This window comes from Paralichthys olivaceus, chromosome 5 (assembly GCF_024713975.1).
Source record: "Paralichthys olivaceus isolate ysfri-2021 chromosome 5, ASM2471397v2, whole genome shotgun sequence".
Classification (NCBI taxonomy): Eukaryota; Metazoa; Chordata; class Actinopteri; order Pleuronectiformes; family Paralichthyidae; genus Paralichthys; species Paralichthys olivaceus.
The window spans coordinates 6,464,517-6,608,695 of NC_091097.1; the positions used below are offsets into that span (position 1 = coordinate 6,464,517).

A 144,179-nucleotide genomic window follows, 5' to 3' on the forward strand; every position below is an offset into this window, starting at 1 on the left:
GAGTCTGCCTGTTTTGGTTAAGATCAGCTATTTCAGTCAGCAGAGGTGGATAAGAAGATGGATACCGCTCTTACACGTTAGTCAGGACCAATCACAAACTTTAATAGTCATTGTGCCACCTTTTACTAATTAATACATTTCATCTCATTTGTTTAGGCTGCACAATAACCAAAGTGTAAGAAAATGACACGTTGTGGTTTCACGGGTGTTATGCCCAGGAGTTATATGTGCCAGACACTCTTGGCTGAGGAAAAAAAAAAAAATCCTGAGCTCGCTGCTGTTTGCCTGGCAACCTCACAGCGACGCCGAGACTTCAAGCAGCCGTCGATTCCGGCCAAGAAATAGTCCTGCTCATAATTATATTCAGCAGACGGATACAGTCAGAGAGTGGTATCGATCTCATCTAAATTAACTATTGGCATGAAAATGAATGTGTGTGTTTCCTAAAACATTTATTTGATTATTGACAATTAGGGAAAGACACGGATCCCTTTGAATCCTGGAAACTGACCGATGAGAATCAGTTTGGAAGTTGATGCAGAACCAGCAGTGTCTTTCACTTACATCACTCCTTCACCACGTCAGACAAAAACCTGTGTTACCCATCGTCTGTAATAAAGATGGACGATGTGAGGGCCCTGGTGTCTAGCTGCAGTACAGGTCATAAACCCGTCCTCCTCCATGTTAGTGGACGGGATAGAGATCAAACTAAAAAGTCAAAGTAGACTACATGTCTCATAGATGATGTGTGTCATTGTAGGTAGTTCTTGTGTGCATGTATTTGTAAGCTTATACATGTTTCTGATAAGTTTGGTTTTAATTAGTTATTTGATATTTTAAAAACTAAATAAAATACTATGATTGACAGCTGAGACTGTCTCGTGATTAGGTTGAGTGTGCGTATTGGCGGGGTATCGATACCACGACTCCACTCCATGATCGCCAGACTATACTGCAGACTCTGGCTCATTACAACGTCATTGGCACAAGATGGTATCCGTGGATAGTTGGAGGAAGTGGAGATACTTCGTACCACATACTTCTGTCCAAAAGCCGCTTTTATTGACATCAGATCACGGAAAGATCCTCTATTATTCATTCACATAACCTCAAAATCTAATTTCATCAACCTATTGGAAAAAAATAGTGGACCAACCCAAAACAAAATAAAAACATGGACCTTTTTTGCCATTGGAATAAAATATTGGATGTAACAAACATCAGATGCACACAGCTTAGAGCGAACACGGAGCCTAATTTCTCTCTTGATATGATTTTCTTTACAGATATTGCCTCCAAATGGATTGTTGGCAATTTTTCGCTCCTTCTTTGCCTTCCATTCAGATGATGAAACTAGATTTAATTTGCATTCAATCAGGCTCAGGTATGGCAGAGCGCCCGTATCTCGCCAAACCCCAGTGACGCACATGAACACTAGTCCCGCCGGAGCCACAGACTGGTTCGAGCTCCATTATCGTCCCTTTGTTTCCTCACATGTCTGCTCTTTTATTTTTTTTTTCCTCTGTGCTGCCGGGCACAAGCAGAGACTTGGTAATTTCCACTGTGATTGAGTCATGAATGATAATGGCTTGATTATTTGGCGAGAATTGGTCTCTTTAGATTCATTTCATGTTCGGTGATAATTGAGAAGCTTTGTCGGTCTAGATAATACCAAACGGACTGACTGCTGTTACACATCCTTCTGTCTTTATATTTTCACAGCTGAATACTTTAGGCCAGTGGAAAACTCATTTCGTTTTTTCATGCGATGGGAAAATCTCCAGATAATTTCCATTAAATCAATGTATCACCATACCACAAGGCTGTAAAAGAACCCTGAGAGCCAGTGCAGGAAACCACTAAGTCGATTCCCTCCTGTGAGAAAACACCGATCTCCTCTACAGGGCTGTCAAGGAATTTTGACCCTCCCTTTGGGTTCTAAATTATCCCTTCTGTCATCGTTTGGGAAAAGACACATTCACCTCTTTACAGTAAAACACCACATCTAAGAAGTCAGTTATTTATCAATAAGTAGTTCAGGATTAGATTTCTTTATCACTGAGAGAAAGGTTTGCCACAACCATTACTTCCTTCCTGAAATAGCAGAGAATCCATTAATGTGCTCTAAAGGTACCTCTGGGATGAGTGTGGGCTGCTGGGAGGAGAAACAGCCCAGTTACGCTGCTGCTGCTGCTGCTGCTGCTTACGGAGAGAGGACTTTAGTCATAATGCAGCTCCGCGGCTAATGAACACAGACACCCACAAATATCAAGGCTGATTCTGGTCAAATCCAAGCAGGGGAGAATTTATGAATCTACAGAGAGATAACAGAGAACAGATATGAGGTCTGAAGGAGCTTATATAAGGAAAGCAGTTTGAAGTTTTCCCATTTTATTCGGAAAGGCTCCTTTTAAAGAGAGCTGAGTGTATCGTTACAGACTAATAGCAGGAGGTTATTAGGAGGTCCAGATGAACAACTGGTGTGTGTGGCTCGCTCCTTAAAGGATCCCTAATGAGCCCGCTGTGTGTCTTCAGAGACCTCATTCATTGATTTATCACAAAATGAGGGACGCAAAGGTCACAGAACCAAGCTGTGATGGACTTCAGTACTTTGGGGTTTTGACACAACCCTTTAACCTCCACCTTGCACCACAATCCTCTGCTTATCTTTCTGTCACGCAGTCCATATGCATCAATATGCAACCAAAGTACTCCCTGGGGATAATAAAAAACACATCAATATGTAGAACATTTCCAATTTGGCAGCTCTCCCTCTATCTCTGGGTGAAAGATGAGCTTACACAAAGTCTCCCGTCAGAGCTGAGAGACCTTGAAGGGGCACGTTTTGTCTGAGTGAAGAAATGCCTGCGCTCAAGTCTATACTTGGAGATGTAGTTTTTGCTTGTATCCACAGGGAGGCAGCAAAGTGTTTGTGGGAGAGGAAGGAGGCAGGGTGACCCCACTCTGTAAACAGTTGACCCTTGTGGCAGTGGAGGGCTGTGGGCCGGGCAGGGCACCCATGTTCCCCTGGCACGTTGCCGTCCGGCCAAGGCGGGAGGGAGCTGGACTGAAAGAAGCAGCGCCGTGGACCAGAGCAGAACCTTCGGACTCCATCTGTTGCTTCCTCCACAGCAGAGAGGAGGGAGACAGGGAGAGCCAGAGACAGGTGGGCCCACCCCCCACCAGCTGGCAGCGCAACCAGCATCTGCCCACAGCCAAGGCAACTTTCCTTTCCCCTCGTCATCACAGCTCAGACAGCTCTCTCCATCTTTTCCTTTCATCCTTTTTTAAAAATATTTCATCCCTCCATCATCTGAAGTCCCTTTACGCCTCACTTTAATCTTGTTACTTTATATTTAAGCGAAATCAGGAGCACTCAAGTTTCTGTCGACCTGTTCAAAGATCTTCCTCTACTGCCCGCTGCTGTCAATTCAATACTCAATCAATAACAGTAAAGTGTGGGGCGTCAGCAGAGGGATGCAAACAGCACACAAATTATGCATTAACATTTTTATATTTTGAGACAATGTCAGTTATGAGAAAGAGCAACAAGCACCCAAAGAACCCAAACTTGTCCTGTAGCCTACAGAGAGAGAAATCTGACCGACAGCAGGTTTCAGAGTTTATACACAGTAGAAACATCAGGGTTGGGAAAGAAATTGTGGGGAGATTTTTTTCTGAAGTACTTTTGGGGCATTTTATAGCTTTTGAGGAAAAAGTCAATAGTAGAGCAGGGGGGGGGAGTGCAGAGGACAAAAGTCCCCTGTAAGCAAGGGTCACTGCAAATGGTTAAAGCGATCGGCCACCAGAGGATCCTCCACAAACATGTTTTTGAACCTGTTTTCACCTGTGTATGTCTGTTTTCAAAATTCTGGACAAAACCGTCTGCGAGAAATATCACCTTTTATTCATGGCTGTGGATAAGGAGGAAATTGTACTTTGAAATTGTACTTTGCACTTTGCACAAAGTCGTCCCTGTCACATCTGGAGCTGATGCAGATACCGGTTCAGAAACCTGTTCTATATCCCTGCATTGGCTTGTGGTTAAGTTCAGGATTTATTGTAATATGACTTTTATTTATATTTATATATTAACATATATATATATTTATTATTAAACACATATCTGAGCTTCTCTGCCCCCTTCGACTCCCTGATATCTCAGATCATCTGATTGGCTGCTGTTGGCTGTTGGCTTTTAAGTATTTAAATTATTTTTATGCACATGATTGCATTTTTATTTTATTTTATTCAGTTTTATTTTATTTTATGCAAATTTAACCCAGGTTAGAAGCTAATGCAACAGATACTGATATTTTTCTAGCCAATCCTTAATCACCATCACAATATAATAATATATACTTCCTCTTTCTTCACTCCGGTTGGTGTGCCACAACACGCCATGCTCCACTGTACACTACATCCCTGACACTCAGATATGCACTGGTTGAAATGTATTTGCGCACATTAATCTTAATACTGGCAACTTAGCACTTAGCGTACAATGCAGAACTCCTATCGGGAAGATGCCAATTTGAGAAGTAATGTTTGAAATATGTTTCAAACTCCTGAACGGCTTTTGATTTTAGCCTGTTTGTGTTTTGGGTTTATGTTTGTGTTTGATTATAAATGGAATAATTTACTCTTTGTAACATTAAGTAAATGGTGATTTGAATTGTAAATGTTTTACTTTAAATAATTTTTTATTGATTTGATTGTTGTAGCTCACAACAAAGATTCATTATGAACTTGCTCAGTGTTAATTAATTTACAACCTTTTTTAAAGGTCAAGTTTTTTTTAACTGTGCCGCTCTGATGGTGGGCTAACCAAACAAACTGAAGTGAACTGAATCACCCTTCCTCAATGTGGTAGGATGAAAATAACCTACACGTCCCCCTCTTCACCTTAAAAATCAGACATTTTATATTTCATCTTTGTTTATTGAAATACAATGTTAAAACTCACCTCCGTGTTGTGGTATTCATAAAAATGTTTATATCACCCAAGCATCAAGTGTTTTAGAGGGGCCCCGCTGCAACGATGTCACCCAGAGCTTCAGAAATCCTAAAGTCTCAGCCCTGGAAGGTATTGCCCATCACAGGGGACCTCGTCTATAGGGGGCGACGTAACTTCTCTGCGAATGTAACTCAGGACCTCGGTCCCCTTATGTAACACAGTGAAAGGTTTAACACTCTTGTACAGCTTAGCCTCTGAATGAGCTGCTGTGCAGTGTTTTACCGTGAAAACTGTGACAACGGAGAGAAGTGCAATGATAGTAGCCCAGCCTCTCCCCCTGCTACGCCTAATTCTGCTACATCTCTGGTGGACCAGGCTAATTTAGTTGAAAATTGATACAAGGATGGGGATAAAATGTTAAACAAGACAATCCAGTAAGTCAGATTAGGCTGTATGCAGCCAATTAGGCCCACTGGCTCCCATCTGAAGTCGAGTGAGCAGCAAACACAGGCACATTAGTCTCCTGGAGAGCTTTTCGTCTGTCCCGTAACATAATTATACCCACGCCGTTACATTTAATCAGATTCTTGTCAGATTTGACGTCCCTGTAAAGTGCAAGCAAACAATAAAACTAAAAGGGCAAAGTGCAGCTCGTAGATCTATAATTTTAACAGGACAATCGTGCGGAAGCAGTTTGATGTCTCACTCAGTCACCGCAGGAGATATGTGGCTAAAATGTAAATGTTATGTCAATGTACAATATTTAATGAAATAAAATACTAATTACCTACAGAAGCACAACTGCATCCCGGCACACTGAACAGCTGCAATTCAAACAGACAAACATACTAATGTTCATGATGTTTAAAGACCCAGGACAGGAGCTTTTCACTGGGACAAATACTGAAACACAAACAAACTACAAATGATCCGCTCTATACTGGATGCATCATTCTGAAATCTTGCCCATTATTACTGGTCAAACTTTTTATTCATACTGCTTCATCTTGATGTTATTCTTCTGACTCTTGCTGTTGTTTATGTTTTTTACCACTCTGCCTGTAAACAAAATCCCTCCCTTGAGTTTTATTCCCTTCAAAAGAAGAGGAATCCCATTTAAAGGCTTGCTCTATATTTCCTGTAATCTCTGAATGAGTTTTAAAGGCAGCAGCAGTCGGTGGTCGGCTTACCCAAAATAACATGCAAATGAGGCTCCTATATATTGCTTTGAAAACATCACGTGCAACCCAAGAATAGAGAAAGAAATTGACATTACATGCTTAACTTTTACATTTGAAGTCTAAACATTGTGTTCTTTGTAACTTCATTATAAAAAACCCTCATTGGTCACGTAATGAAGAACAGGTGATAGGAACATAAATAATTTTGCTCTGATTTGTTTTTTATCTGCGCGGTGGCACCAGTGCCTCGGTCTCATTTGCCGCTGCCCCCTGCTGGGTTTAATCTCAGCCCTCCACAGATCCCAATGTCCATCTATTCATGATCATTAGTCCTAATAGAAGTGCATATGGCCTCTGTTTGATGACTCAGGTTGTTTGTTGACAAAGCCTTGAGATGTTATTTATTACAAACTGCAAAAAGGATGGATTTCAGACCACAATTACTCAAAGCACACACAGAAGTTTGTATCAATATTCTGTGCTCATTTAAATATAGATTCCACGTTGATTATTGAGTATAAATTAATGGCTTGTGAGTTATGTTGGAGGGACTGTGGCATGTTGGGAGATTTAACTCATATATTTTAGAAATGTTCAGAAATCTAAGATTTTTGGAAAATCTTCAAAAAGAGATGGATTTGAATTTGAATTGAAAACCAGTGAAAGAGATTTGAGTCACTTACTGAAAATGAATACAATCACCTGGTTAAGGCCACAGCCCCCCAACATAAGAATAAGAATAATAAGAAGTCCTGTACTGATACATAATGAAATGAATTAAAAAGCTTTTCATTTATTCTTATATTTATTACAGTGAAACTACAGCTGAAACCAGACTGATTTGCTAAAAGACAGAGATCTAACCACCTCTCTAATGTGTCTTTTATTTTCTTTTATTTATTGAGAACACCTATCTGGTTCATTGTATTACACAGATAGAGCCATACACACTAAGAGAATGAATTGAGTTAGTCAGGAGTGGCTTCTTTCAACTAAGACTTATAGCCAAGGTAAAGGCCTATCGTCCACAAAAGGATCTCGAGTGGGTTATCTACGCCTTCATAAACCTCTCGACTCTCCTGCTGTAATTCTCTATATGTAGGCTTAGACCAATCCTCCATTAAACCTTTACAGCTTGTACAAAATGCTGCTGCTCGCCTCTTGACCAAACTCCCTCCACTGGCTTCCTGTTCGCCTTACTTAGCCGAACTTCTCCATATACACGCTCTAGTTAGGGAGCTGGGATTGGCCACTCAGCTCCTCCTGGACCGACCTAAAGCAAGACTCACAACAAAAGGTGATTGTAACTTAGCAGTAGCCGCCCCAAACTTATGGAACAACCTACCACTCCACATTAGATCTGCCCCCTCTCTTTCACACTTCCAATCACTACTTGGCCTTCTCCTCAGTTGAGGAGAAGTTTTTATCCCAGTGGACTTTATTTTATTTTATAATGTATCTTATATTTTACTTTATTTCAAAATTTGTATGATTCTACTTTCTCTCTCATTCTATTATTATTCTGATGTATGGCGTGTTACTGTCCTCTTGTTGTACCTTGTATTGTGAAGCACTTTGGTCAACCAAGTTGTTGGTTGTGCTATATAACTATATTTGACATTGACATTGACATTGAGTTGAAAATGATATCAACTGAAACATGTATGATTATGTATCAGCTATATCTCCATATGTATTGTCTTATAAACAACTTGAATCTCATGTGTGAAATTAACAATGTAAAGAAAAAGGAATTAATGGCTCATTATTTTCAGTCTTCGAATTAACCACAAGGGTTTCAAAAACTCAGCATGATATTCACTGTTGTATTAAGTGGCATGTGACAGACTCTTGCATCCTGAAATCAGCCAAAGTTAAATTATGTGAAAATGTATATTTCAAGGTGTGATTACACACCTCTGTCAACACATGGTGCTATTTTACATGGGGGATGTAGGTGACTGAGAGTCAGAGGGGGAAGTTTGCTTAAAACCCCCCGAGAGCATTTCAGGCACATGACGGATATTCGATTTAACTGGGTTGTACCGACAGACGGTACTGGTGACATGAAAAGGTGTATTGTGTAAAATGTTTCTGTGGAAGATGTCCAGACAGTTGTTGCATTATAAATATGATCCAAATTTTATTGCAGTGATCAATACCTGATTTAGCCTGGTGTTAGTTTTGAATATGCATATACACTAAAAATTGTTTCACATTACTGTCGCTGACCTGCACTGCATTATTTACACAGTAGCAGAGGAGACAAATGTCCCAAATCTCCCTTGTTCACACTTTTAGAAGAGACCTAATCCCATTGCTAGTTATTGCCTTCATTTATCTCCAGTATTATCATCACAGCAGGTGATTGGCAGTCCCCGGTGACGCTTTTTGGCAAGTTCCCCCTTTACTTGAAATGTGTGAGCCAGGCATGATGGACGCGCCTCTTGGCACCACGTCGTACCTATCCTTGGATCATCTGTTATCTCTGACTGAGCATATTGGATTATTGATTCAGAGAGGGAATGTGTTTTTGTAGCCGTTCAAATATCCACAATTGTCTGTAGCAACCTAACATGTAGCCTAACTGTGACTCGATAAAATGCTAGATGGAAAATAAATAATAAGCCTAATTCTCTTTGTACGCTGGCATTGGACAAATTCCAGACTGGAGCTGTCCGTGGTGCTGAATCTGATATTTTGTATAGTTTGAGCCTTTAAAGAAAATACCAGTAGATAAAGGATAAAAATGAATTCAGCGTAAGCAAAGATGTGATATGCTGGTGACCCAAGAACCCCACCTCTCACCCAATATCAGTTGTGATTGGCTCCAGCCCTCAACGACCCTCAATGACGAGCAGTATAGATAATGGATGGATGAAATTGAGAACCAAATGTATAATGTGCTGTATTTGGTTCACTTTTCCGACTCAGAATCTGGCACCGTTACTCACAATGCAATTTGACTGGTGACAGTTTGGTCAGAGATTCCTTTGTGTCATGCTTTTAACAGCTGATCAAGCAGAAGAGAACAGAGATGAGTGATGGGCTACAGAGGTCTTATAAACGTCTTTCTAAGATTTATTTCTCATTGTCAGATTTGTAGTTTTTAGCTACAACCAATGCAGACTCCAGAGACATCACTTGAGGCAATGCATCAGATTGTGCATATCTTCCTATGGAGCCACGATAGGATATTTTTATATGTTGAAGTAGGAGAGGTACTTGCCAACACTGGACATTAAATATGTAAAACTGGAATTCCCCTTTAACACACATAACATTTCTCAATTTTAGACCATGGCCCTTTGAAACTAAATGAAATTCGATTTTCTACGTAGAGAACGAAACGGAGGAGGTTATGTGATATTATTAAAAGGACATGCAAACATACACATCCACCAACACTATAAACGTGATCTAGGAGCAGGATTATTTTCTGGACTGTTCCTCACCCTCTATTATAATGTGTCCTCTATGCACCAAATGTGTAAAACTGTGTGAGTCCACCTGTGCACACAGTGGGGTAAAACAAACGGGTAAAGCAGGACAAAGAAGTATAATACAGGAGGCTCCACTTTGATGGTTCCTCAGGAGGATGTGAGAATTAGGACAGCCTGAAAATCAGCAGAAGGAGAGAGGAGGAGTCTGTCAACAGGAGGAGAGCAAAGTGGGAATACGCCGAGACGTGGCAATGAATTTTATTGATATTTCTCCTGCCTTTTGTGTGTGTGTATGTGCACACTCGTATGTGTGTGTGTGTAAAGGAGGCAAAGATTGAGAGCAAGAGAGATTGACCAGAGAGACACCAGACTCTTCTGCTGCCAAGTCGCATTAATTGTATATCAGTAACTGGCTTCCATTTCTCCAGTCTGATGCCGTTTCAAGTAACACCATGATTATTTTACCAAGCATGCTGAGAGAAACATCCAACAGTTTCTATCTTTGGCCTTCGTATGGTTTCAGCCCATCATCACCCTTGCACATAAAATGAAAACATGCAAGAAGATTTTATTTTGGTGGTAATCACTTCGTAGTTAGAGGCCATGGACATCTCTGCAGCAACTTTCCCAGTTATACTTCAATTATATTTTAGTCAAACTGTGTCGTAAATGTAAAATGCATGAATTCCTTCACACCTGAGTTTTCCCTCTAAACAGTCGGTGGATGATTGGAATCATTAATGTATATTCATGAAATGGGAATAGGTTGATTCTATGTTGTTATCTTGCTGATTAATAGCACAGAGATTACTACTCATATAAATCAATAATGGACAGAGAGAGAGTGTCTATTTATCTATCATGACCAAATACTACTTTAAACACTGCTTGTTTGTTTTCTCTTTAAGAGGAGTGAATATCAACTTTGAACTCTTTTCTCTCTGCACTGTTTACCAGTGTCTCTCTGGTACAATGAGGATCAAAGTGTGTCTGGCTGCAAAATCTCTGCTCTCTCATTTATGGACTGTGAGACAAGCTCCTTCTTCCTTGGCTCTATTACTATTACCTGATGGCACTTCCTCCTCTTCACACACACACACACACACACACACACACACAAACACTTGTCCCGGCTATATTAGCTGATGGCATGCTGTCTGGAAGCGAGTAATACACTCGGGACCTGCTCCTACTGTCCCCAGCTGTCTATATGAATTAGTAACACATCGTGCCACTAATGCTAGCAGATCACAGTCCCAGGCATGCCAACATCTGCGCACATCTGTGTACATCAGTGTGAGTCCTTGAACTTAGCGGGGAATCTGCTCTGAGGACACTGGCAACTGTCAGACAACCTGTGGGGGCGCTCTCAGGTTTAACCTACACGAAGGAGCAACATGTCCTTTTATTTACCTCGTCCTGACTGCCGCCATGTGTCAGGGAGCGTGGAGACATTGTGCTCAGAGTTGCTGACAGAGGCCTGCTCGTCATCCACCACCCACCACCTCTGCTCACCCCGTAGCTCTGTCACGGTCTCTGCTCATCACTCCTCAAACGATCCCCTCCATCTCCATTTTCTATTTTAGTTTCCATATGTTTGTTTATCTCTCTCCCTCTTTCTCTTGGCGCACGGCAGCCCCCCCCCCCCCTCTCCTTCTTGCAGGCAAACAGAAGCATTGCCAAGAAGAGCTCTGTTGGCCTGCTTAGGATTTACATATGTAAATGAGAGTCAGTGTTGCTTGTAGATCTGCAATTAAGCAAACAGCTGAAGCTTACAAACAACGTCGGTCCCCATTACTTTACCAATAATAGAGTTTCTTGTGCGCTGATTTATATTGCTAACCTCATTACCTTCTTTCTCCTGCCTTTATGCAGTTGGTTGAAGATAATGTCCTGGACCTGACTCAAGGTCTTTGATTAGTGGAGCAGCACAATGTGTTGAGGAAGAAAAGAGGCTGCGCACTCTGTCTTTCAAAACACAAAACACGAGCTTGACTTACTTTTTATGCTGTGAGGTCAGAAGAGCTTCTGAGCATGTATTCATCAAAGAGCTGCTAAATCTATTCACTTACTGTACTCCACAAAGAAAACAGCACTTTAAATGGGTTGCAGAGTTCAAATGTCATGATTTAGATTTTATACTATCACTTATTATACCCAGCATGCAAAAATATACAATCCATCTGTGTGCCGGCAATACAAAAAGGCATTGTACTTTTACTTTAGAGTGGACCAAAGCAACCTAACTATACAGCATATATAAAACTGTACAGACTTTATCTACCTGCTACCTCAACAAACTTCCGTGTGTCTGTCTGTATGTATGTGGGACACATGTCGCACAAACTGTTCATACTTGGCATGTGTTTTCCTAATGGCCCAGGGAAATGCAGTGTTTAATTTTGTGCAATTTACTAACCTTGGAAAAAAAATGAACAAGAGAAAAAGAAATGCAGAGACGTTAGGGGGAGTCACAAGTGAGGGGTCCTTCTCTCTGGACAGACAGACCCGCTGCTCCATCACTGCAAGGGACAAATAGCCACTCAATAACATCGCGACAGTTTGGAGCAAGCTCCCCATTGACATCAGGACAGCAGACGGTCTACACATCTTCTGCCGCAGACTAAAAGCACATCACTTCCGACTGTGCCTTTGTTAGGAAGATGATGGTTTAATATCCATCGCCAACTCTGATTTAAAAAAAAGAAATAAAGTTAGTTGCAATTATATGTTGCACTTACATGTAGCACTTTGTAGTTTAGCTTTTCAGAGGCTAATGTACTTCAATGACTCTTGCTGTTGTGGATCTGTACCCTCATGGTTGAATGCACTTATTGTGAGTCACTTTGGATAAAAGCATTAGCTAAATGAAGACAGGTAAAAATAGATTAAGTAATAGCATGAGCAAAATGGTAAATGGTGCATTTCAATTTGCCACAAAAGTTTCTTGCAAAAAACTAAACAACAACATTAGGTCATTGTGAGGATTATAATAATAGTAAATGTTACAGTATGTGCTGCCAGGCTCACATAATATCAGATAATTGCATCTTGGAAATCTTGCAGTGAATCCACCCAGTTCCAGTTCCTGGCTTGGACTTCCTCAGAAAGTTTCCGACTTTCCAGCATCTTCTGGCTGTAGCATTAGATACGGCATCTCGTGCCAACTGGAGATAAGGAGGTCGGCCTTCTTATTGCAGCCTGGTAGCCCCAGTGCTGCTCAGAACTCGATGTGCAGTGATTTGAGGTCACTGTGACCTGCCCCATGTGTGAGGTGAGTGAAGGTTCTCCAATATCACCTCCCCTCAGGATGACTCCTCTATAGAGGGAATCAAAGGAGGGATTCAAAGTCTGTTTGGTGGCGGGAGAGTCCGAAGTCGTCAATCGAGGTCATACATTTTTTTTGTCTGATTTATCTAACACAAACACTCAAATCCTCTAAAATCTCTTCCAAAAAACAGATAGGCCATGTTGCAAGACTAGAAAGACTCAAAGCTGAAACAAAAGCTTAGATAAATGGATTCATACAACAAAATCAAAAAAATCACCATGAAAATAAAGCACAAATTGAATGGTTTGTGTCTAGATTTAGAAAGGTTTAACCATATTTTCATTTTTGGTAGGCTATCGTGGGAGTACTGACTCACACTAGGAAAGCAAAGAACAATGCTACAGTTCTCAGATGTCAAAAGACTGATTTTTGAACACTAGAACAGACACTTGTTCGCAGGGAATAGAAATATTAAGGGATAAAACACATCTGTGGCCTGGTTCTGTGTTGCAAACCCTCCAGACCTCCAAACTTTGTCTCAGGTCATCTGGGGCTGGTTTGATCACTGTTCAGAGGAACAGAAAACATTGGAAAGCATCTTTAACTTTGGAAACGTCTCATACCTGGAACAATGCTGTTTAAAATAAAAGCTTTTGTTTTGCTCTTTCTTCTTTTTAGTGAAGTGGCTTTTCACAACTTACAAACTGGCCTTTTTGCCACACAAATAAACCCAAGCTGCCACGATATTTGCTGAAGAAGAGAAAAAAAGCTACTATGAAATGATGGAATTGGATTATGGCACATGATGAGGAATTAGGCCCGGGACCGCTGAGATGTTAAGTGTTACAGTCCTAGACCTCCTCTAATAGCGTGAAATGAGAACAGATCAGTTAAAGCCTCAAAGAACACAGAAATGGGATGGGATTGGCTTTATGCCGTTGTACATTACAGCCCTCACATTGATAGGCGCTTTATGAGACTTAATTAAAAAGTCGATGGCATCTTTAATGGCCACGGCGCTGGTTGTTTTTCTGTGTTTCTAAAAAGCGGGGTCCCTAATGACCAGAGGCAGCCTCATTTGGGGGTTGGAGGACAGAAAAACTGTTTCGACCTGTGGCACGAGGTCATTATGTCCAAGCTGTATCAGGAAAACAAGGGTTTTGTACAAGTCCACTGAGCTTCAGCTGCTGGTTAGCGGGCAGAAAATTGCATCTAACAGGCGGACGCCTTCACAGATACAGCAGCAAGGCGGAGATGAGGTGGTTAAATGAAATGACAAATGGAGTGTTTGTTGACAGGATGCTGCTCCATTTGCTCTTCATGCAGCTACTTTTCTGGCATTTTGTTTCGTGTCCTTGTTTATCCCCTGAATTAGGAGCAGAGTAATAGTGCAAGATGTTTGAGATGAAGCCAAGCGTGTCAAAGCCTTGAAAGACAGCCAGTGTCCTCTATGTCTCATAAACTACTTGAGTTGAAGTTAATGACAGCAGTTTAAAGGACACAGGCGAAGGCCTCATCAGAGTAAATGTTGTGAATTATATTTTACACTGATCTCACAAGTTTTGCTTGTATTCTTATTTGTAACTCGAAACAGTGATGAAAGTCTCTGACAATTTCTATCAGTCTTCTATGCCATTACATTTTGGGATGTGTTTAATTCATAGTCAATAAAGATGGATGACGCCACCTCCCATTGAAGCTAAAATATCCCATATACAGGATATTGACCTTTTGATGTCATTTGAAGCCACAGTCTGTGCAGCAGCGACTGGGGGTTGGATCCAGGGTATTGAGGTTCCCCCAGTACACACACATGACCAATCGGGGATCAGTGTCAATCATAACGTCTCACCCTGTTTATATGGCATCAAGTAACTGATGAAAACTTACCAGAAAAACGAACACTTGAATATACAGTAGTATGATAAAAGTTTCTTTTATTCTATCTTTGGGAAATATGTATTTATGTGCACTTCAATGTTTTAGTTTGGTGTTTGTCCCACCTGCTAACATGAAGCATGCAAGGTTTATGACTTACATTGCAGTTAGCCACCAGGGGGCAATCAAGAGGATTTGGTTTCATTTTTTTTTGCACATATTTCCAACATTTGAACAACTATACAGTCTGTGAATTATTTCTTTCCAAACGCTGAGATTGAGTTTGAGATTTGGAGGTTACATTAACGATGGATGGCATCATATTGCACCTTCACTGTTTGACTCCACATGAATGAATTGCCCTTAAAACCACTGTAAGAATATAAGTGCTGCTTAAATTTCATTACTGTTAATGCAGAGAACATTTTTCTTCTTCTGTATGTTTTTCTGTCTCAGTTTTTGGGGTTCTGTTGCCAACTCCTGCACGCTACAACAGATTTAAACCATTAAACAATCAAAATGTTCAGCTTGTTCAGGACATCCCTGTTGTAATTTTTCTTTTTCCTACTCGTCATACTATTTGAAATATTCACGCGTATATGCAATTTTGGATTTCATAAGTGGTGTCTGTGGGAGGCTTCTCCATTGGGGTCATCATGCAAGGACCTGGTGACATAATGCTTTTTCAGTTTGATTCAACAAAGCATTTCCATTCACATCTAATTTTCAGCAGGAAATGTATTATCTACTTTAATCTGTCTCTTTTGAGTCCAACTTCATAGAAGAACATCACTGTAGTGCTTGAGTTCCCCTTTAAATTTAAAGTGTTTTTAGAGTAGAACACAGAGCTGTGTTTTATCTTTGATTCATCAATTTCATATTGAAACAATGCATAACATAAATAATATTCTAAAACATGTGGTATTGCTCATATGTTTACCCTGAAAACCTTTCAGCTTCTACACACACTCACCCTTTGCTATGCAAATGCTGCTGTGCAAGTCAATGCTGGAGGGGAATTAGCCTGTGGAGTCAATCAAACTGAGCTGCATAACTCAGCCTCCGACAGCTCGAGAAAAGCAAGCATCTTTCATTCTCGTTACGTGTCTCATACTTTTCATGTTGTAGTTGTTAATTAAGATATTAATAATTTGTTTCATAGAGGCAAACTACACTCACAGCAAGGATGTGCTACTTTCATAATCATCATTTGCCTAATTCAGAAAAACACATTTGCAAATGTGCAACTTTTCAGCGAAGCATTTATGTTGATACAAATACATCATTAATAACTGCTGTTGTCGTTAATCACTATTTTACACAAAGTGCAAAAATGACTGGACACAGAAATTCACTATAATGGATTTGAGTACGCAAAAAAGTAGGAAAAGTGAAAGTGGAGTGTTAAGTGGAAATATTTGAAGATGATGTCCATTAAACACAATGAGGCGATCTTGAGTCTAATATAATGCATACCTTTCTCTTTTCTCCTTTTCCGAAGCTATCAACTCCCATGAGGCTTCGGTCGCTGCCTGCCTTTGTAAGATATATTTTCCCACCTTGATATTTGAATGCATTTCCAGCCTGTTTGAGTCTGACATTAGTGAGGGACTGAGCATCAACAGCTCTCCTTTCTCCACTGAAGAGAAAAAATGATCCTCGCTCTGAACAGGGAGTCTGTCTTCCAAAGGATGCCTCTAATTGGAGGAGAAAAGGCTTTTTCCTGACGGCACTGGAGATTTCAAATAAAGCCCATTTGCCGATGTAAGGAGTCATTAAACATGTCATTAAACGCAGCGTCTTTGATATAAGTGGATGAAGCTCTGGATCCCATTTGGTCTTAGGAAAGGATGATGGAATTGAAACTGGGCTTATGGCAGACAATGAATCCTGCTGGACCTGCCACACACACACAAAGCAACACATATAAATGCATATGTTCATAGACAATGGGCAAGTGTGTATTGTGTATTCAAAGGACGACTTGCACAGTCTATCATTTTCATACAGGAGGCCACCAAATCATCCCATTACTGAAGGAGGAGAGTGTGACATTCAGCCACCGGATGACAAATCCTTGATGTTCTCAGACCGGTCACGCTCCTCTGTCTGGCTTCCACTTCTTTGTTTCACCGTTGCGGCTGATTTTTTTATTTTTAATCTTTATTTTTATTTAATTTTTTTCTCAGTGGTCTGATTTGGCCTGCAGCGCGTGGCTGGTAAGTCCCAGTGGACATGTCGGCCTAAACAGCCGGGTCTGAAGTGATTATGTGAGTGTAGTGTGAGAGATTCCTTTAGGGCCTGTGGGAAGCCTGCACATTCTTTGTTGACAGTAGCACTGGAAGAGAGAGAGAGCGAGGGAGAGAAAGGTGGAGGGGAGGAAGGAGATGATCTGAACAGAAGAGTCTGGGAAATTAAAGTAACATGCTTATATAAAATCCCCTTTTCTGTTAGGTTCATGAAATTAATGCAAAATTGGAAGAATACAAATATATTAGGACAAAAAGAGGAGTCCTACACACAGAATACGCCAATGAAGATGTTGACTTAGAAAGACAACGAGATTCTAGAGCTTTTGGCGATATGGGTTGCTGCAAACAACAACACTGCTCTCAGCATCATCCGTCTTCTCGGGTCGTAGAGGTAGCCAGCCAAGTGAATATTCCAGACGTCCCTCTCCCCAGCCGCACCTTACAGCTCTTCCTGGGGGACCCTGAGGTGTTCCCAGGCCAGATGGGATATGTAGTCCCTCCAGCGAGTCTATTTCAGGGTCTCCTCCCAGTTGAGGCGTGTCTGGAATGGAAGGCAGCCGGCAGGCATCCTGACTAGATGCCTACACCACCTCAATGACGAGGAGCAGTGATTCTACACATCAACATATCTCTAAGGCTGAGGCAGCCATCCAACAGAGAACATTTGGGCTGCAATCTTTTCCTTTCGTCACTACCCAGAGATTGTGACCAGAGGTGAGGGTCAGACAATAGACTGACCAGTAAATCCAAAGGTTTGCACCCCCCCTCGCCTGAATGTTCCAGACATTTCCCTGCTGTTGTGCTCACGTCTGACACAGACAATCTCGTGCTGCGTTTTCATACGTAAAAGACAAACTCAGGTAAATGGAATCCTATTTTCTGGACATTTTTCCTCGTTCAGGTAAACCTCTGTTTGTATCCAACAACGCTCTCATGCTGTGTTTGTGCAGCCTCCTTATGCAACTGTAAAAAGGATTTTCATCTTAAATCATTGAAAGCTTACTGTGCCTCGGGCAAACATCACAACCAGTAATTAAACACCATGAAACCTGCATTTAGCTCTAAAACAATTAATTATTCACATTCATTTCATCTCACTACGTCTTCATAAGTTTAGCCGTGCAGTCAAATTGAAAATTTCCCTCTTTCTTCACTGCCATTGGTCTGTTTACTCTAAAAGCATGTCCTTCAAGCATCTCCTTCTCAGAATCAAGGAGCTAAGCCGTAGAAAGGCGAGCTGCCGTTTATCGCTGCCTTGCAGACAAATCCACTCTAAATGGCTGGTGATTTTCGCTCATTGGCTCAATAATCCATTTGAGAATTTACTCAGGGACTCAGACACATTGTTGACTTTTTTTTTTGCTTCATTTTGAACAGAGTCTTCTGTAAAACCCCCTCAACTTCAAGGAGACATTTGTAAACAACACAGAGAATGGAAATGAATGCGTATGTGCGTGAACACACACACACACACACACACACACACACACACACACACACACACACACACACACATACACACACATACACACACACAGGCATTTGGAATCAGTGTGATGCCACATTGTGTAGCGCCGGGAAGTTTAATGGATGCATGTTTTCAGACGTCCTTGTTGAATCCAAGGCCAGAACTGGGAGCGGGAGACCTGAGTCACACATGGATGGATCTCCCTCCAGTTGTTCCTCCTCATCTAATCCTTTTCTCCGTCCTTGTCTTTGCACGGATCCATCCAGATTAAATACTTGGCTCCGGCCGCGCAAATACTTGACATCTCTTACTTTTTCTCCTCCTGTCTTCTTGCGTCACCTTGCTCCTTTAGCCCGATGCCTTGGCTGTCCACCCCTTCCTGCATATGCTGTCCCTCCTTCCGTAGTGCACTGTGGTAATTGAGTGAGAGCTGTGGCCCTGGAGTCCTTGTGTAATCCACACTTTATAAGCACTCTAATTGAAGTGCAAATTCAATACTCCCTCATCAGCCTTTTACTGGCTGTGCTTTTGCCTGCACCCCTTAGGTAATTACAAGGAGACTGGCGGTTCAATCATTTTGCAGAAAATAATGTAACAAAAAACACAGCAGCATACACCAAATCATTTCACTGTGGGTGTGTAGAGGGTGTGATAGTGAGTTGACTGGGGGTGAAGTACTGGAAGAGACAATTAAAATGCCTTTGCCTTTGTTATCAGGGAGGTAAAACAAGAAAAACTGTGTGATAAAGAATTTTAGGCAACCTTATCTAAACATCATGGGATTGCTCCACATTCATGTTTTTCTTTTGCGGTATAGACTGTCGACATGTTCACGCACAGATGCATGTGGATACTAACACAGCACATGCACGCTCACTTAATTTTCTGTTTTGTATAGTTGCAAGGGAGATGCATACACAAACACTTATACGTTTTTTTCGGTTTGCCCGTGCGCCATGCGCGTGTCTGTGTGTAGGAGTTTGCAGCTTTAATTAAACTTCCTCTATTTTCTCTCAGCTTGTCCCCATAGGGCCCTGTCTTCTTCCCGTCCACATGCTTATTTATTTATAATTGCATAAAACTCCAGAGCTGAGCTACGGCTGAACACGGTGCCAGACCTGTGCAGCAAGCTGGGACCGTCACACAGTAATACAATTTCATGTACTGAAACATCCCACCGCCTGGGAAAATTCCACATTATGAATCGAGTAGTGAAGCACTAATCATTAAAAAACACAAACAGAGAGAAAAAAAAGTTCTGATTATTGTTTACAATATGAGAGCAGCGATACAGAATGTCAACACAGATGTATAGAATTTAAATCTGTGGGGAATTGGATTGTTGCAGAGATGCAAAAGGATCTCATGAATATCATCATTGCAGCAATTCGCTTCCTCAAGAGATCAAACATTCCCAGGAGGAAAAAAAATTCCAGGTGTCGTTACAACTTTGTTTTCTCTCTTCTTTATTCAATTGCCAGATTTCATCAGTACTTTTTGTTTGTTTATCTCTCTAATTTACTTTGCCTTAAAGTAAATATCCCACCAGACAACCGTTTGGATGAGCATCACAGAAAATGCATAGTTTATCCCTTGTGTTTTTGTTAAAGTTGGATGAATGGATTTAAATCTTCAAAAGAGAAAATCATGTTATGATATTTCTATAACATCGCGAAATTGCCAAGATAACCTACATGAGCAGCTATATCCACATGTGGTGACTTAATATCTGCAACACTGCCTACACACATCTGCAGAATAAACCAGCCTGCACACCCTTCTTTTCATAGCCAATTATAATGCTAGCATCACAGTCATAATCATATTATCGCACGTCTTTTCCTGTCAACTCGTTGAGCCAGCGAAGCCCCAGATCTGCACAAAGACACTGTACACTAATTTATATATTCCATCATTCTCAATAGATTTTTAATTGCTTGATGCTTTATCTATTGTATCCCCACTCATCTTGCTTGCATCTGTTTCCTGCTGTGATGACCCACTTTTATGAGGGCAATAATTCACAAAAAAAAAAACACACATGGCAAAGTTTTCTGCATTTAATAGGGTTTGCCTGAAAATACAAAATCCCAAATGTATGCTCATAATGATTAGAATTCTGGAAATAAATTGAAGCAATTACTATCAAAAAAAAATCTACTTTTTATTGAAGATGAATTGTCGATCAACGGGTGGCTACAGCACGCTGGCAGAAAAACAGATTTAGTTTTAGGCTTCAACGCTGATGTCCAGCTCCAAGTAAACTTGAAATATACGTTTTACACATGCTTTTAACATACATAGTCAGGATCAGTCAAGTTTCATGATTATTGATAAGGTCTTTTATACAGTAAACTCTGGGTTCTCTTAGGTTTTTAATGGAATCAGTTATTTTAGAGTGAGTCATACAGATAAATAAATAATCTGCCTTTGATCATGTGTCATAATAAAAACATAGTAGAATATGTGATGTTGTTTTTGTTGAAACAATCCAGCAAGAAGGGTTGGACATTAATTTGGGAGTGGGGGCAACAGAGAAAGTCCTTAGTTTACACATGACATGAAGTGTTTGCTGACTTTACTATTACTGAGGTGTATTGTAATTTACTGAATGACTTGACACTGTCTATTGATGGATGGTTTAGTTGTGTTTGTTATGTCAGTTTTATTTCAACATATGACCTAAACATATGACCTCACACTTGTTTATATTAACATAATCTATCTATCTATCTATCTATCTATCTATCTATCTATCTATCTATCTATCTATCTATCTATCTATCTATCTATCTCTCTCTCTCTCTCTCTCTCTCTGTCTCTCTCTCTCGCTCTATATATAGTCTCACTTCTGTTGCCTGTATATTAATTAATCCAACCCCTAGCAATAGTGAAATGCGACAAAAATATCCAGTGTACTTATATATTTTATAGTGAAGTATAATTTAAGAGTGTTTTCGAATTTTGATTAGCAAAGGTATAAAATGCAGATTCCAGGGGTTCATCTCCAAAGTTATTGTAGAGATACAGAGAATGAAAAAAAGAAGATAGACAGAAGACAGACAGACAGAAAAATCATCAAAACGTTAAAAGTACTAAAATAATGGATCATCATCTTTGCTTTTTAGTCCAGAATTTGGTTTAGAGTCAGTGCATCTCTTAATGTGAATGTGTAATTTTCCCACTTACTTAATTGATTCTATCTAACTCATCACTGTCAAAACATAGAGAAAAAATCCTTATCCTGACACTGATTTGTTTGTGCAGTTTTTATCCTTATAACATATACACCCAGCCAAAACACCCAAAGCATTCCTACATTGTTTCATCCGCCAGTTCACAGTTCTTTGTAGCTGCACATATTTGATGCAGAAGTGTCTTTGATATTATCGCCAAAACACAATCCGGCTTTAATCAGACCAATTCCCAGGTAGATCCCCCCCCACAGAGAATCTACCTGCTCCACAATCAAAACAATCCCAGCATGGCCACACGCTTGTGACGCACCCGTACACGTCACAGGCTCACCCGGAAGTGCGGTGACAGCACTTGTCAAAAACCCTTCAGCCCTCTCATGGAACTGCGAAACAAAAGGTGAGTTCGACCGCTTCAGAACAACCTCTTCCTTTACTTGTTCCCTGCCTGTCACGATATATCACCGGCATTGACGCATGTTGTAAGTTTGGCCGTGATTTAACGCTCGCAGCACTTTTACGCAGCGTAAACATTAGCCGCTAGCTGGCTAATGTTAGCAGGCTCGTAAGGGTGCGGGTTGGGTGTCTGCGCTGCGGGGATCTGCCGAGGACTTTCCGGCTGCTCTTTGTCATTTCTCCGTGTCCTGCCGCTGCTTGGATGTGGACGTCACATCAGCTGGCAAATTTCCCTCATGCAAAATAATGAGCCCACCAGGAGAAGACACGTTGCGCTGGATCGTTCCGCTCAGTCTTGCGAATCCTGCCAAATAGTGACCCCCCCACTGTAGTTGATCCCTCCACTGTTGCACCTCCATGCTCAGCGCAGGACAGCAGCACTACACTGAGAAAACCCTGCTGATCAGCCTGAGGAGAGGCCACTGCTATGTCGACTGACGTGACAATGATACCAACGCAACAAGTAGTCATAAAGTGGCTTTGAGACTGATGAATTGGGTTTATTGCTTTAATTAGACAATATTGACTCGGTTTCATGAATGGCCTTTTCTGTCATCAGGATGAGTATTGTGATTTAACTCACAATTAGGACGTTTTAAAGTCTTAATTGAATAAACAACAAGACAAGGGCTGCAAGCAAAGATTATTTTCATTATCGATTCATCTGCAGATTGTTCTCTCGACTGATTGTTTAGTCTATATGATGTCAGAGGACGGCACAAAACCTCTTCAATCAAGCTGAGTCGCAGCAGAATCGGTCCCCCAGGGAGGACGGTGGGATGTGGGGGAAAGTTTCAGAAAAAGGTAAAGTTATTTTCACACTGAACTTTACATGCCTTGTTTTGTCGAACATCTAAACTAAGTTGTATAGCCCAGAGAAGCTGGTGTTCTTAAATTGAATGATTAATTGATTATCAAAAGTTTTAAAGATACATTTTCTGTCCGTCTTCCAATCAAATAATTGATTGGATTGTTGCAGGTCTATATCAGATATACTTGTTCCAAGCACAGCTGCGACAGAAGGCATGGGATGGAAACCTTGTGGAGTATTGTGGGCTGATTGGATGTTGAGGAACAGAATAGTGAGTAATAGAAATAGCAGACTGTGTTAGAAAATCCTCATGGGGAAATACAGACATGTGGTCCTTGGACTGACACTTTATTTCATAAAGTGGGGTGTGAGGAAATGTAGAAAATGTAGAAAAAACATTCCTATAAATGACTGTTTTTTCTAATTTGGAGCAGGAGTGTCAATCACCAGAAGTTGTTATTTATGTCATGTCAGTGTGCACCATTTAATCCTATGTGGAATTGACCATTTTATGATATGACAAGAACACTACAATTGACTTATTTATACTTCTTGAGCTTTAACAATAGGTTGAATTCATTCTTTGTTGATAGACAAATTAAGAAGAAGCTATTTTAAGTTCAATAATTGATAAGTAATTTATATTCTTCTGAAACATGAGAGTGTGCTGCATTTTCTTGTCTTGGGCTAAACAAGACATTATCTTTGGCTCTGTAATAATAATCAACAGGATAATCAATAATGACAATATTTAATGCACTATTTACAGAACAAGTTCAAAGTAACAACAAGATCAGCTAATCAGCAATTAGTTCATAAATCAATTAGTTAATTGACAGAACGGTAATCAGAAACTTTCTGAATGATCAAACAATAATTTTTTTAAATTTGAAATATTTGCTGATCCCAGCTTCTCAAATAACGGAATATGTTTGAGTTTTATACTGTTGGTTGGACAAAGGGAGACATTTGAACACATGCACAGCTTTGGTTTGTTGTGTTGACATTTTACAGACAAAGCAATTTATTGATTAATCAAGAATTTAATCAACATGGTTAATCATCATTAACCATTTGTTGCGGTCCTAATTTACGGCTTGATAATGAGAAAACAATTGCATTGACAAAACACATTATAGAGCCAGGTCATGAACAATTGACTAACTAACTATTTGGTAGATTGTTAAAATAAATCATGATGAATTAATAATAATTGAATAATCATAAATAAATATTTAACTGTTAAAAACAAGTGAAATGCTTCTCAATTCTTATTTTTGGTGACTAATGAGGAGCAAGTTGGTGGAGTAGCTGATTCAGTTGGTTTGTTCCACAGTGTTTTTCCACTCAGCTGTGCTGGAACTGTATGCATGAGTAGGGAGGAAAGTGGGAGCTTAGAAATGCTTTGAATGGGAGTCTTGTTTGATTCATAACAGTCAATGGGTAAAAATATTTAAATCTCAAAGATAACTTGTAGGCTGGCTTTGCATTTTTAGCTTTTAACTGTTCCTCTCCTACTGTCAATCACATTCTTTCCATATCTGTCAGTAAAATTACTTATGTTGGTGCAAAAGTCTGTGGATATATTTGAAGTCTTTTTAAAAGGCTGCTGCTCCATCTGAAAAACAACTTTCTGCTGTTTTCAGGTAGTATTTGACTTCATTTCACAGTTTTACTGCTGCAGTTGTCCCAGTCACTTCATCACAGTGTGAAAAAGTCCCGCTTCTGCACTTATTGAAAAAAGGATGAGATGTAATGCCACTATCTGGTGTGAATAATAAAGAAACACAGAATAGAGAAATTATAGACTGAAGATCAGAAAGTAAATAAAGCAGAAAATACAACAATAATAAAATAATATCACTGATTACTACTACTACTAATAATAGCAATAATAATGTATAGACAACACTGTTTCTGTTGTGTCAAAGTTGAACACAAAATGTGGTTGAATTTAAAATGGATGCTTTTCTATCCTCAAGTCTAGATCTAAGGATCAGGGTGGTTGCAGGAGGTTGAACTGTACCAACTATACACAGCATTCAGTGACCCTTATATAAAGTTATATGATGCTACACACAGCACATAGACTGTCGTATAAAGGTGAACAACGTGTCTTCACTTCCTCCCACTGCCCAGAAATGAAACCAAAACATCTTGGATACGAACGCTGACATCTTGTGCATTAAGAGCCAGAGTCTGTGCAGTAGTGATTGGGGGATGGATCCAGCTAATACACGCGTTTGACTAATCATGAGTGAGACTCTGCCATTGATGCCTGATTACGCTTTTATAGAATCAGATAACTAGCCATAACAAAGTTACTGGACATACATCAATGTGATAAGAACTACCTAAACTCACAAAGGTATGTGGCATCATAAAAATCTATGTAACTGACATGTACTCCTATCCCATTTATTATGATATTGATTTGTAATTGCAAATACTATATATGCTCTTTTTATACCCCCCCAAATAGATTTCTTTTGTAATATTATTATTTCTTTTAGAAGTTTGAAGCACAAGTAGCTGATTAAATTTCACTTTGTGAGCAGCGCTGCCAGCCTTTCTTCTGTCAGCATACTTAGTTTCAGTCCAGTTGTTTTTTTTTATCTGTACCTGTTCCAAATGCAGTTAAAAAAAAAAACTAATTTAGCAGCAGCATGTCTAGCATTGCATTATTAATAATTGTCCCTGGAATTTACAAATCCATTTAATTTTACTGCAGGGCTTTTTGGTTTGTAAAGAAAGAAAGAAGTGTCTTGGATAAATCGCTCCTGGCTTAGCTGGACAACAACCAATAAATCCTCACTCTCTGCTCTTCTTCAAATGTCCAGTGGACATCTGGTGGTTGAGTGTTGGTGGCAAAACCACATTGCCATCACAAGCCCTAATTGGTTGAATTGACAAACACAAAATTATATTTTTGGTGAGGGGGGAAAAAAAAGCTGTTTAGGTGAACCACCCAAATGAATTCTGTGTGAGGAACTGTGACACTTGTGCTGTTAACAAGATCAGTTTGAAGGGGACAGGCCAGATGCTTAGTTTCATATTGCTGAGCTCTGTGCATCAGAAACGGTTATTAGACAGGTGGCCTTCCCTTAGACTTCCACCTGGCAGCTGGCAGATACACTTTTTACTTTGTTTATGGGAGTGTGTGTGGAGTGGAATGAGACCACTTGTCTTGATTTAACAGCGCTTCCCTCGCTTGGCTGCTTGTATTCTTCTTAAACACCAGTCAAATTTAAACTCTTACACTGATATGTGTCGAGCTGTCCCTCTTGTTGACTGCGTCCATTCAGCCTGGTGCTGTATATTAAACTATTCAACCGCTCTGTCGGATGTTCTTTACACACAAGTGCCCAGCTGCCCGGACCCCCCCTCGCCTCCCTCTGTCCCCCCCCTGCCCTTCATACACTACAAGATGCAGCCATTTGGTTTATTTACGGGAGGTGCTTCTGTAACTGCTGGGAATAGGCCAAGAGCCAATCGAAACGCACAGTGGAGGCCAAGCTAATAGGATCTGACAGGAATGGAGTCGTAGTGGCCGCTCAGGCATCGTAAAGCTGTCGTCGTTTAAGGCCCTATATTTGTCGCTATTACCTGCTTGCCTCACCCTTTACATGGGTAACAGCTTGTGAGGAAAAGTGCAGCCAGACTCCCGTGTTTCGCTAGGTGCTGTTAATAATCGTTGCCTACTTTAGAAACATTAAATAGTATGGTTATGTTGGTTTGTCGAGGACATGCACCTGTATTTTCAGGGTATAATGCAGAATACGCAGGTATCACAGGTTGTTCCTTCCAGACTTAACAACCAGCACTGCGCCCGCTTGTCCACAGGTACCAGGATCTTTCCATGTGCAATCGTTTTTTGCCTGAGCCCATCTGATTTATACGTTGGCATATAATATCGGCCGTAATGAGCTTTTCCCACACATTATCGGTATCTGCGTTTATGTTTCATAATGTGAAAAGTTTTATTTTACAGAATAAACTATTCAGAAAAGATCTGCATTTATGTTTACATAAGAAATATGTTTATTTCCTCAAGTTCTATATATGTGGTTGTATTTGCGTTTTCTCTTTAGTTATAGTTATTCATAATAAAATGTATGATTAAACAGTTTCAAGCCTCAGTTACACTTCAGAGATTCGACAATTACATCTTGGACTCATTGCCATATTATTACTAGTTCAATATTTCCTTATATTTATATCAAATGTTTACTTGGAGTTAATGTGAAGATTAGTAGTAAACTGTAAAGTGAATTTCATCAAAAGAAATATGTCTGCACTGCACCATTCCTCAGTTTGTCTCTGCCGCAGCCAGTAATCCATGTACTGTATTTGTTCACAGTCATATTATTGTGTCTGGTCTTTGTTGACGGCGCTACAGGGAGGGATGTCAAGATGAGCGAGTCTGTTCTGTGGTGTTGCATCAGCAGTTAGTATATCAAATACTAGTAAGCAAGGAGGGAGCATTTGGAAATTGTTCACTTGTCAGAAATCCATTGTAGAATCTAAATGAATGGATCCCATCTGATGAGCCTGATTCACACGATATGTATGTATATTCCCCTAAAACTTGGCTCGTCACTGCGGCCGGTTTGTCTCCTGTGCTGCATCGGTGGATCAAATCCAAGAAGTGTTGGCTGATGGCATCACACCCCACAGCTTTTGCATTTTGGCTTTGAGGGATGTTTACAACTTCACAAATCTGCACTGATACATGTTTTAAGCTGAATTCCACTTTGAGGGTCAAATCTAAATTTAGAGCAAATCATATAAGAACTACTCATTCAATTGACTGACCCATAGTTTAATACTGAATGCTTATTTAACAGCTTTGAAACCATGAGTAATTAAGCCCTTGATATGGACGCTGACAGTATACGGTGTAAAATACGAGTTTACAAAATGTAAGAGGCTGAATGCAGTGTGAGAACAGGAAATGTTAGATAGAAGTGATCTGTATTTTGTACTTCATTGCGGTGAGAATGTTGTAAAGCACCTATTTTCCATCCTCAAATGTTACTTCCAAGAATCTGCCTACGAAGACATAACTGATGTAGACAGAGGCCCTCTCAAAAATGTCTCTGATTTGGGCCTTTTATAGATGCAGCATGAGAAGAAGCTCATTTCTCACATTGCTGATCACTTGTGGGGGAAGGAAACAAGTATTGAATTAGTTTGCATGAGAGAAGGAAAATTGAAATATGGATTGGGGTCGCAAATGCCTGCCAGTGCTATTGGCTGTTTCGGATGTGGAGGATGAAATGTATTTTCTGTGTGTATGTGTGTGTCAGCGTGTGACTGATGCAGACAGTGCCGGCATCGAATGGTTTTCCAACGTTCCTGCACGGAGCTATTTTCCAATAACAAGTTGGGAGCTGCAGTGACACAGATGAAGTGAATGTTTTAAGAGGAAAAGTAATCTTAAAGACAGGCCGAGCCATTCCTCATGCGAGTACCTCATCGCCTGCCTCCCCCTGCATCACTGCTTCTGTCTCAGAGCCAGACATGAGCTGGCTCTCTTGCCATCTGCCATTTAGATGTATTTAAATCATGCATGCATGCTGAGTTCGGACCTGTGATTTGAACTGGTCAGGTCCCTGGTCTGCGCCAGGCTGCTCAGCACAACGTGTGACCCACGGAAGCCATCTGAATATGAATTAATGACAACACAGTTGGTTAGAAGTGTCACTGCCCAAAAGTCAGATCCAATTTTGCTGATATTATCTGGCATTTATGCCTGGAATATGTTGACCCATCCAAATGGTTTGATTACCAAATTCAGCTCTGTCGAGGCTGAAAGATTGTCTGATTTGGCATTTGAGAAGGATATCATTTTTATGTGAAATGTTGAAAGCAAAACCAGGGTTAGTGTGTTTAGAATATTGATAATGTGTCCAGGAAGAAAAGCCATGAAGCCAGAAACTGTGGTTTAAATTTTAACTGAGATGAAAATAACAATAACATCCTTAATTTGGATCTAACAGAACCTATTTACTCATTTATATGCATTGTTGTTGCATGCAGATTGTAAATTGACATTACTAACAGTGTTTATCCGAGCTTGACTGCTTCTGGGGGGTCTCATGTTTTTTCATTTTGTTGCTGTGTACAGATAAAAATTGGACAGTTTGTGGTTTAAGTGGTAAAAGATTGTATGAAGTTGATTTAAGTGAACATTTTATTTACTTTATCACCTAACCTAATTAATATCGGTCTTGCAGACGCCAAGGAGTATTTCCTTTCCGACATCTAAGATGAGACAAAGCCAGTTCTCTGATGCTTGTTGAGGGGGGGTTGCAGATATAACAGCAGGAGAGTAGCTGGTGCTCTGGCCAGGAATCGCTTCCCTGCCATCAGCGGCAGAGCTGTTAACAGCCTCACCACTTTCCCCAGATTGTGTGCATTTAAGAAACACGGTTGAGTTTTGACCTCACTTTCAGATGTTTGTGGTTTGACGTCTGTCCGTCTTTGGTTTTTAGAGTGATTTGGAACATTTGTTAGAAAGCTTTTATTTAACTTAATATTAGGAGTTGTCAACCTGTTTCTTCTCTCTGAACCACATGTGGGAAGGGGCAAACACACACACACACACACACACACACACACACACACACACACACACACACACACACACACACTTGCACACACTGAAAGTGAAAGTGGAGGAAAGGAGAGAAACACAACTGTGCATGACAGTAAAACACGGTCTAGACTTCAGAGAGCAAATGAAATGACCGCACATTTGTCAATTTGCCAATTAATTGATTGACAATAACTAACTGAAACAATCAGGACAATAAGCTAATTGCTTTGGTCAATTTTAAAGGAAACATGCCAATAACTGACTAGTATTAGCTTCAGTCACGTGTCAGTATTTGCTGGTTTTCTCAGGCTTTAATAGAAATGCATGGGATGTATGTGAATTTGAATATTTCAGCTTGGATGCTTTTGACTTGTAATTGGCAATTTCACGTTGTTTTTTTAACAGTTAATAAATTAGTTAAGAGAGTATTCTGGAGATTAATTAAGTATGAATATTATAGTTCATTAAACTATTTCTGTTCCACACACAAAATGCAACACTGACTGTTTCAAGAGTTGTTACTGACTGAAGCAAAAATAAGGAGCAGACAATGTAAAAAATTTAAATGCATCTAAAAAGGGAAGTAAGTGGTCGCATTATTCACTTTGTGCAGAGAAAGAGTTACTTTGTTATATTTAAATATTATGGCTGTAGCTACCCTCCCAGTGATTCACGTTACCAGTGGATGAAAACTTAGAATGACCTTGTCCCAGACTAACTGAGGTAACGCCACGGGAAGTCACTTGTGAGAGATTTGAATGGTCTAATGAAGGTCACAGTTAAAGACCACTCCACCCCACTCACTACTGAACAGAAACATTCATGTTTCCCTTTAACAGAGATTGGAAAAGCATTGTCAATGGTAGGGGACTGGCAAAGAGAGAGGACGGACAGAGGCGGAGGACGAGTATGAACCGTGGCTGTGAAATCGATAGTTCATACTGTTCTGAAATTGAAGTTTTTTTTTTTTTTTTTGTCCGAAAGTGTGTGTGGAAGCTGGAATATGAAATAGCTTTGGTGAAGGCCCCTCATGTAAGCAGCAGTATTGATTTCCAGAGACCTGGTCCAATTATGTTTGCGTGGGTTTTTCGCCATGCCCTTTAAAGGACCAACGTGACTCTGGTGGGGCAAAAAATGTGGGCATCGTCCAACTACACCTCATGTCCTCCTCGCCCAATGTCCAAATGTCTCTCTCACCACAGCCACGGAGAAAAAGTCAAGGAAAAAGAGTCCGCTGCCTCTACACTTTCCAGGGTCTCTCTGAGGACACAGCTGCAGGATGGGAGATTTCCCCTGTTGGCAGTTCCTGTTAAGAGATTCACTGGCATTACAACATAAAGAGAAAATAATCCCCTCTCTATGTTTGGTTGTATCTGTCCGTGTGTGTGTTTGTTGGCAAGTAGCTCAGAGAAAAGAGTCTGACTGACTGGACTGACAGACTCAGTATCTGCGTACTAGACAGCCGGGCTTTGTACGGCTGCATGTGCGGGTTTGTTTTGTTACTGAACAAAGACGAGGGTTGCACAAATTTCTGTACAGCTGCAGCTTGTGTTGAGGTGTATTCACACATATCTCAAACAGTTCAGCTGTTATTGTGAACAGCCAGACATTAAGCAGAGAAATTGCAGCTGTTTTAAAGCTTTTATTGCTGAAGCTTTTGTGGAGTAAAATGGTCTGTAATTCTCTGCCTGCCCTCCCGCTGTGCTGTCGCTGCTGCTGACGCTGCTTTCATACTGCCCTTCTGGCTTCATAAGGAAAAAGTGACAGGAGTTTATCAGCTCCTGGAACAATATGGAACATTCCCCCCCTTCACTCTTGAGACTCAAAAAAGTTTGCTGGCAGTGAAAAGAAGGCTTTGCCTCTTACTCTGTTTCTCTTCGCCTTTGTTTCCTCTACAGTCACCATGTGTCCCATCTCTTCTTCCCCTTTCCTCTCCCTCACTCAACTCTCATTCTCTCTCCAAGTAACTGGAGTCTCATGCAATATGCTGAGTTTCCCCACTTGAGTGCTAATGAGGCAGATGAATATTCATGAAGAGGAGGCTGACATCGCTGTATAGCAATTGTGTAGTGGGGTGTTTGTGTGCAAGGGGACTGTGGTGGCCACATTTCTGAGGGATGTGTTTTGCAGTGAATAGACACCAGGAGACTCTGGGCCTATCTGCTAATGATGCAGATGTGCATCCCTGAGTTTTGTTTTGGTCGGTAATTTTGTATGACCCCTTCCCAAGGCCTCACCTCTCTCCCTGATGGCTGCTGGCGAAGGAGTCGAAGACTGGCCTCCAGCTGCTGTGGAGGACAGCCAGGGAGAGCAGCACTCAGAAGAGGAGCAGCAGGCTTCACTCCTTCTCCTCCTCCTCTTCCTCCCTGTGGTCCTGGCTTGTGACAGACAGATGCCATGGGCCTTCTCTCTGGGGATCATCTTTGTCTTTTTTATCTTACCTTTCTTTCTTTCTTGCCACCCTTCTTCATCTTTTCATTTTCTGTGGCTCCTTGCGTTGCTCTCTCCTGAAACATATTGTGCTGTGATGTCTGGAGCTGTCAGCATATGTTTTCAAGGACATACGAGAAAGCACGTAGCTCATTTTAGCAGCAAAAAGCTGTGTGATATGTCCCCGTCATGTCTCATGTATTGCCATTTCCTCCTGTGCTCTCGACCCCCCTTTCCTGCCGCACTTTTTTCATCATCAGCTTTGTTCTTCTCTTCAGATTATTTTCCATCAGTTCCTGTTGTAATCTCTCACTTTCTCTATTCCCTCTTTCCTCTTTTGCTCGGCAGCCTCTCATTTGCATTTTCTCACTTACTTGTCTTTTTCATCTTGTCATTAGCCTGCTCCTCTTTCCCTCTCTTTACTCCATTTTTTTCCTCTCAGGCAAGCATTATACTTGCAAGTAGCCGAGGGTATGCAAGGGTCAAAGTGACGTAAATTTCATCATCAGAGGAGTACTGTGATAAGAACAACTATGCGTCTGTGGTGTCCACGGTTGTCCATGTGCACATCAGCAAAGGAGAAAATAATTTAGACCAAAGCTTCTCTCTTTCCTCCCTTTCTTCTGTACATATCCAACCCCTGTAGTCTACCTGAAAGAGCTCCTATGGTTCTGTAAAATCTCATCTCTCACTGGTTATTTTCTACATAAAATGTGTGTTCATATCTGTTGCATAAGGTGGAAATGTGTTTGTTTTTCTGTCTCATGCTGCTTTTACTCTGCAACCTTTAATTTTGGAGCTGTGAGTCTGTAGAAGCTGTGGAGGAGGATACATAGTCCAACTGACTTCTTTTATTTAAACTTTGCAGGGGTGTATGATGTGCACAGTCTACAATTATGTCTTAATTGTTTTTTAAATTATGTTAGAGCTGTCATAATCAAGTATTTCTCTCTACTCTTCTCAACTATTAAAAACACACCTTGAGAGTCAACACATTCACTGTTGCAGTTTTCAGACATGCCCTGCGGAGGATCTCCAGAGAATTGGTTTTGGACTTTCTCCGCAGTTTGCCTGTTACACATACACAATTATTTTAAGTTTTGCAACTGTGATGTGTCATCAAGCCCGCACTCACTCCTGCTGAATCCAGTGGGGGATCTCCTGCTGGTTTCTCACATCGACTCCTACAGACTTTTGTGGACTATAGGGGCCCAGTCAGATAGAGTATCTTACTCTGACATTTGTGTTCACACATACACCTCCGCCTGAGAAACTGTGGAGCATATCTTGAGTTCAGTGAATGTCTGAAAGCAGCTTGTGTCATTCACAGTGCATATAGTGTGCTAGTATAAGCCACATGTTAAGCTAACATAGCTGCCTAAACATGCATGATTGAAGTGAGAAATGAATAAACAACAGGAGATGTTATACAGTCGACACCAGCCTTAAAATATTCGTTGTTAGATTTACTTGCTAGATGTGAATGATACTCACTCACATGGCAGTGGTTTGGCTTTAGAAAGACGGATCTTGCTTAAAAAGGGCAATCTAAAAAATATGTCTTAAAATACAGCTCTTGTTTCACCATCTGAAAACTCACCAACCAGAATTTGAGGTCAGAGGGTCAGAGGTTGAAACATTGCCTGGCCAAACAGCTCTTGTAAGATTCATGTTACCATTAATATCAATATCTTAAGATTCAACACCTTTTTGAAGGATGCAAAATACCAGCTACTTATCATTATCAAAAAAATATCCCAAAATCTCCAGATATCATTTTTTGTCACTATCATACACAAGGACTTTCTGCTCATTGGTGCTCTTGGCCTCCCTGTGTTCATGAAATCGGTGGCATTGCCACTTTTTATTGTCAGTTCCAGTCTAGCAGGTGTCCATGCTGATTCTCATGCACACACATCCTTCCTGCAGTCGGGGAAAGGGTGGAGGCTGGCCAATTTATCCGCGCTCTGACTGTAAGGCTACAGGGAGCCCTCCGTCTTCATCAGTTCACTCAGCAGATAGGTACACCCCAGTCACTGCTACTAGACTTACCTCATGTGTCTCCATTACACGTTAATAACAAAGCGGTGAGGATTGACTGGAATTGGCGCTCCATTTTATGCCACATTAAGAAGCAGGGCTCTGCTGAAAGCACAGGTCAAACAACAGGTTCAAATGTATTTATTACCTTAAATAAGAAGCCCCTTAGATTTATTAGTGCATCCATGAGTGTTGTGTATTGCAGTTTACATATACTGTATAATATGATAATAATATAATTTAAAAAACTAATAGCATTAGCATTAGTTGGCTTGTGCCTGTAGTATTTGCAGAAGATTACGTTCAGACATGCACTGAAGTCGGGAGCAAGCGAGCGTATGTATTATTTTTCTATCACACGACAGACAAAGGCAAAGAGAAAATGTCTGACTCAATTTCCCAGAATTCATATCTGAAAATGTCTAATGATAGTATAACTGAAAATACAAACAATGGATAAAATGTATAATGTGGAAAAATATACAGACACAAGTAGGCAACCACACATTCTTTATTAAAACGTTCTTTAACAAAATCAAAAATTAATTGAGTTGATTTAAACAAGTAGTCTGCAGTTTGGCTGGCAGCTAAATGTGTGTGTGTGTATATTCGTGTTATAATTTAGAAAAGTTTAAGGCTGTAAAAGTAAAGTGTGGATGCTTTAAAAACAATGAATTCATGGTGGGTTTTCCCTCTGGGTACTCCAGTGATAGACTGGTGACCTGTCCAGGGTTTACTCCACCTCTCGCCTGATGTCAGCTGGGATAGGTTCCAGCTAAAACTCCCTCGTAACTTAAAAAAGTTAACAGGAAAAGGAAGATAACATTAAAATGTTGTTTTCCTTGGTAGACTTCTGCACAGTTTTTCAGGTAGTTTGCAGGTATATTGTTTTAAGGATCCTGGAGAAATTCCACAGTTCTTCTGTATTTGTATTCTTTAGCCTCTGTCTCTTTATGTAATGGATTTATTCATTGCAGTTTGCCACTTCACTGCGGTTACTTTCATTATCAATGAATCGACACATTGGAAAATAGTAAATTGCACAAGCCCAAGGTAACTCAAATATCCTGTTACCAGCAGCCCAAAATCAAAAGATATTCAATATTAATTGGTATAAACAAAGGAAATCACCAAATATATGAAGAAATGTTTTTATTTTTTACTGTTTTGCTTGATTTATGAATTGAAATGTTAGTAGAATAATTTCAATGTTTGCATCTGATCTGGAAACTGCCTTAGCCAAACAAAACATTTGTTGGGGCCTCTCATTACCCATTATCAGTTAAAAATTTAAATTGAATAAAATCACACACCAAGTGAAATTTCTTTTTTAATGGTTAGTGTATTTGACAAGGTTATGCTCAATAAGCTTTAATGCTGGTCAACCCTACTGTTACTGTCCCATTATGTGATATCTCAGGGCCATCCTGTAAAAGCGAAGGGTGGTTGTCTGCTTCGTCCATCTGTCTGTCTTCACTCTCGGTCTCTCTGCTGTCCTTGGCCCGCGTGCCCCATCGCTCTCTTTGGCCTGCTGATGATCAAAGCCCCTTTGAGGGTGCTGAATGGGTCCAAAGATGAAAGTGATTTGATGATATTTGTGCGTCTTCAGAATCGTCTCTTCTTGTGTGATAAGATGACAGCCGAATCAATTATCAGTGATTATGTTAGTGTCAAAGTCTTAACAGGCTGGTTGAGCCCAGGTCCGCTGCCTCCTCCTCCCCTTCCTCTTTGTGTCGCTCAGAAGCCACATTGCGCTGATCCCCACTCAGAGCTCTGCTGTTGCTGAGGGACAGAGTAGTCAGCTCTAAGTCTAGTCACTTCCTTTTCAACAGTAGTGTGAGAAAACAAGGAGGGTTTATTATACCTGACAAAACTCCGCCATGTAGTAGATGTAGAGTCTGAGCCTGTGGTCTCAGACTTTTGGACTCCAGTATTTTCTCTACAGTGCAAAAGCTGTATAGCGATTACCCCTACCATGCTCTTGTGCGGATGTAGCCGTCAAAGCTGGCTTTGTGGACTTTATGTGTGCTTGGATTAAACACGATGCACATTGCTGCAGCAGACTATTTGTATAAGAAATAAGAGAGCACAGAGCCTTTACTCCACCACACTTGCGTTAGCTGGTAATAGGAGAATTTGTTTTGCAAAATCTCTCCTCCACACTTTCCCATGTATCCTATCTCTTTCTCTCATGGGCTTTTCTCAGAATTACGCACTTGGCCTTGGATTTGCTGTTGATACAAAGTGTGTGAGTATGTGTGTATGGATTATTGCCAGTGTAACACATGGGGCAGTGAGGCGGTTCGTTAAAAACCCCTCTCGGCTGCAAGGTCACAGCTCTGGCTTTTGCACCTTTGCTTTGCTCCCGTGCTTCGTCGCACACATGTTCCCACACATTCTGGAGTTTTAAGTATCAGGAAGCTTCAAATTTAGGCTCTAACACTTTCAAACACAGTTACATACACGATACAAACTGTTTTCTTGGTGTCTTTTCAATTAAATAGGTGTCAGCTGCTCCATCATGTCCCCCAGCTCCTTAGTATTTATTCACACACGTGCTAGTGCTGAAACAGTATGGGTGGTTTCCATTTTGGCTCCAGTTCCTATTTGCTCCAAGCTCTGATGCTAACATTAGTCTCTCAGTAAATCCTCTTCTTTCCTTAACCTTTTTAAGCTTCACATTTTTTGACAGTGCTGACAGCCATCACTGTTGAAATGTCAAACAAATAACAAACATGTTACTGTGTTAGTTATGTTGGAACTATTGAAGAACCAACAAATTGGCAACTCTAGCTGTCTTGTTGAACTGTGAGCGGCAATGGCTCAGGAGGGAAAGCAGCTTGTCTCTTAATCGGAAGGTCGGCAGTTTGATCCTCCCATCCTCATGTTGAAAGTGTCCTTGGGCAAGACACCGGACCCCAAGTTGCCCTTGACGGCTGTGCCAGCAGTGTCTGCACGGGATGTGTGAATGATAGAGGAGCGCTGTGTGAATAAGTTGAATGAAACTGGGGTGGTTGTTTAATTGCCATTAAATTAGAAAAACAAAGTCTCTAGATATTTGATCTTGCTCATTGTACCAGGGATCATTCTCTCATTAGTCATTACTCTTTCATGAATATCATCAACATTTTAATTCTGTCAGAATGACTATGAATTGGGATCGCCAGCATTTGAAGCAAGTAACCCATTAAAACTAAGGTGTGCAAAGTAAGAAGCTTTTATTTTGCTGTGTCAAAAGCTACATTCAGACATGCGCTAAAGTCTGGACATTTTCCCTAAAATCTTCCTGAGGAGCTGTATGTGAGAATACAAATGTCCGACTCAGTTGGACATTTTCCAGAAGTTTTCCTGCCAGCCCCCAAATGAAATATAGAGTGGGCATGTTGATGACGTTTTTTACATGTGACGGATGTGAAATCGGAAGAATACAAATATCTAAAAAGAGGTAACACACCAGTGTCAATGTGCTATCAATAAAAATACTCTCTTTTGCTTTTCGCAGCAGAATTTGTAAATGTATGTTACATCAAACTCTATGTCTGAAAAACATCTAGATACATGTAATTATTATTTCATGTTTTCAGTTTCGGGTCATGATGAATGAAGTAAGCTACCAGTAAAACCTGCAGTGTGTCTGCCCTCTCACCCAACAGAAGGTGATAGCAGATATTTAATCTGGTAAGATATTTAATAGGATTGGGATCAGAGAAGAGGGTTTTTATACTGAATTAAAATTTAATGAAATGCTGTCCAACCACAACTCGAACAGTTAGTCGATAAAATGTTTAGTTCAATGAACATAAAATTAAGTAGAAACATTATTGATAGTTTTACCTAATTTCTCAAGAGGAGACATAGACTTTATGAGCTGGTGGAGACTTTTATTGACATTTTACAGATGAATGCTGTCATTAGATTAATTTAAAAATAATGATCTGATTAACTGACCACAAACCAATTGATACTAAGGACAGATTCTCCATCAAAGCCAGCTTTTTACCAGAAATGAAAGCGGAAGTGTACAGCCTTTGTTAGCAAAACTCTGTGGAAATACATCAAGGGTCAGGTGTGAAGTTGCCAGTTAGGATTAGAGTTTTTAAATTCAGCCGCTGTCCTTCTTTATTTGACAAACCTCCACTGTTGACAGGGGTGGAAGTTTGTTTGAGGCTTTTAAGATCTAATGTGTCTGCCTGCTATCTAAGATTGTTTCTTTGTCTCGCTCTCAACCCTCCCTGCCTCTCTGTCTGCCCACCCTCTCCTTCTATATGTTATCCAGTGTTGAGTGGAGGTAAGGAGAGATAGTAATCTGCTGTAGCCTTGGCACTCTCTCGCACTCTGGTATCACTGAAGAAGATTGATGGCCCTCTTTCTGAAATGGCTGTTGTTTTGGATGGAGAGAGAAAAAGACGGAGGCAGAGAAGTGGATTTAGAATGAAAAACTGAGCGAGGGAGGGCAGGCTATATTGGGGAGGGGAGAAGAGAAATGGAGGTAGGGAGAATGTTAGTTGTAAAAGATGGAGAAATGAAAGAGGAAATGTCACAGTGGAGGAGCTTGAGAGCTCATTAAATTTGGTTTGTATTTTATTGAGCGAGTGTGCATTCACCTGTGATTGGTTTCAGACTCACACATCATTCTGTTTTCTGATGGACATGCGGGTTATGGAATTGGCTGCACATAGTTTGCATGTCAGCAGGATTATATTTAAATGTCATGCTTTCCTCTCAGGATGTAAATGAGGCAGGGACGTGATGGAACGATTTTGTACATGTGTCTCTTGTCTCTGCTGCATTAAAATGCTCTAGCCTTTAGGCCGTTAAGGTATCAGGTATTCACCATAAGCAGTCAGTGCGGTATTGCTAGGGGGAATCAGCAGCTCTTCATGCCTCTTCATGATAGGTCTATTGCTCAGTGCCTGCGCGTGGGCAGCACTGGGTTGATTGGCTGTGATGACAATTATTCTCTTAATTGTGTCAGTTATTCTTCCTCTGTGACTCTTTTTGAATTTGTGTAACCTCCTGGCGTTGTACTCCTTTATACATATTGGACTTTTCAAGTCTGTGCAGGTTTTCGGACCGGTGCGACTGAGAGGAACAAGCCTTTCTTCGTCCTCCTTAATTCTCCCCTCTGTTGAGAGAAGAATTGGTTCTGGCATTCTTTTTTTTTATCTTCAGGGCTACCCCCATCTCATTGTGTCCCTCTCTGCCCTTTACTTAATTTGCCTTACATCCCTTTAGAGTGCCTCCTTCTCCGACTCTGTTTCTTGAATATTGTTTGAGTTGCCGTTCCACTCCTTTTTCCCTTTGTCTTTCTTGCTCTATTTCATCCGCCTATTGTACAGCCACCTATCCTCTCTCCAGCCTCTCTCCTGTCTTTATCTAGTCGGCTCTTCAGTTTTCTGCTTTCAATTTACCCTGCTCTTATATTGTTGGTTCCTACCTCCCTGTCTGGCAGCCCCATCCTCCTTTTCTATTCTTTTTTTCCCAGACAGACCACACCATTGTGATGTTCAGACAGGGCTGGGGTCACCCAGTCAGGTTTTGGTGGCATGACTTGTTGGATTGTCTATTGTCATCCGTCTCTGTCGTTAGTGACCACTTGAGACTACCTGAGTCAAAGGGGGATAAGACAGCGCAGCACGTAGAAGACAGGAAGGGCATGAAGGCCATGTCCTGTCCTGCTTATCCAAACTCTTGATGGGCTCATTACAAGCTCCAGGTCATACCTCATTTCCTGTGGTCACAGTATCACACCTCTGACCAGCTTGGACAGAGAAAGTGCTAATCTGTAGTCTCTTGTTCGGCTGGTCTGTTGGTCGATAAACTCTTGTCTGACCAAATTCATACTAGTCTGAGTTGGTCTGGTTTGGAACTATTTCCTCTTGGTGGTTGTAATCATAAGTTCTTTGAGCCCTGGTTTTGTCCCCACCATCCTCTGAGGGATGAAATCTTTCTCTTAAGGTGCTAAATGCTCCACTAAATTCACTTGCTCTGTCCATCTGCCATTTGGCACTGAGCATGTTGTTGACAATGGATTATTAGAATAAAAACATCTTAAAAACAGCTGGCCCAATGTAATAATTGTAAGTAATAATTATTTTCATTATTCTTCATATTTTCATTTAATTATAAAAAATAATGAAAATAAAGTTATTTTATATTTTTTTATTATACATTTTATTTTATCAATTTTATTTTCCAATAAAAAGATACAATAAATAAGAAGAGGGTGAGCTTTTGTTATTTTAGGAAGTCTGTCTCTGCATATGCACCTTCAAAAAGTATTTTTAGAATAACTGCCCGAAACCTGTCCATTCAGTTGATAATATTATTAAAGAAAAAATACTCAGCTGGAAAAATCTGGACCCAGTTTGATCTCTCGCTTCATTAATATATTAAACAATTAATTGATCATTGAATCAGTTGGCAATTTTTTCTCACTAATTTCACAACCAATAGAGCTGTCTCATCACTAGCATCACCACTTCTCTTCTATCATTTCAACTAGTGGTAAAAAGCTGAAGCTTGCTTGACAGTTTTTAATGAACAGTGATGATGTAAAGCTGTGAAGTTTTTTGAAAATAACCAGTTTTCTCTGTAATCCTGGTATAATAAGCTTCATTATTAATTCTGTAGAAGTGAAAAATTAAATAGATCTTAAAACAGAGAGAAAGGGGGTATTACTGAAGTACTGTAGTCTAAACTTTTGCTGCTAAATTAGAAAAATGGTTGTAAAGTAGGATGGCTAGTACTTGGTCTGCCTGCTGAAAATGTTTCCTCAAACTAGGTCGGTATTAAATAGATTTTCAAATGAGGCCTATTGATCTTGTTTGTGTCTATTTAGTCTATTAAGTTTGGAGTGCATGTCTGGATCGAATCAAAGAGAATGATTACATATTCATTTCAGGTTAGCTATTGATGGGCCTGTACACACATCACAGAGTCAGACTAGCTTTTTGACATTTCTTTCCGGGCTCAACCTCTGCATTTTGCATGCGATTGACATTTCCGTGGTATGTATGTGTAAACATACGGATCTTAAGGTATGTCATTCATTCATGTTGCTCATCACTTTCTCTCTGAGGTAAGAGCCCACAGGCAGGTTCAGTACTGGTCATGAATACAAAGAACCTCAGTGTGTAAGAGTGTTCTAATCTTTGCATCTGGGCTAGAGGTAGGTCAGCATTAAGGGTTTTAGTTGGAGTTGAAATGTATTTCACATTGAGGCAATTTGCGACTCACATTTTTGTATCACCATAGTTTAAAGTCATTCATGCCTGTTTAAAAAATTATAAATCTTTGTAATTTATAAGCTGGTATAAAGTGAAACTCAAATCAGACAGCCTCTTCTAGTTTCAAGGTTTATATATAGAATTTAGTGACCTCTAGTGGTGAAGTTGCATGTTGCAGCTGAATACCCCTCACCTCACCTCCCCTTCCAAATGCAGGAGAACCAGTGGTAGCCTTCAGTTGTCATAAAAACTAAAAAGGTGTTTAGTTTGTCCAGTTTGGGCTACTGTAAAAAAGATGGCAGCCTCTTTAGAAAGGCCACGCTCCAGATTTAAATATAAAGCATTAAAACATAAAGGGCCCATTCTAGGGTAAAGAAAACAACAATTCGTACAATTTAGATGATTGCAAACTAGTGAAAACATCACTAGGATTATTTTATATACAATTTCTGCCAATAGATCCCTTTCACCTAAATCTAAAACTTTAAATGTCTTAAATGTCAGGCATCTTTATGAATTGTCTTTATTATGAGACCAATTAGCATCAGTGTGGCTGTTAGGCTTCAGACGTGTTTTTAACAATCCACAACCCTTTTTTTAGAATAATGGTTGACCAGACACAACCAGCTGCCCCTGTGATGTCCTGCTCATCTGTGGTTGGCCGGCATGTGGAGTATGAGTAAGCATCTATTCGGTTATGTTTATTTCGATAGAGGTGGTATTTGAAAGAGAATTAGACTTGGACGATTTTAATGAGAATATCAGAGCTGACTTCTTCTCTGGAGTTGACTGCCACTGTGGGTCTGCTCTGTCAGATGGTTGAACTATTATTGGGTTCTCTGTAGGCTGTTTACATGTCACATTAACATGCAATGCAGAATTATATCCTCAACATTTCTTTTTCATTATTTTAAGAGTCAGAGTATATACCCCAAGAAGTATCGAGGAAGCTTAAAACCTGCTTTGAATCTGCTATAAGCACCAGCATTTGATTTGTGGGAAGGAGATTGCTTTCCTTCATGGCTCTGTTTACACCTGTGACTTGGTTTTCTGTTTGGATACAGCCCAGATACTGTTTGTGTTTGGATTAGTATTTTAATGGCGGTTGTAATTACATTGGGAGGGCCCCTCTTCCACTTTGTTCCGCCTCACAGTGTAAACCCCCCTACAGTCTTCGTAAAGCATGTGTCTTTGTAATATCTTGTCACACAGATACATACGAACACACAAATGCACTCTATCTCAAAAATATTCTGTATTCAAGTCCTACGTAACAGATGTGCGCCCAAACAGTCAACTTGACAAGGAGTCTCTTGCAAGAATATGATAAGGCAATGGCTCACACCCACGCTCGAAGTCTTGTTGATTCTTTCGGCTGTTTGCGTTTGCAGCTTGCCAAGAAGCTCCTGCTTTGGACAGACATGCAGTACTGACACACCTACAGACGGAGAGACCTGACAGACACAGTCCAGCTGGCTAGTCATGGCAGTGGCAAGCAGAACAGATGTGCTAGGGACTTTGATCTAGGTGAGTACCAAATAGGGTGAGGATGTTGGGGGAGGGAAGTGGGGGCATTGGTCTGTTCCAATATTGGGAAATGCCAAGTGTGTGTACGTCTTGGAAAAGTCTTTTTTTTAAAACCATGCTATTTAAACTCAAGGCCACACAGGCCAGTTAAATTAACTGTTTTATTCATTAATCTAACTTGGACCTACTTTATCTTATAAATATTGGTTGGTGCCATGTGTTCTGCACTGATTTGTCAGCCCACGTACAGTATACAGATCAGTATTGTTATAAGTCTACAGTTAATCAGATTAACTTGTTTACTTAGGTTGGAGATATTGTGTTCCTTTGAATCCTGTAGTCCCTAATTTGTCTTTGATAGTCTTCCAGGCAGTTTTAAATTATAGTATTATTGTGCTTTTAGACATGCTCTGAACTCTGCACATTCCACTGAAATTATCTCAGGGATAACAATCAATTCTGACTGTGTTGATGTGCTGTAAACAAAAAAAACATGATTTCTGCAGCTGAATTTGTACATCATGTCCTACCCCCTGCATGTCTGACTCGGACATTAATTTGCTGCGTCCTTCATATGTGAAAGGAAAACTGCGGCACCACTTCAGGTCATGTCTGAAAAAGGATTGAATCATTTATTTTCAAGCAAACTACATTTAGCTTTGCTTTTTAGAAAAAGCAGCAAACACAGAGTTCTCTAGGACTGGACCAAATAGTGGATAAGAAGAACTGGATGGTTTGAATAGAACACACTAGCCTTCAAAAAGAGTGAAGGTGACAGAAGATCTGAAAGCTACCTGTCGAGGAATACCAAGTAGCTAAAAGAACAGAGGATGCAAAAGACAGTTGATCACGTTGGCAGCTGAATATAAAGTTTCAGGAAGTATTCAGCTGTCATTTAAAAGTGGAAATCGCATACACTTATAATAAAAAAGAAAAGAGGAAGGAGATCAAGATTTTTAAAGGGCAAATGAGGGCAGAGGTACCGAGTATGTGTTAACATGAGAGGCCAAAGAAGGAGAAGGATGAAAATAAAGAGAACAAAATAAATCCTTCAGGGGAAATTATGTGGGCCTGTGTGTTTCATGCCTCCCCCCAAAATGTCTATGTTAATTAGGTAATGTGAAACTAGCAAGAACAGCAAGACAGCAAGAAGAAAGCAAGAGCAAAAATTGTGTGGAAATACAGTGTAATACAGCACACTCCATTCAGTTGGAGGCGATAAGACTTTTGCTATTTTGTTGGTGCTGAGACAAGAAAATAGTACATGATAGATGCATTATTGATGTGATATAATAGCCTGCTGATGTGTACAGGTTTGCTGCTGTTCATTTTGGTTTAAGCTCAAAGCACAATGTAGAGACAAGAAATGCCAGGTCACAGTTAAAGTCTTTTCCCACATGTTTGGAGTATGATTTACCTTCATATATATTCAAAGTGAAACTAGCATTTCTCTTTGGCAGTGTCTTCTCAAATCAGTGTTGCTGTATATCCATGAAAATTAAATCTGTGTGTAGGATTTGTTGGGAAATGCCGGCATATATATTTTTTTCACCCTCTCTCCATATTATCACGCACGACAGCGAGTTGCGACATAATTTCAGTTCTCTTGGGAAACAGTTATGGGTTTTCTTTTTGCACAAGACAGGATGTGTTGTGTGTTTCCCTTGTGTAAACGCGTGTGACAGACAGTCCTTACTGACCCTGCAGTTAAATCCAATTTTCTGTGATTACAATGACAAGTGTCTTCGTATGGATACTTAGTAATTAGTCAAGAGAAGATGCAGAAAGGTTGGTGTTAGTGGGGCAATAGAAGACCTGTCAGAGTGCCCAACTCATCTTATCCCCTCCCAAAATCTGCCAGGAGGCTTGTGTGGGGTCCGCCCCCCCCCGGTCCCCTCTCTCACACTTGGCTGCTCCAGTTAATTGAAGCTACTTCAGATCAGTCAGAGGAGCTGGATCTGCACGCCTGAACAGACCACGCCGCTCACCTAATCTGTCACTCAACACCGCCAGAAGCCCACCACACACACAACCACATCCCCCACACATCGTCCACTTTTACATTTACTATCCCCAAGACTCCGCAGGGGAGACGCACAGTATACGCCCACACCAACCCACATCATCAGATCCTTTCCAGTTGTAGTCTAAGCCAGGGTGCTTCTAGTCCGCCTCGTAGGAGTGTATTTAAACCTGTGCTTTTTTCATTCAGACAGGTGAGTTAGCATCACATAAAACTCTACTGAGACGCCTCAGAAATATGGATTAACATTGAACTGCAAAGCTCTTTATTAGGAGTTAGACCTTCTAAAAGATGTGACCCTGCAATGGAGTTTAATGGCTGTAAGGAGATGGAAATTGTCATCTGATAGCTGATACTTACTCAGGCCAAGCATAACAAAACGAACCAAGGGCAAACTCACACTCAAGATGCAGTGAAATGTCTTTTGAGTACATTGCACATTTATACAACTCTAAAGCTCAGTGCAAACAAAGAGCCAAATCTGTCCACACAATAGCTTAAGTGACATGGACAGTAATTGGATTTGTTTCGTTTGCCTCTCACATGGCTTTTGTCGATAGTTTATGGCTGAATTGAAAATTGTCCACAGTTTTCATAAAAGCAACCACTGCATAAAGCAAAAAAGAAACAACCTGTTCCCTGATTTGGATCAAAACAAACTCAGTAACGTAAGTCCATAAATGTGATACCTTCATCCTCCCTGCAGAGATTTTCTTTTCCTTTGGCCAAAGCACACGTTCAGATGCACAACAAGCACCTCATAGGAAAAAAAATAGGTTGTTAGTTCTTTCCATAGACTGTATGTCAAGATGGAACGCATCACTGCTCCCCAAAAGTGAAACCAGAGTGTCTCGATCGCTACCTGGTGGATGGTTGCAGTACAGGTCATAAACCCTTCCACCTCCATGTTAGTAGACAGGACATGGACCAAACAAAAAATTAGTATCGGTTGTCATTTGAGGTCGTTCTTTTTTTTTGGAGGTTTGTTTTCAGTTACTTATTTGATGAGACTGACTCCTGATTGGCTGAGTGCAAATGTCAAAGGGACCTTGCTACTGTGGCACAATCACCCGATCGATGCTGAAGATGATGGTGATGTTCATATGTGGGATATTTTAGCTTCATCTCTAGATAGTGGGAGGAAGTGGAGAAGCGACCATTTTGTATACAGTCTATTGTATTTTTCAAAGTGTTTGGAACTCTATTAGAGGTAATGTCCTATCACACCATGTTTAAAAAAGTACAAAATTAAAAAGGTTCCTCCCTGCTCCAAAATGAAATTACTACTTGTTTGGTTCATACCCCACACGTCCACAAAATTTATGAGAATCAGTTCAATTGTTTTTGTGTATTCTTGCTAACAAAACACAGAAACAAACGTCCATGTATGCATAACTTCCTGGGGAGGGTAATTATATGAAGGTTTATGGTGTAGGGTTTATATTGTTTAGTAAAAGTCTTTTTAAGCTACTAAAACTACCTGGTCAAGAAGATAATGTGGTCATGTTTCAAAGAAACCAAAAAAGACAGGTCCTCCTTGGAACAAATCGTTGCTCTATAGGTAAATAAAGTCTCACAGGACCGTTCTTAGGGCCGCTGCAGGTCAATTTAGCAGAAGGTTGATGGTTCGATCTCTGGCTCCTTGAGTCTGCATTCCGATGTGTGCTTTTGCAATATACTGAACCACACATTGCCCCTTGAGGACGTTTAGCGGTAGCGTGTGATAGTAAAGCACTCCATGTGGCTTCTACTACATAAGCACAGTCCATTCTCTGGGAAAAATGGCTCAATGTCTTGCTCAGTGGCACATTGGGAAGTTAAGGGATCATCACTGCAACTTGCCAATCTGACATCCTGCAGGTATTCTACAGAGTTAAACAGTTTACTCTTAAATATGGTTGTATTCTTTTTTCTTCTCCTTGTTCAGCGGCGCGTCATCCCATAACACTGAGCACTGGGAATGTGTGGAGGAAAGCCACAGGGAATAGATCTTTTTAAAACAACCCACTTGGGAGTGAACGTCTAAAATGAGAAGTGGGGCTTGTGTATTGTTTGAAATGCCAGGCTTCTCCTCATTCTGTGTGCATTCTGGTGCAAGTCTTTGGTTGTAGCTCAGTCAGCTGACATTTAATACTCGGCCATTGCCTACTCTGCCGCTGCTTTAGTATAGGCTCGGTTGTTCATTGGCATGAATATGAACAGACAGATGTGACAGCTGGCCAGCCATATGTGACAAGCCTTTTAGATCTTTACGCCTTAATTATTCCTTCCCTTGGGACCAATATTGACATTTTAGGTCTTAACACTCAGACCTTATAAACTGCCAGCCTCCGGTTGGCATTATCCATCTCTTGGCAACCTCCTAGCAGACGAGAAAGGCACTTGATATCTGCTCACGGCTAAATTTGTGTCTGTCAGCTGCTTTCACACTTATAACAGTGTTGTAAAAATGATTGTCAGTATATCATGTCTGTTGTTTACTGATGAGTAGCTCTTTTTCCTTGATGACGATTCAATTGAAGCGTTTTCCCCTCTCTGAGGTTGGAAAGCATCGTTTTCATGAATTTTTTGTGAGTGGGTGTTAAAAAAATCCTTAGAGACTCGCTGTGATTAGAGGCTATACACATAAAATTAACTTAATTAATAACTGTAAGTTGTTTTATTCTGAACACCGTATGATTAAATATCAACATTTCCTGCAATGTTCACACTGCTCCAATGATCCTGCTGCAGCAAGCATGTATTATTATTTTCATCTTATTCAGATGAGAACACATTTATTATCTCATGTGTTATGTTGAATTAGCCACAGCCAAACCTTTTTCATATTCTAAGAGAAAACACACTCATGTGTTTTATTTATCAAATTGTTGTATAAATGGTGCTCATAGGGGTGCAGGCAGCTCTATCATTCTTTTTATAGACCTTTTTTCCTTTCAGTCACTTTTTCTATCTCTCTGTTCCTGTCTTTCTGTCTGTCTCACCTGGGTCCTCTCACACATTCTCATTTCTCTTGTTATCCCAGGTCCTAATTTCAGTTGCTGCGGCAACCCCGCGACTCCCTCCGCTTTTATGCCTCCCCATTCGTCTCTCTGAGCTCCTTGTTAAGTGCGGCGGAGTTGGTTAATGATTGTGTTTTATTATTTATTTTTCCTCCAGTAGAATTTTGTTTGATGGGCCATCCATGTCTTTACCCTTGACTAGGTCTGCCATTTTTTTTTTCCTACTGTATCTTTATTTTATTTATTTCCTGCTTACTTGTTTCCTTTCGTTCTGACTTGTCTCTTTGGTTTATCTCCCCCCTCGCTTTCTTGTTTTGTTGTATTTTCTTGTTTTTCTCATGACTCCGCAGACTGCCACTGCCAGCCGTCAGTCATGCAGTAAATTGTGGTCATTCAAGGACACTAGGTGGACCGTCACTGCCTATCCAATTGCAGACGCAAATTAGTTTGCTCAGTGTGCCTTGTCTGTTTGTTTTTATGCAGATCAAGTTTTAATGGAGTTCAGCCAAACTCTGTCTTCAACTATTTCAGTGAAAAACCCAATTAGACACACACATGCAATACATTTGTTACATATCTTAAGATTCTATGATATTGATTGTTTACCTTTTTGAAATATCAGAGTGGAAGAGGTACTGGGAAGTTGCAATCAGGTAAAAGTACTGTTATTCAAGACATTCTATTCATGTAGAAGTAAAATTACTTGTATCATAATTGAAATGCAAAGTAAGTAAGTTAAAGTGCACTTATAATGGGAGGAGTAAAATGTTGTGTAGTGGTAATGATGTATGATAAAACTAATAAATTAAAGAACATCTTTAGGCTGCCATTAATATTTCAATGCATATCTGCCGTCCCTGGATGAAAACCAATACATTCCTTTCAGGCATTTTGCAGGCTGTGCATAGAACTGATAATTAATAATTGATAATTACAAGTCTATGGACACCACGGTGGGTGTCCATTAACTCAGAAGCAATATTAAGCTAGATAAATGAAATAACAGAATAAAGCAACATAAATAGCAGAGAACATAAACTCCACAGCAGCTGCACATTCTAAAATATCACCTGTCCAGTTAGACCCTGAGCTGAATGAGCTCTGCAGTCACATCAGTGTTTATCAAAAAAGGTGATTACATTCCTCACTGGCAAAAGTAGAAGTCACAGCTAAAGGATCAACCGTCACTATTTCAGAGTTTAGCCAGACCCAGCATGCATGTGTCGGTCATGCAACGTGGCAGGTGTCTTTGATTTGGGACACTGGCTACGGTCAGCCGGGTGGCGCTTCCAATCAGCAGCTTCTTCTCCGATGCAGCTGCTGATTTGGCTCTTGTAATTTGTTGCACTCTCACACAATTAATCATAACTTCTAATGATTTAAATTCATCGCAAAGTAAAATAATTGAATTAAAATACTTAATAAGTATGACTGCTTTTTAAAAAACACTCAAAAAGTACACAAAAAAATGGGCTTTCCTACACTAATGTACTTTAACCATTTGAGACAATATTTTTTATTACACAGCAATACCACCATGTACTAGAGTTCACTTATTATTTTTTAAGTGCTGAAATGATTACATCGTCTGTTTTCAGTAAAAGCAGATGAGCACAAATTGGTTCCACTTGCATGCAGGACATTTATTTTTCTTCCTTTTTTTGATTTGTGCAGCAGGTGCATCCTTGAAAGGTTTTCAGTTGGATGCTGACTTTCTTAGTGTTGTTAAGTGGATAACGTGTTGTTGTAAATATCAAAGCAGGGAATTATCCTCCAATTGTTCATCATGTTCAGGTTTTAGATATACACAAACAGGGAGGAAGTAAAATTTTGCAATTCAATATTCTTCAGGACAGATATCCACAGCCCAAAAAATAGAGAAATGAAAAATATTTTGGGCAATTATTCCAAGATACGTGAGCTGACTTGTATATTGTGCATCGCTACAGGAAGCTTAAATTCATTTTGATGACATACTGAGTTCTGCTTGTTCAATATAGATGCATCATGGGACTGAACAGCCTTTCTTTCTTTGTCTCCTTCTTTGTTTCCTGTTGTTCATCCTTTCCTCCCTCACTTACTCTGTTTTCATTCTCCACACAAAACCACAATAGCATCTCTGAAACTGTTACATTGTGGATATTGTAGTGATAAAACCTGCATGTCTAAAACTGAGGTTTTGAGAAAATGGCTAATCCTGTTAGTTCATCCTGCTTTCCCGAAAGTAACAGACACTGGAATTTGTTTTATTTTGACAACTGTCTCCTTTTTTCTCAGTTTCTTTGTCTTTCCTTCCTTTTTCTCTGCCTTAATCTTATTTTTTCATAGGTCATCTTATTCTGAACAAAACCTGTTTATGTTTGGATATATCAGTGTAAGAAAAACCAAGGTCCATCACCTGCACAGTTTGTGTGCTTTCTCTCCTCTATCTTATCATACTACTTGTTTATTACCAAGTCTTTTTATCTTGATGTATTTACATTTTCAATATGGTCCAAGATTAATGCTGTCTGGCTTCCCACTGGTATTTTTCTCTTCTCGTCATTCTTTGTCTGGGTAGCTGCTGCTGTCCATCCGTACATCACTGCCTCTTTTTGCCACCATCTTGGCATCTGCCACGGCGCAGAAAGTCTTTCTAGTTTTTTGATCAGCGTTCAGAGATAGGAATGTGACTGCCTGGCTCAAATTACTCCATCAGGGGGTGATAATCTGTGAAGTTAGTTTCCACTAAAGGTAACCCAATGTCACCTATTTGTCAGAGCCATTTAGACAAAAGACGAAATGTGTGGAAAAGTTAACACAAGTAATTTGAAATGGCAGAATCAACAGAGACGATGAGTTTTAGGGCTAAAAGTTTGATAGTGGCTGGAGTGCTCTCAGATATAGTAAAAAGAGAAGGGGGTGAATTGTGAAGGCTTTGATTCAGAGCGTAACTGTTGGTTACGGTCCCAGATTTACTGTGGCAGTGTGAAATGTCAGTGTGTGTTTGCGTGTGTGTGTTTGTGGTAGTCTAGCAGCTTTATCGGCCTGGCATTTCCTGCTTTCAGAAGCGACTACAGCACCAGGCAACATCTGATGACCCTCCAAAAGGCGCTGCGCTGCAAAGAATATTGAGGGGGAATTCATGTAACCTTAAGAGGAATTACCACGGCATGGATTTGGAGGATGACACACACGGTTTCATCACCTTTACTAATGCCAGCAGTTATTTTGTGGGTGTTATCTTAATAGTGTTGTGGGAGTTTGGATTTGATTCTTCCATAGTGGCTTTTCTATGAGTCCCTGTATGCAGGTAAAGAACTGATATCAAATCACGCCGGTGGCTGATTAATACAGATGATATGACACATTCACATAGTTGTCAGCTTGTGGCTGCAACTTTTCAGTCTTTTCCACTTCAGTTCTGCAAGGATCTAGTTTGGCATTTAGGTGCCAGCAGCCAAACCGAGATGTGCGACTCCAGGCACTCAACGCCCACCACTATCTCAACTAGGGTTCTTCTGGGAGTGAATATTGAAAATGTCACTAGAAAATTATGTAAATATTGAAACTGTTGAGAATTTTAGTTTATTTAATGCCGTGTATCTCCTCAAAAGAAGATTACATACAGATATACATTCAAACTTAAAGTGGTGTCATCGAAACCACATTAACATATCATACTCTAAACAACTGGGATACTTAATGCATGCATAATTAGCAAGACAACTTTAAAAAACACAGCATCATTTTGCACCAGGTATATGAAAGGAACTTTTAAGTACAAGGGTCTTGGAGCTCATAGATGTGTTGGTTTTAAAAATGGGCAGTGGAAGACAATTATGTGATTGACCAACAAAAGCCTGAATTCACTGTTATTTTAAGGGAACATTATCAAGAAAGTCATATGCAGACCTGTTTCCTTTGCAGTAAAGTGTTAATTAAATCATTAAAACCATCATAATAAGATAAACTATTTTAATTTGCCATGGTGAGAACATGCCTGGATTTTTAAGGGGCTGGAAAATGACACTGAAAAAGTACAACCCTCTTGAATCATGCATCATTTGTCCGCTGTCATACTATAGACTGTATACAAGCCAAAGCATCTCAATCACCACCTTGTGGCTGGCTGCAGTGCTGCCTCCTCCATGTTAGCAGATGGAGCATGTACCAAACTTAAAAGTACATATCGAATACATACACAACACAAGATGGCTTTAGTCATTTTAGGTAGCTCAGGTTAGGAAGTTCACATGGATGTATGTTCTGGTGCTCATGTTTCTAGTTATAGGATATAAAAAGAGGGTGAAAGTGACAGCCAACACTGACTAGTTATTGGTTGAGCTGAAGTATTGGCAGGACATCGCTACTATGATTACCACTGCACAGAGTCTCGCAGCAAATGACATCATCGGCACAAATTGGCAGCGTTCTGGGAAATCAATTCGATATTTGAGATCTGCTGTCCGCTCAGATGTTGGACTCTTACACAAGCTGAAGGCATTGGTGATATTGCACACACACATTCAACAAGCGACTAATGGACTCTTAGTGTGGTTTGTTTATATAACTTGTTTCATGATGATTGCATTTTCATTATATGTATTTATGCTTATCATGTTCTGTTATGATGTGTATGGGTTATGTGTTGGTTGTTTGCAAACCAAATTCCCCCTCAGGGACAATAAACACCTTAACTCTTAATCTTCATATGCAGGATATTTGGCTTCATTTCTTGATATCGGAAGGAAGTGGGATAGTGTTATCCATTTTTATATATAGTTTGTGTTTAACTAGCAAAGGTGGTATTGGAAACAAGCTGAATGCACTTTAGACCATTTGTTCATTAAAATAGAGTCCTGAGTATCGAGTACACACTCATGCAACTATTGTATTTTTTCAATAGCACTTGTATAAAAAAATCCAATCAGTATCTTGAGCCAAGTTTTGCTGATGTTTCCATTCTAAAAGTTTATGTTTTTGCACTTGTGTTCTCATCTGACCGGCAGTATTTTTATGGGCTTGCTCTAACTGGCATTTTCTTTTTTTTATTATCAGGTTTGTAGTTTGACACTTTTCAGAGTAACATGGCTCATTTCCAGCCCTCACTGTATAATATATGTGCTTTTTAATGTATAGATAACAATGTATAAAAGGTGAGGAGATCACTTTTGGTTTCAAAAGACGATCCATCTTTTATGAATTTAATGGAGAGCATTTAACATTCTCCCTGAATATAAATGAATGTGAATGTGAGTGTGTGCATGTGTGTAAATGTGGTAATTGGGAGGCAGAGTGACGTTGGGGCACACAAAGGAGTAACCCTTGTCGTACCAAGTGCAACCGATGGATAGAACTGAACTTATTAGCGCAGCTACCTTTCCTCTCCCTCCCTTTCACTGAAAAGAGCAACAGTAAAGAAATAAGACAGAGAGCACTGTGTGCAACTGTCTCCCTGTCTCCGAATCTCCTGCTCTCGACTGGATTTCCACTATGTATAAGTGCATCTCTGTATCCTGCAACTAAAGGGATTGAGAGAAGCTGAATAGGAATATTTCTTAGGAGTTAAATAATGATATAGATGCATTCACTCCTTTAATTAGAAAGACAGTGTTTTTAAAACCATTGGGTTGTACATTACTTTATTGTTATTTATTATTATTGTTATTTTATAGATGTTGAAATGCATGGGTGCTTTAAAATGTGGCCTCATGTTAGAAGACACTAAAGAAGAATAACATCTTCTCTTGCATTTTCCTTAAGACTTCACACTTTTCTTGTTAATGTATGTTTCTGTATGTAAAAAGACGATTTATTCACCTCAGTAGAGCAGATGGAAACACACATACCTCTCATGATGCAACATTTCAAAAAATGTTTGTTTTGCGTTCTTGCATGTCTGATATTTCTACTACTATTTTCACTGATTTCATGCTTCAATCAGCCAGACATAATTTTTCAACATAATTTGTCTGTACCTTCCACAAACATTATTTGAAAATGTGAAATAAGCTGGGATACTTTGGCTTCATTTATATAGTTGGAGGATGTGGCCATGTGTCGTCCATCTTTATATACAGTCACTGGTCCAAACTGGCCTGCTTGGTCACTGTCGCTCCATAGTATCACCCCAATTTTCGTCTTTGCTCACCAGGACCAAGCTTTGCGACCTGAACATAAACATACAACATTCTGTTGTTTTTCTTGGAAGGGTGACCCAGGACCACAGCTTCCGATGACCCTGCACAGTGGCTCCCTGTCACTGTGGTTACTGCTGAATGGTCTCAGATGTAAGCTTCTCCAGGGAGAGGGAGATTAAAAGTGACATTTGGTAGGAAGCAGGAATATTGTTCCCTGCTGTGAAGATATGCACTTGCACAGATGAATGGCAGTTTAAACCCCATCTCTTCTCCTATGGCATAAAAATGGCCCTTGATTCCACAAGAAGATGTTTTTATTGATATTTGGTTCAGTGATGTTTCTCTTGACCAGCTCTTCTTTCTCTAGAGGCAGACATACATTGGATCTGTGAGAGGAACCTAAACAGCTCAATGTATGGTCTCGTACCGGCTGCTGTCAATTATATTACCTTTATTTGAGGACACGTTCCGACATTTCTTCGGTTCACACCAGCTTTCTTACACTATTGCTCCTTCTCCTCCTTTTTTTTTATTTTGCCCACACGACTCACTCTATTTAAGATGGCATCTCACAAATTCACTGACTTCATTATAATTGTTGGAGCGAAGAGAGGAAAAGGGTGAGGAGGAAATGAAAAGTAAGGGAGGAAAAAATCTGAAATCGCTCCCCTATTTACTCATCCACTGCTGTCCACAAGTTAAACATTTCAAAAACACAGTAGTCCACTCTGTTGTGAGCTTTCATACACTCAACACAAAAATATTTTGTGTCACCATTGTGGTCTTAAGAGCAGAAATGAAAATGTTTTTCAGGGTATTTTTAATGGCTTGTACTTGTGTTTGTCAAAACATAATTTCGACTCCTAAAAAAATTGATGAAGGGGTATTTTATAGCAAATTAATGAGGAGCCATTCTGAACAAAGCACCATAGTAAAGGGGGAACTGAAATGAGCCTTTATAGCTGTCTGGAGATGGGCGTAAAGCAGTTTTACCTCAGGCTACATTTCTGTGCCAAACCAAGCTGACATGATTTCAAACTGTAATTAAAATGGAAAACAACATGAGGAGGAGATTGGTGACCAAAGTCTGACATGGTCTTAACCTTTATGTGTGGAATTCTAATAATATCATGACATGCTTTAAACACCGAATCGATTTTTGCAAAAATGTTGTGCTACTCTATTAAATGTCATCACACAAGTTCGGATTTCTTGACAGGAAAACATTACAGGAAATATTGGAGATGGAAATATTAGACTTGCTTTGTTGTTGCTGGTATTTTATCAAGCTTATAGCAAAGGTAGTCTGTCTCATCAAGAGTGGCTTCTCCTTATTGTTCATTCAATGCTGTATTAGGAGGTTGGTTAACTTTGGTTTCCCTTAAGTTGTTAATTAGTTTATTGATTCATTTGATGCTATTGGGGGGGGGGGGGGGACCCCGAGACACCGATACCCAGACACCCCGGCTCTTTCACACTATCACTATTGCGCAGACTCTGGCTCCAAATGTGTAAGAGGGCAGCGCAGTATATTTTAGCCTAATTTCGCGATAGTGGGAGGAAGCTACATCTTATATGCAGTCTATGGTTTGCTCTATTTTGGGATGTGAGAAACATTTTTAACTTCTTTACTCAGTATTTTAACTATTAAATATATTTTACGAGGTTAACTGTATCATTAATGATAACCCATAAAACTGGTTCTTAATTTTTTAGCCTATTCTTATGGTTCAGCTATCTAATTTTGCATCATGCTTTAGTTTGTTTAAGCTGAAACCTCTTGGCATATAAAGGTATTGACTCTTTGCATACATGATGCCCAACACCCTCCGTGAAAAGAGAAGGATCAGAAGAGATTAGACAAGTGGAAGGGATAAAGATAGAGCTAAAGACAGGCTTTGTTTTTGGTCCCCTTATGATCCAGGGCTCCTGCTAATTACCAAGCTCTCTGGTCCTTGCTAAACGTGTTTGAAATCCACTGGATGCAGATAATTGAGCTGGAAATGTGTTACATGACAAAGTCACACTGAAGGACAACCAATGAAAAAAGCTTCCTCTCCACTCCCCCCCCCCTCCTTGTTTTCTCTGTCAGGCTCACTTTTGGAATAAAACTCCCCCAAATGATTAATTCCATGGCATTTGTCTTTGTTGTTTGTCAAGATTGAAGCTTAAGGGACATTTGAGCCACCTATTGTGATAAGCTATAGTCAAAACAGAGACAGGCATATGGCTTGCATGTCAGAGAAGCCTGTGTTTTCTTGTTCCTAAAATAATTGCTTTTAGCCCACAGTTTAAGGATGTGGCTCTAAAAATCCCTCACACATCATCTTAGCAAAGTAGAAAATGTTTTATAGCCACAGGCTTTCTGTTTCGGTCCGTGCAGGTTTTCTCTCAGCTTCGCAGTGGCTTGTGCTTAAAATTTTGTACAGCCTGAATCTCAAATTGATTTCAGAGCTTCATATGAAAATTGATTTACTGACTTGGACACATAGATAGTGCGCAGAGATGCAGGCCTCCCCTGAGAATGCTGGAGTAAAGTGGAAACAAGGTGAAGAGAGACTCCCTTTCTTTCTATTTGCATTTTAATTATAAATTGCATCATTGCACTGAGTGCAGTAACAAAACAAATCCCTCTCCCTCCATTCACTCCTCCCTTTTGCTTCAAGCTCGGCTCATTTCATGAGAATGAAACTTCATGCAGAGAGGCTCTGCAGGGCAGAAAATAAACAGGGAGGGTAAAAAAAAAACCACAAGATCACATCCAATACAAACATTGCTGCACAAGTATATTGTCTATCATCTTTGTTCAGGGAACGAAGAGGTACTCTGATCACTCATTCACTCAGCCACAACATATATATGATGTGTGTGTGAGTCTACATGTATAAATATATATGTGCATATATTAAAGGGGTGTCACAATATAATAATGTGTAAATTAATTCAGCTCTGTTAAATAATTTTCATTTCTCTTCATTGTGATACAGTAACTATCTGGTTCACACTCCAACATGGTAAGTATTAAATATTAGTTCCAATTATTATTTCTGCCATATGTGCGGAACGAAACCTCTCTCTCTCTCTCTCTCTCTCTCTCTCTAGCTCTCTCTCTCTCTTTGTGAGAATGCTGGAGCCACGTCGTAGATACAGGGGTGTTGCAAAAGGCAAAGCAGGCAATGACCTGGGGCCCTGAGCTGAGAGGGTCCCCCCCAGAGAATGGCTGATCCACAGCATCAACAATTTTGTTACCTCTTTAAATTCCATAATCGGATATACAGGAGGATGCAACAACACCACAGTCACAAACCCCCTGCCACAACGCTTTTTCCATAAAGCATTGTCATTTCAGAGGTTTGGTTGAGTTGAATGCTTATCATGTATCATGTGTTTATTGGAGGGTGGCTTCAGTTTGGTTCAATGTAGCAGCTCCCCGGTCCCCTTTTTCTTCGGGACCCCAATATCCCTTGAAATGTTGCTGCTTATGGGTCTCTGCCATTACCAAGAAATCAGAGTATATAATTTTTATCCTTTCAACTCTCAAGTTACTGTGGATTCGCTCTGTGTGTAAGTGTGTTATGTGTGCGTGTTGTGCTGTGGGTGTATAGCTGGTTGATTGATCACACTGAGTAGAGCACAAGGACAGGTTGTAAGAGCTCAGACTGACAGGCTTCAGATGTGAGGCTCCAGGATGACCAGTGTTAATGTACACATACACTGGAATTTATTTACAAGGGTTGTGTGTGAAAACCACATGCCTCTGTTACTGCTGTGAAATAAGTACAGCAGCGGTGCAAGGTTCTTTTTTAGGTCAGTCTTATTGAATAAGTAATATCTGATATTTCTAGCTGAGTGCGCAAAAAACTGCAGAGGAGTATGCAAATAGATTGATTTGCATGTGTAATGTGTTTCACGGGAAGTCATTGCAGTATAAAGGTATTTGTGTTTGTATAACACAAGACAATTTATTTATCAGACATTCACAAAGTGCAGCTTTGTGGCAAAATGCGAGACAAAGCTTTAACGTTCTTTTTTGTGACTTGTAAAGACGAATAAATATCTTTGATAACACTCAAATTAAGGTATTGATGTTACCGCTCACTTTAAGGTGAAGCCGTGATATTAACATCAGTGTTTGGGCTTAGCAATCTCACTGTGACATATTGTTTCACTTTTTTATTTTCTTATCTTAGCTGCACAGATGAATATTTTTTATATCTTCTAAAGTAGGAAATGCGATCAAATCAAAGCGTTAAGGAAGAATTGTGACATTGGCATGGTTGCCTGGTTTTCTAGCAATTTTGTGGGTTTAAAAGGGAACATTTTAAGTCTGGATGATGGTTTAAAAAGGAGAGAAATAACAAGACAGAGGAAAAGAAAGCGAGACAGTCAGAGAAGACACCATCAGTGATATGGAGAGGGATGGTGATGTTCTTTCACCGGGGTTAACTCCACGGTTCAGAGAGGGCCTCTGTCTCTGCCAGCGCCTCTTAATCCATCATACCTCCTGCGGCCCTGGATCCGACACACTCCAGTGTCTCCTCAACGCGGCCGCCGAGTCTGTGCTCAGCCCTGTCATGCTTGTGTGCCCACTTGTCCTGGCATTCTCTTATCCCTGTTTTCACCCTCCTTTTCTCTCTCTCAGTGAGTGTCAGGGCTTTCAGCAGTGCCTCGGGCAACATGGACGGACACTGTTCTAGAGCAGAAATGTTTTCATACATGCTCCACATCCCGTCTTGTTCACACGTGTATATGTATGTGTGTGTGTGTGTGTGTGTGTGTGTGTGTGTGTGCGTGTGTGTCTTTCATTCGCACATCAGAGAAAATTCTTCTCTTCTGTCAATTTTGCCTGCCAGACTCACCTGCGGCAGCTTCTAATATAGTTTAGATTTTCTTGCCAATAATGTCAGAGACAACTCCGGGTTACTTTCCTCCCTCACGAACGTCTGCCTGACAGCTGCCAAAACTCCTGAGTCTTACACTTACAACTCCTGTGTAAGTGCGTATTTGACATGAAGTGCACCTCCAGTTGTCCAGCTGTGTATGATAATTTTTTGGGGAGAAATGGGGGGTCAGCTTACTTCACTTGATCAGTCTTGCTGATCCCCCGGATGCATTTGCACATGCTGCCTGTAAGATTTTATTAGAGCTGCAGTCTGCCTTTAATGGAATCTGACCTTATAATGAACAGGCTTCGTTAACCCTCTGTCAGATTCCTCACCAGAGCTGAAGGGAAGAGGGTGGTGATGGGAGAGGGGGAGGGGGGGTTGTTTGAAGAGCACACGGTTGACTATCAGCAGTGTAAGAGCGAACTAGCATGTGGGTGTTTGAATTACGTTCAGACATGCGTCATGCATACGCTCAAGGCTGCAGCACTTTGTCACTTAGCCTCAGCTTTTTTTGCATTTTTTCACTCCCTCACTTGTACTTTGTCTCTCTAAACTCTGCAGCCCATCTCTGTACCTCACTGTTACCTTCGCTGCCTATTGTCTCACAAGGTGACCCTCCAAACACTCCACGATAGCTGCTGTGATCGCAGCCTTTTCTCCAGCAGCCAAAATCACGCAGCTCCACCCTCTGTCCACCTGGTGGTGTTGTCTCGGCATCGTACCACCCATTTTCATCTCTTCCCAGCAGTAAGAGGGACCCTGAGGGAGAGGCTAGTGGGTGGTTCTGTGTATTTGATGTTTCCCTTTCATTTTGCAAGTTAAAGGGAATTTAGATAGAGACAAATTTGTGTGTGTGGGAGGGGGGGGGGGGGGGGGGGGGGTTGCTTGCAGTGTCTTTTTGTTTTTTTCCCTTTTTTATAATGACTTTATTTTCTGTTGAGCATCTGAGCAATATCTGTAATGAATTCCAGGAGGATATCCATTACTCTATTCTGTCGGTCTTCACCTCCTACTCCTCAGCAGGCCTCATCGCCTCAAGTCCCTGCCATATGGCCTTACTTTGGGACAAACTTGACAATTTCTTAAAAATCCATTGGTTTAACATATAATGCATGTATCATCATGTAATGGACTTATAACAATCTTGAGGAAAACGCCACTTCCTCCCACTATCCAGAAATGTTGCCAAAATATTCCTAAAATGAATAACCCGCCATCTTGTGGGGATAACCTCATTTGGAGTCTGCTCAATAGTGATAAAAGGATGGAGCAGCGGAATTGAGATCCTACTGATTCATGCCGTTGGCCAATCAGGAGTCAGTTGAAAATATCAGTCCCAATGTCTCCCCATATTTTTTATAGGCTCAAATAACTAATTAAACCCAAACCTATCAGCGACATAAACAAATGAGCAATAGTGTGTGATAAGAACCACCTCAAACAACAAAAACATCTTTGAGAAACTTTTTAGGTTGGTCTATGTCCAATCTGTTTACATGGAAGAGACAAGGTTTATGACCTATACTGCAGCTGGCCACCAGGGGGCTATCAAGATGCTTTGGCTTCAACTTTTTGCAGTTGATATGCATGACATACAACAATGGTCTGTCAGTTAACTGTGGTATCTGTCTAAATGGTGAGGATGCTGGATGCCCAAGAACTTGTATTAGATTGCATTGAAATTATCTGTGTGTTGCCACCAAAGTGCTAAACTGTAAGGCTCTCATATACACATATAACAATACACACATTATTAATAAGTCTTAGTTTATTTCAACTCATAAATTAGATTAAATAACCAGGGTAAGTATAAAAACTATAGGAGATCAGGGATTAGTGGAAAAATAAGGGTTTTACTCACCCAAAGTATTTACAAAAGATGGGTAAAAAAAACAAGCAGAAGTGATACATTTACAGAAAAGAAAAAAACTGCTCCTTAGAACTTAACAGAACTTAACAGAACTTAACTTACTGACTGCTCCTCAGACCAAGTGACACTATCCTAGCTCCTAACTGCAGGTTTATATAGTCTTTGCTGTCCAGTCCATAGATTATTGCAGGGGAGAAAAGACCGTCCTGTTTAAACAACTGTGGCACAGATGAAGGTGGCTCCTGACATCACCCCCTTCAGTCTACAGCAGAATGGTTCAGTCCAATCATGCAGCCTCCTCTATTTAAAGGGATAGTTCACCGAAGTACTGGTGACTCCTTCAGACGTAACGTATTTCTGTTTGAAAAATCATCAGGACTTTAATTGTATTGGATTTGGCTGCAACGCTGTTTACCTCTGAGACTCACACACTTCACCCTCCCCTCCATCGGCATAGTGGTGAATAGATAATGAGAGAATTTTCATTTTTCCGGGAATATCCCTTTAAGCTGTTGTGTTGCAGCAGCTGAGTCTTTGCCAGCTTGCTGGGAGGATGGTGGACTACAAGACACTGACAGGAAAGTAATCAACAAAGCAACTTTTACCTCACAAAAATCAACCAATTGCGTGCACTCATTTTAGTAAAATAAAGTGGGCTAAAGAAAAGTGACTGTGTTTGGTGTATTAATGGTAAATAAAACAGCTTTCATATATTGCTGTTGAATGTGCTTAGGAGGAATACTTAATTTAGATATAGATTTAGAATAATGCATATCAGCCTGTCTGTCTGTGCTAAATGTTAGCACAGTGTTTTCTAAGAATAAATTGGCTTATTAATGCTTGGCTGTGGTCACCGTATAGTCTAAAGTCTGCATGAGTGTAATGAAAAAAGAAAGAAATGAGCAATGGGTTGTTTGGGGGATTACCCTGAGTCGACATCAGCGGCCAGCTCGGGCAGCTGTCCCACAATCACCCTGCCCAATCAATGTTGTTGAAAATATTCTTGCTCAAATTTTGCGGCTGTTCCAAGAGAAAACATTCCGGAGGCAGTTGGCTTCACAGCTCTCAGCAAAAGACAAGTAGGCAAACAGGTCTAAGCTCTCTCTCTCTCTCAGCCCAACAGGAGGTCAATAGAGTCCACTCCGCAGCTCTGCTATGCATGAGCACTTACTTTACCGAGGTCGCTGAGTTAATTGATAAGCCCTGTCCACTTTGAGCCAGCCAATAGAAAGAGGAAACGTTTTAATTGTATGAGCTAACTCCTCAACATGCATGTTAATATGCTCAGGCTTAGTCTTAGATTTTAATATCAGCAAATTTGCTCGCAGATTAAAGCGCAGCTGAGACTAAGTACAGCTGAGGCTTAGCATTGACAGCTCATCCACGTCTGACAGGGAAGATCTAAGTCACACAAGATGAAGAAATACTGTCAAATCACCACTGTACAGAGGATAAACCTTTTTGATTGAGTTAACAGGGCAAGACAAGTCAAGTCAATTTAATCAAAAATTCTCAAAATCAAACATTTGCTACAAAAGGATTTATATGAAATAGACCCTTAATTATGAGGGTGTAAATGAGGCTTTCTTTCGTGCCTTCATCAGGCAGGAAGTATGTAGCCTCATTTGTGGCATAGATCTAAAAATAGATTAAGTTGTAGCTCCATTTTTTCGTAGATCCTTTTATTTCCGGTGCGTGTTAAGCATTACAATCTCAGAGGCCACTGTGTCAACATGTTTATTTCTGTTACTGTTTGATTGGTAACACTTTAAATTTAGATTGCAGCAGAAAACATTCATTTAAACACAGAACCAGATCCATAAGGGACCTGTTTGCAAGTGTTTGTCTATTTGCATAAGAGATGTACTAAAGGTAACAGTAGCATATTCAACCATATTGAACTATATAAATATCCACTGCGTTCAGAGACTGGCAGGTTGCAGTAGCTGTGCAGGCAACGTGTGCATCACCAGCGATCCGGATTGTCACGAGCACAGATGGAAAAACAAATGAACAGAAATGTGTCCTGGAGTATAATTATGCATTGTAAGCTGTTCATGTTATCAGATTTGCAGATGGAGGTAACATATGCGCAGAGATATATGCTATCACCGTGTAAAATTTACAGATGGAGTTAATATCACAGCACAGGCATTACAACACCACGAGCTGATGTGTTGATGTGGTGCGGTCAGTACACTGGGCAGCTGGCAGCTTCCAGCTCTCATCATGATGGGGGAGGCATCATCTTGCTTAGCTCTTGTTTATACAGAGGAAGTTGAATCTATCTGTCTGTTGGTTTGTCAGACTCTCCTCCCCGGCGGGCTGAGGTGTGTGACAGAGAGATGGAGCCTGGACTGGCAGAGTGAGAGCGGACTGTCTCTCCGTAATGAATATAAATGGGCTCCAGGTCTCTCTCTCCTAGTCTGGCTCCCCCTCCATGAAAGCAGGCAGGATGGAAGTGGCCCATCCTCCTCCCCTCCCTTTTGACATATGCTTGCACACTTGCTGCATTGCACATACAGAACATACAAATGTGCACCTTTTGTGGTGATAGGTCTGCTGTTTCTAACATCCCAGTTCAGCCAACGTGGCTAGAGTGCTATGAAACTGCATAATAGTTTCAAAGTACCTGAGTTTAAAGAGTTTGGATTTTATTAAGAATATGTGATACCAAAAGTATTAAGCTCAACCAGTAATTCTTCTTTTCCACTTCGATAAAATGCAAATCATGTTAGAAGATGTTGAAGCAAAGGAGACCAAATTCTTTATAAATTTTGGTTCCTGAGATAAAGGGACAAACTATTCTAACAGTGTAAGACATGACTATATCATGTCTTTATTGAAACAATCATAAGTCAGTTGTCGATTAGTCATTTAAGTTGAAAAATGCATTTGATAAATAAAATTTATAGATTTGTATTTTTTACTTTGTGTATTTGTATAATGGCTGAAAATTGAAAATGAAAAAATAACAAATGATAATTAACACTAGAACTCAGAAAGTGCATACCTCTGCCAAGGCCCACCTAATCACGCTCATAAATGTCAGTCCTCTATAAACATGGCAGAAGAATTATTCAAGAAATCAAGGAAAATGTTTGCATTTTTTCTTGTTATTGCTGGGTCGCCTCCCTTCAGATCTGCACCAAAATATAACGGGATCTTCCCTGACCAATCCCACATCCTCCCACCAAGTTCCGTGGTAATCCATCCAGTAGTTCTTGCATAATCCTGCTAACCAACAGACAGACAGAGAGAAAATCAAAAACCACTTGTCATCCTACACTAAATCACAATATTGCATCAGTTGTTCTTTGTACAAAGGTGGAGTCTGTCACATACACTCTTTCAATCTAATGCATCTTTGTATAGCTCATGGTGTTGAATGGCTGTTTAAACTTGAGAAAAGATACACCCTCCACTATAATCAGTATAACAACAGCCCTCAGAAATTTCTGCATTGAATCCCGGTAAGACCTCAACAAGAAAGGCTTCACAATGTAGAATCCACTGCAGGGCCTTTGTATGCATATGTATGCAATGCGATAAGCTGTTGTGTGCTTCTTGCTGCATTTGCTGGCGAGGAGATTAACACGCATTCTGCTTAGAATTCCAACTTGTTTGCTCTCTTTCTGTATTGACGTCTCGCAGCTTCGAACCCTCTTCATAATTTCCTCTACTTTTTAATCCAGCCTATGAGGTGCTGAGGAAATCCAAGTAGCTGCATCAAACACTTCAGCCCTTATCTGAAGTACAGCACCTCCATTACCTCCATGGTAGTTTTATGGCATTCGGAGGGGATACACAGTCTTTGCAAATCTCTTCCAGATGTACACTGTAATTTGAATATATTTATTATTATTATTTATTTTCTCTATGCACTGTGCATTACCACCTATTTGTCATTTTTCCCATTCACAGTGTCGTCATCTGATTTCCCATGACAAATGAACTGTCTGAAGACATTTCTACTGAGGGAAGCTGTAGATTAGCACACATCAACTCAGTCTCTCTGACGTCTTTCCTCCTGCCGCTGGTTTGTCATGAAAAGGATGAAAAAAAGATATCTTCAGTGTTACTCTGGTTAAGTGTCATCTGGGTCTATTTAGAAAGCTGTGAGGCTGTTAGCAGTGCTGCCAGTGTTGTCATGTTCTCTTAAATTGATTCCCTGTGATTACTAGGCATTCATGGTGCTCTATAAGGGACAATGTACAAGAGGAGCACTTGGAAAATTGTGCTTGGGATATGCTGTGAAACAAAGCCTGAATGATGACACACACACGCACACACGTAGAGAAACACACACACTTGTACGCCCTCACTCACTCACATAGACTATAATTAATTGCCAGGAAGTCTCAGGTAATTTAAATTGCAAATCAGGGCAGCCTTGTTCTCCCAACTTTTGTGATTAATATTTTATTGTTTTACTGAGCGAAAATGCCACCAGTGTTTTTCATCAGATACAAATAGCACAAAAGAAGAAAAGGGGGGCGCAGAATTGAGAAAGATCAGATCCAGGCGTTATCTCTAAACATTAATTAAGCCATGTCTCAGTCTGGACCTATCGAGGTCTCAGTGTCGCCCCTGCCGTCTCCAATCCTTTCGCAAAGACAGAGGTCGCTCTCACTTTATACCTTTCTCTCATTTCTTGCTCCATCTATTATGCACTCTTGCTCTCATACTTTGTTTTTGACAAGTTTTCCCATGCAGGTCCTGAACTTTTATTTCAATCAGCCACTAATTAAGCAACGAAGTGGATGGTTTCTTCAGGAGAGGATGTGCAGGTTGAGTGGGAAAAGCCAAATCCAGAGACCTTGTGATGACTTGGGTATGAAATGTGTGGGGGGGAATTTGAAAGGAGCAGGGATATGAATCCAGCGGAAATGAGGGATTTAGGCACCAGAGAAATGAAGTTTTGAAACCAAACTTTCACATGTGCCTTTTTATTTCGCTTTTTTTTTTTTTTCAAGATTTTCCCACGAGGCTGCTTTTGTTGTAAAGGAAGAAATATTTGACATTTGCCACAAACAGAAAAGTGAGACAGGATGTGGCATTTTCAGTGCAAATCTCAATTTTAGCATTTCAGAATGAAACCTTGAATTACAGCCTCAAGCTTGTGTTTCTCCGCCAAGCAGTCAAGTAGCAGGAAATGTGGTCACAATCTCAATTCATTTCCTGAATCATGATATATTTTTGCAGAAGTTCACAATAAACTTAGACTTTTTGGATGTAATCATCAGGTCATAATTTTACCCAATTATTAAAAACGAGTGCATAAATTCTTGAATGATGTCCGAAGCTGTCTTTTGTGACTCCAGATCTTTGACTACAAAAATCTATTCAGTCCATTTGAGTCCAAATTAAGAAATCTCCTCAAGGCGTTGGTGAGATATGACTTTTACAGAGCCAAAAACATGTTTTTTGAGATCACACTAACCTTACCCTACTTGCAGAGTCAAACCTATTTGCACTGTGCTGAGTAAGTGCTTGAGAATTTAATAAATCTAAGAGAAACCAAGGAAAAAACTGACAAACATCCATTATGTTAAAGAAAGTGAAAAATGTCCTGCATCTGCCCCCTGGACTGGATCCACACCAAAATGTAATGGGACAGATACTGCACCTTTCCATCAGGTTTCGTGATAATCCGTCCAGTAGTTCTTGTGTAATCCTGCTAACTAACAGACAGACAAACAAACAAACGCAGACGAAAACATAACTTCATTCGTGGAGAAAAAATAATCAGTGAAAGACGTATGTCGACTGTGTGATAACAAGATCCAAATCTTTTTCAAAACTTTTTGAAGATGAAACTTTACGGCAGCGGAAGGGGAGGAGAATTCTGCCTAAAATATTTCCCAATGCATCCAGTGAGTAAGACTACAGTAACCCTGACCTTTGACCTATGACCTCCAAATTCTATGTAGTAAATGTGGAAGTTTTCACCCAAATTTTAAAACATTCGTAAGATACTGTGTTTCTAAGAATGGGATGGACGGACAGACAAACGTGATGCTTCCAGCCATGGGTATCAACAAGAGGCTTGAAAAAATCCAGGATACGGGTGTTTATAAAAAGAACAATTTGAGCTTCCTTAGCCGTTGCTGCCTTTTGAAAGTACTGTGCGACCTTGTGTGTGTATTTGTATGAATATAGACTGGCAGCTGGAGATGAAAGTCTTCCGTCTTGCCCTTTCACAGTAGATGGGTGCAGCCTGGCTGGAATCAGATGGCTGGCACAGCACTCTGCTCCTCTCAAAGCAAAACAAAGACGACACCACGCGCAGATTAAGGAAGGCTTCCCTCAGTAAAGCAGAGCGCGTGCCACTGCTGTGCTCTGAATGCTGACGCCTCTTTTAAAACAAATGAATTCAGAGACCTTGTGTTCTACTAACTGGGAAATACTGCTCTATTACACTAACCATTCAATTAGAAATTGCCTTGATGTGAACAAATACAGACACGTACGCACAACAACATACACAAGGTCACACATTTTCATAGAAATGTTCCACTCGTATGAAGTCAGAGTTATTTTAATGACTGTATTTCTGTGTCCCTACAGGTTGCCCGTAGCTATTTTGGAGTCTGCGCGTCCTGTTGTACTGGATTCATCTCTCTGCAGCTCTCATTATGGCAGGTGTTGTTTAAGACGCTGCCAGCTTGACCTATAATCGTCCCTCCTCTCCTCTACACACCCTGCATCACCTCACCCAACTCCTGGCTGGTGCTCTGGCCCCATTCAGGTTCTCCCTGCATCAAGGCTGGCAATGTCCAGAGCCCCAAGCCCCCCTCCCCCCGCAGAAATGTCCAGCAGCCCCATGGCTGAGAGCTGGTGTTACACTCAGGTGAGGAGGGATGCATGACTTGCGGATGTGTGGTGTTAGTGCTTGAATTACAGGACTCGTTCTTCTGAAGTGGTGAAAATGTTTCATATAGTGCTGTCATCAGTTTTGTGTAAATAGATGTGTATTTGATGTTATTGATCAAACACACAATCACCACTGAATAGAAAATTATACGTTTTTGAGAAATTAAAGATGTGATCACTGACTCACTGATGAATGTGTTATCCAGCTCACAGTGTATCAGCTGCTTACGAAACAGAGATTTGTATTTAGTTTTACTCAGTGTGGGACAGTTACTGTATTGAGAGCATAACACTGAGGCCTTGTCTACACTGCTGCAAATGTTTTTTGGAAAATATGAGTTTCTTCCGTGAGCTCATTCTCCTTTGGCGAGAGGCCCAAACATGGAGGAAAAAGTTTGTTTTGCAAAACATCCCCATCAGCGTTGACAAAGTGAGAAACACCTGACATGCATATGACATTATTATTCACGTACACAGCTCATGTGCCTGCTGGTGTGAACAAGAAGCAGATTGCCTACTCAAGCAGGCACATGAGTTGGTTGCTTAGTTACAGAAAGAACACCAGGAAGAAGAAGTAACAATGATCAAAAGTAAGAGCAAGGATTTGAGTGACAACGAGGTGGAACTGTTAGTGTGTCAGTAAGTCTTTGCAGCAAGTAAAGGCTGATAAGAACCAAACAGGAAGCATATGTTGATCATCCATTGAGCAGCTGAATGGACATTAACCATGTCTTGATTATCAGCATCATTTTGACATCGGTGTCATTTCACAAATGTACTTGTTGAATGGTTACCTATACTGCGAAATTGTGTTTGTTTGAGTCATTGCAGTATAAACCTTGCTAGTTCAGATATTATTCCCCTGTTAGCAGCCACAGTAGATAAAGTGTCATTGATGATATCTGTTTTTTCATCTCTGTCCTTGTTTTGTGTTTTTGTGCTGCTACTTTAACAATATCCTTTCTTCTCCCCATTCGTTTGTTGTCGGTGTTTATTTAGATGAAAGGCAGTTTTGATGTGCGGTTTTTGAAGTCCAGGCTGACCAAACACCACTTACCCATATAGAATAGATAAATATATAAATAAAGAGGTCTGGTTTCAGCCCTTCCTGTGTCCTTTCTGTGCAGATCAAAGTGGTGAAGTTCTCCTACATGTGGACCATCAACAACTTCAGCTTCTGTCGCGAGGAGATGGGAGAGGTCATCAAAAGTTCCACCTTCTCCTCAGGAGCCAACGACAAACTCAAATGGTTAGTCAAAGGCTAGTTAGTGGAGCTGTTGAAATCTATAGAGGAGATCTCTGAGAACTCACGCAGCTCTCTCAAGGGTCATTTACTTGTTGTCTTCATTCAAGAGGTAGAGCATTGCTTTTTTAGGGATTAAATTCATTAACCTCCCTTTTGCTCTAGTGATATCCTTTGTCCCTTCATATATTCTGAATCAGCAATGACGTTTACTTTTTTGTTCTTTCGGAATAATTAATTTGTGTCATTGTCAATGCCTGAATTTAGACAAATCTGGCGTTATCTTCTTTTTTTCATGTTGCATTGGCCTCAGAGTGAAAAATAAAACACATAAATACTAGGAGAAAAGTGTTAAACTTATATTCATTAATATGGTGAAACATTTTCAAATTCAATTCATACAGTCAGACGTTATTTTTCATGAAAAATGTCTGGAGATTCGGAGAAGCCTTGACCATGCCTTGAATAGAGGTATTAAGGGGGGTGCAGTGGCACCAAATTTGCCCAGAAATGGAAAAATAACATCAATTCAAGTTTCCCCAGAGCAGATTAGAGCTCTACACTTGGCATATAAAAGTATCTGTTGAGGTTGCATTAGCATCTGACTCAGATGCCTCTTGGACGCCTCCAGGAGATATTCCATTTTACATGAAAACACTGTGGGATTTCCTGGGAAAAGACAGATGATGTATTTAAGGAAACGGACATGCAGGCTACTTTGTGCTTCCAAAGTGACAAATCGATTCTTAAGATTTTGGATATTGACTGTCTTGGTTTGATTCACCTCTTCAGTATCATTTGAAGGTCTGGGACAGTGCTTGTAAGATAGAAAAAGAAAGTGTGCTCTGCATATCGAGTTGTCACAGTGATCAACCTCCCATGAAAGGCTTATGCCATGCAGCGTGATGGAATGAAAGTTCTGACCAGCAGGAAAAACTTGCGGCAATATGATTTCAGTTTGCTCTGGACAGAGTTGTGGTGGTTTGTATTGATCAGGATACTTTCTAGATGTCTTCCTGTGGAAGCAAATTCAAATGGTAGAGGATAAGAGAATATCAAAAACATGCTAGAGGGTTTACAGATTCCTCCTGGTCTGGTAATACCCTAAGATGTGAGAACCTCCTGGTGGACTTCTGCTTCTTCTGATGTCACTGTGACCTAGACATGAATGGATGGATAGATGGATGACTGGATTAATGAGGACACTTCCAAATGTTTTGTCTCAAGTGCTTTAGTGGGACCCCAGCTTCCAGATGCTTCTTATGTTAAGTAATTTTCTATATGGGCATGTGTTTCCTTTACTGTTTTTAAACTAAATAACAGCATGTGCAACCTACAAACCATATGTTACAAAGACGCTGTGCAAAGCTAGGATTGTTTTGAGTCTGCTCTCTGTAACCAAACAAACACAATGACTCAGCTGAAGCATTGATGTACCGTTACTGAGCACAGCAAATCTAAGTTATTAAATATATTGTTTGTTTACTTGGCTGACTGTATTTGTTGTCAGTTTCAGGGAGTTTAGCCAAAAAGCTAGTTGCTAACCCCCATTCAGAAAACACAGTGGGTCAAATAATCAATGTTGTGTTACAGTCTTACGATATTGGTACTCCAGAACCAGCATTTTTCTGTTGCATTTCTGAAGCAGAGGTGATCCCTTCCCTCCGTGCGCACGCTTGAGCTGTAAAATGTTTTGCTTTTGGCAGTTCAGCCTTTTGCCAGATTATTGCTGCTGCTGACAGTGAAATATTGGCATGTATTTATGTTGCTGTGTCAAAAATACTTCCCTCTTTGGTCCACAGTGTTGTACTACAGCTTTTATGAAAACCTTTGAAACTGAAAGCTTTTCATTATGGATTTACCAAATAGAGTAGGGCTTTCTTTCCAGCTCTTCTAACGGAGGTTTTTATTTTCCTACAGTCGCCTAATTTTTCATTACTACAACAATGTTATCTTTGCATACAGTTATGAAGAAAAGTGCCTCTAGGTCTCTAAGCACTGAAGCATCAGTTCACTCTTCAGCTTTATCTGTCTTACCAGTCTCTTCCTTTTCTTTCCCTCAGGTGTTTGCGTGTAAATCCTAAAGGTCTGGATGAGGAGAGCAAAGACTATCTGTCACTTTACTTGCTCTTAGTAAGCTGCCCAAAGAGTGAGGTGCGCGCCAAGTTTAAGTTTTCTATCCTCAATGCCAAGGGAGAAGAGACCAAAGCCATGGGTAAGTCAGAGCCACCAGGTCATAACCAATCCCAGGCTTAAAGGGATAGTTCACCCACAAGTGTATGAGTCCACAAAACCCTTTCAGAGTTTCAGTGGTAACAACATATCAACTATCCCTATAACTAACCAAAGTATTTAAAGGTGGGGTAAGTGATTTTAGGGAATGACTGTTGATATTTATACCGAGCACATAATAAAACAAATACTCCCCTCCCTTTACTGGTCCTTCAGAAACTCCACCCCTACATTCATGCACGTGCATTGCCAAGGCGAACCACTGATCTCAAAAAGTTCAAATTAATGTGAATAATTGTGGATAAATGTCTAAGAACCTGCCAAACAGAAACAGAGCAACCTCTTCATCTTTTGTCAGTGCTTTGAACTCTTGGTAGTCCCTCCACTGTTGGGAGGGACCACTGTACCGATGGTTATAGGGGTATGTGCCCTTTCGTTATTTCACTATCTTCTTTGTTAGCTGTAGTGTGTGGAGCTTCGGCTCATAGCATTTTGATCCCCGCTGTGAAAATGATGGGAAGTATAACAGCCTGTGACATAGCAGTAGCAGAAAGGCATTTCCAATGGCTGACTGTAGTTGTTACATTCTGAAACAGTAGTGACAGTGTATGTTATCCTCTTTTTCAGGTTGTCCTCCCATCCCTCGATAGTAGTAGGCAGATGAATGATAATTATCTTATTTAAGTTGGAACATGTGATATTTCCACATTTTTATGAATCGTTCCAAGAAAAAGGAATAGTTTTCCATTAGCATACACTGTTAATGACCATTCCCATGGAAATTTCCCCTTGCCCCGTCTTGTGCATGTGCCCAAATACCCTAGTTGCTGAAAATTGTTTACCGCACCTCTAAGTCCAACTTTCAGGTCTACTTTCAGCAGAAAACTGAGGATATTACAAAGTTTCAAAGTTTCAAAATGAAAAACTCTTGTCACACCTGAGTCTTTTGGTCGGTGAAATTTGTAAATGTATGAGGTGGGGAGTGTGTCTAATACGCCAAGTGTGTCTAATAATGTGAAGTATTGATAGCCATATGGGCCTGTGTAATCACTGCCGGTTGGATTCATTTCTGGTAAATATATAATTCAAAGTAGCGTGGGGCAATTTTGATTTTAATTAAAAAAGACCCAACCTTTTTAGAAGTCTTCCTCTGCATCTCTCCTCATTGATGAATTGGAAATGAATGCGCCTCCAATTCCTGCTTTTTTAATTAGGTTATGTTATGGGGAGGAAAAGCAAACTTGTGTGGAATTGAATTAGTGAGGGCCAGATGTGACCGCTTCCTGGTTATCAGGCTTTTTGGCTTCCTCCTCTCTCCCAGTACCCTGCAGCATACTGTACAGGAAGCGTGGAAGAGGGAAAACGGTGCAGGTGGGAGGTGTGGAGAGGGGAGGAAAGGAGAGGTGGGAGGAGGAAGTGTTTTTGAATCGGAGGCATGTGCGGTGAAACTGTGTACAACCCCCTGCGGTGCAACTTGTGTAGAAAGGGAAATCATTTTTCCTGCTAAGAAACATTCCCCCACGTGAACTTGACACCCCCATCCCCCTGTGTGTGTTTTCCACCCCTCATTTGCTCACTCAGACCTCTCTCTCCTCCCTGCCACATCCATAATGTCATTTTCTTTTCCCTTTATCCCCCTTTTTTCATCTTCAGTCTTGTAATATTGAAACACCACCTCTTAATTCTCAGCAGCAGGCTCAAGAAAACTGAACCTCAGTGCAGTTTAAGTTGTTAAAGCTGTCTTTCCTGACATTATGCTGTTGGCTATGTGGTATTGTGGAGATGATTTTCCTCTGGTATGAGCAATAAACAGACCTTTGAGCTTTATGACTTCACTCCTTGGCCATTTCTTGAGCACCGCTTCCCTAAATGACCACAGAAATTCCAGAACAGGGGGAATACTGAGTGAAGAGGCTCTCACTCTCTGATTCTCCTCTCTTTTTGTGTCCCAAGGGGCTTTTGCCGATAAATGGTGTGCTCTATGGTGCACACCGCATCCCATTCTTGCCATATGCCCTCCTCCAATCTTCACACAATCCCCTTAGGGAGACCTGGGCCCTCCACTATGGTTGCCCTGTCACAGGAGAAAATTACCCAGCTGCCAGTATATTTGTGACAGTTTAGTGAGCACTCCATCCAAGAATATGGCTGTAAAGATCACTCTATTGGTTCTGGATCATTTAGAATCCAATTAAATCCAGGCCTCTAGGAAAAAAGGCCAAATAAAAATAAAGTGCCTTAATTAAGAAAGCTAGGAGGATGTGGACTGTTTATGTGGCAGGTCCCTGTGGGGACAGTTTTTAATACAATGCATATTAATTCTTTAGTTATTTAAACCAGAATAGTAAGCTAGGACAATGAGTACGTAATCAGTGTTGAAATATTTTGAAACTGTGAGCACAACATTCTGAAATATAGCAAAGCAACATTGCTTTCACAGGTGCGTGTCAGAATCGAACTGATGGAAATCCTCTGTAATAGGCTGAACATCTGAATGGCTGAAGTTTGTGTTTGAGGTGTCTGTTTGAATTTCAATCTCATGAAACTTCTGGGTGAGGCAAACTCTCACTTACAAACCAGTCTCTGTCACTAATGGAGAAGCACTGTTACGCTTTACCCACTCTGAGAAGGTATAAATCTTGATTTTGTTGAGGATTCTGTGCGGTAGTTAAAAGAAGAGGCATAAATACAGTGGGAGATATGAAGACAGTGCTATCATGGCAGGTTCTGACTGGAAAGGGGTGACAATACTTGATGAAACACCCCATCAGCATCAGTCAGCCCTAAAGCCCCCACTAGAGAGTGTGTGCGTCTTGTGTCTGGGTCCTCTGATGGTCCGTACTTGCTAATGGAGATAGATTCAGGCAGCAATAGTACTGGCAGCCAGTCGCCCCCCCCCCCCCCCCCCCCCCCCTTCTCAAGACGCCGCACTACCGTACTCTCGGCTCGGCCACATCATTTCTCTCCCTGGCTTAATGTGCTGGTTTTCCTCTGGGGCTGTCGGGTGGGTTGTAACTTGTCTCTTGACACCCCCTCCTTCCTTGTCCTTTTGCCAGAGAAAACAGCTGCCCCCCTGCAGACTCCTGTTCTGACAGCTTGGAGAGGAAAGATGGAAAGTTCTCATCCTATGCCGCAAGCTGTTTTGTATTCAAATAGTCTCCTTGTTAAGTCTCCCCTACAGACAATGGTTTTTGCTTTGTTGTAGCCAAAGGCTAAGTGAGCTTATGTGTATGTGTTGGACAGAGAGTCTATCTGCAGCAGATATTTGGTGCGGGCTGCCTCTATATTTTGTAGCTGGAAATTCTGTGTTTTTTTTTTTTTGTTTCAGTTAATTGAAGCTCAGGGTGTGAGCTTGTCAGAGTATGTTGGCCCCGGTAACGGATGGAGGTGATCAGGCATTCTGTGTGGGTAAGTGGAGCATGGCTAATAGAGTAGAAGCTATTGGTCAGTCTCTACATAATCAGATGGTATTGACATTGGAAGAAAGAATGTCAATAGACATGTTTGTGCTGACACTAGTTTATAGAGCTCAATCTTCAATAGGGATTAGATTTTCTCTAAAAGGCTGTGTGTCATGTTTATGTGTGTATCCGCCTGCTTTATGCCAGCCAGTGTGATCACAGCGTGTATATGGGAATAAAGCTTTAACCCTTTGAATGCTGCAATAGAAATGGTCCAACAATGCCTCAATCTGTACTTTTGCTTACTTATGTATGGGATGGTATTTGGAGTACCTTAAAATGCTTCACATCTCAAAACTCTGCACAAGTCAGTAAACCATAACAAATGATAAAAGTAGTCAAATATTTAGTATGTAACAATTAGTGCAACAGTTTAGTGTCATTTTGGTGAGGGCTGACTGCACGAGTCTCAGAGAATGAGAGAGAGAGGTGAGGGGGGTGCTGTTACAAGGTAAATCTGTAAACTGTGTATGCCCATTACAAATAAATATATATAAATATATTCAATTCAGAGAATAAACCTCCTTAAAGGGAAGGATAAATGTATAAAACTATGTCTCGTAAACCCACCACTAACACACCCAGTACATCTCAATCCCTCCCTGTTTCCACATGCACCAAGCAGATCCTGTCAGCAAAATACCAAATGCACACAGTCACTCCCTCTGCGCACTGGTCATGTAACTGCACTTTACATGATGTCTCATGGTGCACAAAAATAGGGCCCAGTTTTTTTATTGACTAGTAATTGCGAACGTTTCCAACCACAATGTGGCCTCAATTAGAGTCATTGTAGACAGTGTGTGTCACTACTTGATTAAGTCAATTCATCTCTCATCCAAGAGGCTTCTGTAATTCAGTTGGCCAGTTCTTGTTAATCGCCAGGTCTTCCTTCACATATTGCACGTTGAAATTGTTTTATAAAAACACACAAACATATTTAACACATTATATACACACATAAATATAGAAACACGAGATATGCCTAATTTTCTGTCCTTCCTTCCTGCCATTCTGGGTCAACAGTACCACAGGTAACAAATGACGTCAATGCAAGTATACAACGGGATGAAGTTAAAGTTAGATTAATATACATTCTCATAGACTGAGGTGTTCACAGCTGATGCTTTTGCTAATTGCCCTTTCATGTCAATAGTTTGAGGGTTTGGGAAGTAGATGTGAGTGCTCAGGTCAGTGGTAGCGAGCTGAGGTGAGTGCAGGGTTTTTTGCTGAACCTGAACATGTGAAAGATAAGGCCTGAAGAGTGACAGACAGCGAGAGAGATGTTGACTCTGGCTGCTGTGTCGGCCGGCTCCCTACACACCGGCTCGTCTTCTGGTGACCTTCTCGTTCTGTGTGCCAGCCGTGCCCCCGAGCCCTCCATCTGAATATGGATGTCCTGCTCGCTTAAACGCCCTGGCATCGGTTCTGCTTCCCTTCTTCTTCTTCTTTGTCTTCTGTCTGTCTTCAGCTCAGACATGATTTTCTTTCCCACCTTTTTTATCACCTTCAGTCTTTTTTTGGCAGGGTGAGAAACTTTGCTATTCACGGCCAGGAAACTATCAAAGTGCAGCTGGCATTTACAGTGAGGTAAAAACTTGAAAATCATCTCTGTTATTAATTGAATGATGTCTACACATATCTTAATTTGTGTGATATTTCACACTAGTTTCAATTTTTTTTTCTAAATGTTGATGAAATCTATATGATCTCAACACAACTTAAACTTAACACATCTCCTAAAGTGCTCGATATTCTTTCTATATACCATTTTTTTTCATCACTCTCTTTTTTCCCCATTGGATATTTCAGTTGCACCGACCCCCTCCATCACTGTCCAGCTCTTTTTTGTTTTATGGCAGAGTGGCTGCACAGCCGCCACCTTGGCGAGCTCACAGAAAGAGTGGACGCCAGCGATTTGACCTGCAGTTGATTCTCTGCCAGTGCAAGTTTCTGATGCCCCACTGGAGATGGCAGCATGACATTAGCTGAGCTCAGCACACACAGGGGCACACACACACACACACACACACGCATTTCTTCGCCATGGGTATGGGCAGAAGAAGTCACACCTCCCACCGAGTCTTCAGGTTATTCTTCCAGCGTTCCCTGACACTTCTTCTCATCTCTTTCTCTTTCCATCATCCCTCTACTCTTTCTTCACCTCTCCTCCAACTGGAGTGTATCTCCATTTATTGAGAAATCTTTGGAGTGTCTTTTTGAAACAGTGAAACTCCCTCTCTGTTACACATAGAGTCAAAACAATGAATTAAGTAGAGAGCTGTTAAAATTGGATATGTTATTTTTTTCTGCACTTTGCTTGAATGCAGGGTTATGCAAGTGTGTGTGTGTTTGCATGGTGATTCCTCTTAGTGTCTTTGCGTACACAGTCTGTAGAGGCAGGGGATTACAGCGACGGACCCCCTGCATGAGCAGTCATGGGAATAACTGCATATGCACTGTACTCCTCCACCAATCCCTTCTTTGGCTGCCTGCTCGCTCAGATCTAAGCAGCGGATTTGACACAGGATCTTAGCATTGACACTTCATCTTAGTACTTCCCACTGTGATCTGTCAGCAGATCTCCTGTTGGGATCTCTACGCAAGAGCAGCCTGAAGAGAAGTCTGTTTGAACTGCTGGGCCTAAACACATAGTGCTGTGCACACACTGCAGATGCGTGGATGTGAGGGGTGATGACCTCTTGGTATGTGGTGACTGTGTAGCTTATAGTCGGCTCTGTCAGCTTTTAACAGGAGTCTCCTACAGCTTTGTGCCTCATGCCTCTCGTTTTTCATCATCTAGTATTAACACGTGAAAGAAATGTAGATTGTGGATGGATATTGTGTAAGTCATCTGCATGCATGTCCAACAGAATAGTGTTCAATATCATCAACTTAATGATAGAAGCATTACAAATGGATGGGTGCAGTTAGTTAAATTGGGCTCTCTGTTGTTAAGTATGTACATACAGGAACATCTTCTATACCAGGGCTCACTAATAGGCGGACTTGATCCTGACCCAGACGATCTGTCAAATTTTGACAAAGCGTTTGTATTTCACAGCTTTTCTACGGCACTGGTTTAGTTGCCCAGAAAAATCAAACAGACCAATTGCATGCTTTGTAAATCCTGACGTGATGCCACTCAGCCAATCAAAACTGTGAATTCTAAAGAGCAGTGAGTCTGAGCGAGATACACACCAGTGTGAGATGAGTGGAGGAAGAATAGACATCGATAAGAAGGCCAGCGAAAAGAAGGAGGAGGTAACTCCACATCGTTTACTTAAGACTGGACAGATTCTTACAGTTTGGTTGAGACTGTTAAGTGAAAATTAATTAACAAGGAGAAGAAACTAGGGCATTTAGTATACACGTTTATTTTTGTATTAAGTACTTAGATGAACATTGATGAATAGGACAGAGCTTTTCTTTTTTATGAAAGTACTTATTTATAATCCCTCCTGAAAACAATTATTGTTAAAATATCATTGCATTATACTTAATATGAGTTGATGATATGCATATGGTATTTCAATATATGTAGAGCTGAATCCTAATGCTAGTCAAACATTATGATATTATGATTTTCTCGATCGGAATTCCTCTGAATTTAATCGACTTCCCCTCGATACAGTTTTAATCTTCATGCTTTTTATCGCAGCGTGTTGGTCTTATATTCCATTTTATATTCAAGTTTCACAATTTTACATTTCAATTCATGATATTTCATGTATCTATGAAGATGATAACATGTGCATTAAAATAATCCTCACGCACTGTTTGAAATTGGATCCCTTGTCAGGTACATCACTCCACTATCCCTCCTAATACTCATATCCCTCTCAATGAGCTGCCTGTTGGCTTTCTGGTGGAATACAGGCACAAATGCAGATTTACATATATGGAGTTGATAAACTGGATTTAGACTGGCCACACGTTGCTTTTGTTCCCAGAATACTCTGATGAGAATCGATGAGAAGCTATTTTTGTGTTTGGATCTTCAGTGAAATTGCTCCTGGATTGTGATTCAGCTCAGTGTCAACACCATCCAGTGCATGTTAATGTTCCTGGAAAGATCGCGATGCTGCTAAAGAAACGAAAAGAATTAAAGGAAGGAAAATGTTTGTGGTTGTTCTGTTGTGCAGGGTTCATTTTCCAGTGAGGCCATTTAACCCTCTACACATAAACACATAAAATGGTGAGTTATTACTGTCGTCTGGTGGTGAGACATGTCTACACTGATAGAAACGGACGATGTCTCGACACACAGAAAGCGTCTGTGTCACTGGAGCTTGGCTCAACTGAGCACATTCAGAATTCCCAGAGCAGTGTCCAAGGAAGCATTATCTTCTCATTAACAAAATGGCAAATGATGTAATTTCTCTAAAGAATGGTGTTGCATCCCTCCAACAGAGCTCCAGTTACTTGCTGAAATTATGTGTCAGTGCTGTGTTTCCCCTCTATTGGCAATTAGCTTTAATTTGCTGTGATCTCTGAGGCAGTCATAGCCCGTAGCCGTTGTCTTTGGACCTTGCATTGCGAGCATTTGTGACTGTTAGGTGACTGTAGATAGCTGTGACCGCCCCCACACTGTGACTATTGTACACACAAGAACTCCGGCACCTTTCCTGTGTCTTTGTAGTGCAACTGAGTGTTACAGAATCCTTCCTGCCACTGTCAGAGATAATTGGCACTCCATAAACACATGATAATTGGACTGCTTTGATCCCTGCAATTTCTCACTTCTTGGCCAAAGAGGCACAGCAGTTCTGTCTCATGTTTACCACGAGTCTTTATGTGGCAGCGAGAGGATGGAGAGAGTGAAATAGGGAGAGAGAGATTCTGTTTTCTTCTGAAGTGTTAAAAGCTCCCTGCAGGCAATACTTCCTGCACCCAGCCTCTTTCGCCATTGTGCCTCCGCTGCTTATGGCCATGACTCATAACAAACTTTCCCTTTTTTGCGCACGTATTCATTCACACATGCAGAGTTTAATGACACTGTGAAAGTCTCCAAATAATCTTGTTTCACCTTTTTTGTGTTTCTTCTTTCGCAGAGAGCCAGAGGGCGTACCGTTTTGTCCAGGGGAAGGACTGGGGTTTCAAGAAGTTCATCAGGAGGGACTTCCTGCTAGACGAGGTCAACGGTTTGCTGCCCGATGACAAACTAACACTGTTCTGTGAGGTAAGCATTGAGACCGAAACAAAAATCGCCCCCTGTCTTTGTTTATAAACTTCAAATCTTTCCCCTGAGAAAATCAGAGTACAGGCTGCGCAGTCAAAAGTGATAATCCTGATTATATTGCTAGATCTAAATTATTATTCATAAGGTGAGGTACCTCGACATTGCAGACAAATACAGACATCTATGAATAACCCTTAAAATTAAAAATGAGGTTGGATCACACTGATGCCGGATCGTGTTTACATTTTGAGAACTGTTTGGATTACCCCAGAATACATAATTTTAATAATAATGAATGCTGTTGAAATATCTAAATTTCTTGTTTGTAGTTGTGCTTTTGCCTTGGAGTGATCACAACTGTAATTCCTGTTTCACTCATCCTTTTATTCAATGCTCCCGCTCACTGTATGTCCTGGTTAGTGAATAATGTATGTTTTTATTGGTACTACATAGCCTCTGGGTTTAGATCTCTATCTCATTGCTAACATACAAGCTGATTGTCATGCAGCCTGCATGGTGGCTTGGCTCCGATTCCTCTGATCCAAAGCTGGCTGCTGCCCCTCATAGAAAATTCCCTTGTTGTTTTTCAGCTGTAACACAGGGGGCAGCAGAGGTCAACTGTCCTCTCTCTCTCGCTGTCTCTCTCTGGTTCCCCTCTGCCCCTCATAGCGAGTCAGGGAGCAGAGAAGAGGTTAAACTTTCTGGATATGTTAATGCCTTAGTTGTAATGCATGCACCCATAAATGTTTAAAAAGCATGGCAGTGGCTGTTTAAAACAATTCTAATTAACCCTGCGGGTATGGAGGAGAGCATGTCTTGAAGTTTTTCCTTTTTGTAGTGGAGCAATGTGCAAGTCTGTTTAAAGTGTTTCCAAACTGGGCTTATTGACAGAGGGGTGGGAGGGGGAGCGCTGCTTCTCCAGAGCCGTGTGGGATGGGGGAGTAGAGGCATATGTGTGTGTGTGTGTGTGTGTATATCTTACGCATGCATAGTGTGTATTTCTGCAGGCGTGTCTCATCGGGATGTAATTTTGAGGATGAGGTTATCTGCTGGAGAGAATGAACTGGAAGAGAGAGGAATTAGTTTCCTTGCTGAGTCCTCTCATCCACTCTCCTGAAAGGGGGTTGGTGTGGGGCGGAGGGGCAGGGTTGCTGGTTCATCTCCTTGGTGGCCGCCCCCCCCCGTAGATAATATCAGCTGCACTGTAATAAGCCAGCCCTGCTGATGAACAAGGCAAGCAAACTTGATTTATATAGGACGTTCTATACACAAGCAAAAAACATCGATATGGTTAATATAAAAACTACAACGGTAAAAAAAGGAAAGCAGATAATTAAAAAGATGGAGAATATTTTCCGTATTTGAAAGAACTCTCAGGTGCTGTGGTCAAAGTTTACTGAACAGTGTATGTGGCGTAATACATATATTTTTTTATTCAGGAAACCAAACAGCACCAGATGACCTGCGAGGTCTAAAGAGTTCATATTGTTAAAAAGAGTCTGAGATGTGAAAAATAAACACACAGCACTGTTTGAAATCAATTTGAAAACATACTGGAAGGCAATGTGTTGGGAAAAAAAGGAGGATGTTATGTGCAGAAAATTATGAGATTGCCAATAGTGAGGTCTGGTAGAGTTTTCAACGAACACGTGGGCAGGACTGTTGGCAAAGTTAGTGAATTGGAAGGGGTGCGGCAGGCGGATGGTGGTAAGTAAGTGTGGAGTGGGTGTTTGAATCTCTTTTCTTGGTCTTTTTCCATGTAAAGTGAAGCCCAGTGTTTACCGTCAGAGACCTGGCTCTGCTCTCGTCCAGATGGTCCTGTCCTGCATCTGAGAGAACCCTGTCGCCCCAGAGCCCAGCTCTCTCTCTTCTCCCTTCTCTTACTTCCTCCACTTTCTCTTTTCCCTCTCCATCTTATCTCTCATTCAAACCCAGTCTCCTCCTCCTCCTCCTCCTCCTCTTTTCCTTTTCCTTTTCCTTTCATCTCCCACTACCTCCAACTTTGAGCATCCCAGTTTCCTACTTTTTTTCCTCCCCTCACCTCTCTCTCATGTCCCTTATCTCTCCCTTCTGCTCTGCCTCTCTTCATTTTCCTCTTCCCTCTTCTGCCCTCTTTCGTCACCCGTCTTTATTCGGATAGTGTCAAAGAGGCGAAAAGGCTGTAAGGAGAGGCCAGATCACTGTGAGAGGGGGATACCGGCTCAACCTCTCCTCCTGACCCATGGTCCCTGTAGTCTGTTCAGTTGCCTCTGGAGACATTAGTAATTCAAATTTAGCACTGGGAATCTGGCTATATGTCATGTCGGAGAGGGCCTGAACAACACCAGCTGCCACTCCGTCTCTCTCTTTGTATCTCTCTTTGTCTCCATTTCTTTTTCTCTCTCCGTCGCTGCCAAAGCGCTGCAGACACCTGCAGGTATTTAATGAGGATATAGCTCACATTAAAGGTGCTGCGCTAGCTGTCAAAAGAGGGCATGAGGGACGGCGAAAGATAAAGAAGAAGTGGAAGGAAACACAGTAGGAAGAGTTTGAAGGAAAGGCCCTTTCCCGTAAAAGTGTGCACGCTGGGTGGCATGGAGCAGAGGGGGTGAAGAACAGACAAAGAATATATAGTAAAGATTATACAGGATGAAAAACAAAAGGGCAGGATGGTTTGGATTTGATTAGTGGATGTATTCATGTGGATGTGGACGTTTTTACCTTTTTTTCTCATTCCTCCTCTAATGAGACATAGAGGCCAAGGATGTTAAATCCTCTCTCTCTCTCTTCACCTCACACCTCTCTTCCCCTGTCAGCACCGCAGGTAACTTCTTTGCTTTCTAGCTGTTCTTGCTCGAGGTAAGGCAGGGGTTGTTGAAGTTTTCCATACCAGCCCCACACGTGGGGACCCATATGGCACCTGGAAAATCTCACCAACTTTGTGCTGTCGTGTTGACTGACGCTGCACAGGTTAGGGCTCTGGAAGTCTTGTTTGAAGGGAGAAGTTTATGGTGAAACTTGTCTTTCAGTCACGTTAAATTGGCTGGTGAAAAGCAGAGGAACAGTCCCTTCAGAAGTCGAGTCAGAGAGTTACAGCTGCTGGACACATCTGGTTTATTTCACAGAGGAGGACCTCTCCTCCCCTCCAGTCTGCCGTGGCTTCAGGAGCCATAAGAAGAGCACTAATCCTCCCTGTATCCAGCCTGTAGACACAACACAGGGTTATCACTCTACTTGAGCCATCTTAAGTCACACTTTATCTGTCTTCCTGTCAGCTAAGGACATACTAATGAATTGATGTCCACATAAAATCACAAAGTCCGAAAACAAATTCCCGACAATGTTACTGAAATTAATTCTGAAGTAGATGGTCAAAATGTGCTGGTTTTGTTTCTAATAAACTAGCCTCCATAATAAAAGCTCTTTACCTTCAGTGGCCTTACTTTCCCCCCGTATTATGTGCATATTGATTTGACTGTAGACTGGAATGGGAATGGATACAATCAGCACTCCCTCCCGGGTCAAATGACTGCAGTAGACATAGGTTTTAATCGACTCCGATCGGCAGTGATAGAAACATGATGATCGGGCAAACCCTCTAATTGTGAAAGACAGCGAGGTGAGTGAGCACCTTAGTTGTCAGTGTGTTAGTGGCATCGAACATGACTCACCGGGGGGGGGGGGGATGGAAAACTTGTCTACTGGCGTTGGGAAAGGAGACAAAAGTTTTTTTCATCATTGACTTGTCATGTTATATCACAATGTCTCAAATTTGCATAATGCACGCCTGACGACTGGTCTGGCACCCCCCCCAACAAAGTCAGGTGAAGCGAAAGCAAAGCCGACATTTACACGGGCTGAAAGCAGTTGACCAATCACAACAGAGTGGGCCAGCTGGCCAATCAGAACAGACTGGGCTTTAGTGGGAGGGAGGCCAGAGACAGGAGCCAAAAACAAGTGTTTCAGACAGAGGCTGAAAAGAGGAGCTGCAGCAATGGACAGTGTGAGGAAAGTGGTGTGTTTTCTGAACATTGGAGAATATGAACCTCTTCAAGTAATAAACCAAATTAAAATAATCACCCTGAATATGAACATAATATGTCTCCTGGTGGCCATAACCTAAATCTTCCCTCTTACAATTTTTGCCAATTCCAATCCAGAGACACAATCCTCCTACTATTCTGCCTGGTACTGTGACTCACAATGTCATGTGTGGTTTCATGTGATGGACAGGGTTAGATTGTTATCCGATATCAAATTTGACAGCAGAATTTATTTATAAAGCCTCAAGTTCAAAATGATTCATCACAGCTGCTAGAGGGAGGAATAGTGATATAAAATTGTAAAATGCCGCACATATCCTACTTGGCATAGGATATATGATAACTAAACAGGGACACAATCATAACCTTCATAACTGTGCCTTAAAGGTGAAATTATATTTGAAATGAAGTCATTGTCATACATTTTTTCAGGGAGTACAATTATAGACTTTAGTAACTGTAGGGTGTGTTGTACAAAAAGAGGCAAAGAGCTTTGTTCAGTTGCATGTACTGCTAGTATTCATGTATAGTGTGATAAGCAGTCGTGCAGGCTTATGCACCGCTGTGAAACACAAAAGGGTGAATAGTGCATGAGGATCAGTGCCTGCATGTGCAAGTTGGAAGATGAGCCAGTGTTTTTCTCCTGATTGATTTATTTTCTGCACATACTCTATCTTTGATGCAATTTACTGTAATGCATTACGACTTATGTCTTGGCCACTGCTCACCGGTCGGAGGTCTTTTCTTAAAGGCTCCTCCACCGTGTCCCTCCTGGGGAGCGGTGGCAGCGGGAGAATAAATGAGTGGGGTGCTGATGTTCAGCTGTTTCCTCCTCTTCCTCATAGTGTTAGTGCGGCTTGCCTCTCCTGTCGGTGGGTAAGCACTTTGCTGGGTGACAGCACCCATCCTTCACAGGGCCCTGCCATATGCTGTGCTGCTGTCAGAGGAGACGACTGCAGATGCTCCAGCTGCTCCCTCCCCACACCGACACACACACACACCGACACACCGACACACACACACACCGACACACACACACACACACACACACACACAAACAGAGGAAGGGTTGATTGAGGGAGAAAGGATGCACATAAGGGTTTGGATTTTTAGTAAGAAGGCACACAGGCACAGACGTTCCCTTATTTGTGGGAAATTAGGTAAAATATATTTATATAATTCTGATTTTCCACAAACAGAAAATTGAGCAAAAGTGAAAAAGGAAAAATCTGTTGGATCCTTTAAAAGGGAAATGTTGATCTAAGTAAAGCAGATGGAAATAAAAATTCTGATCGCGATACAGGAATAGAATGAGGAAAGAGAGTGCAAGCTTGAACCCTCTCTTGCAGTGGTATTTTAAATGTGATGGCTTTTTGGCACCTGTTTTTGAGCCATAACAGATTCTTTAATTCTTAGTGTCTTTGCAACACTTTTGCACCAAACACCACATCAACAGGTCTTTTATATCCCATCAAAAGCTCTTTCCTACTCAGTATAAAGACCACAGGAATGAAAGGAACAGGCAACTTATCCTGCTTGTTCATTCATTCATTAATTTATTTTGTGTGTCCAGATGTTTCCCTCAAGCACTGCAGCTAAAAAGCCTGGGCCCTGCAATGTGCACAGAACAAGGTTGGCCAGACACAACACACTTGGCTGTGAGTCGGGGCACAGGCCACATCGCTTGTTCAGTAGCTTGACTTCAAATCATGCATGAAATATGCCTCTGTCTGTACAGATTCACCCAAGTTCCTCTGTGTCAATAGTAAGCCCACCTGCATGTCTATGGGCTGAGCCAATGACATTCAAACAGCCAGGTCCTTCCACACAGTAAATGAAATGACCTCTGTAACACGTGAACAGGCGCACACAGTGGTGTGATTATGTGAAGGATGATTACATTTGAATAAAGAATAGTCTTCTTAAATTTTCCGGGTCTCAGCAAAAAGTATCAAGGGTTAGGGTTAGAAGTCCATCAAGGACATGTTATGATACGACAAATAAATTTTTCAGGTTATTAGACCACCCCCTTTTTTACCTCTTTTCTTTCTTCTTGTTACACTGAAGCACTAAACAGATTTCTACGAAACCTGGTAGAGGGATGTGGTATAGGTGACGAATGGACCCATTGAATTTTGGTGTGGATCCAGAGCAGGGGGCGGAGCCAGGTTTTCAACTTAGAGCATTTTCAACATTTTCACCTCTGCTTTGGCAAAGCTATGCACTCCACTGAGTGATATTTTAGATTCTTGATTTGATGCCCTAAATATGGTCTGAAACATCATGATTGACAGCTGAGACTGACCTATGATGGGATGAGCAGACTCTGGCTCCAAATAATGTCGAAAGTGCAAGATGACAGTATCTGAGATATTTTAGCTTCATATTTGCACAGCAGTGCAGAGGACATGTAGACGCTTTATATAAAGTCTTGACAACGACACATTTGTTTGACCTTGGTGGAGATTTTGGCTTCACCAAGTGCCTTTGTAGTTTGGTAATCACTTTGCAGTCTTTCGTATTTGATTTGTTGTGTGCTGTTAAGTGAAGCGCTGTTCTTTGCCTGCTGGTGTCCACAGCTGCTCAGACTAACTACCCAAAAGGTTAGTTGTTCTAATTTTCCTTTTTTCTCCAAACAAACCAGAAATATAAATCCAATTATCTTTTTTTGCAAAAAAGAAAAGACCGATCACACACTCTGCTGTGAAGACAGCAAAAATAAAAGCTTCTATTATTCTCTATAAAGGATGAATAAGTTAAAAATAATTGTTAAGTTAGATTAAATGAGTAGGCTGTAATTAAAAAAGGTTTTTGCTATTGTCTTCTTGTGAATTAAATGTTTATTTTTTGACTTTTATTTAATAGCTTTGGGATTTGGGGTCTATGTTTGTTTAATGATGTCAGGACCATATCAGATTCTGTTAATATTCTCAGTTTTAACCGGTTCAGTGACCTGTTGTAGCTGCCGGAGGGAAGCTCACTCCGATGCCTGTATCATTCTCCTTACTAAAATAGCCTGTCATTGTTCTGAATGGTTTTTGGATTTTTCGTGAGCAAAGAATAAGGAGTGAGGGAGGAAGAGCTGCAGAGTGCATCTGTGACATGGAGCTAACATCAAGCCTGTTTACGCTGGCTGGCTGGAGAGAGGAGGCGAGTCATGCATTATAAAAAGCTGGTGATGAGTCCTGTGCTTGGGGCTTCAGACAGGCTTAAAGATAACAGATCTATTAAGTTGTTGTAGATGAGAAGTGCTTATGTGCATACTTTGTGCATTTATGTGGTTTTAGTGAAAAATCTGCAGGTACTTGTCACATGTGTCTCAGTCATTACCTCAAATACATCCACCTCATTATGAACTGTATGCTAAATTAATATTGCATACTATTTTCATCCACTGTCTAATATGTGAGAGTAAAATAACTTTAAATACCAGATAATGAATAGCCATGATGCATTACTGCACAAACACTGAACTGCTGTTCTCTATCTGTAATTACCTTAAAATACATTTGTAATATATTTGTTTTCCCTTCCAAACGATAACAGCACAACTTCGAATGAATCAATAAACTGATTAGTGTTTGATTTGAAATACATTGCAGGTATAATACAGATTATTTTTGCACTGTTTTAAATAAGCAATATGTAATCTGCTAGGAGTTTCTCAATCAAAATAATAACAAAGACCCAGTTTGAACAGGTTGTGAAGCAGAGTGGGATCATGGGAGTTTTTGTTTTCAACCCCATTTCCAATGACATTATGCATGACATTATTCAGGTGGAAATTATATTCAAGTTCTGCAGTGAACAGGAATGGATGATTGTCAGAACAATGAAAACAGTAAAAGGAAAAAACAGCCGACTGGGTAACTGGGTAACTTCCTAACGGTGTGTTTTTTCTTCGTCATACATCATTAGCCCAGACGTTCTAGTAGAGAAGGGCAAAGGTAAAGCAGATATGACCCAACTAACAGGCGGACAAAATTAAATAAAAAAATGTAGGATTTCTGTGGGTTTGAACACTGGTGGAAACATTTTGGATAATGTAAACAAAATATATAACATAGGTCTAGTTATTTTGGATGTTTTAATGAGGGATTGTTTCATATTATATGTTTAATTGGCTGATTTTATAGCGGCCACCTCTACAGAGCTCAAAGTGTTCCAGGTGGTCCAGGACAGCAGGTCTTATTTCTCGGCCTGAGCCTTTGTTGGTGGTCCTAGTTTGCTGTGGTTGAATCGAAATAGAGAGGTGTATCTCCATCAATGAAGCCAATGCAATACACAACAATCCAATACATTGAAAATGCATATAAAGCAAAGACTAATGGGATATAATTTGATTAACCTCTTTCACAATGCAGTGTGACATGATATGATGCCATGCAAAACAATATGAAGCTGTGCAATTCGGCATGGTACAGATAGTTTTATTTCTTTGGTTCTTCTTAAGCAGGCAGCAAACCACAAATTAAGTAAAGAAGTACTGTGTTTTCTTCAAATAGTTTTTTGCCGATGTAGTCCTGCGACTCAGTAAACATCTCATTTATGCTGCTTCTCTCTGACCTCTAAAAGACACTTTTCAAACAGGCCTCCTCACAAGTCCTTTGTTGTGAAAACAGAAAAAAAAAATCTCTCACAAATGATGAAATAAAACAAGGCCTGTCTTAAACCAGTCCATCTCTTTCTTCTAGATAGACCTTCATTGATTCCCCATGGGGGGAATACATGTATTACTGTAATCCAGTTACAGAACATATACAAGTAAAAAGAAAAGGAACAAATAAACTAGAATACTGTATAGAAGAACAAAGACTCCATAATCTATGAATCGCACACAACTCATGTAAGACTTGGCAAGAGAAATCAATTGTAATATGAAAACATAAAAAAAATTTTAAATGTTAAATGCATAGGGCTTATTCTAATAATTACATATAAATACATTGGATTTAACAAGATCCCAAATTGTCTCTAGTGCACAATTATTAATGACATTGTGAACTTACAATCCCCGCCAGGGAAATGAGGGCAATGCTGTTGCAATGATCTGTCTGATTGAAAAACTGAAAGTGAAGTTAGGAGAAAAGAACATAGTGTCAACAACAAAGTGTAACCCACCTTCTTGCACCTGAGAAACACTGCCAAGTGCAGCCATCTTCAACACAGCGGGATAGTGACAAATTCATACCTATTTGTAGATTGAATTATAATGCAACGTCCTTTTTACTGCCCCTACAAAAAAAGTTTATAACGACTCTTGAAAATTTGCAGCTAGACTTTTAACCAAGAAGAGAGAGCACAAAACTCATTTTAGCTGAAGTGCCCTGTTTCTTTTTGAATTGATTTTAAGGTCCTTTTCATTATAGACTAAGCTCTTAATGGCACAGTACCCTCATACATCCCTGACCTTTTAATATCCAGAAAAGCCCTGAGATGTTCCAAAGCTGCTATTTTGATTGTGCCCAAAGCACTCCACAAAAAAACAGCTGCTTTTATGATTCATTCGGCAACACTGTAGAATGCCCTGCCTGTTTGTATTTCAGACATACAGCAACCTCTGTGAACAGCCTCAGCTTCAAATATCAAATATAGCTTCACTTGGAGATTTTAGGTAACATATTAGTTTTAGCCCTCAGATATTTTGAAGTTTCATCTTATTTTTTATTTTTTTATTTGTTTCATGCTTTTTAATCTATGCTGTTTATTTGCTCCTGCTGTATGTGTAAATCCCATACATTTCATGAAAGATCTTATCTATAAAGTTATTGTTAAAGGTGACATGACGGACCTGCTACTGTGAGATTGGTCGAATAAGAGATTTGTCATAATTTCACGAAGGGCTGGACTTGCTGTGAGTTGTGTTTTGTTGTTATTGTCAACCTTTCCTCTGACCTTGCTTTGTAGACACACAGCTAAAATTTGTTGAGCAAACAGTCTATCGCTGTTATTTATATACCTTGAAAGTAATAATGAGGCTCAGGCACAATGGTATGTATAGCTGTGTGTTTGTATGATTGTGTGTAAGAGAGAGCGAGTCTTAAAGAGGAAGTCGACCTCGTAGCCACTTCTGACGCTACATCCATACAATGACATTTTCATTTGAAAACTAAAGCAATCCTTGTCCATACGAACACACCTGAAAACATACATGGCCCCTCATGTACATTAGGGATGTGCTTGCTGGTGTAAACAGGAAGCATTTGGTTGTTTGTTGCAGAAATTGTTGCAAATTGCTCAAATAATAGCTTGTCTCCTACACATGTAAACAGTTGTATCTGTGTGAAATGCAAAATTTAATTGTACAACAATTAGTAGTAAAGAGAACAGGGTCAGCAGCACTTGTAAATAATTAATGTTGCGTTCTACACTGGTAGCCAAGGTGAATGGCGGTTGTTTTCTTTCGTAAGAGGGCCATGTGATAGGAGCCTGGCGAATCAGCAAATGCTACGTCATGACCGCAAAGACCCAATCAGCAAGCGGTGATGAGTGTCTCTGTCTTTCAAAGCATCTCTTCTGGCCATACAGACTAAAATGCTGTCCTGGAGTTTTTAAAATGAAAACATGGCCAGCAGCGATTTCCAACTTCCAATTTCAGTTGCTCTAAAACACTAGAGTAGAGTGGACGTCAGAAGTATCTGCTGCAGTATTGATGCGTTTCAAAATAATACGTAGTAGTTTGGATGTAGCCTTACTGTTGAACTCTACCTCTGTAACAAGGGTATGACGCACATGGGTATTTTTTGTATCCTTCTGTTGGTATATTTAGTTTCCTGTTGACTCAAAAATGAAGTCATTTGACACAAGTCTGTGAAAAGATCTATCTGTCAAAAAACAACATTTAACTAATTCTGATCAGATGATCACGAGCCAATGATAGAAACACAGTATTTACTTAGTCAAACCAATGCTTATTTCCATGTTACTCATAACTAATATGTGGTTGTGTTGACAATGTGAGTTTAGAGTGATCAACAAATATTGACAACTTAATGTCGTTGTAGAGAGATGTACTCATACTGATTGCCATCTATTCAAGTTCAATAGCAAAGAGAGCCAGAAAGGAATTATCCAAATAAAAGGAAGAGTTAGATTTTCTATTACAGCTGCAGCAAGTGACATATGAGGATGTGCGTACGTGTGTGGAGTTTGATGAGGTATGTGTATGTGTCTGGCGATATCTGTGCATGTGTCTGTTCATCTCCCTCATGTCTTCCTGTGTTTACGTGTTTGAAAATGCACGGGACTGACTGAAAAATGAGACGAGGGAGGTAAAAGAACAAGTGTTCCATAACTTAATGAATTTCATTTGATTTGATGTTTTTTTCTTTTTCAAACTATTTCACGCATGGTAAAACACTGTAAATCCATAAACAAACACATAAACAGGCAGGAATTGATGCATTATGAATAAATCATCTGGGCACCGAAACTCAATATTAACTCTGCATTGCCTTGAGGGTTGAGAGGGAGCTTATGACAGATCCATCTTGATGTCTGTGGATCTAACTGGGAGGCAAACACGTTAGCAGGTACTTATCTTGGGAACTTAATTAGCAAAACAAATGATAATTGTGGTGATTCAGTGGCAATGATTCTTCATTACTGTTATTCTTTACCTTGGATTTTTCAAGGAGACAAAGTTCATTGTGCAAGAAAAAAAAAGTGTCCTAGTATCAATTGTGCAAATTCAGCATATATAATAAACTATGTATTTTCCAAATTCCATGTGCAGGGGTTGGTCACTACAATCCAAAATGGCCTGTACCTTCCTTAATATAACTTTATGATATCAGTCCACTGGCATGATATTAGCGTTTGACCAAATTTCAGCCAACCACATACAAGCTTCCAAAGTAAAAATCCTGTTGAGTTTTCAGTAACCCTCTGACCTTTCTTCTAGCGCCACCAGCAGGTTCGACTTAACAATTAAGCTCCATTTTTAACACTATATAAAATAACCAACCCTTATTTCTTTAGTATTTAGGGTTGTTAGCAGATTTAACAGATTTTGTCCATGCCTGCTTAAAATGACACAAATAAGCATTTTCTGATCTGACGGCCCTGTGGCAGCAGGACAATTTTCATTAACATTGTTTCGATAATAAACACTTGATTAAGGTCTGGGAAAAAGAGTGGTGATGGTAAGAAGATGCAAATGTTGAATTTTGTCAGGAACTGTTATTTTCTTTTTGCAGCATATGTATGAATGCATTAGATCATGAGGTGGCAAAAACTCGATCGATCAACCATCACTACAGTGGATGTACAGTCAGCTGTTTATATGGATTTAAAAGCTTGGGACCAAATGTGGGTTAAATCATTTACAGATTGTAACAAAATAATCTACTTGCAGTTTTCCCTGCCTGCTCTCTGCGTGTGCGTATACATGCACTTACGTGTGCCACGCCACGTGATATCTTCCCCTACTCACACCGCTCTGGCTTATTGAGTTATTTTACCCTTCCGTTCCTGCTTTGCTTGCGTTTTTGGACTTTCGTTCCTGCTCTCTCACAGCAGCATGGATTTAACGTGTGTAGAGTGTAATTCTTTCACCCTGACCATTCAGACCTGACGCAGGAGACGAGCACAGCACGCTTACTTTTTCTTTAATCAAATCACAAGACTCACTTATGCTGCCTTTACCATGAAAAGAGATAGTTTTTTGACAGCCACAAGCATCGCAACGAGAGAAGAGGAGGTTTTGAAAGTCTAAAGAAAGTCTCTCCTAAAGAAGTTATGCTATTGTTAAAATGTCTTCCTTGTGCCATACTGTTGTCTTGTTTGAACTAAGGGCTACATTGCCTCCCCATGAATTTCATTGGTACAGCTACATTTGTCTGTGTGGTCCATGTACATTAGCTTTCAGGAGACGAGCACAAATACGGACAAGATGAATGAGTTCAGTCAATAGGCTCCATCCATTTCCATAGACGTATCTAGCATTGAGCATAAATGAGCCTTTTTAGATAGGCCTGAACAGAGTCGACCTCTACTTTACTAAAACAGTAGGTTAATAATTGAGTCACAATTATTCTACTTTAATATACGATTTTGATTTCACTGTAAACAATATAAAACCATCAAAATGTGCCAGTATCATGAGTATGTTATTGTACTACATCCCTGTCCATGAGTCCAGGATGACAAGGAGTGTTGAAGAAGCAGGAAATGCAAAGAGAGAGAGAGGAGGAGGTTGACAATGACCAAAGATGACAGCTAATAGCGTGAAGACTGTCAGGGCGGCCAGAGCGTCGAAATAACCAGGTGCTGCGATTTAGTTTCTGCCTGGTTAAACACTGGAATAATTGGTCAAGTTAGTCAGTAATTAGACCGGCTTCACCATGTTGCGTCTGAGAGCCCAGCTACGTTTCCCCCATGCTAATTGGGCTATTTATACCGAGACACATTGACCAGGCTCGCTGGCTTCCTCTCCGATTTCAGCACTTGTTTATTTTCTCAGTGTGTGCTTAGGACACGGAGCTGGACTCGCCACCCTCCCTCTTCTCCTCCTCCTCAAGCCATTTTTCATTCCAACTGGAGCTCACTGAACTTTTGTCCTCAGCCCTCGGTCTCTTTGTCCATCCTTCTGTCTGCCTTGTCTGTTTTTTTTTTTAACACTCTTCTTTTTACTCTTCCCCTTCGACACAGCAGCTGCCTTTCTGTGTCGCTCATCAGTGTTCTATGATCACCAGTGTCTGTGCCTTGGACCTTCTCTTCCTCGTGAATTTGTGTATAAACATTCCTCTGAGAGTATGTAGAGATGGATGAATGTCAGTGAGCCATCCTCACTGGAGAGTAACAGAGCCAGCTGTGGGAACCAGACTGTCACATATACACATGTTGTCACGCATCACAAATAAGGGGCATCCCATTGAACTGGTTTTAGTGGCCAGCGTTAAGTTCGTCTTTTCACACCTGGAACTAAAACGTGTCCTCGCTGTGTCTTCTGGGACAACCTAAGATTGAATCTCTCATCGATTCCACTCTATAGACAAATAGTTACGTACATAATTTTTATTCACAAAGGACAAATTACGTTTTTTACCTTGTCTGAGTTTACAGATATGTTTGATGTCACTATGTCCATGTCTGTGTCGGCGTGAGCCAGTGAGAGAGATATGAATAAAGATAGACTTTAAGAAAAGTATCCATCATCATGTGATAATCAGTGTTAATATGTGGCCACAAATAAATCAGCATGTGGGCAATGAGAAGAGTAAAAATACGTTTGACTGATTGCGACACTGTAGAAGGTCAGAGGACATATTCATATTAAATACTTCATATTTACGTTTGCACAGCAAAAACAATGTGGCCACTTGCGACACACACACACAAACACACACACAGGAACATTTTGAATGCTCTTTTCTTCTCTGCCACATTTTCATCTCTCTGTGTGCCTGTAATTTCGGTTGTAGAAATGAGCTGCTGCTTATGAGAGGCCATCACCAACTACAGATCCCACCAATAGCTAGCTCACACTTCTGTCCCTCTTTGTGTATAATGGTCTCTCTCTCTCTCTTTCTCTTTCTCTCTCTCTCTCACACACACACACACACACACACACACACTCTCTCTCTCTCTCTTCCCATTCTCTCTCTCACTCTATTCTGTCCGACTGCCACTTGGTATCTCTGCATCTGTGTTCCCTTTTATTATCCCTATATCTTCCGCTTCTCCTCCCTTTTTTCACTCTTCTACCCTGTTGTATTATCTTTCTCTCTCTTTCTGTCCTTTTCAGGCTAACCCTCAAACCTCCATCAGGAGCAAACAAGTTCCTTGACATTCAATTTCCTGCTTGCCACGCATTTCTCTATTGTTTGCACTTCTCCTACTTTTTCAGGTCTGTTTTTGTGCGAGGTGAAAAGGTGGATGGATGTGGCATTGGGCGAGTGGGTGGGCAGAAGGCTGGATGGGGTGGGGTAGTTGGGTGTCAGCTTCCCTCGCTAAAGCTTAAACAGCGAGGTCAGTTTGAAAGGATCTTGTTGCCGTTTTCTTCAACAGCACTGAATGTGTTTGTATGTGAGAATGTGCTTCAACTTTTTCTAGTGTTGTCTCTTATCTGACAATGTCGTAATTACAGAATATAGTAGAAATAACAACAATTCTAAAGTATTCTTTAATGTTATGAAGATCCTTTCAATAATGTGGTACAATGTGAAAAAGGTTCTTTAAAACATTATTTTGTTTTTAAAAATCTCTTACATAAACAGCACAATATGTAACAGAGATAGACAAATCACTTTGAGTGGAAATCTTTATACAAATGAACTTAAAACAGTTTGTGTGAATTTATTTTTGGTCACATTTTCAAAATAATAAAAAAAAAAGATGTTTATTAATTAATTTATAATAACCCCTGCAAAGGTGGTTATGTTTTCATCCGTCTGTTTGTTTGGAAGCAAGATGACCTAAAAATAACTTAACTGATTTTCACGAAACTGCAAGAATGTGGTATTGGTCAGAGGAGAACCCAAACAAATTTAGGTGTGGATGCTGATCGGCAGGCAGTTCCGGATTTATTTTTATTTAATTATTTATTAATTATTATTTTCTCTCACATTGTGAGAAAGGGTGTTTTTCAACATTTTGATTGATTTATCATGGACCTTGATGAAAAATCAGGCACATTTAGGACACTTAAATTTATGAGTGTATGGAATTTGGTGCAGATTCAAATGAAAATCTGGATTTAATGGTTTTAAATGAGCTTTCATAAGGTGACTGTTGGGCCTTTGTGGAGGTCTGCACTCTACTGAGTGCCAGTTATGTATGAGAATTAAAAAAGAATACAGAATCACTAATTATCCATTTTACTGTAAGCTTAATAACACATTTAACAAGTTAGATCTTTTATTTCAGTTTCGATTGCATTGGTTACGGAGATTACTGAACAAAACAACTTCCACTTCATGTCTACTTCATCAGCTCCTGTGAAGTAGACATAATGTTTTTTCTCCCCTGTACATTCTCACATTTCCACAGAAGGATGATTTAATAATATCACGGACAACGTGAGGCTGTTGAGTGCGTTAGCATAATTTCAGCCTGATGAAAAAGTTCAGTGCCAGATAAGTCTAGATTAAACAGTATACCTACAAGCCTCCAATATCATTATGAAGAACAGCCATCAGAGTTCTCAGCCATCTATTTGTATCAACCCGCTTTCAGAAGAGCCACTGCTGTTTAATCAAACCTCTGTGTCTGGTTTATGAAACTTAAAATTATTATCTCTTGATCGATATTTTTATCTTTAAATAACTTTATCCAACAAAATAAGTTTAATGATCATAAATTATATTGACCAGAGTGTGTATGTTTGAATAATTGTATTTTTTTTTTCATTTGTGATGCAGATTCAGGTTTGACTTGACTGGGAAAGATACAAACATTTTTCAGTGAATCTAGGTTGGAATTCTCCGGCTGAAATGCTGTGAGTGGTTGAAGTGCATCCTTATTATCATCATGGTTTGTGAAGTTGTTCTGGGAAAAAACAAGTGACTCATCTCAGACTGGAATATAAAGAAAGATAAAATAGCAAATTCTCCTTATTATTTTTGTTTTTTTAGCAGCCTATCAGTGTTTCCAAAGATTTTGATTGGATAAGTTGAGGCAGGCAGTCAGACCGCATGTATTTGATAACATGCCAATGATGTCATGTCTTCGCTTGTGTCTGTTTGTTTGCTCGCTAATTCCAGAAAAACTACAGAATAGGATGGGACATGGGCCAAAGAACCCAATAGACTTTGGTGCAGATCTGGACAAAGGGGTAGATTCAATACATTTATATCACTTACTTCAACAGTCTGAGATAGAATGTTTTGTGATGTTTTCACCGAATTCCAAGGGAATAATGCATGGATCTTGTTTTTTATTAAATCTGGTAAATTTAGGGGATGAAACAAGGTCTTTTTCATTTTCTACCTTTCAGCCTAAAAGTCCACCAGAAGTGACAAGCAAGCAGACGTTAGCATTTCAGACGGTCCCTGAATGCACAAAATCCCCTCCATCGGCATAGTGGTGGGAGATGATGAGGGAATTTTCTTTTTTTTTTCCCCTTTAAGTTCTGAAGACAACTAAACACAACTTTCTCACTTATTGTGTTGCATTTCATTTATTCGTTAATTGTCGTAATTCAAGTGTTTTTGTTAAATCTAATCTAGAATTTTTTTAGTATGGTGTGAATTTATATTTCTAAGCCTGAGCAACTTTAAATTCTTATCAATGCTACAATGTTGAATTGTTAGTGTTTGTCAATGTCATCAAGACACATAGACAATGTTAATATTCTCTTGACAAATTTAGATCCACTGAGTAGCTTCTATATCACAGTCCTGTTACAGTCACTATAACACGCATGTCTGCACAATACATTTCTTAGCTTGTTTAGCATGTTTTTCCATGCAGTGCTCCCTGTTTGTGTCCTTCATATCTTTTAACGTTGCTAAGATCACAGGAGTGCATTGTCCATCTAAAGCTGTAATACTCAATTGGCTATTATCAAACATTTTTCTTCATCAGAAACCCTGATTGTTTGAACCTTCTGTGCTTCAACACTCATCAGGGAACACCATAATATTTTATACTTTCCTTTGACTTTGTTCTCAAACAGGCTGCAGCTACGTTATTAATTTTTTGATACCATGGCACAGCAAGCAGGTAAAAAACTGCAAGTCAATCCAGGCAGTCAGAAACTTCTTAGTAATTGTGTGTGTGTGTGTGTGTTTGCAGTGAGTCCTGTTGAGAGATAAATGAGTCTGGTTGACATTGTCTGGAACAGGTGGTGTAGTCAGCAGGGAAGACATACAGACAACTTTCATGCACACACACACACACACACACACACACACACACACACACACACACACACGCACACACACACACACACACTCATACTCACACACACACACTCAAACACACAATCACACACACACACTCACACACACACGCCCAATTTGACTTCAGTGCCGATTTTCTGGCTTGTTTGAGAGTGTAGCCAGTCTGATTGGATAAAGAGGGAAGAATAGGTTGTCTTTGAATAGCCCCCATACTGAGTGGCTGATGTATTGATTACAGAGGCAGAGAACCCACATTAATCATTCACAGCATGTTTGATTGACAGATTTCTTTTGTCTTTTTATGAACATTGCATGCTATTTTTTAGTCTCTGTGTGAACACTTGAACTATAACTTTATGTGTGTAAGTAGTATACTCCTCTCAGTCCAATAAAAGACAAAAACTACTACATCCTGACCAGATAATAATACAAATTAATTGACATATTTGTACTCTGTATACATGTGTGTGTTTCCAGGTGAGTGTGGTGCAGGACTCTGTGAACATCTCAGGCCAGAACACAATGAACATGGTGAAGGTTCCAGACTGCAGGCTGGCAGAGGAGCTCGGGGATTTGTGGGAAAACTCGAGATTCACCGACTGCTCCCTTTGTGTCGCTGGCCAGAAATTCCAGGCGCACAAAGCCATCTTGGCAGGTGAGGATATCTTTTTATTCATTAGGCTACGTTTCTAAAATTGGACGGGTACCATCTTTACACATAGTGTTCAATTACCGAAAATCACTTTGAAACTTGGTATCAGGTTCAACAGGCTTCCTGTCTTCTCATGTGTACGGAAATAAATACTTTGATTTTAGTTTATGATATATATGAGAAAACATCAACAGTTTCAAGTGATTGCAGGATCATAATTGCTGACAGGGTCATGGTCAATATTCGGTATGATTTAGTGTTTCTTTTACAGAAAACATGAAAGTGTTATTATGTTGTTTATTAAGTGTAAAAAAATTGTTCAGGAGCGAATGCCTGAGAGAAATTCTAATTTCATTTATTGGCAAATTCAAAAGAATTTACACACAGAAATTTCCAAGAAGTTTACTAAAGCTGTTTTCAGACATGAACGCCGAGAATGTCACACAATGAGGTCCGGACATGAACAACACAGTGAGCGTCTCGTGGCAACATGCAATAGGCAGTATGCAACATTTTAATTCCACTGCAGAGATCACATTTTTTGGGGGGTTGATAGGGGGATTGATGATGCTTCTGACGCACGACAGATGCAAAAAAACAAAAAAACAAAATAAAACAAATATCTCCCAGTGAAAAAACAGTGAGACATGTAGAAGACACAGACAAAGATGTCCAGTTTGTGGTGATAAGACCTGACGCCGGTGTCTGTGTTGTAAAGAAAATCCTGATCTATGCAGCAGAGTTAATACATCACTTCCTGCCTCTGTCTGCTCCACTTCTCATCTGAATAATGGAGGATGTGTTGCTGTTGTGAACGTGTCTGTGCAGAGAACCTCCTGCTGTGTTGTGCATGTGTGAAAACAGCTTTGGAAACATCATGAACGCACCCACTTGCTTGCGGTACAACATAAAGTCATTTCCATGCAAACTGTGTCAGTAATAGTAGAGCATACTTGTAATAGAGATGTTTACCACAATTTTGTAGTTCTACAAAGTTAACTTTTGGACAGTTACTAATGTTTTTACTGTTATGTATTCAGTTGATTATTTTTTATTTTGTAAAATTGTAGAATACAGTTAAAACCACCCATTCAGATTTTTTCTAATATGTCCAAGATGATATCTTCAGATTGCTTTTATATGACTTAAATCTGCTTTGATATGACTAAACACATGCATGGCGTAAGATAGTAAAAGTTGCACTCACCAGTCACAGTTCTCTTTGGATTCAGTTCATGATGCCAATTTGTGTTGGAAAAAGAGGCTCGATCAGTCATGGGAGGAGAGATGAGCAGTATAAATCAACTCTGTTTAATGACCCCCAACCCTGAAGGCTGTCTTCCTGGTGGAGCATTTTAAATGCATACAAACTCATAACTAAGTTTACTGACTAAGTCCTATCGTGGGACCATATTGTGTAATATACTCATGTGAAGGCCCCTAATCCCAAACTGTGCACCATGTTTACCTGAGACACACTGTCTACAGCTTTTCATGCAATGCTTTCCTTTTAACTCATGGCCCTGAGGCGTAGCGTTTTGACCACTCACTCCCTTCACCCAAAGATCTGTTCACCATATGTTTTAGGGTCTTTTCTGACCTTGGTTGCTATGGCAACAGCCAACAGCAACTGGGCCATCCTTTCAATGTCTTCACAGTTACGCCAGGAAAAGACATTGAACTATTGCTTATTATAGGTGACACTACTTCACCCAAAGAAGGAAATTATTTTTCTGGATAAATTACTTGTGGATGCTTGGTGTTAGTGATGGTGATAATTGGTGATGATGAAAATATCATTTTTATTAATGAAAACGAAAAATCACATACAATACAACTATTAAAAAAGAACTGGTTCTGAATATGCAAATGTAATAATGTAAGTATTCAAATTCATATATATTGGTTGGGTGTGTAGGCAGGCTGTGCAGTATATAAAAATGCACATACAGTATGAATGACACCATTGTGAAATACACAATAATATTCTGCTATTAGTTTTAGCTCTACATCTCCTTCAAACTAATACATGTGGTGGAGTTTTTAATTATTCATGGTGGAGTTTGTCATTATCATCCAGGGTTTCATTTCAAAGTTTTAGTCTCAGTCTAAATGCTGTTTCAAATGCTTCTCCATCGTGAATTAAATTCCAGAGGAAATCCTAATACAAATTATTAATTTTAATGAATACTACTGCTTGCCACAGGGATGGTTAAATTTGAATACATTGAATATCCATACAGGAATCAGCTATTGGCACCTTCAACAACACCTGCGTGTTGTCTTCTTCTTCTGTTGCTTTTTAGGCATTAATATTGTTCAAATGTGTCTATACGTAGACACTTAGAGAAACATAAAACAACAACAATGATGCATTTTGAACAATTTATTGACACTTTTATGACAGCCTGCGTCAGATAGTGAAAAGTTTGAGAAAACTGGTGAACTGTGTGTCTCTGCGGAGGCAACGAGAGGCTGTTCATTATTGGATTTGTTGAAATGTGTGTGTGTGAGGAGCCATTTTAATTATGTGCTGCTGTGGTTTGGGGTCCCCCCTCTCTCACCCTCACCCTCCCATCCCTCCCGCTCTCTCTCTCTCTTTCGCTCTGCTCGGCCCAGACGACGTCCCTCCTACTCGTTATTCCCCTTCTCGGCCGTTCCCGTGACAACTCTCCCGGCCGTTAATCGCCGTGGAGATGGACAGAGAGGGATCAAACGAAGGAGGGAGAGCAACTGAAATTGGCTCCACGTTTGGCCATGTGATCTTCATACCGCCTCGCTCTGTTTCTCACCTTCTCCCCTTTATCTCTCCCATACCTTTTCTCAATATCTTTCCTTTGCCTTTTACTTTAATGTTTTTCCTTTTAATACTTTCTTCTCCTCCATTTTCAGCCTCCATTCACCATTCCCCTTGTACTACCTCCTCTCGGATTTTCACATATCCTTTTATTTGTCTTCGTGTCTCTCTGTACTTTTTTATCATCCTCTCATCTCATTTTTTTTCTTTACCTCCTGTCTTTGTCATTTTCTATGACCCTCTCTCCATCTCTCACTCACTCTAGCCTCACACAGAGACCCTTCTAGAATACCATCAAGAAGACCCCTCACTATGGTTTTGCTTGTTGAACCAAACAAAGCCATTATAATGCTGCTCCCCTGTTTGATTCTAGATAGCACACTGGTGTTTTGTAATCTGAAGCATGATGTGTAACACAACAGCATATGTCCTGCAGTGCTTTGTCTCGTTTCTACACAGATGTTGGTTCGGCTCTGTGACTTCCATCGCCGCCGGCTTAAAGGCGTAACAACAATGCCCCCTCATTCAGTGTTCATAGCTTTTATACATAACGGCGAGGCAGAATAAAGGTGCAACATTCCCGCCTCGAACATGCTGTATAAAAGGGGCTTGTCTCTCTCTCTCTCTCTCTCTCTGTGTGTCTCTCTGTGTCTCTCTCTCCTCCACCCCTTTCTTTTGTTGCTGCAGTATGAGCTCACCAGTACTGAGCTGCACCAGACAGACTTATTGTAAGTTTGTCCCCACAGTCCACCTGGGCATTCAGGGCAAAGTTTGTTTTCAGTGCAGATAGTTGGGATGTACACTTTACTGCATGTCCAAACTAGCCTAAAGGATCAAAGTATTAAAGAATAATTATACAAACTTTTACTGACTTTAACTGACAAAGGATTGATACCAACATCATGTCCATTAGGTTTGAATCCCGGTTCAGCCGCTGTCTTTTTGTTTGGTATGGGATTTCTATTGGTACTCATGTTTCCTCCCACAGTCGAAAGACATGCAGGCAAGGGGTTAGGTTAATTAGAGACTCTAAATTGAGTGTAGGTGAGAAGGTGAGTGTGAATGTTTGTTTGTCTCTATATATACAGTGTATGTCTGCACTGTGATGAACTGGCAACCTGTCCAGGGTGGACACAACCTCTCTCACATTGTCAGCTGGGATTGGCTCCAGCTCCCCCTGTGATCCTCAAAGGATAACCAGTACAGATAATGGATAGATGAATGGATGAAACTGACTTGCTTGTTTGGCATACTATACAATTTAAGCTACTGAAAATTAACCAAGAAGCTACAGCCAATCTGATTGTCTTTTAAACATCCTGAAGCGAAACTCCCTCTTTTTAGTTCGCTGTTATTATTTTCTGAAACCAATCTTCATCATTATTGAACTGTTTCCACAAATCAACTGTTCAAAAAAAAAAAACAAGTTGCCTGGCCGGCTTCCCTCAACTCCCCTGTAGACAAAACAATTTACCTTTTGAGCAGAAGAGAAGTGTGTTGCAACTTTAATTTTCTGATTGCTAGCCAATCCCCCTGGCACTAACTGTCAAATATATAACCTGTTACACAATCATGAAATAACAGGAACTTTCTTCCCAAAAAAATGTTGGAAAGTGCTTTTTTCTTTTCTTGGACACCCAGAAGTTTATCTTTTATCATTTTGTTTCCTTCCTTTCCTTGTACATTACTCTGACCCTGAGCGACAGCATATCTGAAACACATTGTGTGCAACCTGATGTTAGTTCATTAGTCCATCCATCCATTATCTATACTGTGTGTCCTTTGAGGGTTCCGGGGGCAGTGGGTCGAGAGGTGGACACCCTTGACTGGTTGCCAGTGTGTAGGGACAACATCCAGAGACAAACAACCATTCACACTCAATTTAGAGTTTCAAATTCCGTGTGCACTGAAGCAGCGTGAGTAGAGCTAAAGCTGGAGCACAGGAAATCTATGCACAATTAGGGTATATTTGAGTGCAAGCGCAGGGTTTTGAGTGGAAATCTGAACATGAAATCATAAGTCCTGCTCTCAAACTGAAAGGCCAGGTTCTTGAATAAAGATAAGGAAATTACCCACAGTGGCGACAATGATATGGACTAGGGACAGCTATTTCTCCCGTTCAGGCAAGGCTCTAGTAATACTTATTTGTGGCTTGGGCAGAGTTGATGGATGACACCATGTTTCTAAATGAGTAATTAAATTGGTAGCTAGCTCCGCAGTTAATAACTGATTACTTAGCACTTAAATTAATTAGCATACCACTGACTTTGACACATACTTAATAATGTGTTAAACATTTGTTAAATTTTAATCACTAGTTAATTAGACGCATATTAGAAAACAGTAATATAAAGTGTAACCCAGTGAGCACATCATCAAACAAAGTGAACCAAAAGAAGAGGACACTGGTTGAGATGTGATTCTTAGTAAAAGGCCAAGCTCTAACATTTGAAGAGGCACATTCTTCCTGCGCTGGTGAGCAAACAACTGGTGATCAACTTCAGCCTCAATCTCATCTCTGAAATTCAACCTGTGCAGAGACTAACCACCATCATAGGATGATAGGGAAAGTGTATGATGTTGTTTCCTAAAGCAGAACTGCACAGACAAGACGGGGTGATTAAGCGTGCAGAATGATCATACAGCAGTGATTCTAAGCAGCGGAAGTAATTTATGTAATTTGAAGCCCAGCAGTTGGATCAGGTACCGAGCATCGTCGGTCTGTGCTGGAGATTAAACATGACTTCTTCATCTGGGAGTCACGTAGGAGACAATTCGAGAGAAAACATACTGTGAAGCGGTTCAGTACGTTATAGCTCACCTTGACTATGAAGGTATTGAAACTCAAAATACCAGAATAATCCATTTGTCTCTTTGGAGTCACTGTTTCAGTCGTGATTTTATTAAACTGAATCTGTGTTTACTTTGTATAGTAAATACATGTTAAATCTACTTCAATCTGAGTGAAAATTAGATGCTAATTGTATTGTATTGTCAACACTTTTACACCTCATTTTAAGCATGGATTGAACTGTCTTTGCCTCAAGAGTATTTGGTAACTGTAGCATTTAGTTTTGGATTTGTAAGGACATAAAAACGTGAAAATCACCTAAGAAGTTATTTATGAAAATTGAAAGGCTTTCAGTAGAGCACAGACCCCAAGTCACATCAAACTGCACAGACTCATAGAAATCAATTCCCTAAATATGCCTGGAAAATGAGTGAAAATGTCAAAAATGTCAAAAAAAGCTAATTTCTGGATCTGTCCCCAGACAGGGATGAAAACATAACCTTCTTGCATGGTAGAGTTAATAAACCTCATCACTTCTCTATGCCACCATGTTAGAATAGCCTACGTTGAATAGCAGTAGTTGACCATGTTCTCTAAAAGGGAAGACTGGCATTAATTAAAGCATAATGTTTCAAACAAGCTCCGGTCGAGTCAAGTCTATCAGCGTCAAATAGTTGCTAAACAAACCTGAGAGGTCGTCATGAGTCTGTCAGCAGGAAGGAGCTGCAGTCAACCTTTTCCACATGATGTTTCTACTGCTGTCGCTGCTGTCAATCATCCGCCTCACTCTGCTCTGGCCCTGTGGCAGGCTGTTAACAGATATCAGAGACCTCGCCGTGGATCAACATTGCACACAATAACAAACTCCCTCTCTCTGTCTTTTGTTTCCCTCTGCATCAGCTCGCTCGCCGGTGTTCAGTGCCATGTTTGAACACGAGATGGAGGAGAGCAAGAAGGTGAGTCGAGCACTTGACTCTGTTGTTCCCCTTTCTCCTCTGTGGCGAGCTGAACGTCTAAATTTTAATCTTTCTCCCTGTTGCGTCAGGAAGTGCTCATCTCTGAAAAAATCTGCACGTGTTCCGTCATGCCTTGTTGACTGCAGCTCTTATTATCTGGTGTCCTGACAACAGCTTTCTGCACAATTTTGATGTAATTACTGGGACTTTGAAATTGTTCTTCAGGCACAACATGCTATTTGAAGACAAGATAAGACAGCACCACTGAAAATAAGTCACTTTCACCTTAGTCCCTGTCATTTCTCTGTTTCAGGAGAAATTTTGGTTGGAGGAGGGAATTGGTGCCATGGTGCTCCCCGCGGGGCTGTTTAGGTTCAACATATGAGCTGCAAAATACTGAATATATGAGACCAATGCCATTACCAGCATCAGAAAAAATGTAGTTATTAAGCAGACAATTTTTGTTTTTGATCATAAGCACATAACCAAAATATTTCCTTAATTTTGTGACCTCAACATGCACCTAGCAGGACATTTTACAGTACTAAATGAGGTTGTCTGTGCTCTCTGAGGTGTTAAATTTTGTCTGATATTTCATTAGCATTACTGTGCCGTGTTCCCCACGAAAGTTAAGTCATACCAGCTTTTAGAACCGTGAATTTCTTGGACAGAATCACTGCAGTCTGTGGATTTTGCTTGTGTGGTTGTTGTAAATCAAATTCTGACCTTTGAGGGAAAAGAGAGACAGAGAGTTCAAAATGGCTGAGGCAGTTGTAGCCAATTTGCAGTCTTACACCATCCACTATTATTTAACTCTTTTCTCTCGAGTATAAAATGCTCTGTAAAAAGAGGAATGGGTTAGAAACAGTTATAACACAAGAGAAGATTTAAATGCATCTTTTGTAATGAAGAAATTAGGAATTAAGCTTGTTACCTTGCTTTTTGCCCATTCAATAACTTCACTAAATGAAATGATTGAATCCTGGGATTAAATGCCACAACAGAGTTAATAACCCACCACCTAACATAGAAAGCAGAAAGCTTTTGTGCCTGTTCCCAACTGGTTAGTCTTTTTACAGTTAGCTCAGCAGATGCTATAGCTTTCCAACAATTCGTGCAAATAGTCACAACCATTGACTGTGAATAAAGATGGTCAATCAGAAATGAAGCCAAGCTGTTTTGACACCCTGGTCAAGAATGTGTATCCGTGGAACATTGTTAGCACAGCTTCATCCCCCACAACTGTGCAGATTCTGGCTCAAAATGCGAATGATGGCACTGGGATAGCTTGGTTTAATTTCCATCTTTACTTACAGTCTATGGTCATTAGCACTAAACGTCTGGAACATAATCATTTGTGTAGACATGATTTCCGCTGTACAGCCATGACCATAGGCTGACATGCTTTATTTGCTAATGCTAATATGCTGTATCTCTGATAATAGATAATATTGGCTGATAAATACAGTCTCTTATACACACAGTGGCTTGAAACTATCTATTAAAAAAAGTATTGTAAAAATAGCAAAAAATTAAGAAATGACTTCTATAAACTGACATTTAAGTAAAAGCAACCACCAGATATTTTTGTTTCAGTGCAGTGATTGATTGTCACTTTATGTGCAGTTGAATAGAGAACTGGTTACAACCATTTCCTCCATTGTGTGTACTTTATTATCTGAGTTCATTGCTCTAATTGTTAAGTACTGTAGCACTGAAAAGTTTTATGGTAACTTAAATTGAAAGCTCTGTGATTTAAATTCTTAGTTGCCCTGAGTTCAGTTGCTTGTGCTTGTCTTTCCATTGCCTGCAGTGCATGCATGCTTTTCTGTGATGTTTGTTTGTGTGTTTTTTTTTTCTACATGTGTGATGCAGAGAGCCCTAGTGCCACAGTTGGTTGTGCTCATATGATAGGAGGTGGTGAGATTGAACCGTGGTGATTGAGCCGTCACGTCAGCATGAATATTGATGTCTGCTTGGCTCGAATGGGGAAATTATAAAGCATAGAGCCAGGAAATGCATCTTAATTGCTGTTTAAGTGGGCGTCTTCATCAGAAGGAGGCAGAAAGGGTGGGCCATGTCCCCATGTGATTTAGAGAAAACAGATAGATGGGTTAACACTCTCCTGCAGCAGTGATGATGCTTTTATAGCGTCCGTGCAGCCCCTCTACATAGGAGAGAGACAAATGAGCTCAGATAGAAGCTTGCTAATAGATGACTTCTCTGTGAATAGAGGCAGGCTTCAGATACTGTAACTATATGAGTGATGTCTATTTATGAAATACTGTGGAAAGCATTTCTCATGTGACCTATGATGTGGTTGCTCTGTGCTATTTTCTCTTTTTTTAAATTTCATTATCACTCCAACACGCTGCCGTCGAAAATTAGCAGCGCAAAATGAGTCAAGTTTCTTCATCTGTATGTGAAACCCCCCCCCTCTTATTCCTGGATTGTGTTCACACTATAAAATGAGGTTTCTGTGATGAAGAAAATTGCCTCTCAAGGAAGAGCCCGTAGTTATTTTAGAAACAATATGTTCAGAATGAAGCAGACGATATCCTTGTCACGCGTGCTCACATATGTTCATATGAGTTCCTGTAAAAGCAGACCCCTTGCTTTCAGACTCTCCCTCCATTATTCCTCTGTGTGTTTGTGTTGCTGTCGAGTGGTCAGAGTTGTCACAAATGCACTAAGCTGTTGGTACACCCAACCTGACCCCGCTAAAACGCCTCTGGTCACCGTGGTGACGATAAAGCACTGTTATAATTGGTTTACTGCTTTGTTCTGCCCCTCTGTGCAGAGGGAAAGGTTCAGGTTACCGTCACTGTGCCAGTGAGCGATAAAGCTGCTCCGCTGGCTGCAGGCTCTGTCAAGGAATGAATGCTTGGGATTAATTTTCAGGAATCAGCTGAAACGAGTTAAATAAATGTACTAGAATGGAATTTTGCTGAAACGTGTTCAGACTGTTCAGAGAATCCTTTTCTTTTTTCTTATTTGACACGTTTTGAATCACTGCATGGCTGACTGTCCCTGTGTGTGCGAAACAAGGTGAGTGAGTTTAATTCAGATTTTCAGGTTTTGGGACACTCGACATGAAATAAAAAACACTCAGCCGCCGCGCGTGGTTTTGAAGGATTGTCAAAGTGTCTTTTTCCTCTCTCGCCTTTTATTTTGTTAAACCCTCTGTGTATTCTCTCCTGTCCTCTCCTCCCGTTCAGAACCGTGTGGAGATAAATGACGTGGAGCCAGATGTCTTCAAAGAGATGATGTGCTTCATCTACACAGGCAAGGCCCCCAACCTGGACAAGATGGCTGATGACCTGCTGGCGGCAGCTGACAAGGTACAGAGAGAGTGTGTGCGTGAGGACGTGTGTGCACCTGCTTCTGTGTACATTTACTCACAAGACACTATGCATAATAATGTCCCCTAAAAGAGACACTGAATGTTCAATTCCAGAGCACATACACGTTTAGAATCTCATCTAAACATGTTGTGGGAGGTATAGATGTGCACTCATTTACAATGAACGTATGTACCCTTGAACTGACCTTGTACCTGTCCTTTATTCTACCATGTAAGCTCTTTTCATCTAAACCCACATTTTACTCCCCCACTCTTTTCTTTCTTTTAGTTCTCTCACTGTTTCCCAGTCTTCATGGAAATCGTTGCCCTTGTTTTATTAATAGCAAGATACTGCTTGAGTTGTATTTCCAACTTTTATTTGCTCTCAGCAAGTCTAGTTCAGTATGTGACGACTGAAGCAGCCATTCATCCACTTAATATGTGAGCCAGTCAAAGGGTTTCAAGACCAAAAGACAACAAAAAACCGTCTTGAATAAAATTTCAGGAGGTCTGAATTCAGTCACTGATTTTAAAGAGGGATTCAGCATTGCCCTCATATTGATGGTGTTTTCAACCGTTTGGGCTCTGTGCCAGTTTATTTCCCTGTCCATACTAACATGACTGAAAACATAAATCTCATGACCACTTGCGTACACTGGGTGTGCTCGTGCAGGTGTAAACAGGAAACTGCTTGAATAATCGCTCGTCTCCTCCACATGCAAACAGTTGCTTCATTGTAAAATGCCAAATTTGACTGCATAACAGCTGTTGGCAAAGACAACAGGGTCAGAAACGCTTCATCATCATTTCCAAACATCTCAGTTTCTGCCCGTCCAGACTAAACTGCTGCTCTGGTATTTAGAAACTCTCCAGTAATGTGGACGTCAGCCGTATCTGTTGAGCTAAAGCAATTTGAAAAACTGATGAAACTACTATAGTTTTTTTTAAATATTCATATTTTCTCACTTTACTTATATTCTTCCTTCTTGAATGAATTTGTATTAATTTATTACAGTAACAGATGAAAGTGTTTTCTCTCTTTTAACAAGTGTGACTTGTCTTAACCCTTTGAGCACTGCGATAGAAATAGTCTGCTAGTGCCTATGTTGGTATTTCTGCTTACTGTGACATAATTCTTCAAATGCTTCATCCCTAAAATCTCTACAACCTAACCTAAAGGTTATTCAAGTCAATAAGCCATAATTAATTATAAAATGACTTTAATAAATACTAAATCTGACATAAACCTTTGCCTAATAACCATGTAAAACATATTGATCCAAATGATTTCTCAACATGGAAGCATGAACAAAGCATTTCTTAACACAAGTTATTTGAACTAATTCAATGTTTTAGTTCTTGAGACACACCCATCCGCTCCTCTCCTGCCACTCCCTGGCGCCACCGCCTGTTAACAGCACGAAACAAAAGTGATGAAGACATCATGAGCATATACAACATAATGAGATTGAAAACAGAGGTCCTAGCTTTTTGCTGCAGAAAGAATTAATATTATTAATATTATATTTTTTACTTTATTGATTTAAACATGATCACGCAACAAAAAAAACATCTCCTGCAGTTGGTGAGGGGCCAAATGCAGGATGTCAGTTTTCAGGGGGTTAAACAGCTCAGCACAAGTCCTATTTAGTGTCAGATAATTAATATCAACTCCTTCACATCATTAGTTTTGGTAAATACTTTGCTAAATTGAAAAACTGGTGGTGATGCAAATTTCACTGTAGTCTCTGCTGATCGTCTACAACTCATCCTGAAGTGCAGGAGAAGATTATTGTTCCCAGCAATTTCGTAATCAAACGCGGTGGAAACTCCGTCTGCATAACTGTCACTTTTCCCTCTCTTGGTCATATATTTTCTTATCCAATTTAGCCGTTGTTTTGTTGCCGCTGCAGTGGAGCAATTCTGTGTTTCCGTATCATTACACAGCGCGACAACAGTTGTTAGTGGCAGCATTGTTTAAGTAATTCAGTTTACCTGTTGTTCTCCCTCCCTCTCTGTCACCGGCAGTATGCTCTGGAGCGGCTGAAGGTGATGTGCGAGGACGCTCTGTGCAAGAGCCTCTCTGTGGAGAACGCCGCAGAGATCCTCATCCTCGCCGACCTGCACAGCGCTGACCAGCTCAAGACGCAGGCTGTGGACTTCATCAACTGGTGAGTTACATATCTGCACTTAAATCATCCATCTGCAGAACTACTTCCACGCTGATGGAAAGATTTTTGTTTTCGGTTTCACACACACCAAGTCATTAATTTGGCAGGAGCAATTTTTGTTTCCAGAGGAAATTTAATTGAATCCAAAGATCAAAACATTTTGCTGCCAGATCACATTGGGCTATTGAGCAATAAACCTCAACTGCTGATGTTAATCACATTGCAGGCAGCCTGGTTAGGTGAAAAAAAGTCCTATGCATCAATGACTCCTATTTATGTCCACGGAGAGGTGATTGATCCGGTATTTGAATGCCCAGTTGAAACAAAAGGCTTTTTCACAGTCACTACCTAAATTGCTCATCACCTTCCCTCTCTTATCTGAATTTTCTGTCTCACAGCCAGACACATTTTACATCCCTTTGTCCATTCATCTGTCCTCCCTCTGCAGCTTGACTCCATCTCCTGGCCTTGTTCCTGAGCAGATTCCATCTCTATCTCTCCTCTGCTGCTCCTCCTCTTCATTCCTTCCTCTCCCTTTTTTCTCTCTCTCTCTCTTGTTCTGTGCTCAAGAGCTCATGTGTACCTAAAGGTGTTCAGTAATGCAGATTTCTGCCCCTAATCCCTGTCATTAATTGTGGTTATGGGCGTTATGACAGTTTAATTTGCGAGTGTTGTTGTGGTGGTGGGAAAATTGGCCACGGGGGACTCCTGGCCAGCAAAGCCTTATCAACCCTCCTCCTGCGGACACAATCGACAGCAACAAGAGCAACAAAACAAAAATCAATTTAGAGGACGAATACAGAAAACAGATGACACGGAGGAGCCAATAATCCTCCCCCCAGTAGCACCTCAACCTCCTTCCAGACCAGTCTTTACAAGCAGCTTACAGTCATTTAGTCGAGACAATGGGAATCCTCTTCATCCCACCTCCTTTATTCATCCTCTCCAGAGGTGTAGCAGAGAGTAAAGCCTTCCAAACTCTCCTTATCCACTTTGGTTATAGAAAAGAGTTAACACACTTTGTTTAGCCTAACATGAATCTTAAGGCTCAAGTATAATGGTAGAATAAAACACAGTCGTGTTCTCAAGTTGATCGAATTCAACATGAGTTATTGAAGTAAAGGGTCTTTAAAGGATGAAAATACCCTTTGGTTTTCTGAAATTAGTGTATTTGATAATTGTGGCAGTTTGCCTCATTATTACTGTTGACTGGAGGTCATAGTTTGGCCTCTTTTTAATTTGACTTCACATCACTTTATCCCTCTGCCCCCTCCTGTCTGTCTCTCTGCACTTTCATTACTCTCCCTCACCTCCCATGCTATTTATTTATTATTTGTCACTGCTGCTGTCTTCTTCTCTCCATCCTCCCTCCACCCCTCCTCCTCCTTCCTCTCCTGCTGTGGCTGCTCTCCTTGTGCCCTTTCGCTGGCCCACTGCCTCAGCCTCAGCATAAGAGCCATTACTGTAAGCAGGGGTTCACATCCTCCACAGAGAATAGGGTCAGAGGTTGGCTGGAGGTCTGGAGCTGCTGTGTGGAGACCGTGTGACCACAAACACACACACATAAACACACCTTGGTGGACATGCCAAGACATAAAGATATGTGAACACACAAACGCTGTTGTGTATTTACTCACAATGAAACATGAAAAATGTCATTAAAGGCCACACAGTGGAATGCGTGATAGTGCAGGCCAGCACCCCGAGGGTGTCGGGAGGGTCAGGACTGCCACAGTGTCTGAGATGATGACCACGAGTCAAACTTTTTAGATATTAATTACAAGATTTTTACAACTTTTTTGGGCTGTCCGGCTTACATGAGTTTTTACTTCCCCACAAACACGGGTCATCCAAATAGTCCTATAGCTTTAATACCTGACACCAGGACTCACTGCTCAGATTGAAGCGTTCAAATGTGGTTTGTTTGTAAAAGCAGAAACAGCTGCAATCTCTTAAACTTAGTGTTGACCTTATTATGTTATGATTTGGCTCTTAGACTGAACAGAATATCTTTTAGTACAATCGATTCTTCATTTTGCCATGGACTTTTGTGCCAAGCACTTTGTAACCTTGTTTAGATAAGTGCGATATAAATAAAGTTATATTATTATTATTATAAAACTAATCAATTTCCATTTGCAGAACAAATCTTGCATTTATAAATATAATTACCAAACAGTAATAAGATTATGTAATTTTTGACTGCCTTATGTTGTTAGGAGGTAGGTAGTTGATAGTTAATCCTAATAAAGCTTCAATTTGGATATATATTTGAATAATCATAATTAGCAAAAGTATGAGTATAGCAAAAAAAAAAGGATATTTGAAATATAGTGGAGTTGAAATATAAAGTACCACCCCCTGGAAATATGGAAATATGCAGAGTACAAATATCTATTGCATTACTTAATGTATGATATTTCCACCATATCAAAAAAAGTAAATGCTGGTTTACAAAATTACAAAATAAATTTAAAGTCAGTTAGGATTCCCCTAAAGGGTTTCAACCAAAATCCAAGGGTCTGTGAAGTAATTAACAATGTTGGAGAGATGGGAAAAAAAACAATACAAATAAAAACATTTGTTGGTTTTTGTTTCTTCCGTGTAACATGCTGTGGAGTTTTAGCTCTTCTGAACTCTAAAGAACTATAAGAATGAAACAATGTGTGAAGGAAATATAATCTTTTGGTTGAGGTGTTCACAGCTCATAACCATATGTAATGTGTGATGGGGGGTTGCAAATAGTCATTGGCTATAAAGGAGAAGATTCAAGCAGGGCTGTAAAGAGAAATGACATGATGTGATGCGACACAACTGTGACTAAACACTCTTGCTCATCACATGCCCACATATTTGTGGTCTTTGACTGGTGCCATTTAATTTACATTTTGTTTTTTTCTCTCAAAAATGACTTCTGGGGTTAAATATTTAAAAATATAAAGTAAATAACAGCACTGCCAGCTGGTATGACAAATCCTTAATGTCTCAGAGCTGTGCTCCACACAGATGGAGTCATATAATCACAAACTCTTGAGTTGTTTGTTCTGTTACTTTGTCCATTAAGTTTGTTTTCTTTGAATATTTAGTCACTTTCTTCCACTTCATTCCTCCTCTTGTTGCCCTCTTCTTCTCGCAGTCACGCAGCAGATGTGATGGAGACGTCAGGCTGGAAGTCCATGGTGATCTCTCAACCACACCTCGTAGCAGAAGCCTATCACTCCCTGGCCTCGGCCCAGTGCCCCTTCCTGGGTCCCCCACGGAAACGCCTAAAATAATAATAGTGGTCTGGAGAGTGACTCCTCAGTCCTGACCCTGCTGCGTCCTTCTGAACCAGCGACTCACTGCTCCTCCTACGGCATCCAGAGACACCAAAGACCGATACCCATAGGACTTGGCTCCTCGGTATGACTAAAGGGAAAACTCAGCTGGGAAGAACAGAGACTGATGCCCCAGAGGAGGTAATACAGATCTCTGTAGATGGTGATGAGGTGAATATTCATGGTTCAAACCTCGATACTCCATATATCCTGTCACTGTGATATTGGAAAGCTGGATCTGTGAGTCGGTCACATAAAGAAAAGATCTCCTGGCTCCAAACAGAAAAGTCCACGTTGAGTCCCTATAAATTCAATTTTGTTGTCTTGTACGATGTCTCGAGTTTTGAAGCCCGAACAGCTCATGAAAAGTGAGCGAAGAGGATCAACCATCCAGAAAGTGATGTTTGTGCAAAGTGTTGTTATTCTGGGACATAATCAATTCTCAGCTTGAATCAAAGAGGACTGATCTGATCATGTCTTCAAATGGCCAGGCAGTGGATGGATAAAGCCTGAGTTTAGTTTTAAAATCCGTCTCCTGTGCGATCTGTTCAGGTCCGACATTCAGAAAGTCGGCCATCTTGCACTTTAAGAAGTTCCACAGTTCACTTTCTTACATGGCTGCTATTAAAGTAGCTGTTATCAACTGTAGTTAACATGTTTTGATGTGGTTGCAGCAGTGTTTTACATGTTGTGGCTAAAACTGTCATCTTGGTCGAGACTGTGCTGTGATATAAAACAACGTTTTACTTTACGCTCGTAGTGGAATTACACAGAGAAATGCTGGATCTATGAAATGATTTGATTAAATCGTGCAGTCTGAGTTAACACAACGTAGAGGATTGAAAACAAAAAGCACAGCGTCTGCCCAGCTTTAAGAAACATATCAAATAAACCAATGACAGAAACAATCCTTTCATCTACCTGATAATCACAGTTCATCTCTTACTGACACCTTGTCTTGCAGGTTTTTTGCCAAACAAACAGTGTTTTAAGTCACTTAACAAAGATTTGCAAACACCTTCCAAAGTGCTCTCTGAGTTCATGTAAAACTGAGCACATGGGAAACGATGACATCACCGTTTACTTTTCACATGCCAAATGCTGCTTTCTGTAAAAAACATGCACCAAAAACACCAATGGCAGCTATATACTGGTCTCTCTACGATGCGTTTATTCCGCAAATAAATGTAGCATCACTGCTCCACATCGATTGCGTCCGCCTCACCCTGTTTTACTTGGAGCTAAGCTCAGTGAGCATGCTCACAATGTTCGTCTCTGGTATTTGACGGACCATCGATAAAGCCTTTATCGCCACCTGCTGGCCTGATTGCTTGTTTAACTATTTGTTTTTTGTGTTCTTGTCTAAATGAAGATATTTTGTACAATGATGGACGTGTGATTGTTCATAAAGAAAGAAATTTAAAACAATACCTGCAGTGTCGTAGACAAGGCCTGAAACAATGTTTTGCCTGTAGAATACAGACTCTTTGACTTTGTCTGGCTGTGACAGTGTCTTTGTCATCTTTGATATCTTCACTACTCCTCATTATGCAGTTTGGTCAGTTAATGACTCATTAATGCACCCCCCCCCCCCCCCCCCCTTTCAACTTGCTGCCAGATCTGTGCGTGTGTGTGTTTGAGTGTGTTTCTGTCTGTCTGTGTCTGTGTGTTTGTGTGTGTGTGTGTAAGAAACACATTTCAGTTTCAACTTTAATCTAGTCATGATCAAAGTTCAATCCCCAGTGCACGTGCTGTTCCACATGTCTGATCACAGGGGCTCATGCAGCTGTGCACTGTGCAGACTCACCCTTGCTCATGGCCACAGGGCTGTTTGACTTGATCTCCGAGGGCTTGCTTAGAGAACATCTAGGTTGTAATCACTTCTGAGAGAGTCAGACCTTTCTCTTGGACACTATTTTAAAAGGGATTCCTCTGTGTTGACCAAAGTTGAGGCCCGGCGGGACCTTAAGGAAGCTCATTCCTGAGCCCTGCAAATCGTTGCTCATCCAACACTCGGCTGATCTGTGGGGATATTCTGCCGTCATCCTGGCACTCATCAAACTGATGAAAAGCTACAGTTTGTGATACAGAGAGCAAAGTCTAGCTTCATAATGGAGCACAAGCAGCGTCAGTTGGACTTCATCATCATGATGGAGTTGTGCTTGACTGTTCAATGCAAACAGTCAAGCAAACAAATCATTTTTAAATATATATATATATACATACATATATGTATTATTTTTGGTGGAATTCTATTTCCTTAATTGAGAGCCAGCAGAGGAGAGATGATAGGAAATGAAGAGACAAAGATGGGAACCACATGAAACACTGGTTTCCAGCCAGACCTGAACCTGGAGACATTGAAATTCATGTTGCAATTCATTTACTGCCATATGTGATATACTGTAAATCAGCCCAGGGCCCACATAGCAGCAGAATTATTTACTGTACATTATCAGACTAAATCACTGATAACAAAAAGTAGAGTAAAACTTGATTAACTTTTTAATAATTACTAATAATGGGCTTACTCTCAATTTCCTCTGCTGAATGTACAGAATGTAATTCCTGACAGTTATCCTGATCAAACATAAAGTTGTATCAGGACACATATTAATGGGCAGTGTTGTGCAAATTCACACCAAACAAGAACTCAAAGTTCAGTTCTTACACATTTAAACATATTTTTTAGACGGCCTGTTCCGAGTTACCTCCATCCATCCCCAGCCCCCCATCATTTCCACTGCCCACATCCCAAACTAAATGACTTAATTTACACTTCTATAGAATCACAGATTGATGAATTACTTTTAAAAGCCAAGGAAAAACAATGTGAGTATGTGTTTCATGTAGATGAAATGGATGTTTTTTTTAACCTGCAAGAACCATCAAGTACGCGGTTCAAAATCAGATTAATTGAGACTCATGGAGAAAAAAGACGAGGCTCTGCATCAGAGTACAGAAGATGCAAACCACTTGAATTGATAGTACTAGCTTGCTAGCGTTAGCCAAGCTGGACCGACATGCTGGGTGCTGTAAAACGCTAGCCTTGCTCAATCCTGCGAGAGCTAAAGATCAACTGATCACACCCTTTCACAGCATTCATGATCAACATTGTGAGTGAGTTTATTTGTGGCTATTGACATGTATCACAATATGACAAAGAATGTGTAAAATTGATTTGCTTGGAATCACTAATCTGGATGTAGAATTATATAAAAGCATATCACACTGAGCCTCATGTATATAAGACTGTAAAATCAAGCTGGAGACAGAAAAGGAAGAACAGAGTTTGATAAGTTGTACTCTGTAATGCGTAATTACTCTCAGCCAATATTCCTGAGTTTGAGAGTTTCCCTGTAAAGGTCAAGATGTGTGCATGAAAGAATGTGTGAACATGCCGGCATATGGTGCTCTCTGAGTGGACATGCGTGTCAGCACTGTGAGCTTTTTCAGGAATGTCTCTGAGATAAAAAGAGGCTTTGTAAACTGCAGCCGGGCCTGCCAGTGTGACCCTCCTCATATCAACTGAAATTTGAGGCATCAGGGTGTGATAGTTGTTTTTCCTCCCCGAGCTTTGATAGTCAGCTTGTGTAGCAGCTTGCAGCCAACCTTCTGTATCTTTGTAAGGATGTGAGTGTCTCTGCACTCGCGTGTGTCCGCTGGCCTCAGATGAGACAGTCGGGGGAGGGAGATAGATGGAGCCTTGCACGTGGAGAGGCGTGCTCAGTTGTTATGCATGCTGTATGAGTCTGTCACTCCCTCCCTCCTCCTCACTCTTCCTCTCATGCCTCCGTCTCGCCTTCCCATCATTCACTCCTCCTTTTATAGGAGAGAGGAGACTGAGGTGTGGCAGGTCAATGCTGTGAAAGACTGTGACAAGCTCTGCGCCTTTGTCAGGCCGCCATCACTAAAGAGGAGGAAGAGCCGGCCAGAGATTGATGCCTGCTGGTCTGCACGGCCCGGCGAGGAGGACGAGGGAGGACGAGGGAGGACGAGGGTTTAGGAGAAAGCTAGTTCAGAGTATGTGGTTGGGGCTCAGATTTTTCCAAGGCTTGAAATTTAAACCAGGTATTTTAATGTCAGCTTCACCCACCAACTCAGTAACCGAATATTTTTGCTGTAGCGTTTTCCAACAACTCTGGGCTTGCCAACGCCATACGTTTCGTTTTCTCTTGATGTTTTCGTGTAAATCGTCACAAACTCACTCGGTTTACTGAGGTTACAGAAATCAAGCTCGAGAAATCAGCTTTGCACAGCCCCCCCCTCTCCAGTGTCAGGAACAAGGTATTCATATTACATGATGTTTAGATTCTCAGGTTCCTGGAGGAAGCAGATTGCGATCTCATAACGTAATTGAATGTAAACACGCTAATTGATGCCTGTTTTCTGGTAAGCAAATATCTTTACATTCAAAGTAATTAGTGATTATAAATAAGATATTAATAACAGCAATGATTGGATTATCAGTTTGTGGAGAAAATGGAACCACTCATTTTTAATTATCTTCCATCTGGAATGTTTCAAGGGACTTTGTCAAAAGAGGATTTAAGGGGGTTCTCCGAAAATTGTCATTTTGATGAACTAACGTAATCAGATGTTCTCAAGTCGGGGGTCCTATGCAATTGTCTGTTTTGCCCACCCTCCCCTTACTCTCTTACAAGTTGTTTTTGTGCCTGCACTTTATCTGTCTCTGTCTCTGTCACTGTTCGGTGCCGGACAGACAGCGCACAGTGGGTTTATGGGAGATTTCTTCCCTGAAATCTGCCGCTGCTTGAAACAAGACTGATGAGAGTACTGAGACAGAAACAAAGCAGTAAAATCTCAGGCTGTAAAAACCAAAACTGCTTTGTCATTCTAAGCAATAATTCAAACTATTTTACAAACTATTTCCACAAAGTGTTCATAGATCAATTTTTAATAAAAGAATACAGATTAACAGCTTTGCATTTCATGCATTTAAATCTATCCAATGAGGCATTCTATACTAAGCATTGTAGTAATAATGGAAAATAACACATGGATTCATCAGCAATAACAGTAAGACAATGGTAAGGACAATTTCTATGTTGCCAGGTTGTGAAAAATCATCTGGCTGTTTCAGTATTTTCTTCTTATCTTTTTTATCTTTTCTAAATTCATCATGAATCATCATTAATGGACTGTTTAACCACATATCTGCTGTCAGAAAAGATGCAAAGCATTTACCACAGCTTTTCTTTATTGACTCCTTATCTTGTAAATGTTTTTAAACTCGGACTTGACTGATGACTTTACTGGAAGAAGTGTTTATTAATTTCTTTAATATTTAATCATTAAAAGAGACAAAAAAACACAGTTTACTAATGATGTATGTATTTTCTAACTGGCGGTCAAACTATAAGGTGTTATAAAGTGATTTGGTAACAGTAATACAATAATTAGTTTAAAAAAACGGATTGAAAAAAATGATACCCTGTCATCACGTGGCGCCGTCAGTACGTCATGGCTGAATGCGGCATAGGCATATTGTAACCTTTATGTGGAGATATTTGACCATGTATCCCTCATGATACGCCAAGTAATCCACTTAGATGGTATCTTCTGTGACAGGTAAAGGGGAGCTCGGGGCCTTGGGGCAGAGAAATGGAGGGATGAAGTGACAGGGGTAATGGATGGATGGAGGGATGAAGAGTGATCGCGTGTCATACAGGTGGGATAGGGCCAGACAGATGGTGAATGAAGGAGCGATGGAGGATGGATGGCCGGAGCTCCTCAGACATTGACAGTGTTGAGAGATTTGTCTTCTTTGTGCCCCATTTGTCTTGTTTCTCCTTCGCCACTGTGTCCGAGCGAGTTACATCTCATAAAACTATTTACTCTTGACAATGTGGCGGCAGCGCACTGTACCTGTGCGGGAGTGTTGTCGTTTCGCTTCCATTCTGAGAGGGTTGTTTCAAGGATTAGATGGAAAGTGAACAAACAAACTGCAATCCCCAATAAACTGTTTGCTAATAACAGCGGATGTAGAAATTAGAGGAGAAGAAGAACCAGACGTGGGAGCTGAATCATGCACACACACACAGACACAGACACAATTACGCACATATGAGCTGCTAATTGCTTTGTGTGCACCAATCTGTCCTGTGAATGTGCCGGTGCATATTGCAGTGCTGTGGGTGTTTGCCCAGCTCATAACCGCAGACCAATGTGACGGAGACAAGCTCATATATTAAGATAACCCCCGAAACAAAATGGAATTGTATTTCCCCGGCGGTTCAAACGACTTCTGTGGTTGTAAACTGATAGTGGATGAGATTTGGCTTTAATGAAGCAAGACTTATTGTGCACAGCGCAACAGAGGAAGGTCCACGGGTGTATGTGTTTCATTATTCAAGTGTGTTTGAATGTGCACGTGTGTGTCCATTATTTTCCCTGTAACAAGGAGCATTGTTATCTGCATCTGCGTGTTTGTTCGAGCTCTCACGGCGGATGTTATTGTATCACTATTTTTCTTGCTCTCAGGTTGGAGTGTGTCTCAGCACTCAGATTTATTTTGCCTGAAATAATCAAGTGAAAGGTTTTTATTTTGTACTTGTCCCTGGTGTAATCTTTCTCAAGGTTGTGTGTGTGTGTGTGTGTGTGTGTGTGTGTGTGTGTGTGTGTGTGCACAGACTGTAAGAGTGTCATCTTCATCTGTTTATTAGAGTGTTCCCCATTGGCCTGACTGTAATGAGACCTGTGGAGCCGAGGCAAAAAGGAGTTCATCATCACAACAGAGAGAAGTGAAGAGAGGTAGCAGGGAAAGGTAGAAATTAAAAAGCGATGTTGATTTGTGGAAAGGCCACAAGAAGCAAGATATTTTCACCAGTTTTTGTTTTAACAACATAATTGATTTTCAAACTCCTTTTGTTTATTTGGATCTATTTGTAAAAATCAATTCACAAATTTTTTTAAGTCGATGTCCTCTCCTCGAAGCTTCCTCCTGTGCTGAAATTCCCTGTGGAGTTATTAGCCCAGTTACTAAGTAGCAGGGGAAATATTTTACTACCCGTCTCCCTCTGGAGTATTAATCCTGTCCAAATAAGGCTGAAGATAGACAGTATAATGGAAGGAGAGATGAATGGAAAATAAATGGGGGCCTGCTCCAGCATGCATTAGACCGGAGGAAGGATGGAACGAGTAAAGTAGTCAAAGGCTTTTATGACCCTGAGGCCCAATTTGGTTTACAGTCAAATAGTAAATGTGTAAACTCAATAATAAGAAAAACACAATAGATACAAACAAGACTAAAGCTGCTTTAGGACATGCATTCAACTCCAGACATTATCCTGAAATCATCAAGTCAGAGTTTTTCCTGCCAGCCCCCAATAAAATGTCTGGACAATGTCAGAGTGTGTCCATGTTAGAAAACTGCTGGAAAATGTCAAGTGAGAGGGTGTGTTGATGACGAACCAAGATGGACACAAGACTGAACCCCCCCCCCAAAAAAGAAAAAGAATTCAAATATCTCAGGATGAAGAAAAGGAGCTGTACACATAGATCCAAGAGCTTTTGGGGATAAGGATTGATGCTGATCATGTCTCCTGAAAGCTCCAGAGATTTTCCTGTTGTTGTGAAAATCTCTGCTGCGTTCTTCATATGTGGAAGACAAAATCCTGAGAAAGACCAAAATTGTCACTTTCAGGAGTTCAGGTCCTAAGGCTTTGCTTCCAGCTCTGTGAGGATTTATGTAGACAGACCTGCTGGTGCTACAAGATGAGAAGTCCTGGAATCACCGAAGTTAATAGGATTCATTATCTGGGCTCCATGGATATCTATAAAATTCATGCCAGTCCATACAGTAGTTTTTGAGATATTTCCGCTTGGACCAAAGCGACAGATGAGTTTTGGGCCAAAGTAAAAATTGTGCAGACCCACAGAGAGAACTATGGTCTGGACTAAATATTAAAAACTACTTCCAGTGAAATACAATCCAATCCAGCACCTCCACTAACTGCTGGATAGACTCAGCTATTACCACAGAATTCAATCAACTCCTCCTCGACAAAGAGTCAACAAAAGTTTCACATTAGAGCCGGTGTGTTTTGCAGGGCAGCTGTGCTGGATTGCATCAGATTGTAAAGGAGCGCCTAATAAACTCAAACCCCCCACTGTAAAACAAATAAACAGCAAACCAATAGAGCCTTGAAATGGCTTTGCACAATATAAAATAAAAACAAATGTGAGAAGAGTTAAAAAAACAAAAAACAGTGCTCAAGTGAAAAGGTGAAAAATAAAAAGCAACAGTGTATAAAGTGTATAAATGACCCACTCTGTGATGAGCTGTGGAGCAGGAGAGATGCAGTAAAGGACATCACAGGAAGAGGGGGAACAGGGTTGTCTTCTGTGCACTGTGGTCCATTTGTTACCTGTGCACGGGTAGATGAAAGCCTCTCTTAGCCTCGTTAAGCATGATGCACGGCCTCAGCCATCAGCACGCCGCTGATTAAAATTCACCCTCTGGAGTTCGGTGGGGGAGCGGCTAGCTGAGGCGGCACTCCTGCGCCTGCGGAAGCAAATGGGCCGAAAGGTCATGGCTCAGCGACCCTCACAGCCATGCCTTATTTATTTAGCCTTTTACCTCGGCTGCCACTGGGAGGGAGGGAGGTAGGGAGGGTGGGAGGGGGAGAAGATCCTCATTCAGGCTCATGCTCATAGACTGACAGTGACACTGCTAACAATATGATCTTCTACTCTGCATCTAAATGATTAATACTGGACGAGTTTTGTGGTGGAAACCTGGTTTACTTTGATTCCACAGATAGAAAATGTGTTTGTTATACAACAAAATATTCTGCCTAGATCTTATGTAAGAGACTTTAGAATCCAGACATATTAACAATGGATCAGATGAATCAGAAGTGAGATGTCAAAGTTTCCATAGCGACAGTTATCACCAGCTCTGCTCAGCTCATGGTGTACGGGGGCCAGGACTTCTTAAACAACTCTGACCACATAAGGAACTTAATGTGTTTCATATCACATCAAATGTGAAATATAACTTATTTAAAGATTCTGCTGTAATGTGACATGATTTACTTCTGTGAAAGTTTTTCTTCATTAAATAAAATACATTTTATATGGTAACATACTAACAGGGTTAAAGCTAGATAGGCACTCAGTTGAGCACATATCTCCACTGAGGCCCAACAGTCACCTTATGAAACCACATTTAAATCACTGGACCTCGATTTTTATTTTAATCTGCACCAAATTCCACATACTTTTTTCATCAAGATCCATGGATTATTCTCTGAGAAGTCAAGGAAAATTTTGTATTTAAAAAAATAAAATTAATAGAAAGTGAAAGAAAAATGATTGGATGCACCCCCTGTTCTGGATCTGCACCAAAACGGAATAATGTCTTCCCTGACCCATACTCACGCATTAGTGACATAAACCTTTTCAAAATCGGCCTCTGTTGTTATATGACATGCCAAACAACCAGGTATGATTTATTCTCGTGAATATTTTTTGCATTTTATGGGACCCTCATTCCATATTGATTTTTGTGTGCAAAAACTAAATTAAAAAAAATACTCAACTGGAACCAAAGTTGTGTATCTGAACTCAAATCGTCAGTCTCCTGGGATCTAAATGTTGGTCCAGATGATGTTCCATCCTGCCAAGAACAAAATTCACAAGGAAGCAAGCTTGCAACTTTTTGGATGAATCGGTGTAAGTTTCTGAAAACCAACATCATCAGTCACCCGCAGCAGACCTGATAAACTCAGCTCCCTCTGTGTAAAGTGTGTGCTATCTGAAGGAAGTTAAGCTGGAAGAGACAGCAGACATCCGCTTTTAATCTATTCCCCGTTTCCTCTCCTTCTCCTCGTCTCTGCCTGTTTGGGTTTGTTGCATCAAACTCTTTGATAAGTACAAACACCAACTACATAATTACTCTGAACATTTTGAGGCTCACAGTAAGTGAAGACGAGGTTTCAGTCATTTGTTGCGAAGGGTAGATGAGTGTTTATGTTGTAGGAGAGGGTTTTCTTTAAACTCCATAAGGCAGCTGAGTTCCTTTGTAAAATGACACCTGTTTAGTCAGTCTGCAACATGCTGCAGCAACACGCTGGCCTATATTAGAAATCTGATGTATGGTCACTGTCAGGAAAAACTAAAATCAAATATCCATAATACAATCTGAATTTTATTTGATCTCACTTAAGCTGCTTTCCTTCTGCCTGCCTTGTTTACTTCATCTTTAGTTACTTCATTTTGTAGAATACTTTTTGACAACCAGGGGGAACTTGGTTTATTCAGCTGGGCGGTTAAAGTCACAATGAAAAGGGTAAAGGAGATGTATCCACAAGACAAGTGTGGCTGTAGAAGAGAAATGTCCATCTATCTATCCATGTATCTGTCCATCAATATATTCACATCCATCTATCCATCGATCTATCATCTATCATTCATCCATCTGTTCATCTGTCTGTCTATCCATCTGTCTATCCATCTATCCATCATTCATATGGGACATGGACCAAAGTAAAAAGTCAAAATATACATTAATAAATGTGTTTCTCAGAGATAGTTTCTGTTATTTTAGATTATTATTTTCACACTGATGAATGTTCAAGTGTTCATGTTTCTGATAATTTGCAATCTAATTTATTATTTGATGCAATTCAAAACAGGGACTGACTCGTGATCGGTTGAGCAATTCCTCAGATGCACACCACAATCACAACTGATCAGCAGGTGGCGCTGGATGAGAAGTGTGTTTATCGCAAAGGTTATTATTCTCTGGACAGCACGAATGTCTGTGCCGCTTGTTATCAGTCAAGTGGTTGTTGAGAGAAGTGTGAACCACCAACTGACAGCATAAAAAACTGGACATTTAAACATATGTGTGGCTCTTCTTGTTCAAGAATCTGTCCTGCCTCCAGACAGCATGACGCATGATTCATGTTCTTTCAGCTCCTTAAGTTTCAGTGAACTCTTTCTGCCATTTGGAGTCGCACCTTTTAAGCAAACACAGTATTTGATCTCCTCGGGAGACGTCTGACATTGCTTTCCTCTCGCCTCTGATATTCTCAGTTCAATTTCACCCCCCTCCCTTTCTGTTCTTAACACCTCCCTTTGCATCGCACTCATCCCTCCAACTCTGCTCTCACCTTTACATCAGACCAACCTCTCCTTCACAGTCTTTTCCCTGCTCGCACGTATAGTCGCTTACCTTTTTTCTGCAACCCAGTCTTCCCTCCCTCCAGCCTCCCTCGTCCGCATTCCCTCTTGCCTCTCTCTTCTCTGTCTTTCTTTCCTCTTCGTTGATGGTGCAGGTCCGGTGAGGTGTAATTGGGTGGTGGTCTGTTAGAGAGTTGCTGGGAGAAGAGCTTTAATCTTTAGTCTCGCTTGAAATGTACATTAAAGAAATGCTGTGGGCTCCTGCACAGATTTTCCCCTCCTGCCACACACATATTTGCATATTCAACCTTCCATTATAAGACACATTAATACACAACGGGGATTATTTACTCGCCGCCTCGCTCATGCATGCATCTAACCACACTCTGGTCACATTTCCCTCCTGGACACTGTCAGCTCTCATACCATCCATTCAGTGTCAGTGCTTCCAAAAGACAAGTGTATATGCTGATCCTGCCCAGAGCAAGTAAAGCGCATTAGTGCTCTCCAGGTGGTGTGTTGACTAGATAATGAGCATTGAGGTAATTGATTGGGGGTTGTAATTAGTGGTTAGCTGTCACTGATTAATCACACTCCGCTACATGCGTTATCTCCAGGTCTCACGTCGTTTTGTGCGTCTGCTTCGCCAGGCGGCAATTGTGTCTTTACTCTGATCGTCTCGCTGCTTAGCTCTGACCTGTTGTAGCCAAAGGACACACACACATACACACTTCTCACCTCTTCTTTGTTTTGCTCCATCAAAAAATCATTAAATGTTGTGTTTCTTCCTCGGGGCACTTTCTGTCCCTTCATTCGCTCTCAATTAATTTTGAATATACAAGGGGCCCTGAACAGACCTGCAACCAAAACGAAATCTGTGACGTAGCCTAGAGTGACTGAAAAATATAACCCAACTAGAATGGTACTCAGCGACCGCATACTTCCACCAAGGCCCTACAGTCTTCTTATCAAACCTCATTTAAACTCAAAGTAGATTGTGGCGGTTTGAACTTAGTGTCCTCCATTCTGCATGCTGAAGTGTTGTTGATACTGAACGCCAAATTCCCCCTGACGGCTATGTCGACCATGTGCCTGATGTGTAATAGAGAAAGTGCTGCGCATGTGTAGAAATGAATGTGTATGTGAATGGGTGAATGGCAAAAACAATACTTTAAAGAGTTTTGAGTGGTCATTTAAACTAGAAAAGTGCCATGTAAATACAGACCCTTTAGATTTTCTTGAGATATAATAACAATTTGAGAAAATATGGTTTGTTGCAGATTCACCTGACCTCCACATCACCTGCAGCCATCTTGGTTGTTAATGAAAATGCTTCAGTGGTGTTCCCATTGGATGATCCTTGGTCGGTTGTTGTATAATCTTCACATGAATAGTCTGACCAGTTTCAGGAGGGATGGAAATGCGATAATAAATATGAGCTCTCAGATTGGTCTGGTTTTCTTATTGAATGAATATCTCAGGCCTTGAGACGTATTGTCATTTGTGATTAGTGCTGGTTTGTCAAATTAGCCCACTTTATTCTCAATTAAATGATTAAGTAAGTTTCACAGTTATATCAGATGACGCTTTTGTAAGTGAATCATTTGTATGCTGAGCATTGTGATATCATTTCTGTTGGTATGATAATTCCGGTGCTAATCAGCAGGTTCTTTTCTCAGATGAGGTTCTGCTACATCTCCATATTACTGACAGATAGCTATGCTGCACGTTAATATACACAGAGCTTCAACAGGGTGAGAGGAGACTGATTCATCTGTGTGTGTGTGTGTGTGTGTGTGTGTGTGTGTGTGTGTGTGTGTGTGTGTGTGTGTGTGTGTGTGTGTGTGTGTGTGTGTGTCCACTTACCTATACTGCAGTGGCCTGGTCCTGTGTATGGTTTATGTGCTGATTGATAGTCAGGTTGAGTGCAGACTGTGGGCTGGCAGTGTCATGGAAACAGGCAGAAATCCACAGTAGCTTGACCTTCTAAGGTTTAGGGATGTACTGTATGCCTACCTGTCCGTGTGTGTGTGTGTGTGTGTGTGTGTGTGTACCTCTATCTTTGTGACATTCAATGTGAGTATTTGACCATGAGGGTATTTTTGCGGAGTGAGGACATTTTGACCTGTGCCAGAAGACACAATTTTCCAATAATATTGAGGGATGTGTGATCAGATTTCTGGCCCAGTTGTAAACAAACATTTTGTCAAATGACATCTAAACAAACACCTCATCACTATTGGATCTCCGACATGTGCTGATGTTGAAATCATCCAGAAAGACTGTATGTGAGAACGCAAATGTGTGAAATGTCACTGCGGACACTGTCCAGAGTTTTTCCTGACAGCCTCCAATTTAAAACTGTGGAGAATGTCCAGGTGAAAATGAAAGAGAAGGTATTTAGTAAAATATTTTCATCTACAGAGCCCAGAGAATACAGTTGGATATTGTTTGGAGACATCATGACAGGAAATGATGCGAAGACTACAAATATCTACAGATAAAAAAAAGGAGCCACACATGTAGAAGACGCTGAGGTAGTCAACTTGGAGAGACATAATTCCTGATCACCACAGTGAACATCTGAATGATTTTATCAACTTGTCTGAATGTGTTGTTCTGAAATTCACTGTGAATCATCTGCTTCCTAAAAACTGTTCAAAAATGTAATCAAACCATTTTATAGAAATCTCCAAAAACATCAACACACGTTCATATTTTGTATTCATTAGCATATACAGTCAACACCGTGTATTTCAGGGATAAGGACTTTATTTCCCAATCCAAAGGTTGAAGGTTCAAACCCTGCTGCTGCCTTACATCACCTGTTCTTGACCGAAGTCTCAGTGGTGTCGTCACTACAAGCAGCCCGATCCTCAAAATCATGAGGATGAGTAGTTTACTAGAGTCACAACTATATATGTTAAAGTAAGGCTTAGAGATAGTGTGTGTATGAGGGGAAAGGTCCAGAGGAAAGCATTTTGGCAATCAGGGTGCTTGCAAACAGAACAAAAACAAACTTGTGTGTGTGTGTGTGTGTGTGTGTGTGTGTGTGTGTGTGTGAGTGTGAGTGTGAGATGGGGGACAGAAGGGAGTGGGACAGAAAATCCCTCATTTCACCACTGTGCAGAGGAATGCCAGCATGATGCATGAGGTCACTCGTCCTTCAAAAAGCTTTGCTCTATCCAGTTTATTGGGCACGCTGTTCTCTCCACACACACCACGCACAACATACACACACAGCCACACAAACATTCCCATGAACCTGAAAGGTCACTGAGAGGAGTGTTGGTCCATCACTGCTGCCATCACCCTTCATTATTTGTAAAATACCTCTGTCCTGCTAACTCTGAGAAATAGTGAGAGGCGTTTCTGTCAGGACCACATGAATTCTTCAAGCGGCCGATTGCCCTCCTCCACCTGAAGTCCCCGATCGCCTAGGTGAGCTGACGGGTCCAAACCTGAAGTCATCGCACATTCTCCTCACACCTGAGCGAGGTAAGCCTGTGTCAGACCTCGTCATCGGGAGTGTGTAACAATCACAGACACACATGAAGTTCCGCCTGGTTAAAAATTCCATCAAAACTCCCAAAGCTGATGCTGCTTTGCTTTCTTTTTTGTTTATGTACTGCTGTATTCCTGCCTTTTATTTACGTTCAATTCAAAGTTTCATTAAAATGCAAAGGATTGTTTCTCTCACTTATTCTTCCCCAATCTGCCAATTTCCTCCGCTGCACTCGAGAATTATCTTGACTTATAAGGCTTTGCGAGTTTGTCTTTCTCTGTTCCTCGTTCATTCCCTGTCTCGCGGGTGCTTCTGGGGTGCTGTTATTTCTCAGCGGGGGAAATACAAATATCTCAGCAGCACTCGGCCAGTTATTCACCCTGACTGTTTGTGTGAACTTTGTGTTTCACATTTGTGCACTCGAGCAGCAACCCACTCTGACTGCAGATCTCCCTACAATGGACCAAAGCGATATTAAAAAGATAAATTACAATTAAAATTGTTTCTTTTTTCTGATGATTTTATGTGGAAATCAAATCCGTCTAAACATGTTTTCTTATTCTGGAAAAAATACATAAAAGGAAATTTATACAAAGAAACTCATAATAAAGTTTGCATGAAAAGCAATATTGAAATGCCTCTCAATAAACACACCAGCATGCAAAATCATTTCGATAGAGGCTGCATTGAAAATGGCAGCAAAGCAAAGTCTTTTCTCCTTCAAACACTTTGTTATTTCATTTGAGGCTGTCTGCTATGAAGGCGTGTGTGTATGAAAACGTCTCAGTGTCTGATGGCCAGAAATTTTGTGGGATATGTTTTATTTTTCAGTGATGTGTAAATGAGTCATTGTGAATAAATAAATTAATCAATTACAAAAGCCGCACAAAGGTGTGGATGCAGTGATGGGAATAATCATCCTAATTGCACTGTCGCTCCAGCTAATGTCTACGAGTGCGTTGTATGTAGAAATGCTCCATCGCTGCACATTCAGAGTATCTAATTGCACACTGTTCAGAGTTTAAACTAAAATGTTCACCATAGATTAAAGCTGTAAACCATAACATCTCATGACTTTTAATTTTGGCATTATTGCTGAAGCTTCTTTCTTTTATTGCTGAAGCTTCTTCGGGTCTGTTGAGCTGTGCAGACTCATCATTTCCTCTTCTATTAATCCCAAACACAACATAACATACATAATTGCCTGTGCACATAAGGATTCTACCCAGAAAAGACTTGAAGCGCAGTGTGAAAGCCTTCATAGACCGGCCGTACAGTAAGTGGGTTAAATCAGTCCTTTGCTGCAACAATCAGTGAGTTTGTGAGTTGCATGTGCTGCTCCAGTGGGAATCTATTAATAAACAGCTGACGACGTGATGCACACTACAAACCAGAAACAGCGGAGAGTGACTCTGAAGAATCAATACGGTGACGGACGCCACAAAGGGACCCTCAGAGACACTCATGATGCACGCATGCAAACATGTGATACGTGTCCACGTTGGGCTTTTTTGTTCACACTGCTTTAGATAACCAGTAGTGTGTGAAGGGCTGCTGTTGATGGACTATTTGGAGCAGCTCACATGGAGTCTCATAGGGATTCTCTGTTTTGTTCCAACTTTTCTCTCCTCATCTTTCTTCTCTCTGTGCTGAGGAAAACATTCAACACTGATTTCTTTTGGACAAAACGTCTGTTCAGCCTCTGAAGAAGTTCAGGAAGAGTGTGAAGTAAATCCACAGTGTGCATGTGTTGTTATGCACACGAGCTGGCTAATGTTGGGTTGCTTTAAACACACACAGTATCTTTGCAGTATATGTCAGTGTGTCATTTCATGTCACTTAGCTGATGCTTTTATCCAAAGCAACTTCCAATTAGTGCATTCAACATCTATGAGTGGCCATCCAGGGTTCAGCATCTCGCCCAAGGACACCTCGGCATGCAGATGGTTAAGATTGGGAATTGAACCACCAACCTTCTGGTTGGATCTCAGCCACAGCCGCCTGTCATGTGACAAATGAGGATTCAGAGGACAGACCATCAGTATCAACAACACATCATTGGATTGAGACTTAAAAGTTACTCCCTCTAATGTATCATTGACTTGTTTAATTAACTCTTATTATTTATATACATTTTGTTCTTTCTTGCTTATAACTCAGACTGATGCCATTCACACCTTTTTTTTTTTATCAACCATCAACTGGATTTTAGCTATGATGTCACCAAAGACACCTTAAATGTGTCTGTTCTTATATTGTGCCCAAAATATCTAATGTTATATCTGATATTTAACTCTTTCAACCTTCCCTTGATGTTACAATATTTAGCTCCGTCAAGGAGGTTATACAACAGCCAGTCTGACAGAGCTGAAACACAACTGTTCTCGCTCTCCTCTCTTTCTTCAGCAGTTTTCTCCACTCACCCCAACCGGTCGAGGCAGATGGCCGCCCACACTGAAGTTTCTTCCAGTTAATGACGAGTTTTTCTCTCAGTCACCAAAGTGCTGCTTATTGTTGGACCTGTTGGGTTTCTCTGCAGTTTTCAAGGTCTTGAACATAAGTACCTTGAGATAATGTAGATTATAATCTGGTGCTATACAAATAAAATGGAATTGAATTTAACACTTTTACTCTGGTCTGTTTGTTTGTTGGATGATGTGTTTGTTTGTTTATTCATAAGTAGGATAACCACAAAACGTGTGTTACGCAGCAGCATGTGTCAGAGAATAACTCGTGATTCGTGATGAAAATCAGACTGATATCTCTGATTATCTCTGATTGAATTCGAGGGGACTGCCTGGCCTTGGCAGAGGTGTGTGTTCTATTAAGTGCAATTCTATCTTATACTGTTTCTATTCTTGCCACTGCCACTCTAACATAATAGCATTTATATCATTATATAAATGAATGTACTGCCATGTGTTACTTTTAGTCCAACATGACATCTACTTAGTTATTTGCAATAAGAAGGGAAATGAAAGTAGATAGACGTTATTCCAAGTACAGCTAACTCAACCTTTATGTTGAACTATTCTTCATTCATGTCCGCAGCACATAAAGTTTGTGGTTTGTTGGTAAAAAAAATTCAAAGAGAGCCCACAGGAATAATTTGGACTGACGAGCAGACCCCAGGTGGTGAGAATGGGCAACCACACCTCCTCTTCACTGACCCTGAGTACCGGGGCCCCTCAGGGCTGCGTACTCAGTCCCCTCCTGTACTCCCTGTACACGCAGGACTGTGTAGCAACACACAGTTCTAACATCATCCTGAAATTTGCGGACGACACTACCATCCTGGGTCTCATCTCTAACAACGATGAGAGCGCTTATAGAGATGAGGTAAGGGGCTTGGTAACATGGTGCCAAGTCAACAACCTGTCTCTCAACGTCTGCAAGACCAAGGAGATGATCGTGGACTTCAGGAAGCTGCAGAGGGGGGGTCACGATCCCATACACATCGAGGGAGCTGTAGTGGAGAGAGTCTCCGACTTCAAATTCCTCGGTGTGTTCATCAAGGATGACCTTACCTGGTCCAGACAAGCGGACTCGGCGGTCAAAACCTCCCAAAAACGCCTGTACTTCCTGAGGAGACTCAAGAAGTTTGGCATGTCTGCCAAAACTTTAACCAATTTCTACAGATGCACCATTGAGAGCATCCTCTCAGGCTGCATTACTGCCTGGTATGGTAGCTGCTCCGCTGCTGATCGTAAGGCCCTGCAGAGGGTGGTGAAGACAGCGGAGCGTATCATCGGCTGCCATCTCCCTTCCGTGCAAGGCATCTACAACACAAGATGCCTGAGAAAAGCACGGAACATCATAAAGGACCACAGCCACCCAGGCTATGGAATCCTCACACTGCTGCCGTCTGGAAGACGTTACCGGAGCATCCGAGCACGGACTACCAGACTCACAAACAGCTTTTTCCCCCAGGCCGTAAGGCTTCTGAACCAGCAAAACTAACCCACTGAACAGTTGCATCACCATGTACATTCTGCTCCCTCATTCATACAACTACACTTACTACACATATATTATTTAATTTTATACTTAATTTAATATCCCGCACTCCTTCACCCTGTAAACTGCTGCTAGCCCCTCATTTAAATTCAAATTTAAACTGTTGTACTATGTTATATGTTAAAGTTATATGTTGTTACTATGTTGTATGTTATATGTCACTAGGTTATTTGTTAAATGTTATATGTCACTAGGTTATATGTTAAATGTTATGTTAAATGTTATTTACTAGGTTAATGTTAAATGTTATTTACTAGGTTAATGTTAAATGTTATGTTAAATGTGTTATGTTAAATGTTATATGTTACTACGTTATATGTCATATGTTAGTATATATATATTTTTTTTTTTTTTTTTTAATTTTAATTTTTCATTTTATATTTTTATTTTTATCTTGTATTTCCCGTCTACTGCGTAGATGTTGCCTGCCATGTCACAAGAATTTCACTGCTCTGATGACGCTAAGTTATTTGGTGCATGTGACAATAAACTTTGATTTGATTTGATTTGATTTGATTTTGTTGTTGGCCGGCTAATCCACACTCCAGTCCAGTAGGTGGGGGTAATTCACTTGTCAGCTTGTTTTCCAACTGCAATCGAAGCCAAAGAAGAATCATTTGTTTGGAAAGTGAAGTTGCACATGTTGCCCTGACAGAGTCACTGGAAAATCCATGACCAACATGGAGCTTGTTACCTGTCTGCAAACTGAGCATCATGAAACATCACAACTCCATCTCTCATTTAACTCCAGAGATGGAAGAAACAGTGTTAAGCTGGTTTAAACCCACAGCATCACCTGCAGCAGAGGTGACGGGAGCCAGAGGAGCTCAGCATGGATGCACAGGTATGTTCTGAGACTGACACAATGGACCTACGTAGAGGGAATTATTAAGATAGCTGTTGTTTCTGTTGATATAATGTTAGCTGTGTGTGTGAGTGCGTGTGTGGTCTCTTGCTGTTCATGTGATTGTTATGGGGTTGTTATAGATTTAAACGTTAGTTGTGACTTGTAGCCAAAGCCAAGTTGCCAAAATCCCACATGGCATTAAGACTTCTGTTGAAAAAAAGTTCTAAATTTCATCATCTGAATTTTAGGCCCTCAAATGTCTTTAATACATTGAAATATTAAATTGTCTTTAAAATCTGCATTTTATTCAAAGATAAATATTATTTGCTGGCATGCGTAGTTTGTGACATCTCCGTGTGTTGTGGTTCTTCCTCAATGATTCAGATATGATCATGCTGTAATAAAACTACAAACATGACCGACGTGGAACTGAAACACTGTGGTCAGAGCGAGTCTCAGTTCACTGAGACAGTGGATACATACTGTCTATTAAACAGGGTGTTTACAGGGTTGTTCTCTACTCTGCTACTGTCATATTTGACACAGATCATGTCTGTCATTCAATACGGTCTTTAAAAGTCTTACATTTTACTTGATACGTGCAGAATCCCGGTTTTCCGATGTGCAGTGTATGTGTTTTTTGGGTAGACTGTAATTAAAATGATTTAAGGATGAGTTATTTACAAATGTACAGAATGTATTTCTTTGCAATTATCCATATAACTCAACAAATCCTGTCCTTTCTTCCAGTTTTTATATATATAAGGAGGCATTACAACCCAATTTCACAGCTAGAAGCCACTGTCAGATAACCTGGACTTGAAACTGCATTTTTGGGCCATTTGTTGAAATATATTTTGCACCTTACTGCTCTTCTATCTAAAGTGCTTTGCAGTTCTACTTTTGTTCATTCATTCACACAACTGAGGCAGGCAACACCATGCAAAGCACTGATTGAACCGTCTGGAGTGATTGGTCAAGTGTTGAGCACAAGAGTTGAGCAAAGACATCTGAGCAGATTTGACCTTTTCTGTAATTGTCCAAGTCTGTTTTGAACTTTAACACATTCTGATCAACTCACCATTACATGCTTCATAAGGCTGGGTTTTTATTTTGAGATAATTCCCTAAAATATCTTTATCTGATTGATGATCAACATTGACATATTAGCCTAAACCAAATTATTGTTTTGGATTCAGTGTCTTATTGAGGAGGACCTTTGCGTTTCAGATGATGTATTTTGTGCAGGGGCGGATGATATGAGACCAGTGTCGACTGGACCTCAAGTCTAAACGATACTGGTCCACACTGGGACTCTTTACTGATGGAGGTGGTAATAAAATAAAGATGAGACTGGGCCCATGATATTTACAGAAGGACAATGCGATTACGAGAGGACTGTTAGTTCTGCTATGAAGCTCTTGGGCTGTGATGAAAATCAAGAGGAAGATATTAAACCTGAACCATTTTGTAAAAGCCTGCCTTTTGCCATCCGCACCTGCCTGTGAGAGAACCTCAGTGTCATGTAAATAAAGAGAGAAAGGAAGAAAGATGATTGCTTTAGAGGGAGAGGGACAGCAGGGTGGGGGTGGGGGGGCTGAAAGAAAGGGCGAAAAAGGCTGAAAAAGGTGTCAGTGAAATATATAGAGAAGGTAAATGGAATCTTCTGAGAAATGAAGGATGAAGGACAGCATATTGAAACCTGGGAGAGAGAACATCGGGCTGAGGTGAAGATGAAAAGTGAGTGGGTGTGTGACTGACAGTCAGAGGCTGAGACTCCGCTCAGTATTCGGAGAAGAGCAGAGGTTTGGATGTGGTCAGTCAAACGGCGTTCAGCCGGTTAGATCCATGGCTCCTGTGAAACAGTGCAGATTTAGTCTGTTCCGTATAAAACCAAACTGCTTCTACCAAGCTCAGCTTTATCAAAATCACAGAGTGTAAATGATATGTTATATCTGATTCTGTGAGCTGGTGAGTATGACTAAATGGGCTCTACTTTGACAATCAGTTCCTGATCCATGTTCAAATCCACCTTTTATAAAAGATGGTGCATCAGTCATTACAAATGTAACCACTGTGATAAAAGAACTTCTTTGAAGTCTACCAGTGTGTTTTAACCTGTGTTAGTAGAGAGACTTCCCTGGTCAGAGCCGCAAAAGATTTCTAAATGAGCTCAGACAACCGCTCAATGCTTCTATTATGGAATTACTTGACCTTAGTGCAGTCTTCAGTACAGTTGACCCCCCCCCCCCCCCCCCCCTATCTTATTCTGAAATATTTCATTGCCTCTGTTGGTAACTTTGATGGAGTTGGCATTTCACATGGGGTCCATAATTTACTGATATAATACTTTATATCACTTGTATGCTGATGACACACAGTTATACATATGTGTTTCTTGCAACAGCCTTAGTCCAGTAAATTACCTCATCTGATGTAATGCTAGTACAAAATATTGGATGGCCATTTTTATTTATTTTTTACAGTTAAATGAGGCTTTGAGGCACCAGATATACTCTTTGTTCAATATTAAAATAAAGACGTGTGTGAATGCCTTTCAGAAGCAGATATCTAAAATCTTCAAGACTGACTTCTTTTCATCTCTGAAACAAATCATATTTTTCTTTGCTTTTTATCTTAAAAGGCATCAAGTCCACACCTTTTGAATGAAAATGACTATAGAAATAAACCTGACTTGACTTTAATAATGAAAATCATAAACACGAACATCTTCAATGTAGTTTTGTAATGAAAAACATAAGAGATCATACTTTTAATCTTTCAGAATGTAATAAATATAATGGTTCATGCTCTGATAATGTTTCAGTGCTGCAGTGCTTCTCTGGTCAAAATGGATGTGAAACTGAATAGAGGTGATGAAATATATTAAACCGCAGAACCAAACTGGTAATACATTTAATTCCACCGTCAATTGTGATGCTAAATAGATGAACCTATGTGGTTACATCTCATCTTCCATTTTTATATAAATTAAAAAAGACTTGAAACCTCCCATTACTCACCACCATTATTTGTACTATATGACCAAAAGATGTTTTATTAGTACAGTTTAAATGCTTGGATTTCCATTAAACGAGTGACACGTAGACATTGTCACACAATCATTGAAAATACAATAAGTTAAGACCCACATGAACTTCAATAGAATTGCAGCCATTAGTGCATTATCTCATGAAGGCAAGAAGCAAATGTGTCCATCTAGACAGAGCTGACTAGTAAACTGCAGAGTTTGAATTTAAATAATTTTATAGTAGATAACACTGTTTTGATGGATGAAAAGCAAAAGCTATAGTTTCCCCATGTCCATGAAACCATGAACAAACTTGTCTCTATTTTGTATATTTTCCCTTTGTCTGTATTTATCTGAGTGTATTCTTCTATTTTGTTGCTTATTTAATTTTTGTCCTATTTTACTAGTGCAGTGGCTGTTCAAAACCTGCCTGTATGGGAATGGGCTGTTTGTTTGGCCTGTTCGGGCAAAGTAAAGACCAGCTGTGGGACCCTGAAGCTGCACCCCCACTGCTACACAAAGAGCTGTTCACCTGTTTATTAAAATTTCAGTGAAGCACAACTCGGTACCCACAACCCTGAACAAAAATCTGTAGTTTTTGTCGTCGTTGGCAACAAAAAGCGACGTGTCATGATCGGCAGCCTCACTTACTTTGATGGCACCCAGCTGCTGCAGAGGTCTGTTTATTCAACGTGTATTAATATTAAATGTATCACACATCCAAATCTCGTCAAAGTCAGCACTGCTCTTCCTTTAACTCTTAACGATGCACATACCAAGTGTGAAGATGATCTGTTCTCGAGATGTGCGCTCCACATACAGACAGACAGAGATGCAATTGGCTTGAAATGATAAGTCTGTGTTTACTGAGACACAGGTTACTAATGTTTATAGAGCAGCTCATGTTGTTGCCAATCAGGATTCATTATTGTGACGGTTCTGCCAACAAGTACTTTGACCTCAGATGGATTCAAGAAATACATTTTTATCTTATCCCATTAAGACCTAAGGCGGTAAATGGGGAAAAAACCTCTAAAACCTGAGGGGTTTCTGTATAGCTAACGTCTAACAGTATTGCCCCCTTATTTTCAAAAACTAATTTCACAGCCTCTGAAGCAGGTAGAGATGTGAAATAAAAGAACACTTGATAGCTTTTCATAACCATTTAAAAACAAACAAACAAGAAAGACTGATATTTTGACGGATATCTCTTACCAGCAGAGCTCTGGTCAGCCGGCAGACTGTCTGGGTCTGAATCTTCATTCAGTTGTTTTCATTGTTTTCATTAATGAAACATTGCTGTAATCTGTTTCAGTATCCCTCCCTTTGCTTGGATTGTGAGCCATTGTCTGAAATATTACATAACCTTTTTTAAATATTACCCAAAAAACCCTACAAAATGTATTTTACCTCTCCCTAAATACTTCAACGAATCAATCACATCTTGAAAATGATGACATCATGGATGAGGCACACACTTTACTTGCACATATTTGTGAAACATAAGCACTGTACTTTGAAGTCAACTTTCATCTGACACTGGGAAAAAGACAAGTATATTATGGACATGTTGCCAGTCCATCACAGGGCCGACATACAGAGACAAACTTGCCCTCACAGGTCGTGCTATTCTATTAAAAAGTGTAATAAGAAGTGTTCGGGGTCAGTGAAAGTATCTTGTAATAGTTTGGGGGTCTGTGCACCAGGCCACTGCCAGGGGCTTGAAGGTCACAGCGCTCTACCAGTGCTACAAGCGATGCGGTCATTTTTGCCCAGCTAATAGAATTAGCGGGCCATCTGTTTTCATGTGGTGTGCCAGCCCGGAACCCCTGCTAATTATGTCATAATATCCCCTTCAACGGCAGTCGTCTTTTTAATATTCCCCCAGCAAACACTCTGGGGGCAGGCTCCAATAAAAGCAGGTGGCTGGAGACGGAGATGCAGAAACACAAACCCACATGCTCTGTTCTAATGAAATAACACTGTAGCTGAAAGTGTATATCTTACCCGAACTGGAAAATATGTTCAGAGGCTGAGCCATGTTGCCAGGCGACTGCTGCCTAGGATGGCGTGCGTGTCTGTGGTGACAGACAGATGGAGGGAGCAAGGACGTGGTGAAGCCAAGATGCTGGAGTTGCAGCCTGTCTAAGTCTGTGTATGTTTTCTGTTTGTTTGGAAGAGATTGTTGTCGTTGCTTCTCTGTCGTCACTGAAACCGTGATAACAGTGTTTGCAGTGTCGCACATCACGGAAGGTGAGCAACACCGTTTTATTATCTGGCCAAGTCCTCAGTAAAATGCTATTACTGCTCTCTGCACAGCAAACACTGTTTACAACATGTCTGCCATTACAGTTATTGGGATTTGCTGGGCTGCCAGTGTGGCCTTTCTTGTTTGCACTGTTGGTGGTGTGTAATCCCATTTTTTCATGTCTCCTTTGCGAAGCCTGGCTTTGTTTGTTACTGTTTCCTCTGCGTGCCCTTGTGTTTGCAGATTGACCTTGTCCAGACAAAGTGAGACAGAGACTCACACCAGCGCTCACAGTGTGCCTCATTAAATTAGAGCACTGTCAGAGGGGAGTTGGAATAATGCTGCTACGCCCATTGTCTGTCCCCCTTTGTCATCTGAATGAGGCCTGTTATATTTCCCCTCGCGTTGCCTCTCGTCTTTCACAGATGTAACTACTGATGCTGCTCTCGGGGGACGTCACACTTTCACTCTTCAGAGTGACTGGGCTTATGAATATCTCAGCAGCCTGCATGGCTTACCTGACACTCATCTTACAGGTGGATGTTCATGTCATTTTATTATTTTATCATGCAACCATCTGGGTATGGGAGAGGCTGCTGAGGAGACACAATACACATGTTCAATTAAATTATGATGTACACAAGATTCAATACTGCACACGTAAACAGGTTTTCCACAGGAAATGTGCATGTGCACATACTGAGTGATTACAGTCTAGTGTTACAGCTGCAAAGACAGAGAGGGAGGTTGGTGCGGGATGCACAATACCAACTAATAATTAGGTTTGGGTATCATTTGGGTTTTTTCTGATACCAGTGTTAAATTCAAGGTGCCAGAAGATAAAAGTGGTTTTATTATTGCCAAGGGCTGCTGCACATTTTTACCCGATTTCCGCCTTTCCAACAATCAAGGGGGTGTCAGTGCAGATTATCTGCCCAAATAATCCTGAATTGTCAGACACACCAGTGTTGTGCCAGTTCTCACCTTAAAATAATTAGTTCTGAGTTCAGTTAAAGCAGATGAAAATTAACTAGTTCACATTCATAGTCACTTTAACACTGAGTCCTGACTGTGAGCGTCTCGTGTTGTACTGAGCACAAAATGTTGACAAGTCATTTTTCATGATGTTTCAATGCAGCCTCATAAACTCTGGAGCAAATCAAACAAACACTAAGTAAACTTCATGTGCAGATCAGGTCCTAATAACTGATTAGTTTTAAAGTGAGAGCAGGTCAGCAAGAGAGTGCAGGAGGATACAGGAAACTCCAGAATGGTACAAACCAACTGCAGCTTCTGTGTGTGTGTGTCGCTCTGAGTGAGTGAGTGAGTGAGGGCAGGAGTGGGAGCACACACACAAACACATTTTTGCCTGTTCCTGGTATTTCACAATGGCCTGATATGATTATAAAATTTAATCTTGCTCACGTTCATCATATATAAACTGATTTGTTCAGTTTATCGTTCACAAAAAATAAAAATGAGGATCCAACGTTCAATGAACATGTTCATGCACGTTGGATCCTCAACTTTCAAATGTACCCGTGTCACCAGTTGCTTCATTAAGTTTGTTGTTGTTTTTCTCCTTTTACACAGAATTGCTTTCATACATTTCCTGCACGTTCTGGTGTCAGAATCATTTGGCTTGAAATACAGCCACGCTTTTCACCATTTAGCTTTAGGCACTTTGTATTCAAGTCATGTCCACCCAAGTTTGAGGTAGCTACAAACTAACTGTAACTTAATGTCACGTGCTGCGAGAGCCATGTAGAGAGTGTGTTGCAATCAGAGTTAAGAGTAACGTTAAGCAGTCACATAGAGGTAGGTACTGGCAGTGTTGGGCTGGTTCCAATCGATCCCACACCCTACTAATAACACATGACTGACTTTGTTCAAAGTATTACACCTACATGTGGAAAAAGTAGGATTTAATCATTGGATTAAACGATCTATTGCATCTCAATGTTTCGCTTTTGTTCAGTGTGATTTATACAGAGTCACATCATGATTTTAAAGATGGATGAAGAGCACTGGCCATTCCTGTGATCGCAGAATTTTCACATGCACCCTCCTCGTTAACTGCAGATCTAAAGGCATCACACTGAGAGGACGGAGCCATTTTATCTCCTCAAACATCCCCCTTGTTAAATGTGAACAAATTGCCTGCTGATTAACATGTCAGGAGACTGGGCATGGTGTGGGTCTACTGTAGCTGCTCCACAATGACGCTACGAGAACTGAGAGATAAGGAAAAGAGAAAAGGGAAAATTAATATCCCTGTGAAACTGACAGTGGATGTGGCGAATTACTATGCTGCTGCCGTGTCTGTGTCGGACCAGTTGTGTTGATTGGGATTTCTCCCCCGAGGTAAAAGACCCTCTGACAGGATTCAAGGCTTTAGCCTACCGTCAGATGCCGGTCTGTAATTTGTGATTACAGTACAAGTAGAAGGGGTGGCAGGGATTAATTCAATCCAACACACAAATCTGATTCCCTACATTTGCATATTAATGAGAAAAAATGTTGAGTGTTTTTGGCAGGTGGTAAAGCAGAAGATGGTTAAAACTTGGACATTTGGATATTTACTGCTCTTGTGTCTGGCGAGTTGGGGTTAGTGTCTGGTTTTGCATGTATTTGCATAGATTTACATTGAAAAGATACATAATATAATATATATTTATATTTGTCGCTATTTCAGTGGCTTTGTGTCTCCTTCACTGCCGCTGTTTGCTGTTCCATTATTGCTATTTTTGCAATGATCATTTATTTGTACGTCTCCAGGTTTTTTTTTTAATAGAGAGAAACACAGTGTTTCATAAAGGCCGACGACCCTGACCAAGGTAACTGAGGAAGTCAACAATCTCTCCGCTTGTTTGGTAATTAACCTTGAACTAATGGTCATGAATGATTAATGAAGCTGCTATTACAAATGTAAGTTACAACCACTTACACAATACTACAATTTTTATTTAATTAAACTATGATAATAATAATAGTCCTCTGAGATGGTGGATTCATTAGTGGTATTTTTGGTGAAATTGCTACCTTAATAAGGAGTAAGTACCTTTGCAGCAAGTTCTGCTCCTATTTCACTGTGTTGTGCGTGAAGAACAAGGAGAGACATTTCTTTCTAAAAGCAGAAATACAAACAATGAGCTGACAAGGTTTGTAATTTCAGCTGTGAAAATAGCATCCAGATAACAGCAGTGAGATTATGAAGTAGCAATATCTTCACAGAAATATATTCCATCAGAAATAAACCTTTGTCATGTTCCTTTATTCCTAATTTTTCCTTTAGTATTGGTTTATCATCACAATGGAGAATGGCCAAAGTACTGCATTGCTGATACTTTAGGTTAAGTGATACAAGTGAATGTCCTGCTATCCAATGATAATTAACAAGGTAGAGTCAAAGATTATGTGTCCAAATTGTCGAAATGGGCATTAAGAATTTACAAGCCAAGTGTGAAGCGGTTGAGATGAGCTGCTTGTGAAATCTGTGTTCCACATCCAGACATTTGTGGAATTAGTGGATAGATACATCATATTTTGGTTTAATTGTTCTGCATTTTTTGCAGGTAAAATCTTAACCTGCACAATGAACAATACAATGTAGGTATTTTGTTGTACAAATGTGTTGGATCCAAAGTGGAAAGAAATAGAAAGAACAAGTCAAACTAAAGTGCAGTGCTCGACTTTATAGCTAGTTTATAGGCAACATAATTGAGGCTAAAAAAAGGTAGAAAGGAAGTAATGAAACAGTAAAAATAGTGACTGTGCACTTGCAGTATTGCAGTTATACAATGTGGTCATGAGTTCACTTCCTCAGCCTGACTGATCGCTCGGCACATGTGTTGGATTCTTTGATTTCTTGCAGTTGTCACCGACTCTTGCTAAAACGGCCAGTTTGTTAAATGCGGTGACATTTCTCTGCAGCAGCCTTGAGTAAAAGTTGGCTCTGGGACTCCGCTGCAGTCTGATGCGGTTGTGGTTTATGAGCCACGCGGCCAGCCCATTAAACCCGGCGCTCTTTTGTAAAGGTTGTTTGCCTCTTAAACGGTGTCATCTTTATTGATGTGTTTTTCTCTTAGCCCCCCTCCACTCATGTACAGAATTATGCGATATGGCCCTGGTTTAAATTCAGTTCTCCAACACGAGCTGTTTATTATGGCAGACAGGCCAGCCATAGAGCTATAGCTTCAGAGCAGAAAAAAAAGTGATTGTGGAGGGGAGGGGGTTGACTGTCCCAGCATGAAATGATACAGCAAATTAATGTCTTCCTTTCATAGATAGTCTCTCACACACACACGCACACATTCAAACACGCCGAAATACACACAGCAGTGGTTCCACATGCCACATCCTGCTTATCCCTGACACTATAGCAGCTGTAAAAGTGGCCGCCTCTGTGATCGGACGCACAAATCACAGCAGGAGAGATGAGATGGTGCTGTTCCGCCGCTCGGAGAGCCGGGGAGGGCCACGCCAGAGGACACGCCGCCAGCCCCTCGCCACGGAAAAAATAGGTCACTTTTATTCGCTTCCCTCTATGCATCAATGTCATTTACTCGTCTCACTTTGCTGTATTCAGCCATTCAACTAGTCTTTACCTGTGAGAGCGACCACCTGCGTTTGTTCCTGTGTACTTATGATGCTAACCTGCTGCACGGACTCCTCTCTTATTTTGGTTTTTGCTTCCACATTATCTTTTATGCTCCTTTGGTGCGGACTCACCTTTGACATCAATTTCACGTGGTTCATCTTGGATGGCTTTTCCGAGCTACGGTGCCAATATAAATGTTATACACTGAGTAATAACTCTGGATAACTATTGATCCTGTGGGATTTCTACACTGTGTTAAGTACTCAATCTCATCGGCTTCAGTCTTTACATGACAGACTGCGTGTGCATGTCTCAGACTATTTTGCGGTGCTGCACAACCACGACCACACACACAAACACACACACACAAATAAGTGTGGAAGCGTGGATGGAGATGGGGAAGCAAACCTGATTAGCCCTGTAAGCTCTTGCCATGCTGTTGCAGTCTGTCCCCTCCCTCAGCGCTTCCCATCCCTTCACACCCCCCTCTGTTCCCCAGAACTGCTAATGACTGCTAATTGTAGCACAGCAGGGGAGAGATGCTAAAAGCCGGATATCACCAGCCATTTCTGGCAACGCCACTGCCCACTGGCTGGGAGTCTGGTGGCCCCTGATCTGTCAGCTTCATTTAGCGGGAAGTTGACTCAAGTTCTGTGTATTTGGAAAGGCAGCCTGAAAAACTGAGTTTACATCAGGATCACGGCTAAGGGGACAATTTACATGGAAACATTTATAACATAAATTGACTATAATTCTGGGCAATTGCTAAACTGCAGAGCATCATACAAACATTGGAATTGTTGTTTGGGACATTTAAATCATAAAAATTAGATTTATTACCTCTGTTGAGGAGGTTATGTTTTTATCTGCGTTCATTTATTTGTTAATTAGCAGGATTAGGTAAAAAGACTGAACAGATTTCCAGCAAACTTGGCATAAGGATGAGGTATGAGTCAAGGAAGAACACTTAGTAGTTTGTTTGTTTGCTTGTTTTTTGTAGCAGGATTACACAAAAACTACTTGACCAGAACTTGAAAAAGAACCCACTTAAATTTGGTGTGGATCTGAATTAGGGGGCAGATTCTTTTTTTTTTTCTTTTTAATGGGGCGTTTTTGCAAATTTCTCAAGAAATAATATTTAAATATATTATTCAAATATCCAATATAAGGGGGAAGAACTTTATCCAGTTTCTGTGTACAATGGAGCACAAGCAGCAGATTATTTCTCCATGCAGCAGTAATGCACCATCAC

At 40.6% G+C, this 144,179-nt stretch overlaps 1 protein-coding gene across 4 annotated transcripts; it reads left to right on the top strand.

Moving 5' to 3' along the window:
* Positions 1-21,936: 21,936 nt before the first annotated feature.
* Positions 21,937-115,024, top strand: spop (speckle type BTB/POZ protein). 4 transcript variants are annotated; one of them, XM_020094185.2, is made up of 12 exons: positions 21,937-22,044; positions 22,771-22,904; positions 42,603-42,738; positions 67,212-67,494; positions 68,645-68,766; positions 70,824-70,975; positions 79,508-79,635; positions 97,979-98,156; positions 104,642-104,697; positions 107,916-108,038; positions 110,069-110,211; positions 113,348-115,024. In XM_020094185.2, exons 4-12 carry the CDS (start codon positions 67,417-67,419, stop codon positions 113,484-113,486), a joined length of 1,119 nt encoding a protein of 372 aa, XP_019949744.2. In that variant the 5' UTR covers positions 21,937-22,044; positions 22,771-22,904; positions 42,603-42,738; positions 67,212-67,416; the 3' UTR covers positions 113,487-115,024. The 4 variants fall into 4 exon arrangements, with proteins under 4 accessions (XP_019949744.2, XP_019949746.2, XP_019949747.2 ...); XM_020094187.2 differs by lacking the exon at positions 42,603-42,738; XM_020094186.2 differs by lacking the exon at positions 22,771-22,904 and having other exon boundaries at positions 21,956-22,044.
* Positions 115,025-144,179: the final 29,155 nt, after the last annotated feature.

Excerpts from the sequence above, each read along its gene's own strand:
- spop (XM_020094185.2), top strand. The coding sequence starts at position 67,417 with ATGTCCAGAGCCCCAAGCCCCCCTCCCCCCGCAGAAATGTCCAGCAGC. Across the intron at positions 68,767-70,823 it reads GCCAACGACAAACTCAAATG|GTGTTTGCGTGTAAATCCTA; the intron begins GTTAGTCAAAGG and ends TCTTTCCCTCAG. Across the intron at positions 108,039-110,068 it reads TGCTGGCGGCAGCTGACAAG|TATGCTCTGGAGCGGCTGAA; the intron begins GTACAGAGAGAG and ends TGTCACCGGCAG.